This window comes from Anolis carolinensis, chromosome 4 (assembly GCF_035594765.1).
Source record: "Anolis carolinensis isolate JA03-04 chromosome 4, rAnoCar3.1.pri, whole genome shotgun sequence".
NCBI classification, from domain to species: domain Eukaryota; kingdom Metazoa; phylum Chordata; class Lepidosauria; order Squamata; family Dactyloidae; genus Anolis; species Anolis carolinensis.
The window spans coordinates 188,039,982-188,176,184 of NC_085844.1; the positions used below are offsets into that span (position 1 = coordinate 188,039,982).

Below are 136,203 nucleotides of genomic sequence, written 5' to 3' on the forward strand. Positions count from 1 at the left end.
TTGTTGTTGTTGTTGTTATATTCTTAGGTCTAAGGTAAAGCAAGATTAAAAATAAAAGCAAAACTCTGAGTAGCACTTTGGGCAAAATGCAACTAAGCTGTTTTCTAGCCCAAAAGGAGAATCAGCTGCATGATTGTGAATATGCATAGCAAGTTGGGGGAAACAATGATTTTAAAGGGTTTGAAAAGTTTTAGGAGAGGATCACATCCCATAGTGTGTTCATCACATGTATGCAGACATGCAAATTATTTTTGCAGTTATCCTGAACTCTGTCAAAGCTTATTTGTCAGCAGTGAAAATAGGAAGAGTATCCACATCATGAGTCATTTTCTGTCTTTCACCATCTATGAAAATGGTGTTATTTTCTGCCTCCGGGCATATGTTCATCAGTGACAATTATAGGATAAGACAGGCATTCAGTAATAGATAGGTAATTTTATGATTCATTAAAAAATAACATTGCAATATGACACATGTACAATAGTAAAGGAAACATACCTGCATATTACAGAGAAATATTCCAAACTGTGATACAATATATATTCAAGCTCAATAATTCTGAGTGTCAGTTCACATTGAAAGCAATGTACTTGATACTACACATTAGGCATACATATCTCGAGCAAGAAGTCCTCTATGCTTTGGACATACACAGACACTTTCAAACTGGATCAAGCAGATGAAGCTTCTTGTTTCCACCAGAACTGGCTGCACAGAATGGTGAAGATCTGGCCTTTCTAGCAATCAGAAAACTTACTACTTCTTCTCCCCTTTCCTTCCCTGGACAGTGAGTGGTCCTTGTTTGGAAAAGGGCTGTCTTTTTGTTTTAAGGTTCCCCATAAACATTCAACTGGATCAAGAATACCATGTGTGTGCGTACACGTACACACAGAGCAAAATGGGTGAGGCTAATGGTTAACAAGATTCTAAAAATGCAGGACCATATTAGAAGTTTAATAGCATCCATGGATGCAGAATGATAAGTGAAGGTGCCTTTATATTTTAATCTTGGCTTCCATGGAAGGGCAACCTGACTACTTTCCTAAAGGCTATCTCACAGTAGAAGCAGAACCACAAGGAATGCTGCTTGACTGCTGAACCATTATAATAGACAGTGATGTTAATATGTTTGTGCACAAAATGCTGCCTTCTCTGAAGCCATCCACTACATAGGACTAATGCAGGAGTGGTTTTTTTTGGAGGGGGGGGGGTTAACCTTTGTGCTGGCAGGACTACTGACTGACAGGTTGGCGGTTCGAATCTGAGGAGAATGGGTGAGCTCCCTCTGTCAGCTCTAGCTCCCCATGCGGGGACATGAGAAAAGCCACCCACAAGGATGGTAGAACATCAAACACCTGGGCGTCCCCTGGGCAACATCCTTGCAGACAGCCAATTCTCTCACACCAGAAACGACTTGCAATTTCTCAAGTTGCTCCTGACATGAAAAAAAACTTAGCAATTTTCCTACTGTGGTGACAAAATCTTCAGAACTTACATAATTTCCAAAGAAGACTTGCATTTTAGGATTGATTCAATACCCAATGTGTTTGTGGCCTTTTTGTTCAGACTATCATTTTCTTTGACCAAAACAACTTTTTATGCACAGAAAATAGCATTGATGCATAGAAATACTATTTTCTGTGCCAATAATGCTATTTTCTGTGAGAAAATATGATTACATTTAGTCTCATTCTGCAGTAAATTAATATTTTTTTTCTTTGAAACCCGCATTTTCTGCACAGAACATATTATTTTCTGCACCAAGAATGTTTCCCAGGCCCAAAATCCTTTTTTTCCATACAAAACTACAATGTGTTCGGATGATGTGATTTTAGTATTGAATGTAATGTTTTAAATGTTTAATATGTATTACTTTTAAATTTAATTGATTTTAAGTCTCTGTGTGTATGTATTTTAAGGCATCTAATGGTAATGGTAAGCCACCTTGATTCCCCTTCGGGGTAGAGAAAGGCTGGGTAGAAATAAGGTAAATACATAAAATAAAATGTGTGAAATTGGCACAATTGACACCATCCCTCTGCTTGAAGTGGCTGCCCTTGTGTTTCTGCTGCCATCTAGTGGCAGGATCCTATAATTGCATTGTACACAGCATTTCCAATATACAGTTTTTTGTTGTTTGTTTTTTGTGTCAAGAGCAACTTGAGTAATGTTCGGTGATGGATCCTGATATTCCGCCCCAATAAATTCCTCAGGTAAATGAAGTCAGTGCTAGAATGGTTTCCTCTTTTTCTTGACATCCAGATATCATGGAGCCATGTAATTTTGGGGGTCAAATGAAACATGTAAAAAGACACTGGACACAGAGATAAAAAAATCAATATCACGTGGCAACCTCATTGATTAGGGGTACCTAAGTACTATACCTCCCTCTTCTATAAATAGGGAAGTTGGTGCTAGACCAGGCATGGGCAAACTTTGGTTCTCCGGGTGTTTTGGACTTCAACTCCCACATTTCTTAACAGCCTACCAGCTATTGAAGTTGGGAGTTGAAGTCCAAAACACTTGGAGGGCCAAAGTTTGCCCAAGCCTGTGCTAGACAGTTTGATATGTGTAAGTATGGGGATAGCAGGAAAGTGAATATATTATTTTATATGTGAGTCCATTATTCTGCACATCCATCAGGCAGCAACATATGATGTAAGAGGTTGTGTTGACAGCTACATTATGTTTTAATATGTTTGTCCAGACACTTGGTGACAGACATTTGTTCAAAAGAGAAACAAATACACAAAAAGTTCCTAAAGCATAAAAGCAGACACAGCTTACACCAAGAGTTATTTTTAATACTCAAGACATCACTTCTATTAACATTCCTGACATCTTCTTTGATTTGCTTAAAAGCACAGCTCTTATGCATTGATGTGTCACTAACTGGTACTGCTAAATCCCATTTATGTTAATGGACAAAGCTTGCGTAGATGGATGCCTAATTGTCCTCACAGGATGTTGAAGACAATAAGTATTCAAAGTGAACTATAATGATCTCTGGACAGAAACAATCATGAAACTCTTTCCTTGTCATTAAATTGAATTTTCATTTCATTAAATCCATGTTTTTGAAGTCTACTGAGCATCGGTACCGACCATCAATGAATTTGGCACATATGTAGTTCGGCAAACATGGGCAGGTGTGATGTTGTCGTTTCCCAAAGAAAGGAACCTTCCAGAGGGGGAAAAAAACATACAGAATATTAATAAGATGTTATCAGTTCAATTAAGCTAAACATCTGGGTAAAGAAAGAAGTATGGGAAACAGACTCCATGCTTAATAGAGCCCAAATACAGACATTGAAGGTCAGATCCAGCTAGACTATGACTTTATGATAATGCTTGAGCAATTAGTGCAGCCATGTTGATGTTTAACAAAGTGAAAAGCAAAAGCAAAATAGGAGAAAGAGACAACACAGAAACAACTAAAATAATAACAGGAGATGGGTTATAAGGTGCAATATCAATTTTGTATACAAGTTTTCTGAATCCAGTTCCATGTAAAATGTATCTACTCATATTTCATCGCATAATAGTCACACACCACTTTTGGGGGTCCCAGTTAGCTTCTTTTTGTATTCCCAGCACAGTAGTTGCACCCCCACCTGTGTGCCTGTTCCTTGGGGAAGTCCCAAGAGCTCCAAAGAGCAGGTACATGGGTAAGTGAAGGCATGAGAACTAGGAGGCCTTCCTCTGCTGCCAGCTGCTGAAGGAGGCCCTATAGGCCTCGCTCGCCAGTGAACAGATGATAGCTACAGCCCCCTTTTTTGAAGGAGAGAAGGGGGAAGAGGGCAACTATTATGTGGTGAAATATGGTATTTTAAAAACACCTATGAATACAAGTACAAAAGTTACAAGTGAGTAAGAAATAAAGGGAATTTTCTTTAGCAAGAAATAAGACTATTTACTCATCAGACACCAACACTCAACTATAACACGACTGTAAAACAATTCAGGTTAGAATCTTCAACCAAAGCTGAAAATAATATAGTAGATTACAAGTGGATCATACTGCTTTCGAAAGAGTGAACTATTTCTCTAGAAATCCTTTTTTCATAGAATCATAGAATCATAGAATAGTAGAGTTGGAAGAGACCTCATGGGCCATCCAGTCCAACCCCCTGCCAAGAAGCAGGAAAATCTCATTCAAAGCACCCCCGACAGATGGCCATCCAGCCTCTGTTTAAAAGCTTCCAAAGAAGGAGCCTCCACCACAGTCTGGGGGAGAGAGTTCCACTGCCGAACAGCTCTCACAGTGAGGAAGTTCTTCCTGATGTTCAGGTGGAATCTCCTTTCCTGTAGTTTGAAGCCATTGTTCCGCGTCCTAGTCTCCAGGGCAGCAGCAAACAAACTTGCTCCCTCCTCCCTATGACTTCCCCTCACATATTTTTACATGGCTATCATATCTCCTCTCAGACTTCTCTTCTGCAAGCTAAACATACCCAGCTCTTTAAGCCACTCCTCATAGGGCTTGTTCTCCAGACCCTTGATCATTTTAGTTGCCCTCCTCTGGATGCTTTCCAGCTTGTCAACATCTCCCTTCAATTGCGGTGCCCAGAATTGGACACAATATTCCAGGTGTGGCCTGACCAAGGCAGAATAGAGGGGTAGCATGACTTCCCTGGATATAGACGCTATACCTCTATTTATGCAAGCCAAAATCCCATTGGCTTTTTTCGCCACCACAACACATTGTAGGCTCATGTTTAACTTGTTGTCCATGAGGACTCCAAGATCTTTTTCACACGTACTGCTGTCGAGCCAGGAGTCCCCCATTCTGTATCTGTGCATTTCGTTTATTCTGCTGAAGTGGAGTATCTTGCATTTGTCCCTGTTGAACTTCGTTTTGTTAGTTTCGGCCCATCTCTCTAGTCTGTCAAGATTGTTTTGAATTCTGCTCCTGTCTTCTGGAGTGTTAGCTATCCCTCCCAGTTTGGTGTCGTCTGCAAATTTGATGATTGTGCCTTCTAACCCTTCGTCTAAGTCGTTAATAAAGATGTTGAACAGAACCGGGCCCAGGACGGAACCCTGCTCGTCATTTCTTTCCAGGATGAAGAAGACATATTGGTGAGCACCCTTTGGGTTCGTTCGCTTAGCCAATTACAGGTCCACCTAACCGTAGTTTTGCCTAGCCCACATTTTACTAGCTTGTTTGCCAGAAGGTCATGGGGGACCTTGTCGAAGGCCTTACTGAAATCCAGATAGGCTACATCCACAGCATTCCCCACATCTACCTAGCTTGTAACTCTATCAAAAAAAAAAAAGATCAGATTAGTCTGGCATAATTTGTTTTTGGTAAATCCATGTTGACTATTAGCAATGACCGCATTTGTTTCTAAGTGTTTGCAGACCACTTCCTTAATGATATTTTCTAGAATCTTGCCTGGTATCGACGTGAGGCTGTCCGGACGGTAATGGTTTGGGTCGTTCTTTTTTCCCTTCTTGAAGATAGGGACCACATTTGCCCTCCTCCAATCTACTGGGACTTCTCCCGTTCTTCAAGAACTCTCAAAAATGATTGGCAGTGGTTCCGAAATAACTTCTGCTAGTTCCTTCAATACTCTTGGGAGTAGTTGATCCGGCCCTGGAGACTTAAATTCATTTAGAGCAGCCAGGTATTCCTGGATGACTTCTTTCCCTATTTGGGGTTGGATTTCCCCCAAACCTTCATCCACTCCATGGTACTGAGGTTGAGGCTGGCTTTCTTTTTGTAAGAAGACTGAGGCAAAGAAGGCATTAAATAGTTCTGCCTTTTCCCTATCCCCTGTCAGAATTTCCCCATCTTACCCTCGCAGAGGTCCTTTTGCCTCTTTGACCCAATTTGGGCTGACTCTCCCTCTCCCTCCCTCCCTCTCTCTCTCTATATATATGTGTGTGTGTGTGTGTGTGTGTATTGAGAAGAGAAAAGAAAGGGAGAGAATTGCCTCTCTCTATCTCTCTACATACATACATACATACACACAGGCAGAACAACACTGCATATTGTTCTGAATTTGTTACAATAGAAAGACAACCTAGTAAAGCAACAAATAAGACTCTTTCACTGGTAAAAAAAAAAACGGTGGGCAGCAGGAGACAACATTTTATAGTCTGAAGACTTAAAATGCCTTGAGAGTCATTACAAAACAACAAGATTCTACTGGCTAATGACAGGTCTTCTCTTTGCTCATCCATCCAACACGCATGGGGGAAAGGAATTTTCCCTCAATTTACCTTTCTTTGGGATCTTGCCATGTTCCTTCATTACGGTTTCCATTGTAAATTCACCTCTGTGAACTGAAACCATTAAATCATCTGCCCTTCTTACTTCATTAGAGACTGGGAGTCCTTCCAGACTGACTATATATCCTATAATCCCAGGTTTTCTGTTTCTCCCAGATTATCTAGTAGTGGAGACTCATATAATCCAGTTTAAGGGAGAAAATCTAGGTTCTGATCCTGGGATATAGGTCCTGTCTGGAAGGGCCCTTAAGCTTCCTTCAGATTGCTCCATACTTCTGTTAAATGCTGTTGTCACAATTGTTTGTGCTCCCATATTCAGCTGTGTCATAAGTCTACTAAAGTTTTGACCATTGTTTGTTCCTGATTATAACAAATTTTAGTACGATTACCAATCATCGTGTATCTTTTTAATGCAGTTTTCTCCTGCTTAGGGCATGGTTAAGTACCATGCATGTAGTTCCTCTCCATCCTCACCACCTCCTCCATGAACTCAATGCTTCCCTGATGCTCCTTCCACAATATTCACATTCCTTGACTCACAAATGCATTTTAAAACTTTTTTTTTTTGCTATCACCATTGTGCTTTTTTTTCGTGTCAGGAGCAACTTGAGAAACTGCAAGTCTCTTCTGGTGTGAGAGAATTGGCCGTCTGCAAGGACGTTGCCCAGGGGACACCTGGATTTTTTTTAATGTTTTTATCATCCTTGTGGGAGGCTTCTCTCATGTCCTCCCATGGAGCTGGAGCTGATAGAGGGAGCTCATCCGTGCTCTCCCTGGGTGGGATTCGAACCTGGCAGCTTTCAGATCAGCAACCCAACCTTCAAGTCACAAGGCTTTAATCCACTATGCCACCGGGAGCTCCACCATTGTGTTAAAGTAATAGAGTGGTGTGCCACTTTAGTACTACAACTGCAAAAAGAAGGGGGGAAATAAACAAACACACAAAACCATGGTAATTTGAAATGTAATGAAGGAAGAAAGATGAGCCATTTATATCACCATTCAACACCATTGAATGCATCATCAGTGAGACTGCCCAAAAGTACAGTAGGGACAACCCAAATTGTAGGTGCTGATGAATGATATTTAACCCAGTCTGGTTAGAAATGCCAAGGAGAGAAGAATCCACAGATTGCTGATATATTTTTTAAAATTAAAAACTTAGAAAGTACAGCTACAGTTCTCACCAAATCCCAAGGCTTTTGCCCAGTCTGGAAGAGCACTTCTATAATATTTTCCATTTAAAATCCAAGAAAGAGAAACGTGTAACCAATGCAATAGTGTTTATTTGTCAAAGCAGCTGGAAAAGTCTGACTCAAATGTACCCAGTCAATTGCAGTGTTTTCTGGTGGGCATTTGACATGATCTTTGCCAACTCTGGAGCCCCGGTGGCAAAGTGTGTTAAAGCACTGTGCTGCAGATCGAAAGGTCCCAGGTTAAAACCCTGGGAGCAGCGTGAGCGGCCGCTGTTAGCTCCAGCTCCTGCCAACCTAGCAGCTCGAAAACATGCCAATGTGAGTAGATCAATACGTACCGCTCCAGCAGGAAGGTAATGGCGCTCCATGCAGTCATGCCGGCCACATGACCTTGGAGGTGTCTATGGACAACGCTGGCTCTTCAGCTTAGAAATGGATATGATCACCAACCCCCAGAGTCAGACATGACTGGACTTAACGTCAGGGGAAACCTTTACCTTTTACCTTGCCAACTCTGTTGACCTAAACAAAATGTGTGGGCTTCTATCTGTTATAGCATGTTCTTGCTACATTAATGGATTCTTCTTGTTATGAGCCTATTTAATTATCCAGAAATTCTGAGATATCACATTTGTGTTGTGAAAGCACCTACATTTTAATTAAATATGCATTATTATTATTATTATTATTATTATTATTATTATTATTCCCCACTTTTCTCTCTTGATTGAGACACAAAGCAGGGTAACACTCACAACAATATGTACAGTTTACATACAGACAATCCATATCGACAGCCATGGAACATAGCTGGTACTAGTCAATAGAGCATAACAGAGCCAAGGCTACTTGCAAATACCTTATGACTGATGGGGTGGCATTCGTCCCCTTCTTGCCCTAATGGAGTACACATTCGGAGTCCACGGAGCCACAGGCTGATGGCGCAGCATGTCCCACCTCCACATTGGAGGTCCCTTTCACAAGCCTAAAAAGAAGTAACACAGCAGTCTAGATTATCAAGAATAAGGATTGCTCAAGGAAAGAAACACTTTCCCCAAGTGGTAGCATTATCTGGTTGTTTAAGTGTATAAAGGATATGCCAAGTTGCACTCATCTGGTGTAAAAGACGTCTGAAGATAAGGTTGAGGGAGATCAAAAGATGGGTAAATAATCATGTTAGGGGTGACTTTAAAATCAACATAATATTATTTTAACAAGGATATGAGGAATGAAAACCTTTCCCACCAACATTTCAAAGATGAAAACTGCGACACGTGGCCAAACAGCATCAGTGTGGTCAAAAGCATGGCGGAGCAACAAAAGTACAAGAGTTACTGCTCTTTTCAGGAGAGAAACCCTTGAATGATGTACATTACAACACTTTAGGAAAGAGTTAAAATCTTGGTTTTTCCAGAAAGCATTTGATAGCGTTTAGACAGAAACCAGAACTGATTGTAAATCATTTAGCACTTTATATCTACATTCTGGAGCCCCCGGTGGCACGGCGTGTTAACGTGCTGAGCTGCTGAACTTGTGGACCAAAAGGTTGCAGGTTCAAATCCAGGGTGCTGAGTGAGCGTCCGCTGTAAGCCCCAGCTTCTGCCAACCATGCAAATGTGAGTAGATCAATAGGTACCGCTCCGGCAGGAAGGTAACGGCGCTTCATGCAGTCATGCCGGCCACATTTGCTTAGAGGTGTCTACGGACAACGCCGGCTCTTTGGCTTAGAAATGGAGATGAGCACCAACCCCCAGAGTCGGACACGACTGGACTTAATGTCAGGGGAAAATCTTTACCTTTTAACCTATCTATATTCTGTGCATTCAGCTGGGCTGTTATATTGAGTACATGGATCGTTTAACTGATTATATTTTAATAGAGGTTGTTTTATCCAATTTATATATTTGGTTAATGTAATGTTATCCTTGTTTTCATGTTGATGTATTTTATGTATGTCATCTTTAAGTGCTATTTTGTAAGCTGCCCCGAGTTCCAGGGTATAAATAAAGTTTTATTATTATTATTATTATTATTATTATTATTATTATTATTATTATTATTATTATTATTATTAAGCAAATTTAGCAACGTCTGAGGGCCCTTCCAGACAGGGCCAAAACAACCTGTCATGCTTTTACCTGAGGCGTTCCAATGAATCAAACTAATTAATGCAGAGAAAATTGGGCTTTCCCAGTTTACTCCGCATTAATCAAACATCTGGAAAGATCTGAACCTTAAGCTAAGGTCTGTATCTTTCCAGATGTGGGCCCTGTGGAGATTGACTCCCGGGACTGTTTCTGCAGTCCCAGGACTGCTCAATCCCCACAACCATCCTGATTTTTGGGGCTCCTGGAGCCTAAAGGAGCAAAAGGGTGCCTCCTTCCCCTCCAGCCCCCCATTCCCCCCCCCCAAAAAAAATTCCCTGACATGGGAAAATGGTGCATCAGAAGGTGGGAGGAGGGAAGGAGAGAAATTAAGTTTTTTGGAGGAAATGGGGTGCTGTAGTGGGGTTGGATGCCATCCCTAAAATGAAAGCCTAGGGTTTGGGTTGGGGGTGAGGACTGAAACCCGGAATGAAGCGGGTTATTTTTATTTAAACCTGCTTCCTTCAGGGTTTCTGCCCTGTGTAAAAGGACTCTGGGAATGATGAAGACAAATGGGGCTATTTGGAATGGCACATCTGTCCCCTCATCTCCCTTCAAGGCTGGAGTAAGCTAATGATAAAGCAAAAAAGCAGGGTGGAATCAAGATATTTTAAAAGCAACTAAGAAAGTGGATTGACAGAGAATTAACTGGGATTGTCCCTGCTGACCAGGACAGTTGGAGGCTATGAGGGCATCCTTCATAAAGTACCTTCCAGTGCTCCTCTTGCAGCACCAATGGACCCACTGACTCACAATAGCATGGCATCAGCACCAGCACAATCTGTGCCAGGTATCTGTACTGTCCAACATTTAGATATCCTCATGGTTCTTTAATGTGACAACCATAAGGAACCACATGAATGTCATAAATAACTTCCCAACTACATATTATTGCTACTTCTCAGTAAAACAGACAAAACACATGGTAGAAGAAAGATGACCCAGTTCCAGAGGAACATCAGTGTTGGAGCACAGCTGAGGTATTGAAGCCCTACCAGTTTCCTAAAAGTGCCAGTTGCTGCTATAAAATGTCCATTTAAATAATTACAATACCTATGAAATATATTCATGTATAAGCCAACTTCACCTTGAGGGCAGATATTGGGGGCAAAATTATGGATCTTGGAGATAGAGGCAAAAAAGATTAGGTCCAGCTCAGGGATTGTTGTTCTGCCTATTCCCAGGAAATAATAGCAAATCTGATCACATATATTCCACATGTTGGCCTTCCTCAGCATGTGGACTAAGGGAGCAAGTTCTTTGATTACTGAATCTAGACCTTTTACAAGGTCCCTAGTCTTTTCTGCCAAAGAGTCCTGATTCCTCACCTAACAACAACTTCGATGATTCCTTAGCATTAAACCATGGCAGTTAATGTGGCATCAAACTGCATTAATTCTACAGAGCAGACACACCTCGAGACTACATAGCATCTGTAGAAATTATGAAGTTCTGAGCCTACAAAGCTGCACAGTTAATAGAGGACTTGCTCACACAGTCATAGGAGATAAGAAATTCCTGCAACTTTTCTTGATAATCCAAGACATGCTGGGTCCATGTTTCTGCACCTTGTTGACATATTTGTCCAGAATTATTTGCTAAAGATTTGATCAACCCAGCAAGCTGGCAAAATTGCTTACACAGTAGAGGACATTCATCAAAGAAGAGATGCGTGTGACCAGATTGCAATAAAATGAAGTGATGTCAGGCCAAATAAACCATGGCACCTTATATTGACTATTACCATTTATTGCCAAAAAGAAAAAGAGGGTCCAGATGTCATGACAAAATGAAATGGGATTTTTATGGGATTGTTTGGAAGACTAGCTGCTGCATCTCAAAATTATATATTGCTGTGTTTTTCAAGGGGAAGAAAAAAAATAAAGCAGATAATTCAGGTACTATAGCACTTCTCTCTCTCTCTCTCTCTCTCTCTCTCTCTCTCTCTCTCTCTCTCTATATATATATATATATATATATATATATATATATATATATATATAATTAAGAAATCTGTGGTTATGTGATGTGTAATTAAACACATTGTTGCTATTATAATAAAGCTGTGTTTATAAAGACATTTCTGGGAGATGCTAATTTTTCCTCCTTACATCTTGCAGAAGGGCATGAGACAATATAAAGCAGGAATAAAATTACATAAGTGTACTGGGGATTGTTTTAACAACAAAAAAATCCTGATGCTTCCATTAATGTGGGGTGAATTCTATAACTGGAGGTCAGGAAAATGGCTAGCATTGAAATTTACATAATATGGCATGGGTCAGAGTAATATGAAACATAGTAATAGAGTAGAATCATAGAATAGTAGAGTTGGAAGAGACCTCATGGGCCATCCAGTCCAACCCCCTGCTAAGAAGCAGGACCCCCTGCTAAGGGTCAAGGCTAAGGCTAATATCAAGGCTAAGGGTTACTACCTTAAATGTCTACAAAGTGGAACAATAAGACTGTTTTGTGTCTTAAGAAACTGTTAATGAGGGATGGGATGTTGAATTTTCTGGCCTCAATTAGTTATATGCTTAGTTCCAGTCTAGTAGCTAAGCACATAACTAATGGAGAAATGCTTATATTGGGTTTGAATCTCACTAGCTGGGCCACCTAAAGCCCACAGCTCCTCCTATGCCTCAGGCCACAAAAGGAAAAGCTTTGCTGCTTGCACGTGGTGGGGTGGCAATGTAAGGGGTCCTTGGTGTCCACTGGGGTTGGATTCCAGGTTCCCAGTGGATACCAAAATCAGTGGATGCTCAAGTTTATTTAAATACAGTGCCATAGTAAAATGGTGTACCCTATAAAAATGGCTATATGGTGGAATCCATGGATACAGAATCTGTGGGGAAGGAGGGTTGATTATATAGACACAGCTACACTTGAAATAGGTCAGTTTAATAGTATTAAACAAATAATCTAGGAAACGGATGTGTCAATCTCTTCATAGGATCTGTTCAGAGAGGGTTTCTCATTGCCTTTCTCTCAGAATGAGAAAGTAAGACTTGCCCAAAGTCACTTAAGGAGCTCATCAGATGGGGAATTGTCCCCATCCTAGAGCCAGGACAGAGTCCATTGGAGGTCATTATATGATGCAGGGCTACTTCTGGCTGGGCTCCATCCTGGCTCCATCGCTGCAGCATGCTCAAAGGTATCTCTGAGAACGCGAGTGACTACCCGTATCCTCATATAACAAGCCGGGCACTGCACAGGAGGAAGCTGGAGGCAGCCGGGAAACGCCATGGGATGGTAAGGGGATGAAGCTGGATGCTGCCCCATGGATTTCCCCGCTGTCCCCCAGTTTCTGGACCAGTTTAAATACAGGAATTCCATTTTTTCACAGTGTTCTCAATGGCAAAGGTGTTGTAAAATTCCATATCTTCTGAACAACTCTGATGCATTCTTTTGTGAGACTGTTACAAATTTTATTCTTGTGATTAGTAACTTTTAAGTATGTTTTCCTTTGTATCTGTGGCTTCCCCTTGTTGTATATATTGTGTGCCAATAAATGCCATATGTGAGTGTGGACCTCCGTCTGATGAGTTTTCATTAGTGAGTTTTCATTGCCAAGCAGAGTTTTGGACCCTGGTCTGAAGTCCAACATTTAAACAACAACAACACGCTAGGTATAGGGACAGAAAGAATATTCTCCACAATTAATTTCCAAGAAGGAGCCCCTGATGGCGCAGCGGGATAAACCACTAGACTGTTGAACTTGCTGATTGAAAGTGTTTGAATTCGGGGAGTGAGGTGAGATGGGGCCTTAGTCAACCTTGGAGTTGAAATCAGGTTCCAAGATTAAGTTTCAAAGAACCAGGCTCCATTTTACCCCAATGCTTAAATTTAAGCGTTAGTATCATATTAAATTTTCTCTACTCCAAAGTCATCTCTAATGCAAATCAACCTGGTCCCTACTATTTTCTTCTAATGGAATGCAATAATCTAGACAAGTGGTGACACTATAAAGCAGGGAATGAGTATAATAGATCTTGCCTTAGAACAATGGGTTGAGTGAGAGGCCATAAGGCCATTTCCAAACATAAATGGCTAAGGGTTTTTTTCACCATAGTCAATGGAATTTGGTTGTAGCACTAGAAAGAAGACTGATCTTTTAAAAATATCTACTTCCAGTCCATTCAAATATTGTCTGACTCACTTATGCACCACAGCTGTGACAATTTAAAAAAATAAAAGTCAGGACAAATACATAATAATGCAATTTCCTGCATCTGTTAAGATTCAAATAATTCAAATTAAGTAAAGATGGGCAAAATAAGCATCAGTCCTATTTAAGAAAATGCTAAACAAATACAAATCAGAACTTCTAAGTCTATTCATGACTTTTCATGCTGATGCCATCAGAATTATTTTGGGAACAGGAAGCATAACCCATCAAGAAAGAAGATATCAGAACCTAGTTACATGAATCCAAAATCTGATGTTCTATCTTTGTTTCATTGTATTTGCTTGTGTGGGAAGCTTCGACAAGCGTATTGTTGCTGAAATAGTTACAGGTGACGTCTTGATTTTGGATCAATCTGTACTCCTCTCTGTTTTCAGCTTATATAAAGTATCTAAACCCCATCATGTCAGCAGCAGCTTTATTTTAAATATGGAGTACTCAAAGGAACAAAATGAAAAATATGGAATAATCTCATCCATAGAAAAGGAAATTCAATTGGGTTCATTCTAGTTAGATCCAAGAAATGGGATTTAGGTGAATATTTTCTTAAAACAGAATCAACATCTGAATGGTATATTAACATTTACATAACTCCCATTGATTCAATGGATCTACTTTAATCAGGACTAGTGACTGGATTTTGGATGTACAGTTCAGCTATTAATCATAATCATAAATAGTTTTCAACAACTTGGAGGTCTACATGTTACCTAACCCTGACCTAATACATGAAGAATTCTTATGGAGGGGGCAATAGCCTCATTTCCCCACTTGGAGGCCCCATCTACACTGCCATATAATCTAGTTTCTGGATCCAGATTATCTACTTTGAACTGGATTATATGACAGTGTAGACTCATATAATCCAGGTCAAATCAGATAATCTGGATTCAGAAACTGGATTGCATGGCAGTGTTGATCCAGGGTGGAACTGTATTCCTAGTATGACTCCGATTTATACTAATGATTATCCTATTCAGATAGCTGAGCAAAAAGACATCCAGTATGGGTGTTACACAAGCCATTTCCGCATTTGCCAGCAGAACAAAGATAGGGAGACACAGTTCCTGCGATGACTGGAATGCCTCTGGAATGACTCCCTAACAGGTAGGAAGCTACCACTTTATTCCTGAATGCTGGTGGATCTTTATGCATTATGATCACTAAACAGGATCTCTACAAGGCACTCCTTATGAGTAAGAGGATGCTTATGAAGACATTGAGTATCTGCTGAGGTTTGGGTCCAAGATCCCACATAGATACAAATATCAGAGTATTCTACCATCCCATTACACACAGTGGTGTCCCTTATACAAAATGGCAAAATCGGCATTTGGATTTTTGTGTTATGGAAACCCATGGATGGTTGAAACCATTGATAGATAATCTGTGCATATGGAGGGACAACTGTATACTGATTCTGTCTGATTTTTGTTAATTCGTAGTTGTGCATTACCATATGATACTGAGCATATCTAGACTGACTGAAAAGTCTCAGATTCTCCTCCTCCCCCTTCCCATTCTTTTCAACTGGATTTTTTACTGGATTAAATTTTACTGGATTAAAATTAACCAATCTAGAGAATCAATATAAAAATCTTTGGCTGTTTCAGGAGCAGTCAGAAAATATTTTGGAATAAGCATTGTTGTTATGAGTGGCATTTCTAATACATTTGTTATTGTAATATCCTTTCAAATAAACTTTGACTGACAGTGACCCTGTCCTACGGTTTTCTTGGCAAAATGTATTTAGTGGAGAATTTCCACTGAATTTCGCTAAGACTGAGGATGCATCTACAGTACACTGTAGAATTAATTCATTTTAACTGTGATGTCTCAAAGCAATGGAATACTAGGATTTGTAGTTTGATCAGGCCCCCACATAATTTGACAGAGGCTAAAGACCATATAAAACGACAACTCCCAGCTCCCATAGCATTGAGCTAAAGCAGTTAAAGTAGTTCCAAACTGCATTAATTCTATATTGTAGATGCACTCTTAACTTATACACTGCCATATAAAATCCAGATTATCTGCTTTGAACTGGATTATATGGCAGTGTGACCTTGGATGTGTCTATGGACAACGTCGGCTCTTCGGCTTAAAAATGGAGATGAGCACCAACCGCCAGAATTGGACACAACTAGACTTCATGTCAAGGAAAAATCCTTTACCTTTTTTAGAATCATATAATCCAGTTCAAATCATATAGTGTGGATTATCTGATTTGATAATCCAGATTATAGGGCAGTGTTGAAGGGGCCTGAGAGAGTGTGACTTGTTCAAGGTAACCCAGTGGGTTCCTAGGCTCGAGCAGGGATCAAACTATTCTGCCAAATCCTAGTTCAATCCTCACAACAGCACACATCAGTTCTAATTCTTGTTGTGACACTGAATTTGCTGTGCAATCCTATGCGTATCTTATTAGGAGACAGATTTTACTGACCTTATGGGCCTTATTTGTAGGCACTTGTATAGGATTGTAGCTTTAAACTCATTTTTACCTCCTCTGTTGTCATGCACCTTTTGTATCTTTTTTGAAATAGATTATCTGAAAAAATTGCATCTAGTCCTGTGACCTTTGCAACAAGTTCAGGATACAGTAGGTAAATAAAAAATACCGTTATTTTGTGTGTTGGTTTTGTCAGGTAAACACTTAAATAAAATTCAGGGTTATAACAAACTTACTTTTCCCCTGCAGTGGCTTTTAATGTTGAAATAAAACTCTTTGTTTCTTATGGTTTCTTACATCGTAATTCTACAAACACATTGCAATACAAATCATATACCACTAGCTAAAGTTAGACCAAATATGCATTAAGTTTAACACTGTCATGTTGGAGTCCAAAGGTAAGTTATCTTTAGCCATTTATATCAACTCACAAGATAAAAAAAGAGTTCTCCAGCTGTTGATAGAAGTACTGAAATGGTAATAATAAACTTCAACATTTCTAGTTACTAACATATACTTAGCAAACTTTTGGGATTCTTCCAATAAGATCTTGCCCCTTTTCAGAATAACTGGACTACAAATACATGCTGTGCATATTGTTCAGGCAAGACTATCTCAATAGTTAAAATCAGATAAGCAATATTCTTTAAAAACTTACCCCTGTGATAACAGCACACTTATACAATGTTATTAACAGAGAAAAACACAAGATTTGTGCAATTATTTTCATGATGCTGGAAAAAATGGTTCAGTCCTTGTCTTTCCCCCTTCTCTTCACGCTCTCTCTTTCATGTCACAGCAGTTGCTCTGCAATGCGAGTCCCTCTTGTCTTCTCCCTCCTCTTTGCTCTGTTCGCAAAGAGATCTGATCGCCTCCTGCTCTCTGGGCTCTCTATTTAAAATCTTCTCAGCCCCTTTCAATCTGTTTTGCTGAGGCTGTATTTACGATGATGAGCCCAGGTACCACCTCCAATGAGCCTTGAATGTATAACACAGTTGAACAGGAAGAGGAGGAGGACTGAACTTCAGAGGGTTTGAAGTCTGTCATTCATGTGGAATTCAAAAGCTGATATTTTAAAACATTATCTTTGGCATCTAATACCCATATAATGGGGTCCTGCAAGTTTAAACATTTTAATGTATGAATTGAACCATTGTGTGCATGTCCCTTTCAGTTTGTGGAAGAGGTGACTTCTTAAAAATTAACACTGAATATTATTTTTTCCTTCAAGTGAAACAATGGCTAGATCCATAGTAGCAGATCTAGAAAATGCCCTGGATTTCAATGCCATTGCCAAGAGGGCAACTAGGCAAGGAACTGAGCCATCTCCTTCCTTCCTTCCTTCCTTCCTTCCTTCCTTCCTTCCTTCCTTCCTTCCTTCCTTCCTATGATGGGCTATTTCTCTTTCAGAACATTGGCTTCCAGTCTGAGGTCGATGCAACATGGCAAGCTGCCTGAATTATTTGTTCAATAACTGTTCAGGGTTTCAGATCTGTGCACCAGGTACTAACTCTTCCTTCTAGAAATGCAAAGGTTGGAACTTGCTGGAGCTTCCCTTGATAGGCTTACACTGGTAATGCATATAAATGAAAGCCACCTGTTTTAGCACTGCAATCCTCTTGACCTCCAGGGAATCTAAAGGATCCTTATGATTTTATGCAAGAGTATCTGCGGGCACTGTGCCTATTCCTTGTAAAGAATAAGCATAGATGTGGGCGAAACGTCAAGAGAGAATACTTCTGGAACATGGCCACACAGCCCAAAAGACATACAACAACCCAATAAGCATCTTTATGTGATGCGTTACTTAGGCGATCCCTCACTGTCCAAGTATGACAACCTTCCAAGTTCTTGGAAGATGCTTGTGCATGAGGTTTTTTTTTTAATATGATCGGTGCACAGCCGATCAACGCCCAGTCTTCGCAGAGTGAGGGTCCCAATGAGTGGTGTGGTTAACATGATGATAGTGACTTCTCAATCTGTTGCAGCCTTCTGCTTTCACAGTCATTGTAACATGTACAATGTTATCTTCCACCTGATCTGCCATTGAGGTCTTTGGCTTGTGCTTGGTCTGGAACCCCCACTGCAGCCTCCCCTGGGAGTGCATGACTCCAATGGTTACGCCCGCAGGTTCATTGGAACATGCAAACCACCTCACAAGGTGACAATCCACTGAGGGGACCATGTAAAATGTGTGTGCACGTGTGTGTGTGTATACATGGACCTTTACCTTCATGATGCAAGCCTAGAAGTTACTTTTGGTGACTACATCTCCCCTCCTGTTTGGAAGATTCTGTGGGATAAAATTCCCAAACATGATCTTTTTCAAGTTACCTACAGTTTCTAACCTGCATGTCGGTGATCCCTATAAGTAACAAGGTGCTTGGTTTGCTGAAGCAAGACTCTACACTCCTGCCAGAGGTTACTAGGATTTAGAACATGTGATAGATTCATTTAACCCACTTCTGCTGCAACCACTTTATTGTTCAACAGCAACAGCACCATTCTGTTTATCTTTGCTCCTGAGACATGTAACTGGGCTCTGCTGAGCTAAGCCTTTGCTATGACCTCGGTAATGATCTGTTCTTTTCCCCAGTAACTTCTACTTGCATTTATCTGAAATTTAATGGCACATGTAAGATGTCAAAGCTGCCATCCTCATTTTCACCACATCAACGTCCACCTCAGTGCCGTCAGGAGTACAAACGGTGCAATAACCTAAAAGACGGCTTTGCACGTGGACTTCACCAGATGGTCAACACCGAAATCAGATTGACTACATGCTTTGCAGCCAAAGGTGGCGGACATCCATCCAGTCACTGAAAACAAGAGCTGGAGCTGACTGTAGTTCAGATCACGAACTTCTTATTGCACAATTTAGAATCAGACTAAAGAGAATGGGGAAATACACAGCCCAATTAGATATGATCTCACAAATATTCGTAGTGAATATGCAGTGGAGGTGAAGAATGGATTTCAGGGACTAGATTTAATAAATAGATTCCCAGAAGAACTATGGAGAGAAGTTCACAACATTGTTCAGGAGGTAGAAACAAAGTACGTCTCAAAGAAAAAGAAAGCCAAGAAGGCAAGATGGTTGTCTGTTGAGACACTGGAAGTAGCCCAAGAAAGAAGGAAGGCAAAAGGAAACAGCGATAGGGGGAGATATGCCCAATTAAATGCACAATTCCAGAGGCTAGCCAGAAGAGACAAGGAACTATTTTTGAACAAGCAGTGCATGGAAGTGGAAGAAGACAATAGAATAGGAAGGACAAGAGACCTCTTCCAGAAAATCAGAAATATCGGAGGTAAATTTCAGGTAAAAATTGACATGATCAAAAACAAAGATGGCAGGGACCTAACAGAAGCTGAAGAGATCAAGAAAAAGTGGCGGGAATATACAGAAGATCTGTATAGGAAGGATAATAATATAGAGGATAGCTTTGACGATGTGGTGAGTGAATTAGAACCGGACATCCTGAGGAGTGAGGTTGAATGGGACTTAAGAAGCATTGCTAATAACAAGGCAGCAGGAGACAATGGGATCCCAACTGAGTTGTTTAAAATCTTGAAAGATGATGCTGTCAAGGTGATGTATGCCATATGCCAGCAAATATGGAAAACATAAGAATGGCTATCAGATTGGAAAAAATAAATTTATATCCCCATACCAAAAAAGAGAAATGCTAAAGAATGCTCAAACTTTCGTACAGTGGCACTTATTTCACATGCCAGTAAAGTAATGCTCAAGATCCTGCAAGGCAGACTCCAGCAACACATGGAGCGAGAGTTGCCAGATATACAAGCTGGGTTTAGAAAAGGCAGAGGATAATGGAGGAAGCTAGGGAGTTTCCAAAAAACATCTTTTTCTGCTCTATTGACTATTCTAAAGACTTTGACTGTGTGGATCATAATAAATCGGCTGGAGTTAAAATTGCTGGAAAAAACATTAACAACCTTAAGTATGCAAATGATACCATTCTGATGGCTGAAAGTAAGGAGGAGCTTTATCACCAAGGTGAAAGAAGAAAGTGCAAAAGCTGGGTTGCAGTTAAACATCAAGAAAACCAAGATTATGGCAACCAGACTGATTGATAGCTGGCAAATAGAGGGAGAAAACGTGGAGACAATGACAGACTTTATATTTTTAGGCGCGAAGATCACTGCAGACGCAGACTACAGCCAGGAAATCAGAAAACGTTTACTTCTTGGGATGAGAGCAATGGCCAACCTTGACAAAATAGTGAAGAGCAGAGACATCACACTGGCAATGAAGGTCCGCATAGTCAAAGCAATGGCGTTCCCCATAGTAACCTATGGATGCGAGAGCTGGTCCATAAGGAAGGCTGAGTGAAGGAAGATAGATGCTTTTGAACTTCGGTGCTAAAGAAAAATCCTGAGAGTGCCTTGGACCGCAAGAAGATCCAACCAGTCCATAGTCCAGGAAATAATGCCTGGCTGCTCACTGGAGGGAAGGATATTAGAGGCAAAATGAGAAGACAGGAAAGCCTAGAAAAGATCATGATGCTGGGGAAAATGGAAGGAAAAAGGAAGAGAGGCCGACCAAGGGCGAGATGGATGGATGGTATCCTTGAAGTGATTGGCTTGACCTTGAAGGAACTGGGGTCGGCGACGGCCGACAGGGAGCTCTGGCGTGGACTGGTCCATGAGGTCACAAAGAATTGGAAATGACTGAATGAATAAACAACAAGACAACAGGTTCTAGATGCTAAGAATAGAATATTTTACTTTTTTGTATTAAGATTTCCAAAGAACATGCAGGCTATGGCTTTGGGGATTGTAGTTCAATAAGTAATTTTCCCATGCACTGGCTGAATGATAGAATCATTGAGTTGGAAGAGACCTCGTCGGCCATCCAGTCCAACCCCCTGCCAAGAAGAAGGAAAATTGCATTCAAAGCACCCCTGACAGATGGCCATTCAGCCTCTGTTTAAAAGCTTCCAAAGAAGGAGTCTCCACCACACTCCAGGGCAGAGAGTTCCACTGCTGAACAGCTCTCACAGTTAGGAAATTTTTCCTAATGTTCAGGTGAAATCTCCTTTCCTGTAGTTTGAAGCTGATGTTATTATTCATTTATTTAATGTATATACTGCTCTTCTCCCCCAGGGGGGCTCATCTAGTTCTGTGTCCTAGTCTCCAGGGCAACAGTAAACAAGCTTTGTCCCTCCTTCCTATGGCTTCCCCTCACATATTTATACACGGCCATCATGTCTCCTCTCAGCCTTCTCTTCTGCTAGCTAAACATGCCCAGCTCTTTAAGCCGCTCCTCATAGGGCTTGTTGTCCAGACCCTTGATCATTTTAGTGGCCCTCCTCTGGACATATTCCAGCTTGTTGGCATCTCCCTTAAATTGTGATGCCCAGGCAAAACTAGAGCTTCTTTTCATGACACACACCAGGAACAACATATTTTGTTAAAAGGTATCCTCCACACCTCCTGCAAGTGGTCCACAATGTTCTGGACTCAGGTTGTACAATAACTCACTGCACAGCATGGCCTGTCTGTGTGCAGAAGCATCCCAAGCCTGAATTAGTTAACTGCTGAGAAAAATGTCCATTTCATTATAAGTAATTTGCAAGTATCCACCCATTTCTTTAGACAGAATATGCAATAAATAAACCACTTATGAGCTTGTATGGTAGTGACTCAAGGTATTGAGAATTGCAATGAATCAGCTACTAGATGTTTAATTTATCTTCTTAGCATTTGTCTTGGGATGACATTTAGTCTTGACTAATCTTAGTTGCTTTCATGGAGCAGTGAAATCCTGAACTGTGATTACAGATGTGAAGATCTCTGACCACTGTAGTTGTGGGGTGTTTCTATAATACACAGTTACAACACTTTGATCTATTTCAGCTGCTGTGGCTCCTTCCTATGAAATCCTGAGATGTGTAGTGTAATAAATGATTCAGGACTCCGGTGGCCTAGGGGATAAAAGCCTTGTGACTTGAAGGTTGGGTTGTTGACCTGAAGGCTGCCAGGATCGAATCCCACCCGGGGAGAGCGTGGATGAGCTCCCTCTATCAGCTCCAGCTCCATGCGGGGACATGAGAGAAGCCTCCCACAAGGATGGTAAAATATCAAAACATCTGGGCGTCCCCTGGGCAACGTCCTTGCAGACGGCCAATTCTCTCACTCCAGAAGCAACTCCGGTTGCTCCTGACACGAAAAAAAGGACTTTATCACACCAGCCTGTTGTTTTGAATAAATTGTGTTGTTGAAGGAAATGAAAACTTACCGGTATGGGAAAATTCACTATCATGCTTCTCTGCAATTACTCTATGGCGATGCATAGTCTCATGATCACTCCTCCGCATTAGCTCACTAACCCATCTTACCATCCATGCATGTCCCACCCAACACATGTTTGCCTTTCAATTTTTCATTGTATCTTTACTGCAATTACAAAAAGAAAAGAAATATTAAATAAATAAATATACTTCACCCTATTTGGGGATAGGGTAGGGATGAGAAGGAGAGTCATGCCCACTCATACATGTGACTGACAGAATACTGCAGCAGAAAAACCCATCACACCAGAGACAGTATTGGAACAGCAGTGATATTGGGAGTCATGAGTTGTTGTCCCCATCAGTGAAAAGAGATGCTTCACTAACAATTGAAATGCAAAGTGGTAACAGGGAGACATGAAATCATGTGAAATGTACAGCCAAAATTGGCATTATCTTGCTATAATTAGCCTCATATGAAAAAGTCTCTAATTTTGTCTACTAGAGGGCTCTGGTGTTGATGATTATGGGAGAGGACCTATCTCTCTTGCAGAAAAGTCTAAGTACTTTTCCAAAGTATAGATCTCAGAATTCAACAAGATAGAACTATGCCAATTAAAAGTTGTATCATGAAACAGAAAAGGGGAGGTCCACAGAAAATAGTCAGGAATGGCAAATTTCACTGAACATCAACAGGCATTGTATTAGATGATGCTGTAGTCTCACGTTATAGGAAAATGCCATATATTAGAAAAATCTAGGTTTAATATCCAAACCGAACAGATATATAACCTCTGGAGCATGAAGCTGTGTGTGCAAAAAGCAAGCTGATGGGTGCTGCATAATTCTTTAGCAATAATTCAGTTGAAACTAAAGTTTATAATGCTGATATTTATTGGGTATTTAAAAATATAGGCTCTAATAAAATCTGACTTGTCCAAACACGATTATTGGGTTTCAAAAAATAAATTGCTTATTTTTTGGCAGTTGTTGTGGTGGAATCAGCTCAGCCTTACTAATGTTCTTAATTTGGTCTATGAAATCACAGAAGTACCACGCTATCCTATTTTTCAGCTAGTGTCTATAGGAAATGAGAATGAATGCTTTCTTATGGCACAATTATCAGTAGATAATAAGCACTGTAGGGTCATACTTTCCAAAATGTTACAAATTAAACCAGGACACTTATGACCAAGCAACACTAGAATGTGATCAAGATGACAGACATTATTAACCTGGTAGAACATACAATCCAGGAGAGGATGCAGCTGCTGGCTTTGGCCTGAACCTACCACAGTGGTTCTCAACCTGTGGGTCCCCAGATGTTTTGGCCTTCAGCTCCCAGAAATCCTAACAGCTGGTAAACTGGCTGGGATTTATGGGAGTTGTAGGCCAAAACACCTGGGGAACCACAGGTTGAGAACCACTGGTACCAGGACGGGCAAGATTCAGCCTCCTTCTCTCCTCTACCCTACGGCTGAATTAAGAGAGTACAAATTAGTTTTGCATTTTGATTTCAGTTTGCAGTGACTCTCCTTTTTCCTGGCCACAAAGTTGCCTTTGCTGATGTCAGCATGGGTTGCCTGCAAAGGCCAGATGCTTTCTTGGAGCTCTGTGACCATCTGACACTGGTGATGGTGACAGGAAGAGTAAGATGACGGTTCTGCCAGGCCAAAGCAATCTTGACCCAGCTGGACTGGCTAGATTCCACCACACCAGTGCCATAGGTTGGGCCACCATCAGGTCCAGTTCAGAGCAGTTCTGCTCTAGACCGACCCCACAATAAGCAGTCATGGCTATTCCCCTGATTGTAGCCATTCCTCCAGTGGAGAGATGGCTTATCTCTTTCTTCTTCTCACACACATAGTTGTCATGAGTATAGATCAGGCTGTAATCTGATTTGCTTAAAAGATTCCCACTGGATCTACTTCCAAATATTTATCTACAGAATTGCACCATAACCTCAAATAAGACTATAGAAAGGATGGGCAATGGTGGCAGTAAAAAATGGAAGAATTTGACTCAATGGCTGTTACTGGAATCTTGTTTAAAAGCATGTTGTCAAAATAACTTAATGCCAAGATATCTAGTTTAAGAAGAATGTAAAAAATACTAGACTGGATTGAAATCCCAGCCTTTCTGTGTTTATTTATTTACATCATTTATATTCCGCCCTTCTCACCCCGAAGGGGACTCAGGGCGGATCACATTACACATATTAGGCAAACATTCAATGCCTTTTTAAACACAGGACAAAGACAAACAAACATAGCTCCGAGCGGGCCTCGAACTTATGACCTCCTGGTCAGTGACTCATTGCTTTCCCGTCTGCGCCACAAAGGCATTGAATGTTTGTCACGAGTATAGATCAGGCTGTAATCTGATTTGCCTAAAAGATTCCCACTGGATCTACTTCCAAATATTTATCTACAGAATTGCACCATAACCTCAAATAAGACTATAGAAAGGATGGGCAATGGTGGCAGTAAAAAATGGAAGAATTTGACTCAATGGCTGTTACTGGAATCTTGTTTAAACATTCAATGCAGCAATTATGAATTGATTGAACAATAACATAAAAATAAAGCAAGAAATATGTATGACAGCTGGAAGCAGACTTCCTGTTCCATATTTAGAACCTTATGTTCCCATATTTAATTATCCTGTCCTCTAAAGGTACATCGGCAACTTTCTCCACTGGGAACTAGTAATTATTTAGAAGATTGGGCTTTTTAGATAGTCCTAACACTTCAATCCAATCCCAGCATGCATGGCTGTGAGTTAATTACCTAAAACCACCAAACAGACAAAGTAAATAAGGACTTAGCCCAGCAAGTGATCAGAAATCAAATATGACAATGAAAAGACACATCCCAGGAAGCACAGCAGACCTGTTGCTGATTCTGTGTCCTGTGGTTAGGATCCTCATCCCATTATTTATCACATTTATGCTATTTAAATCCTAATCTATATATAATTAAAGTTAATGTTTGTATGATTGTATGTATAGAATCATAGAATCATAGAGTTCGAAGAGACCCTATGGGGCATCCAGTCCAACCCCCTGCCAAAAAGCAGGAAAATCACATTCAAAGCACCCTGAAAAATGACCATCCAGCCTCTGTTTAAAAGCCTCCAAAGAAGGTGCCTCCACCACACTCTGGAGCAGAGAGTTCCACTGCTGAACAGCTCTCACAGTTAGAAAGTTCTTCTAATGTTCAGGTGAAATCTCCTTTCCTGGTCCTAGTCTCCAGGGCAACAGAAAACAAGCTTGCTCCCTCCTCCCTATGACTTCTCCTCACATATTTATACATGGCCATCATGTATCATCTCAGCCTTCTCTTCTGCAGGCTAAACATGCCCAGCTCTTTAAGATGCTTCTCATAAGGCTTGTTCTCCACACCCTTGATCATTTTGGTGTCTCTCCTCTGGACACATTCCAGCTTGTCCACATCTCCCTTCAATCACGGTGCCCAGAATTGGACACAGTGTTCCAGGTGTGGTCTGACCAAGGCAGAATAGAGGGGTAGAATGACTTCCCTGGATCTAGACACTATATTTATGTAGGCCAAAATCCCATTGGCATTTTTAGCTGCCATGTCACGTTATTGGCTCATGTTTAACTTGTTGTCCACGAGGACTCCAAGATCTTTTTTACACTTATTGCTGTCGAGCCAGGCATCCCACATTCTGCATCTTTGCATTTCATTTTTTTCTGCCTAGGTGTATTTTCCAAGATGGCCCAAACTTTCAGAGAACACTGTAACTCCCACCAACAAAAAATCTGGACCAAACTTGGCACACAGACCCCCCCATGACTCCCTTTAAGTTTTGGTGGTGTTTGGGATGGGGGAAGAAGGACCCTGTATGATGGGAGTTGCAGTATCTTCATCCACATCCAGAGACTGCTGCAGACCCCATCAGCCATGGATATAGACCAAACTTGGGACGCAGACCCCCCCCCCCAAGATCCACTTGGGGGAGAATGGACTATGGACAACAGGAATTGCAGTACCTTCATCCATTGCTGCTAACTCTATCAGCCCTGGATCTGCATCAATTTCTAATTGGTCCAATCATAACATCCAAAAACAAACAATGCCTTTTTCAAATAACCCGGGCATTGCTGGGTACCCAAGCTAGTAGGCAAATAAAGTTGTCACTGTCAATGACATTGCCAATGCCATTGTTGAATGTTTTGTTCTAACCTTACAGAAAATATATAATCAACATTTGATGACCAATCCATGAAATAACAAGATCACACACAATGCATTGAATTGAAATATGGGCCCCTTTATTTAAATTATTGCCTCCAAGTTTAATCCCATAATATGTCAAGGGGAAGCTGCAGAGAAAATCTAGGCAAGAGCAACTTCTCGAACTGCTCCTGCACTAAGTTGTTTTCCCCTTTTGCAGGGGGAAACAACTTGGTGCAGGAGCAATTCGAGAAGTTGGTCTTGCCTAGATTTTCTCTCCAGCTTCCCCTTGGCAAAACAGCTGAGCTCTAGGGAGAATCCAAAATCTGGGTCATTCCCTGGCTGGCCATCTACTGAAGGCCAACCAGAGGATCCAACCGTAGAGTTGTATGACCTCTAGCAAGGACTTGACTCTCAGATCAGCCCCAAGGACAGCCTCCCCCCCCCCCCCACCCCCATTCCCCACACTTCTCCATCTCATGACCCATGGCGGCAGCTCCAGAGACCTAAACTTCAACAAATTGGAGCCATATGTGTTCAACAAATTCCTAGTTTCTACCCTACAACATGCCATGGATAAGTGGCAAGCATTTGCTTAGCCCCTATCTCCCACTCCATCCTGCCAGGCTGGCTAAAAGGGATCCTCATGTCCTGTTGCATATGTCTAATGAATATCTTATTCCCCACTTCAGATAAATAGATGCCAATTGCTCAATCTTCTTTTTTCTTTCTTCTTAGGCGATCCCTTGTAGCTCGAGGACGATTGTCTTCCATCCTTGGTGTCTTGGGGGTGGGTTCTTAGGTGGCTGAAGAGACCTATTCTTGATCCGCATATTCTCCCGCAGTGAGGACATCGGTTTCCAGGTGGAAGGCGGTCCCGGTCGGGGTTAGCTTGACGCTCCTTCCTCTTGGCACATTTCTCCCTTAAGCCCTCCATTCGTGCCTCTTCGAACTCTGCAGCACTGCTGGTTACAGCTGACCTCCAATTAGAGCACTCAAGGGCCAGTGCTTCCCAGTTCTCAGTGTCTATGCCATTGTAATTGTAATATTATTTCTGGGTGTGGAATAAAGCAACCCAATCCCTTGGTGATGTCATTCCTAACTTCTCTGTCAATACATCTTTGGCCCAAGTCAATATGATGTGAGTCATGTCCTGAGGCCATACCTTTCTGGACACAGTGACTGACCATATGATCAGCACTCAGGCCATAAAAACTGAAGGTTTTATGTTTTTAATAAGTTAGACTTTGGGGGTTTTGCCCTTTAATAAGCCTAACCTAAGTCTTAGGTTGAATGACCAGAATGTGTGGTGGAGATCCACAGCATTCCTCAAATAGCATTGGCATCAGGCTGTGCCACCAAATGCCCCTGAATGTGAAAGTATTTAGTGGGATCCATGAAATCCTGGGCCATAGATCAGGGGGCCAAGGTTGACCAATGAGCCCTTGTAGACTGTTGTGATAAACCTTTATTCCTAAAAAATATGCTGCACTCAATAGAAGGCAGACTGGGGCAGTCAACAAATGATGTGTTTAATACCCCTAAATTCTAAGATGTCCTTAATTGCCCTGACATAGTTCCTTCTGGTATTAGATACAGTAGAGTCTTACTTATCCAACACTCGCTTATCCAACGTTCTTGATTATCCAACGCATTTTTGTTGTCAATGTTTTCAATACATCATGATATTTTGGTGCTAAATTCATAAATACAGTAATTACTACATAGCATTACTGCATATTGAACTACTTTTTCTGTCAAATTGGTTGTATAACATGATGTTTTGGTGCTTAATTTGTAAAATCATGACCTAATTTGTTATTTAATAGGCTTTTCCTTAATGCATCCTTATTATCCAACATATTCGCTTATCCAACATTCTGCCGGCCCGTTTATGTTGGATAAGTTAGACTCTACTGTATTAGGAATATACCTATTGTCCTAACTACCTCACCTTTCAAAATATCACAGGTCTGTAGGCAATGGTTTGACCTGTTGGCAAAGCTGCTAATAGGTTTTGTGTTTTTTTGAAGCACTCCATCTGCCTGCAGGAGAGAGCATTGGTTAAGCTGTTGCCCATCCCCACAACCAGGAACACTATGAAAAGGATGTAAACCCTGCAAAGAGAACCATAACTGTGACAGACCTGGAAGACAGAGAGTTAATGACTATGTCTATACTGTCACACAAGAAATTGACTGAGAAGTTAGCCAATACATCAATTCATAACTTATCTGCAATTAGAAAAGGCAAAAAAACCCTCCAAGGACATCACATCAAAAGTGATGTGCGATTCAAATCACAGAATCAAGCTTAGGCACACCAACATCACCTAAAATATACACTAAATCTCAGAGGCCCAGCAACATGTGATGACACTTGCTCCTTCCTCCAAAAGAAGATTCAATTGAAGCCATCTAAAAAGTCATGTTATACCCTAAAGTCGCCTCCCCTTCCCACACACACACACACACACACACACTTATGTAATCTGAAATCTATGATAGAGTTTACTAATCTTGAAAATCACAACACAAAGACAGTACTGATACAAGAAAACATCAGTGGCAATACCCCTTGGCAAATAATCAGAGAAGTAGATTGTGGGATAAATAGTGTAAAACAAGAAAATGGCACACATTTCTGTCTTCCCTTGTAATAAAGTTGCTTGAATAATTTTTATCATGCTTTTAGAACATTTTCTGACCTCCTTTATAAAACAGAGTGGCCAGAACTGTATTTTAATTATTCTGTACACACAGTATTTTGAATGTATCTGTTCATAAACTACCACTCCATGGCCACAGAGTGAAGAAGGGACAGCCAGGAAGACACAGCTCCATCGTGTCTTATCCGCCATCAGTTGGGATTAAACCCTGGAACTGATGGAAGGACAAGCAGCTACAGGGTCACAAGAGCTAGCTACCCAAATGACACTGCCACAAAATTTAATTGTTAAAATACCAAAGTCAAAATATTATCTGAATTTAAGCTATTAAACCAGAAATGGAAAATAGAACAGGATCATATATCTTGAAAAATGATAGATTTGCATGAAGCCCAAAGAGAGGATTGACGACAAATCAGATAAAGGAATAAAGGAATATCATAAATGTTTATTAAGGAATAACAATACTTGTAATTTTATTTTCATTTACTTTCCTAACAATTCTGACATTCATCACTTCCATGATGTACATAGCTAACATTTTCACAGAGCTATTCAAGAGGCCCTCGATGGCGCAGTGGGTTAAACCACTGAGCTGCTAAGCTTGTCAACCGAAAGGTCAGTGGTATGAATCGGGGGAGCGAAATGAGTGCCCACTGTTAGCCTCTGCCAACTTCTGCCAACCTAGCAGTTTGAAAACATGCACATGTAAGTAGATCAACAGGTACCACTCCGATGGGAAGGTAACGGTGCTCCATGCAGTCATGCTGGCCACATGACCTTGGAGGTGTCTACTGACAACAGCAGCTCTTCGGCTTAGAAAACTGAAGAAAGCTGATAGGAAGAAAACTCATTTGAACAGTGGTGCTGAAGAAAAGTTCTGAAGATACCATGGTCTGACAAAAGGACAAAATGTGCATTTTAGAGCACAGGTCCTTACTTTCACTAGAAATCAAATTATCTAAGACTATCAACTCTTTGGAACTCCCTCCCCAAGGAGGTTAAAACAGCCCCTTCCCTGACATCTTTTAATAAGCAGCTAAAGACCTTCTTGTTTATGCAAGCTTTTGATGAAGATACTCTGCTGTAATGACAGGATGGCTAACTTTTATTGAGTCGTGCTAACGTTTATCATCTGTCTTGTTGAGTTGCCTGCAATAACTGTATTAGACAATTTTTTAAAATGTTTATTTATTTCATATTGTAAATTTATTTTTATAACTTATTATTTTATATATATATAGTCTTTTATAATGTTTTAAGCTGCTTTAGGCTCCGTTTAGGAAAAAAAAGTGGGCTATTATTATTATTATTATTATTATTATTATTATTATTATTATTATTATTATTATTAAATGGAGATGACCACCAACCCCCAGAGTCGGACACAACTAGACTTAATGTCAGGGGAAAACCTTTACCTTATTCAAGAGTTAAAGCAATGAGTTAAATTTCTCTCATGAATTAACATCCTGTTATCAGTAGTTAACTATTATTAAATTATTTGGACATACATTTCGACATTTTGAGCTATCCAGAAAGACTCCAACATCTCTGATGGACACTCCAATACAATTGCAGTTTTATAATACTGTATAAATGTCTACTCCAATATCAGTAAATACTTTGAGGACTTGCTTCTAACTAGGTAATGTATGTGATTGCTGCCACTTCTACAGTGAACTTCATTTACCACATTGTTGCTAATTCAATTCAATTAGAAAAACTCTTTGCATACTTTGATAAATTCTATAAACTTAATGGCTTAGCTATATCTTTGAATTTTAAAAAATAAGTTGTGTAACATCAGTCTGTTCAGCTTGACATATTTTGGGACTTTAGTCTCAGTTCTGCTCAGGCTGAGGATTTGAACACTCCATCCTTTTGCAGCTTATTTCCCCATTCTATGTGATTCATTGGCTTGTTTTTCTCCATGTATATCCATATATATTTGCTGTCTGTTTCCTGTTGCTTAAGCAATTACAAACCCATGGGACAACCTATTCTCTTGGGGACTATTTGTGCTCTGCAACAGCGCTTCTTCTGTTGTATGGGCATTTGAAAAGGCTGTTGAAACTGAACTGGTGATGTCAAGTGAGACTTTTGGGCTCAATGTAAAGCCAGGTGCTAGTCCCAACTAAGCCAATTATTAATTGGTGGATAGTACATCAACACATATATAAATCCCTTGACTTCAATGGATCTGCTTCAGTTGGATTAGGAATTGGGTTTTGATCTTTGACCAAATTCTGTTTTGACTAGAATTCTTGCCATCTTTTGTGAGAGTTCAGTTATTGAGTAGAGCTTTATATCACCACACTGATTTACATCTTTGCTGTCACCCATATCTTTCACTGAATCTCAGATACACTTAGGCTTGTGGGCAGATACTTTAAAAAAAATGAATGCTACCCCTTAGTGGCTGTTGACTTCCATATCAGGGTCCAACAAACCCTCTCAATGTGGCCAAGGAACAGTACCTTGGATAGCTCCTTGTGTCTAGGATTCAGTACCACCTATTACAATTTCTTTAAAAATAAAACTCCAAAGAAAATCCAGCCTTTGACATTCAATATATCAGCCTCCACAGTACCTGTTAAACTCATTGGGAAGGGCCCTTGTGAATGACTTTGGATGGACCAAAGGATATTTTGTCCAGAGCTTCCTTTAAACATGGTTTTGGCACTGGAAAGACAGTTCAAAAGAAAAGCCTGATATAGGCAGCTTTTCTGTGACTTTCAAAGTCTGGATTGTCTACTAATAAATGTTTCTGCTGTTGCATGTTGTGATGTCACCATCCAGACTACCCCTTAGTGACTTTTGTCTTCCGTTTCAGGGTCCAACAAACCCTCTCTGTGTGGCCAAGGAACAGTACCTTGAATAGCTCCTTACATCTTGGATTCAGTACCAATTACAATTCCTTTAAAATTGGAAATAACACCCCGCTCCCCAAATCTAGCTTTTGACATTCAAGACATCAGCATTCACCACACCTGTTAAACTCATTGTGGAAGGATGGTTCGAATGGACCAAAGGATATTTTATCCAGGGCTTCCTTTAAATATGGTTCCAGCACTGGAAAGACAGCTCAAATGAAAAGCTAGATAGGCAGTTTTTTTGAGACTTCCAGAATAATTGCTTAACTTGACCGATCAATATTATTTTAATTTTCTCATCTGACAAGCAGGGATCTATTGACACAAAATGAATTTACTGTAGCGGGCAGCCTATTAATATGTATCTGAAACTCCACCAGTGTCCTTTCTGAGAATAACAGTGTTGTTTCCTTCCCGATTTTTAAGTGTGTCTTTGGAGGGTGGACTGCTTGATCCATGGGAAATGGAAAAGTTTCACTTTCTTTGTTTCAGTGCAAATGTATTAATACCTCAAGGTAATAATAACTACTCCCCGCTAATTGAAATGAGTAAGGCTCATTTCCAAATGAGGCTTCTGTAGGGTAATACTGAGAACTATTCACTAAGAACATATTGTGTAGAAGGGCAATTGGAATGAGTAAGGCTCATTTCCAAATGAGGCTTCTGTAGGGTAATACTGAGAACTATTCACTAAGAACATATTGTGTAGAAGGGCAATTGGAATAAATGAAAAAGATGCAGCAGGACAGCTCTAGAGAAAGGACATTTTTCATCATGGTCTCACAACTGTTGAATTGTTTCAGGCAAGCTCGGTTGGCACTCACTCTGGTAGCATTTTGTAACTAAGCAATAACTTTCTCTCTGATCTGATTTTATTTATATGCTGCCTTTTGTTTATTATAAATCTGTTTTAAGTTGTATTTAATTATATGTCTGGACTGATGCATTTTCTTTAAAATGCATCAGTCTTTCTTTGTGGTGGGAATAGACACGTGAAATTTGTTAGTGTTCATGATACAATAAAGAGATATGGCCATTATCTCATGAATATCCCATGGAGTGGAAACACTTTGGAGAGGTGATCTGTGCATAGTAGAATCCATTTCCACCTCAGTCACTGATAAAAGGAGGGTTCTCTTTGACCACTACTGGCTCTATCAACTAAGAAAGCTACACTGTATAATGGCACTTGGCCAAACTGGAAGATATCCCTGGATCTCTTTGTCTGACAAAGAAGCCCTATGGGAGTATATTCAATCTAATCTGTTGAAAGGAATGGGCTGAAATGAATGTGATATAACTCAATGCCAATATGACTTAGATAATGAAGAATATATGATAGTGAGGGATTGTCGCTTATTAATGGGTAGGGTCCTATTTTAGCTATGCTGTATTTGCAATTTGTTATTGTTTTTATCATTGCAAAGAACATTAGATACACATTGAATGCAGTAGTAGACCATATTACTGGCTTATATTTTGATGGCATTCTGGATGTCATGTCGACCTTTTTCATCATATTACTGATAGATGGTGGCCTTTGGGTACATAATAAAAATTATTTTGGCTATCCAAAAGGCAATTGACTGCATTACACCACCTCTCAAATGAATGAGTAATTCCTTAGCAAGTTGTGTTACCACAATGTTATCTTCGCAGTGATTGACACAGCTGTAAAGAAAAGGCTTATTTTAGTGCAGTATCAACATATTCGAAGCACTTTGCCCTTGGTTTAACAAAGTGACACACAAGAAGAAGTGCTAACAGCTCCACTGCCATCTATCAGCAGTAGTAAGCCATCTGAAATGCATAAGTAAATGAAAATGTATTTCTCTTCACAAAGATGACAGGACCAAAAGGCCAATGTACACAGTTCACATAAGCAAATATATTTTCATAAAAGCCATATTAGTCTCAGTCAAAACAAGCATGACAGCAACAAGCTGTTAAATCCAGACCTGACCTAAACACATACAGAAATGGGGTGGGGGTCTAGACAATAAACTATAGTTTAACACCCAGGATTATTCAAGCCCTTCCCATTTTTAAAGAACAATCTACATTTTATTTAATTATTCTTATAATACAGTACATACTTCAGGTATTGCTATGGGGCTTCTTAAACTTGATACCGTTTAGAGCAGAGCTTTAGAAACTGTGTGTTATAGGTGTGCCACACAAATGTAACAAAAAACCCCTGAGTCTATGTAAAATGAGCAATTAATCACATATTTAAAATTTATATAAATGAAAGGTTTTAATGAGATATGTTGTGTCCCAATATATTTTGTTATTACAATTTATGTATGTGTCCATATGTCTTTAAAAGGGTTGGCTTAACTGCCAGTTTGCTAGTAAAACTGAACTACTGTGTCATGAAATGGTGCATATATAAAATGTGTGTCACCAACATGAAATGTCTAGAAAGCTCTGGTTTAGAGTCTTAGCCTCTTAATCCAACTCTAATAAGAAGTGGAACATGCCACCATGTTGAAAAATTGTAGTCCCAAATAAGAGGATCTTTCCCTTTGTTATGGATTTAGGTCATCTCATATCTGGGTTTTCCTACTGTGAACAAGGTGCTATTGTGGTTGTGTGCCTCCTATTAGAATGCCTTTTGATCGCATGGAGCTCAGCTGCAATACTGTAATTAAATAGATGCCGTTGCCACTTCACAATGGGGAATGAACAAAAGCTTCTCTATACGAGACATTCAACTATGAATTCTTATTCATCTTACTAGATGAGATTCTCTTGGAAAAGCAACCACCGGTAGCATATTAATTATAATCTGAAAAATCAATCTTGTGATGGCCCCAACTGTGGAGAATACAGAATTTGAATGGCTAGATTTAGGGACAGAATGTCATCTTTTAGGCCCCAGAGGAAATTAGGTTATTGATGCTGTGGACTCCAGAGCAGCCATGGCTATCTTGGCAAACACATTTCTTTACCACTCTTGCAAAACAGAGTGAGCGATTACTGTTAGATAGTGTCAAGTAGATCCAAGATGGACAAAAATGCAAGTTAATAAAACTGAGTACAGACCAGAAAAATGGTGGTAGCCTTTGTAAATCTGTTGCTTGAGAAAATTACTTTGAATGGCATGGGCACCTGAATGAGACTCAGACCCAATTTGATCATACCTGATCTTGCCTAACTTCGAAAGCTAAACATCGGCTCTATCTACACTAACCATATAATGCAGTTCCAAACTGGTATGGAAAAAAGTGGTTTCACTATATAGATGATTACATAGGAAATCCTGGAACCCGCTTGAGGACTGGAAACTGATCACACAAAATACAGAAGCAAGAATTGTACTGGATGGCCTTGTGGCCTCTTCCAACTTCCAAGATTCTGTAAGTTGCCTTTAGCTCTAGCATTTGTGATCCCAATCTGCCTAAAATGATGATGGAAATTTCTCCCTTGTTCATATCTCTATATCCACAAAATGACAAACCTTTATTTTCCCCAAGTAATTCAGAGCGGTTCTCACTCTGGCTCTGCATTGCTATGACAGATGGGGCCGTGCGCATCTTGCATCTCTATGAGTCATTGGAAGTACCAAGAGAGACATCATTCCTTTTGCTCCTGACGGCCTCATTGGGGAAAGAGTGCTGATGTGCCAGAATTGATGTGGCATTTGATTTAACGTTGCAGCATCCAGCACTCAATTCCAATCATCACATACGGCTCTAAGAGCCAGAAAGATGGGGCTGTACCAAAGTTGGTGTTGGAATCTAGTTTTGCAAGTTTGTCACATATTTTTCAAAGGTGTGGGTGGCAGTATATACAGAATGAGAGACTGAGAGCAAATGAACACAATTGACTACATGCCCAAATTCTTGGTACAAGTAGAAAGTATGTGTTTAAAAACATATACAATTAACTAGTGATAATTGTATCATAAGATCTGCAACAATAAGACAATTAAGGATATAAAGCCCCTTACTTGTTTGGGGATGGAGCTATTAATTTCAAAAATTATTTGAATATGTTGTTCCTTCTGTATCTGCTCATAAATGAGGCAAAGGGATCCCAAATGATATAAGATGTTCTAATGTCTGAGGTCCCATCTACACTAACATATAATACAGTTTCAAACTGCATTGTATAGCAGTGTAGATTGGGCCAGTGTTCTCAAATTAAACTACGTATGTAAAAAAAATTGAAAATTTTTATTTCTGATTTGAAAGTGCTATTTTGTGTTTAATTGTGTGGTACTTATTTTGAAAGTACAGTAGTTGTTATAGTCCAGAAACTTTATTTCTGTGGCTGCCGCAAACTATGTTGAATGGGTTGAGATTCAATATTCAATCATTGAAAAACTATAGCAAAATGTTCTGCAGGATGTCCTGCAAAAACAAAGTTTTTGCAGTTTAATAAACTTTTCTGATGTTTTTAAGATAGAACCAATTAGGAAATGACATTTATAACCCAGGAACAGAGTGTTATCAAAGCAACACCTAATTCAAGGTGCAATTTCACTGTTTTGTCGAAGGCTTTCATGGGTTGCTGTGAGTTTTCCAGGCTGAATGGCCATGTTCAAGAAGCATTCTCTCCTGACATTTTGCCCACATCTATGGCAGGCATCTTCAGAGTTTGTTGAGGTCTGTTGGAACTAGGCAAGCGAGGTTTACATATCTGTGGAAGGTCCAGGTTGGGAGAAAGAACTCTTGTCCACTGGAAGCAAGTGTGAATGTTGCAATTAATCACCTTGATTAGCAATGAAAAGCCTTGCAGCTTTTCATACAGAAAGACTGGCTGATTCCTGTCTGAGGGAATCATTTGTTGGGAGGTGTTAGCTGGCCCCGATTGTTTCATGCCAGCCAGGCTTTGAAGCTGCAAGGCTTTTCAGTGCTAATCAAGGTGATTAACTGCAACATTCACACTTGCCTTTAACAGAAAAATGTTCTTTCTCCCATCCTGGACCTTCCACAGAGATGTAAACCTCACTTGCCTAGCCTCCAATACCTCACAACCTCTGAGGATGCCTGCCATAGATATGGGTGAAACATCAGGAGAGAATGCTTCTGGAACATGGCGATACAGCCTGGAAAATTCACAGCAATCCTGCAATTGCACTTTTTGGAAGATGGATTGAGTATTCCGTAATCTAAATGCTTGGTACCATAAGTGCTTTGGATGATGATGATGATTGTAGAATACCTTTAAACATAATGGGGCTAAAGACTAAATACGAATTTCATTTGTGTTTCATATACAGCTTGAAATTAATTTCATACACTGTATTTTAAAATATTTTTGGCTATGATACAAAGTGTGTGCCTATTGAACTTACAGCAGCCATTTCCTTTCCACCACGTCAAACTCCTCCATGTTATCCACTTGACAAGAGTTGTTACTTAAGGGGGCCTCTACACTATAGAATTAATGCAGTTTGACACCACTTTTAACTGCCATGGCGGTTCAATGCTATGGAATCCTGGGAGTTGTAATTTGGTCAGGCAGCAGCTCTCTTTGGCAGAGGTGAAAGACTTTGCAAAACTACCGGTCTCATAGGTTGCTGTGAGTTTTCCAGGCTTTATGGCCATGTTCCAGAAGCATTCTCTCCTGACGTTTTGCCCACATCTATGGTAGGCATCCTCAGAGGTTGTGAGGTATATTGGAAAACTAAGCAAGGGAGGTATATATATCTGTGGAAGGTCCAGGATGGGAGAAAGAACTCTTTTCTGTTGAAGGCAAGTGTGTATGTTGTAATTAATCACCTTGATTAGCATTGAAAAGCCTTGCAGTTTCAAAGCCTGGCTGCTTCCTGCCTGAGGGAATACTTTGTTGGGAGGTGTTAGCTGGCCCAGATTGTTTCATGTCAGCCAGGCTTTTAAGCTGCAAGGCTTTTCAATGCCAATCAAGGTGATTAATTGGGAGGTGTTAGCTGGCCCTGATTGTTTCTTGTCTGGAATTCCCATTTATACATATAATTTACAATAATATATAATATTATAATATATTGTATATGCATATAATAATAATATTTTGTAATACAACAGAATACTAATAATACAATATAATAATATTAATTATATATTATATATTAAATATAATATTACTAATAATATTACAATATATTTATATAGTACAATATAGTAATTTATTGCCAGTATTGTGCTATGCTAATAATATAATATTGTATGTAAATTTAATTTGTAAGCCGCTCTGAGTCCCCTTCAGGGTGAGAAGGGCGGGATATAAATGTATTAAATAAATAAATACATTTTCAGAGTGTTGTTCTTTATTTACTGTCTTGATTTTATAGAGTTTTTAAATATATATATATAGTAGAGTCTCACTTATCCAACATTCTGGATTATCCAACGCATTTTTGTAGTCAATGTTTTCAATACATCGTGATATTTTGGTGCTAAATTCGTAAATACAGTAATTACTACATAGCATTATTGCGTATTGAACTACTTTTGTGTCCAATTTGTTGTATAACATGATGTTTTGGTGCTTAATTTGTAAAATCATAACCTAATTTGATGTTTAATAGGCTTTTACTTAATGCCTCCTTATTATCCAACATATTCGCTTATCCAACATTCTGCTGGCCCGTTTATGTTGGATAAGTGAGACTCTACTGTATTGGTAGCCAGATTTTGTTCGTTTTCATGGTTTCCTCCTTTCTGTTGAAACTATCAACCATTCCCATAGTTTCATAGCATTGAGCATGCAAAGGGTGTCGAACTGCATTAATTCCACAGTGCAGAAGCACCCTACGTTTGAGAACCACATTCCTTATATATATAGTAGAGAGAGATGACGACGAGAAAATACCAAAGTTGAACCAGCTTAACAAAAAGAGGAAGAAAAAGGCCTTCAATTCGCAAAAGGAAGCCTACAAAAACACCACCCACTTCTCGCTGGGCGAAGATGTTTACTGCGCAGGCGCGTCCCACTCTCGAAGAATTCCGAAGCTCTACTCGCAGGCTGGTCACGTGGACACAAGTCAGCTGACAAGAGAGAGCTGGTGTTTTGCGGAAGAGGCTCAGTCGAGATGGAAGGCGCGCTGGAGCACCATTTGGAGGACACGTAAGCCTGGAGTTCGCAGTGTAGATCCGGCATGGGCTAAGTTGGGCCCTCCGGGTGTTTTGGACTTCAACTCCCACTCTTCCTCACAGCCTCAGGCCCTTTCCTTTTCCCCCTCAGCCGCTTAAGCGGCTGAGGGGGAAAAGGAAGGGGCCTGAGGCTGTGAGGAAGAGTGGGAGTTGAAGTCCAAAACACCTGGAGGGCCCAACTTAGCCCATGCCTGGTATAGATGCAGCAATCAGTCACTATACAAACACTGTCTCTCTCCTCTAGAGACCCTTCCGTTTTGTGTGCTTATTATTGCTGCTTTTTTGTTGCTCTGTGGCACCTGCTAGATGTTTCTGATCCCTTCCGTCTCCTCCTTTCCTAGAATGAAGAATCCCTCCATCGCAGGAGTCCTGTGCACTGATTCCCAGGGGCTGAATCTGGGCTGTAAGTAACACAGATGTTTCACCCTTACAAAGCGGAGCCCCCCAGTGGCGCAGTGCTCGGCAGGACTGCTGACCTGAAGGTTGCCAGTCTGAATCCAACCTGGGGAGAACATGGACGAGTTCCCTCTATTAGCTCCAGCTCCATGTGGGGACACAAGAGAAGCCACACACAAGGATGGTAAAAACAGCAAAACATCCATGCGTCCCCTGAGCAACGTCCTTGAAGACGGCCAATTCTCTCAGTTTTTCAAGTCGCTCCTGAAACACACAAAAAACCCTTACATAGCAGCTGTACCTTAGATCTTGCCACCTGTGTTTTAAATGCTCTTATGTTATGTTATTTATTTATTTATTACAACATTTATATCCCGCCCTTCTCACCCAACAGGGGACTCAGGGCGGCTTACAATAAAACACACATATAAACCCTGTAGAATACACTATAAATCAGTTCAAAATTAATTAATTAATTAATTATGTTGTACTAGTACCCCATTCTGCTTTAGGTTGTGTAATAGCTACAGCCCTTATTTATTTATTTACAGTATTTATATCCTGCCCTTCTCAACCCAAAGGGGATTCAGAACGGCCGTACAGATTGGCAGCAATTCACTACCATAAACATAAAAGGTAAAGGTTTCCCCTGACGTTAAGTCCAGTCATGTCTGACTCTGGGGGTTGGTGCTCATCTCCATTTCTAAGCCAAAGAGCCGGTGTTGTCCGTAGACACCTCCAAGGTCATGTGGCCGGCATGACTTGTATGGAGCACCATTACCTTCCCGCCGAAGCGGTACCTATTGATCTACTCACATTGCCATGTGTTCGAACTGTTAGGTTGCCAGAAGCTGGAGCTAACAGCGGGCACTCATTCCGCTCCCTGGATTTGAACCTGCGATCTTTCGGTATAACCATAAACATACTTACAACAAAGTAAACAATTACATTAAAACCCAAGACATTAAAAAAAACAATACAATTATTGAAATCATGCCATCCAAAATCACGATCCAAGGCCGTTCCATTTCCCATTTCACTATTCCTTATTCTCTTATTGCACTAAAACCTGCTATCCAAAAAGCTGGGTCCCATAACTACATTTTTACTTTCTTCCTGAAGGTCAGGAGGGAGGGGGCAGCTCTGATTTCACAAGGGAGGAAGTTCCATAGCTGAGGGGCCACCACTGAGAAGGCCCTCGGGGGTGGGTCTGAGAGCAGGGCCTCCCCAGAAGAACTTAATCTCCGAGGTAGATCATAGAGGGAGATACATTTGGACAGGTAAACTGGGCCGGAACTGTATAGGGCTTTATATGTTAACACCAGCACTTTGAATTGTGTTCAGTAGCAAACTGGCAGCCAGTGGAACTGACTTAACGGAGGTTGTGTGCTCTCTTCAAAACATTTGCCTTCTTCTGCATCTCACCCCCCAATCACCACACGTAAATAAGTGCCAAAGGGAGACCCCTTAAACCAATAGTTCTCAACCTGTGGGTCCCCAGATGTTTTGGCCTTCAACTCCCGGAAATCCTAACAGCTGGTAAACTGGCTGGGATTTCTGGAAGTTGTAGGCCAAAACACCTGGGGACCCACAGGTTGAGAACCACTGTCTTAAACGTTGGCAAGTTCCATTTTTGAATAATTAGGCACACCAAGGGAAAGAAACTTCAGGTGCATCTACACTACAGAATCAATGCAATTTGATATCACTTTGACAGTCGTCGCTCAAAGCTATGGAGTCATGGGAGTTGTAGTTGGGTGAGGTACCAGCACTCTTTGGCTGAAAATGCTAAAGACCTTGTCAAACAACAAGTATTGAATCAAGGATGTTAAAGTGGAGTCAAACTGCATTGATTCTACTGCGGAGATGAGTCTGCCTAGAGCAATAACAACTTTTATATGTGAGAACTTGTTTTTTTAATGCTTGTACTAGAATAGCATTTAAAAAAGAAATACACTCTTGACATAGCTCCAGGATACCTTGTTTAGGCAGTAGAATGTGATCAGAATTTTAGTAAACATAACTTTTTGTATACCAGTGTGTTACACATTTGGAAAATGGGTTTTCATATACCTTTTCTCCCTTTAACTTTACATATTTTGTTTATTTGAAACCAGACCTTGTTCTTATTTTGAAACTCCCTTTCAGCCCAAGTGAACTATCCTGTATTTTTCAAACTAATCTATTTTCCTTTTCAACTATTGTTCATTGACTTGCCTTCTAGGTCGTGGCACTCTCTCAGATGAACATGCAGGTGTGATATCTGTTCTAGCCCAGCAGGCGGCCAAATTAACAAATGATCCCACAGATATCCCTGTTGTATGCCTTGAGTCAGATACTGGGTAAGTGCACTGTTACTTACCTCTGTGAAATGGATTCATAGCCTCATTGCATAAATTTGTTGGAACTCAACAATATCCTCCACAAGTTTATAGTCCTCATCAAGTTAATACATGACAGATGAGTTAGATGGCAGGGAAAGCTTTTCCTCCATTGCCTTGACTCCTCTCTCTCTTTTTCTCCTATTTGTTTGTTAGACTGACGCTTCTCAGGGATACACCTCTTTTTATTCAAAGTTTCTAGCCACATGCAAGCCCCCCCCCCAGTCCTCCATTATGTTCTTCTGTCAGCATGAAGAGACACAAGGTGCCTGCAGAGACAGATAAGTTAGATAGCTAGGCCCTAACTTTCCATTATAGAAATGTAGCTCTTTGAATAAAGTCCTTTATAACTTGACTCTCCTCCTGTATTGCTGAAGTTCATTTTCCCTACGGCTATGCACAAGAAGCTTCTGATATGCTAAAAACTACGGCTGTTTTGTTTTACAATTTTATATGCTTTTTTCATTTTTGAAATTATTCATCAAAATTATCTTCTGTTGGATTGATGTTTGTAACCTGGTAAACATTTGCTGCTCTTTGGCTTTCATGTCACACGTAAAGAGCAACTTCTGCCTCTGGTCTTTGTTTCTTAGAGACGTAGGACATTAGATTCTTTTGGCTGACTGCTTCCAACAGCCCCACAGCGCATGGCAAATGATGAAGAATTATGAGAGTTTGAGGCGAAAAAGGATATGGAGGGCCATATAGTTGCCCATCTCTACTCTTTCATGTTCTTAGCATAAGAGGAGATGCCAGGAAGACATTAATGAAGTTTAACAGAGATGTTGCCCTCCATCATATACTTCCTTGAGCATGCTATAGATGTAGGTTGGCAGAGTTCAATCTTTCTAAATGAAGGAACTTTGTGGTTTTTAACTTTTAATATGTTTTAATGGTTTTTAACCTGGAGTTTTTTAAATACTGTTTATATTTAATTGTGTTTTAATGTTTGCATATTGGTATATTTTAAATTGTATGCTAATGCATTATGTTAAGCATTAGCATATAATTTGAGTCTACTTTAGGAGAGATAAAGCAGAGTATTAATAATAAATAAAATAACTTAGTTGTACTTTTGATAACAGTATAGTCTGAACTAAATTGTTATTAGTACCTGGAGGTTCATAAATTGTACTTAGCTAATTATTCCAAGCTAATTATTCCAGGAAAAGAAGGAATACTGACAGCTAAATCTATAGGTGTGTTAGAGATTACATCTTTCAAACCAAGAAAATATTACTGTTGAATTACATGTGGATCAGACCACAGACAGATTTTGTCCAGGCTTCTTTGTACAGTGCCAATGAGATGCCCGTGAGAAGGCCATGAGCGCAATAGTACCCCCTATTAATTGAATATATATCTGACAGGGGAGATACTAAATAGCCATCAGTAGCCTCATGCTCATGAACCGAGGGCATATAGTTTATAGGAAACTAGCCAAGAGTTCAGAGGCTAAATTATATTTCTTTGTGACCTTCCTTTCAGAGCTGTTAGTAGGATAAAGAATGGACCCAACAAACTAAGAGATTGAAAAAGTAGCACTATAAAGCTAGTTTTGTTAACTTCTACATCTTGTGTTATTATATAAAAATGTTGTAAAATAAAAACTTCTTGTCTCTTTCAGCAACATCATGATCCAGAAGCATGACGGCATCACAGTGGCAGTACATAAAATGACTTCTTAACCTTGAACCTCCAGAACACTTTCTGATGTTCAACAATTCACCTTTGTGGAACATGTTTTTGCAGATTACAATAAATTGGCCCTTCAGTGTTGCATGGCAGAACTTTGCTGGATCAAGACTGTAAACATTCTCAGTGTCTAAACTGAACGTCTGCAATTTCATACTATCATCGATGGAAATTGTTATGTAGCTGGAGGCAGCGCATTGGCAGGTTGTCTAATTTAAAAAAAAAAAACACTCCCCACCCATAAACTAATAAATCAAAATATGCTGTTTTTTCTGTGCTGTTTGACTAAATGCTTCTCTGTCTTAATAAAATATGATACCTGTTTTCTTTGGTATACTGGAATGCATAAATCTAACAATCGTATAGCAAAAGAGGGGCTAGACAATGTCAACTCCGTACATGAGTTCTGTGCTGATATGGCAATCCAATGGATATATTGGGGAATAACTGCATCATGGTTCTGTGTCACCCAGTTACTGGCTGAAAAAAAGGCCTTACAGGTCTTCCTTGAATTGGACTGGCTGATTAAGGGATACAAATAGAACTGGTTACTAAATACTAATTCTTGAGAGCTGTTAAAAGCTCTCTCCCTAAATTTAGAGGGTAGCTCAAAATTGTTAATCTCTAGGCCCATATAATCTATTGGCAAATAAACAACATTTGCTGTCAGGAAGGTTCCATTTAGCTGAATTAAGAGGCAAGGACTCATTCTGTCACCACTCTCCAAAAAACCCTTTCACTTGAGATAGTTTCTCTTAAAACATTACATATTGCATCGCCCCACTCCCCACAGGACGAGTTAATGGCTAAAGTAGCCTTTGTGCCCTATTCCTTCTTCAAAAGCCTGTGCTGCTTACTGGTGTTAGGCAAATGTTGGCTAAGGTGTAGTGCAAATGTAGCTGATGTGTGATAGAGGGGAAATGTTTTAACATCCCATTTTTTAATAATGAAAACACTTTGGATTAGCATTATTAGAACCAGAAGTACTGAACACTAGCTAAGTGCACAGCACAAGGCTGTAAAAGATGGACATGAATATTGCAGACATCGCTATGTCAAGTAGGGAGTTTTGGTATCGCCATGATTCTGTCTCAAGTGTAATACTTTAATTTTGGAGAGTTGTCACTTCTCAATGGATATACCTGGCTTGCTCTCATTTCTCTAAAGCCTTGAGCTATCATGGAAGTTACTGTATGTGCTGACTGACTAATTCCTTGGCTTTTTCTTATGGCCTCCAAACTAAATACAAAAACAAAGGATAAAAATAGGGCTTTGCCATTAAAGGAAGTTTTCAAGTTACGAACATCCAACTTACATATGACTCCTAATGACAAATGGGTTAAACAAGAGAGAGAGGAAATCTACCCCTACAGTGGGAAATTCACTTCTGTTAAAGAGTTATGGGGAAAAGGTATCTCCATTGAAGCTTTATCACCAAACCTTGTTTGCATAACAATCAAAATCCGGTTTTCCAAAATGGTTCAAAATCCAACTGTCACATTGACAGAAAGTGAGCTGAAATTTTGTGAATGGGCAAAGACAGCAAAAAAAAATGGCTGGAGTTAACACTTAAAAAACATATCTTTTCCAACTTACATACAAATTCAACTTAAGAAACCTATCTTGATTATAACCCGAGGGCTGCCTGTAAATCCAGCCTCTTCAGCAAGATTTTGGGAATTAAGAGACAAAGAAGGAAGCCTACCTCTGCCTCTGGTGTTATTCCACCAATGCCTTTAGTGAATTAGCTGAAAAGACTGCATTGGAAAAATAATGAAACAGAATATGATGAAGTAAAAATCAAGAGTTACAAGCATGTGTACATAATAGTCTCTTCTGAACAAGTTGTGTCCGATGGCAAGTGTGTGGCATAGAATAGTATTACTTCAAATGCTCCTGTCAGGCAAAAACATTGGGGAAGGTACTATGCTGTAGGGAGGCCCCAGTGGCACAGCATTTTAAACCGCTGAGCTGCTGCACTTGCTGACCAAAATGTCGGCAGTTCGAATCCAGGGACAGGGGACAGCATCCGCTGTTAGCCCCAGCTTCTGCCAACTTAGCAGTTCGAAAACATGCAAATGTGAGTAGATCAATAGATACTGCTCTGGTGGGAAGGTAACAGTGCTCCCCACCAAGGTCACATGGACAACACTGGCTCTTTGGCTTAGAAATGGAGATGAGTACCACCCCACAGTCAGACATGACTAGACTTAACGTCAGAAGAAACCTTTACCTACTATGCTGTAGAAGGGCCAATATTCACTCAAAGTTATATTTTTGAGTCTGTGTAACACTATCATAGAATAACAAGTGAGAAAGCTTCTAAGAAGTTTATTGGGGTCAGCAGGGCCTTTTATTCTTTAAAAAAGTGGTTAATGATTAAAAGAGTTCCAGGCGGTATAAAGCAGCCTGCATTTCAAGAGGCTATCCACACTGAGAATGATCTTTTGAATGGCAAGAGGAGTATAAAAATGTGATCTTCAGCTCAAGATGTGCAGGAAAAATGAAAAAGGGAGAGTGCCACCTAACAGTAATAACATCAAAAACCTGCATAGTACAGAAGTTCCTGATGGAGGATGGGGATGGTTTATTGTATTAAACTTTTTTCTGGTAAGAAACGGGATAAATCACACAGTGGTCTTAAAATTTACCTGAAGCTCATTTCATCCCTGAAATGAGCTTCAGATAAATTTGGGGGAGGGATATAATTCATTTGCCTGTTTAGAGGGTAAGATTAAAGGGTATGAATGAAGTGGGGTAATGTAGGGTTATTTTTATTCTTGCTTTTTTCCCTCTCCTTTATAATTTTTTAAAATTTGTATTGTGTGTGCTTTGTTTTTGTTTCTGGGTTTATACTATACTGTTGAAAAAAATGTTTTTTAAACAAAAAAGGGGGGGGGGGCAGTGGCAAACCTCTGAATGAATCTTGCCAACAAAACCCTATAGCAATTAACTTGAAGGAACAACAAAAATGTAATTCTGTATAGCATAGCTTCTTAAACCTTTTTCACTCGCGACCCATTACCGCCCAAGAAATGTTATGTGACCCCAGGTATATAAAACAGGTATAAAATCAAACAGCCTTTGCAAGGCTTGCTAAACAGGCTGATTTTCCTTTTTGTAGAATACAGCTAAATCATTTTTTGCAGAATCCTCTGTAAACACAGCACATTGCTGCTAGCAGATTTGTGTAAATGGGTAGTACTCAGAAATCTTTTACTGCTGCCCATTTGTAATGACCCCAACATTGAGCTAAGGGCACCCCATTTGGGCTTGGGCCCACAGTTTAAAAAGCAGTACTCTATAGCGTGAATTCGGGGCATCTCTAAATGTGGTGTACATGTTAAATCAAAGTACTACAGCCAATAAGCTGAGCATTTAGTCAAGCAGTTCTCCTGATTTACATATTGATTCACCATATATCATGTCTATCATAGTTTGAACAAACGGATAGGATTCAGACTGAACTGATTGTAACAGCATTATAATGCGTTCACGCACACATACCCTGCCCTGATGTTTTTAAATGTAATTCCCAAGTGAAGACACTGGTGGAAACCAAACCTAAATCATTGAGATTTGTATGTGTGTGTGTTTTTGTGGGCTTGAGAAAAGCATTATCATAATACAGACTATCGGATTTGTTTTAAAGTCAACAAATACCACTACTGCTCCATGTGTGTAACTGAATTGGATTTTTAAAAAACGTATTAACTATTAAGTGAAATGTGTTGTTTCCCATTAACTTTACCATACAATGTTTATGAGTATTCAAGTGTGACAAATCTGGAATTCTGTTACCTTCCAAATTTTCATGGGGGAACGAAGCAGACAGCTGTGTAATTGTATCTTTTAATGCAGGTCACTCACAGAATCATAAGAGTTGGAAGGGGCCTTCTGGGACATCAGGCCCAATCCCTACTCAATGCGGCATTTCCAGCTAGATAATCAGACAGCTGCCCAGACTCTTTTTCAAGACATATAGGAGACATTACCACCTTTCTAAGCAAATGAGCGGAACCGTTCTGTCAAGAAGTTCCTTCTAATGCTCAATTCAGATTCACTCTTTCATAACTTAAAACTATTAAGTTGCTCTCTGAGACAAAAGTGAAGCCTTTATCTTTCTCTCTGTGGCAACTCTTAAGATATTTGAGTGCAATCATACAACCCATAAATCGTTTTGTTTACCAAGCTAAGCATGCCCAATTCCTTCAACCTCTCTGTATCTTTTGTGTTGCAGATCTCTTATCCATTTCTTCCCTTCCCCATTACTTCTCTTCTTCCTTGTGGTGTTTCCCATCTAATCTTTGGACTTGAGAGACCCTCAAGTTCATACCAAATAATATTGTCCAAAAAACCTTCAAACAAGCATGGAAGCATCCCGTCCTTCTCACTCTCCATATTATAAGATCATAAGCCTCTGAGTTCTACAGGACAAGAACTGTCAGTTCTATGCATTTTGCAGTCTAGTGGCAGCCCATTTCGTTCCAACTGATATTTTATGATACATTTTGTTATTGAAGGTAAATTTAACTACAATGGGAGCACTGAAAACCTTTACAATTTTCTTTGTGGCCTTCCAAGAAGATATTGGTGGTTCTTCTGAACATGTCTCCTGGATTGGCTCTATTATGTCTTCTCTCCGATTCCTAGCAGGTTAGCACACAATGTTTTTGCTTAAACAACTACTGTCGAAATAGCATCATATGGTCAAGAAAGCCTTCTTTTGAGATATGTTGGTTCTGAAATACTTTTCACTCGTCTGAGTAGCTCCTTCATTCATCTGTTCATACAGCCATCCGAAACACAATTGGGAACTAGGGCACAGATCCTGACCCTAGCCTGAGGAGGAAAGATTGTAGGAATAGTGGACCTTAGCCCTTTGGCTTCCCTAGTTCAAGCCAGGGCTTCTTGCCAGTGTGATCCCTTGCTTCAAGTGATCACTTTTTGGAAGTAAGATGTATCAGGCAGATCCCATCCAGCCTAGGACTAGTGGGGAAGGTAGACTAATAGTTCCAGCCTCCATAGATTTTCATATAGATCAGTTACTCTGAAGATGCTCCAGTACAGGAAGAAAATAAAAAGTATTAAAGTGGCATCTAGCTTGGCCTCAAAATTGGAATGATGCAAAACAGATAACATATAATATACTAAGTTATGTTTTCACAATGTACCATTTTGTAGAAATTTTTTCTTTGGTGTGCGTGCAATGCAGTGAACTGTATTCTTAAACTCAAGACATCTCCTGTTTTAGCCCCGCTGGTAACCATAGCATGTGAAATGCTCGGGGAACGGACAACGGCTTTGATCGGAGCATCATTGGCTAGTGTTGGCTTTCTTTTCAGTACATTAGCTACAGGCATCTCCTTCCTCTGTGTAACTATGGGATTCCTAGCAGGTAGGTGTGCCTTGTCAATATGTGTTACTTAGTAGAAACAGATACAAATACAGTAGAGTCTCACTTATCCAAGCTAAACGGGCCGGCAGAAGCTTGGATAAGCGAATATCTTGGATTACAAGGAGGGATTAAGGAAAAGCCTATTAAACATCAAATTAGGTTATGATTTTACAAATTTAGCATCAAAACTTCATGTTATACAACAAATTTGACAGAAAAGGTAGTTCAATATGCAGTAATGTTATGTTGTAATTACTGTATTTACGAATTTAGCACCAAAATATCATGATATATTGAAAACATTGACTACAAAAATGGCTTGGATTATCCAGAGGCTTGGATAAGTGAGGCTTGGATTAGTGAGACTCTACTGTAATCTGAATGCCACCCTCACTGACTTGATGGCTTTTGCAAAAGGATTCTCTGCCAAGGAGAAGATTGCATTTTCCTTGTACTGGTACAGATAAAATTCATTATGGGCTAGCTGTTTCTCACTGCAATAAGTCAGTGTGCTGTGGGGCTTTGAAACAGTGAAAGCCTAGCTGAACTGAATTTTTAAGGCACTCATAAACAGGATTCAGTTCTTAGTTACTATGCATTTTCATTTCAGGATTGGGTTTTGCTATCTTGTATCAGATAGCAGCCGTGATGACTGTTAAGTACTTCAAGAAACGCCTGGCTCTTGCCAATGCAATTGGCCGCTCAGGGATGGGCCTGAGTGTTGTGTTAGCACCATTTGCTCAACTACTAATTGAAACATATGGCTGGCAAGGTTAGTAGCCTTCACTTCACACATTTAATTTTGATTACCAAATAAACCATGGCCGCAACATGCTCCTTTTATTTTTCCATTTGCTTTGAAATGCCTAAACAAAAATGTCAGTTATTCAGTTGGGATTTTTCCCTTCAAAACTGTTAATCAATAGTTATAATGAGGTATTGTGGCTGATGTTAAACCTGACAGTTATTTCAACAGTGAAATAATAACCAAACTCTCCTCCCTTGTCCTGTCAGTCAGTTTTTCCTTTGCGAGTACACGTGAATCCAGAAATCTGTTACATAATATAAGTATCATGGTGCTTAACAGAAAAGGTGGAACCACCAAAACAGGCTTTTTTTTTAAAGCTAGTCTTTTGTTTTTATTCTTTTATTTTACTACTATAAATATTTTAAAAATTACCCTGAGACACAGTATGTCAGAATTTTCATCAGCTTTCAGAAGATGGCTGATTAAAAAGGGTTTTTTTTAACTGTTCACCTTTTTTCTCCAACTGTTCTGTTCCTCGCCTCCTTAAAGGCCCAGTCTGTTTGGCCAGTGCTCAGGGATATGGGGTCCAAACTCCAAAACACTAGAAGAGTGGTTCTCAACCTGTGAGTCCCCAGATGTTTTGGCTTTCAATTCCCAGAAACCCTAACAGCTGGTAAACTGTCTGGGATTTCTGGGAGTTGTAGGCCAAAATACCTGGGGACCCACAGGTTGAGAACCACTGCACTAGAAAGATCAAAATCTGAGTGCCACTACCATAAAGAGACACTCTTCAGAATGTGTCTTTCATCTCTTAATTTTTATGTTGACGATACTTACCATTATGTGACAAATTCCAAAATTCACAAGAGTAATATCTTTATTGGCCAAACAAAATGCAGAAAATTCATCATGCAGGCTCTTGAAACTTAACTGGATTCTTCATCAGGCCAAGATGTTTAAAATAATACAAGAGAAAAAAAGGTGAGTATGTTAAGAGTCACAGGGCTTCATTCTGTCTCAGATGTTACTATGTTGTCGGTGACATTGGTTTTGAGGTACTCCGGGATAGACAGAGGCGACTTCTTATTGGCCAAGGACAAAGTGCAATAAAAGTCAGGTAGTAACATTTCAACTCCATTAGCAACAGAAAAAGTAACTTCCCTTGAGATTCAGCTTCCCCTGTCCTGTGGAAAGCTAAGTTTCTCTCTTAGGCAGAGAACACTGAATTTCTCAAGTGACCTCCGAATTATTACATCTGAAAAAGCTTTTGGGTGATGTATAGGTGAAACTTGCTAATCACAGTCCAATGAAGAGTTTGCCTTCGATGGAGGTAAAAATATCAAAGAACCAATTGAGTCCATTAGTCCCAGTTGCAGCAAATTCTGATTTTAACACAGCACATAAATATTTTGCTACCTGTGAATGCCATTATATGAGAAGGTGGTAGAAAATTTTCTATTTTTGCTGTTGTTCATCTAGCAATTCATTAACAGCAGAGCTGCAACTAGTTGGCTGAATAATTCAATTGCCCCAATTGCCCCTCTTTTAAGATGAAGCCAACAGTCCTCCTGAGCTAGGAATATTTTTATTAGTCTGGTTTATCTGATATGATGGGGGATATTACACCTGAGTCTCTATTCATTTTCTTAGGTGCTCTACTGATATTTGGTGGCATATTTTTGAACCTTCTGCCTTCCAGCATGTTGCTACGGCCAGTGAATGTTCAGAAAATGAAAGATGTAGGAATGGGAAATGAAGGCGCTCTAATGTCTCCACCCTGTAAGTTTCCAGAAACGTGTGAAGATAGCCTGGATGAAATCCGCATCATAGAAGTGGACATGAAGGATCATTCCAGTCAGAAACGTGATCACCAAAACAACCCACAACAGGCTGAGGAAGCACTATTAACCCCAGTAAACTACAACTTGTTTGACATGAAAGTAGAAGACCCCCTCCCAGGAACGTACCAAAATAGGAATGTCAACCAAGCTACCAGTCAAAGCTCCTTTCCAAACAAGGAAGAAAACTTCAAGCCAAAACTTTCCCCATCTTTCCCCTGTAAACAGTGTCCTCTTGACTTTTCTCACCTAAAAAACCCCTTCTTCTACATTTTCACATGGTCCTTTCTATTCAGCCAACTAGCCTACACAATCCCAACCTTACACTTTGCTGCCAGAGCAAAAACTTTGGGCATAGAGCCAATGGACACTGCTTATATGATTACGGTGGCTGGTAAGAAAAAAAACTCCTGATTCTTTGGTTTTGAATTGTCTTTATTACAATCTCAATATCAAACAAATCCAGTGTGTCTGGGGATAGGGAGAAAAAGCAGCTTAGATCTTGTACATATAGTTCATTATAAAGTTGCTTGTGGTTCATGACATAAAAGAAATCTGAAACTTCATTAAAATATTTGTGTCAAATATATGAACACAAAATGATCAAACAATAGCAAATAATAGACATGGAAAAAATAAGCTAATTCTGGATTATGAAGTAGTTTCCTGGAAACACAGTTTTTGGAGTAATGCAGCATCAAGAATATTAGGAAAGATGTGAATAATGAGACAGAATATGCTCTATTTCTTCGTCTCAGGGACATATTTACATGTTAATTAGTATATATATATAGTTGAGTCAGGCCTTCTTTAAAAAGATATAGACTGGCAGGGGGTTGGACTGGATGGCCTCCTCCAACTTTATTATTCTATAATTCTATGAAAAATACGTTCTCTTATTTATATCAGCTTTCAGTAAAATTGCATAGAGCAAAATATGCTTATTTCCTTACTTGTTCATTACACAATAGGACACACGTTCCAATATTTACAAATGATTTTATTAAGCAAAGCTGCTATTATTATTATTATTATTATTATTATTATTATTATTATTATTATTATTATTATTGGTGGTGGTGGTGGTGGTGGTGGTGGTGGTATTTAAAATGTCTTCATTTTCCAAATATCAGAGAAGCAAAATAGCTGGGAAAAGGTGTTTTTTAAAGGGACTTTTTTGGGAGGGGGTCTCCCCAAAGAGTTGGCTGTGCAAAGTGCAAGAGACAGAATGAAATCAATTCCTTTGATTTTTGTTTAATAATTCAAAACATTATTAAACAGGGTTTAACAACTGAAGGTCCCAATTCCCCACCCAAGGGCCATTACAAAGCAAGAAAAATATGGGATCAGCATGGGACAGGCAACTGGGACTTACCATTAAGCCACTTGTGGAGCTGGGGATGAGACCTTGAATCATAATTCTGATTGCATTTAATAAAGCAGCTCTCCAAAAATCCTGAAGAACAAACACATAATTTGGAAATGAAGATAAGAGGAAATGGCCACAGTTTTCCAGTATATGTACACCAAATTGCATACAGCCAACTGAGGAGTTTGTTTGTTTATTTTGGAATGATGCTGCCAACTGAGAGGCTTGTTTATTGTGTATGTTCATTATTAAGTAGTTAAAAATTATTTTACATATACGTAAACAAATATGTCAAATAATGGCCAATTTAATTTTCTCTTAAAGACAACTGTTAAGGAAGCTGCTTCAAACTTATCTGGTCCATCCTGTTCCATTTTGTTGTCAAGGACTAGCAGTGATTCCCCCAAAGTTTCAAACAAATTTCTTTTTGAAATCAAAGCACATGCTCTACAATGGAGCTACAACTGGACTACACTATCACTGGGCTACAACACTTAGGTCTTCTCTTGTGTGTCTTTTACAATAAGATTACAACATGTTTCCCTAATAGTGCATAGTGATCTAGCAATTAGATGCTTATATGTAGCAGCCTGGAGCCTCCGGTGGGTCAGTGTGTTAAAGCGCTGAGCTGCTGAACTTGCAGACCGAAAAGTCTCAGGTTCAAATCCCGGGAGTGGCTTGAGCGCCCGCTGTTAACTCCAGCTCCTGCCAGCCTAGCAGTTCGAAAACATGCAAATGTGAGTAGATCAATAGGTACCGCTCCGGCGGGAAGTTAATGGCGTGCCATGCAGTCATGCCGGCCACATGACCTTGGAGGTGTCTACGGACAATGCCGGCTCTTCGGCTTAGAAATGGAGATGAGCACCAACCCCCAGAGTCAGACATGACTGGACTTAACGTCAGGGGAAACCTTTACCTTTACCTTTATGTAGCAGCCTAATGGTATTGGCAACTAACAGTAATGAAATACAATGTAAAATAGATGGCTGACTTATCAGTTAAGTAACAACGGAATGAGTCTGAATGAAAACTAAAAGTTGTGAGCTACCTATGCATTCCTAAGGTTACAAGTGAGTATTATTAGAAGTAACATAGAACTGAATTTTAAAAGTTACTCAAAGTGTTTTGTTTCATATCCTAAATTCACAAAAAAAACCCACAACAAAATAATCTAGTTATCATTAATGTTCCAACAATCTAAGATTATCCTTCTGAGCACGGAATCTTTACAAGGACAAACCTATTTAGCATATGTTCATTTAATCTGTTATACTATATCCTTTTCACTATATTAGTCCTCAAAAAAATGCTGATTGTTAAAGGAGAAAATTGCCTTTTTAGAGGTGCAGTTCCTTCTTTCATATGTATCACCTTTTTAGGATGCCTTTCTGAATTTCCACATTGGCCTTGGAACTCCTGTAGGTAATATGTGTTTTAAAAATTTAAAATCAGTGTTTTCTTTCTTTTCTAATCTTATGCAAAGGGATTGTGTAGCACCTTAGAGACTAACTGAGAAAATAAAATTGGTAGGATGAGCTCTTGTAAACTACTTCCTCAGATACATCCTGATTTCTCTCAGGTTCCTCAGTTTCTAAGATGACACAATATACCTTGGCATATTTATATTTTAGACTAAAATGACTATGTCTTTGATTTCTAATCTTACATGTATACTTATGTTTTACAGTTTATGACTTTTCCTTGCTTCACCCTAGGAATTATAGAGACAATCACCTTATTACTCTCTGGCTGGATTGCAGATCAAAACTGGATCAACAAGTATCATTACCACAAAATGTACCTCATTCTTTGTGGAATTACTAATTTGATGTGTCCCCTGGCCACAACCTTACCTCTGCTTACAACATACTCTGTAATCTTTGCAATTTTCAGTGGAGGATACCTTGCCCTGTTACTTCCTGTGCTGGTAAGTAGAAGGAGAAAAAAAGAAACAATTATTAAAGAACTAACAGTGAAGCACATTTTAGCAGTAGCTAGAGGGTCTCAAATAAAGCCTGTCCTCTGTCTTTTTGGAAGCATCCAATATAGAAACCTGTCATTTGATTGATACACAGAAAAATTAAAACAACGGAAAAATACATGCTTTGAATATGACAAATTCAGGTCCCATTCATTCACTGAAATGTAAAAAAGAGAATCTCACATATGCAACTGAAATGGTATTTCACTGTTACAAATCCATTATTAGTCAATATGTTTTCTTCAGTAGTATTGACAGAACATCTTTTCTATACAATCTCAAGTTGAATATGGGTCCTCATACACAGTGCAACTAACCTGGGCACATTGACTTTCAAGAAAAAGCAGCAATTGCCTAATTCTAAGTTTGGCTCTAATTTTCCTGCAAAGCAATATATTCAATTATTCAAATTTCAGGGTTCAAAATCCCCTCAAAAACATGTAAAAGCTGGGAGTAGGGTGGTGGTGGGGATCTACATCTAATCAATCACAAAGCATTTCATTAGAGGGAGTTACCATGCTGAATGTCCTCTACTTAGTAGTTATTCTCTGCACCTCAGTCAGCTGTAGCAACTGAAAACAGGACATTGAAGATGATCATAATGTCTGTGTAGAAAAATACTGGGAGGCAAACACACACAGATAACAAGGCAGTGATGTGATCCCTATGGGAGACATGTTGACAAATTGGGACCAATTGCACTGTAGTCTCATAGGAGATAATGTATGGGTAGCATAAGAAATACTATCTCTATTCAGATAAAGTTGCAGTTATTTTATAAATGTGAAGCCAACAAAAATGCCCAAGCCACAGAGGCCACACATGGCTCTAATAAAACTCTGGACCAACACCTTTCAAGCTCCAAATCTAATCCTGTATGGCACAATCTGCAGCCCTCCAGGCGTTTTGGATATCAGCTCCCAGAATCCCTGACCATTGCACAAGCTGGCTAGGGCTTCTGAGAGTGAGTCCCAAACACCTGATAAGCCCCAGGCTATGCAGGCCTGCTATTGGGTGATGTACGTCTTGAATCAACACAGCTGGAACACTACTACCCCTTATGTGTAAACATTTCACCATCAATGCCTTGATCTTCTATGGTCTGAACTCCAGCTTCATCACTCATCATCTGGTTTTTTAACCATAGCCAGTCATTGATACTCCCACTGTTCTGAACAAAAAAAAAAGGAAGCTGAATGTTACCGGCACGTTTCTGACATCTCAATCCAATTTCCCAATAGCCAAGCATGCTGTTTAAAAATGATAAAAACCACCATTTGTACTTTGCACCTGTGGAGTTTCTCATTTGCTCATACTTCATGAGTGTCTTTCTTTTCTCTTCTTTGAACTTTATTTCTGGTAATACTATGCTGAGACATGCTTGTTTTAAAGTTGTTATGGTAAGACTTTGATTGCTTGCAAATAGTTATGTTATTGTGCAAGGGTGAATAGTTACAGAGTATAACTATTCACCTGGAGGGAAATGTTCACAAATTCTCTATTTAGAGTTGTTCCAATGATTTTAACCCAGATCCACATGGATGGCTTTCTTTGGGCTGTAGCTGGAAGTACCTATGAATACCAAGCATACGGGGCACAACTCCTTCCAACTGTTTGTTCAGTAAAGGCTCAACTAGAAATGATGTTAAACCTAATAAGAGATAAGGTGCTTATTTCAGCTTGGGGACATTAATCCACTTCAAAGTGCAAACATAAATGGCTGGCTACAAAGATCACTGAATGAAACAAGGGTGGGGAATTATTTATGAGGTCTGTTTTGAATGCATTTAAGGATATAGATATATACAGTAACATTTTTAAACACAACTAAATAAGTGCATCTTTTCTGCTTTCCCACTCCTAATTAATTTTTGTGATCTGAAAAATCTGTGCCAGTGCATGCAAGAACCAGGGACCCCCCACATTTTAGACCATGGCATCCACATTTTTAAAAATAAAACTAAGCCTGTAATAAACCCATGATTCTAGATGGGTGAAAAAGCATCATCTGTCCTATCTGCTAATTCCAAGTGTTTACTAAACTCCTCAAAGTGCGTGAACCATGAAAGAAAGGGATGGGGGAAAGCTGGAGAGAGTTAAACTATGAGGTAGAGGTGAAGATTTCTCACTTAATTAACTTCAAGTTTTTAATTAATTAAATTTAATTTTCCACATAATGATTCAAGTGCCCTCCAATGTGTAATATACATATCCAAGAAGAATAAAGGGGCTTGCCCAAAATATTTCTATTTACTTGAGTCTAATGAACTACTGAATCTAATGCACACCTCAATTTTCAAAACCCTGAAGCCAAAAAAAGGAGTATCTGCTTCCGAATGTGATGTGCAGTGGCAAAAAGTGTACTCTTCGTAATTTGGCCAAAAAAAGGTATGAATTACAGTGGCTGCATGCTTATAATTTCTTCCAGCGACAGAAAAAAAACAAACTTGGGGTACATCTATGCTGTAGAATGAATCCAATTTAATTGCCTTGATTCAATGCTATGGAATCCTGGAGGCTGTAGTTTGACAAAGTTTTGAGCCTTCTCTGCCAAAGAGGATTGCATTACCAAATCCCAGGTAAGGCAAATTCCAGGGATGCATAACATTGAGCCCTGGCCTTTAATTAAAGATAACATCCCTCAAAGAGGAGCTTCAGGTGCTCCTCCTAAGGCAGCTTCTCTTTTGCTTTGGCTCAATACTAAGATGACTATTGGAATCAAATCCAATTGCAAGGTCATTTAGCCAAAAAAAAAGGAGGATTAGATTCGAGTAAATACAGTAATGTAAAAAGCCAGTCTCAGGTCTAAGGAAAATAAGTTCGGAAAAAACAGGAAAGATAAGAAGCAAACCGCAGAGCAGTGGAGCTGGAAGATAACACAGAGAGGAGGGAGGGCTTTGGGGTTTCTTCGTATATTATTTTTTTTCTTTTTTCCTTTTTTTCTTTTGGAGTATACTTGTCTCCCTCCTGTTATTTTTATTGTACTGTAATAATTATAAATAAAATGATTTTTTTTAAAAAGCCAGAAAGCAAAATCAAGAAAAAATAAGAGGAAAAATGAAAGACAACCCTCCTTGACATTTAGAAAGACTCCAACAATATCTATCCACGATACTGAAGTGTGGAGACATTAGCCAAAAGGACTAGTATTCTGAAGGAATCATGGTTGCTTGAAGGCTGATGAAAGTTTCACATTTTCACACTCATATTCTATTACTCTATTTAAAGCAAAAGCTCAGCATGTTCTCACCTCACTACAACAAGCCTGGCAGAACAGTAGTATGAGATCCATTGCAATTCTGAGCCTGAACAAAAAAGATATAATTGTTAAAAGCTGAAGTTAATTCTAATTACTATATATACTCATGTATAAATCCAGGCCAGGTTTTGTGGCCAAAATTACAATTCTTGATAAAACGTTTGGATAGATCAAGGATCATTTTGCAGAGAGAGGAAAGCACCACCATCACCATTTCCCCACCCAAGCATTCAAAAAGGCCAAAAGTGTCACCATGGCAGAGAGAAGAGTCAGTGTTTCTTTAACGTTCTCCCAAGACAGACTAAGCTCTTGCCTTTTGCCACTCTGTTCATAGAAGGAGATGTTCCTTTTAAAAAAACAAACACACACACAGATTAGTCAACCTAGTTTTTAAAGTTAATTTTTGACTAAAATTTCAAGGCTTATGCTTTTTAATCCAATTCCAGTTATACATTTCCAAATAACACAACATCCCAAAGTGCTGATAATACATGACCATAATTTGGTTCGGTACTGTGATATGGCCCAGGGGCTAATCAATAAATTTACTACATGACCAAAGTGCACTCACACAATAATATTGGTTCTCTCAACAGGTAGATCTTGTAGGTGCCCCCAGTTTCCACAGTGCTTTGGGACTTGCCTCATTCATCGCTGGGTTTGGAATCACCAGTGGACCTCCTCTTGCAGGTAACATGAATAGTAACTTCCTTTGAAATAATTATATTGTCAAAAACAAGCTGCAGACCTGGCCAAAGATGTAGAGAAAACGTCACGAGCTGTCACTAAAAAAACTAGGAAGTAATAATGGTTAATTTATCAATAGTAGCTCTGCAGCACCATTGAGTCAACATATCAACTAGTGCATAATCTTCTCTTTTCTCTACTTTCCGTGTGCCTGTTCTAGATCATAGTTCCAGTCCTCGCAATCTTTGCAAAGCATTAGAAAATAGTATTGTAGTGGTGGGGACAAGTATGCAACTATTTTATAATTAGTCTTAATTAGCCAGCCCAAATAACCTTATGACACCAAATCATGTCTAACTTTGGAAGTTAAGCAGAATCACTTGTTAGTACTAGAATGGAATGTTGTTGTTTTTCAGAGGAAGGAACTGACAAGACAACCTTCAACTACTTCTTGCCTAAGAAAACCCTATGAAATTCATGGGGTCACCATGTGTTGACAGGTGACTTTAAGGCACAGGCAAACATTTAACACTAGTTAATATCAATGCTAGATTCAGTATTAGTAGATTTATAGTGATTTAGTAGATTTATAGTAGTAGTATTTCACATAATGTTAACATTCACTGCTATAGAATGTGGAGAGAGCTCACACTTCACCACAGTCAGAAATTTAAATGGGGAAAAGGATAGGAGGGGAGGACTCCAGGTCCTGCAGCTTGACTTATACAAAGCCCCCGGAAAAAGCATAGTTCAGGAGAGAGAAAAGTCCAAATGCATCTGCCTGCTGTAAGCTCAATGAATGTTGTGACTGCTTGGCCAATCCACCTTGTGCTGTCCTTTGCGACCCATTTCCAGGGGGCTTAGACAGAAGGAAAGTACAGCATAGATTGGCCAGGAGTTGGGACTTACCAACAAACCCAGGTGCGTTTTTCTCTCTTGGCACCTGCTTTTTACAAGGGCTTTAGGCAAGTTAAAATGCAGGACTCAGAGTCCTCCCACACTTCCCTTTCCCCTGTCAAGTTTCTGACAGTGATGAAGGGAGAGCTCCTTGGAAAAAAAATCAGCAGGCATTGGATGTGTAGCTAATTCCCTTTCCCCACCCCATTCACTGTGTACACGTAAATACAGGTATTCAAAAAAAAAAATCCAAAATCCAAAAAAACCTCTTGTCCCATGCATTTCGGATAAGGGAGAATCAACCTGCATTCCAATGCAGGAAAAGACATGGCCCTCTAGTGACTCATTTTAAAATAGCATTTCAGAGCAGCAAAATATGCAGAGAAAATTGTTCAGTCTTAGTAAGCAGGTCATGGGAATGTAGCCCTGAAGACAGCATGCCTTGTCTCACTACAGTTATGAAAGGAATGGCATTTCACACTATAGTATTTACTCCAGTATGTTTGAAAGAGCAGCATGGTGTTTTGTGGGAAAGAAAGGGCACATGTCTTCATTCTCCTATCATATCATTTTTGAAATTTTATGAAGCCTTATATTTTAAATAAATTGATAACCATTTTCATACTTCTTAGGATAAAATGCCAGCGAAAATAATATTTTTGTCTGATGCTACACACATTACAATACAGACAGAAGGCAGACCTTGTTAAGGAAAATGGCTCAGAGATGTCACTTCTTGTTCTTGAATGGCATGCCTCTGACAAATGATGTTTGTGAAGGGGAATTTTGAAAGAAAATGCTTTAAAATGTAATTAGAAAGTTAGAAAATATTAGTGCAAATTACAGGAAATTGAAAGAACACAGAAATATTGTTTAACAAACATGGCATAAGATATATTAAAATAACAAAATATGTTTAATTTAAAAGAAAATACTGTACTATGTAACTGTAATCAATAAAGTTGCAAAAATTGTAAAAAAACCTTAACTTTTTAAAATTCTACAGCAGAGCTACAAAAATATAGACTATACTAGCACAATACTTACAACAGTTTTCCTGTTTGTTAACTCTATAGCAGTAATTAAAAAACATTCATAAGTGAGAATTAGTTCTTATCCTGACAAAAATGTTAATGTTTAGTCATTGAACCCTGGTATTCTTTTTGCAGGTTGGTTATATGATTACACTTGGACATATGCTTACTCCTTCATTTTTTCTGGCATCTGCTTTCTTGTTTCTTCCATTTCACTATTTCTTGAACCTTTAGCCCAAAAATGGAAACTAAAGAAAGAATGTGAATGAACTGTGTCACTAAGAACAACTCTGCAGAAATGGGAAAACCTGTAATAAATGTATGGTTTGTTTACTATGTGTAATAGAGAGCAATCAAGGGTTTATAAAAGAAATAAAGGATGGAAATAAAGGAATATGTTTTTGAAACTGTTGCCTAAGTATCTCAATGTGCAAGTGAACTGGCTCAAAATTAGTAAGTCTAATTAAAATCTTAAAACATACACCTAAGTGCCTCTAGCACCATATGCCCTAGCATGAGATTAAAAAAATATAAACTAAAATATACTATGAAGGTAGCAGATCTAACAGATACCTAAACCCATCCCTTTCCAAACATAAAACCAGCTTAATCTGCCAGTATTTCAAGAAATGACTAACTCACCTTTAAAGGTTCCTCTCTTCTGCAGTTGGAAAGATTTGTACTTCCAGAAGCAAAATTGTAATCATATCTATTCAAAGATAATTCCAATTGTGTTCAAGGGGGTTTACCTTGGGTGTGTTGAGAGCCTTAAAGACTAAGCAGAAAGTATTACTGAAGGTGAAAGAAATTTCACAGAAAATCCCGCTACTCATTTGAGTATATGCCAACTATGTAAAAAAATTGTGCATTATATACTTGGCACTTTTGATATTATCCACTAGCACAACCAAAAGAAAACATACATGTCATAATACGCCGCCTTTCAAAATGTTATCTTTAAGCATATTAAATGCAGTGGATTTTTTCAATATAGAACATGCCAGGCATTTTTCATTATGACAAATGTCATCTCTCAACCTTCTCTTCTCCAGGTATGTTTAGCTTGGAGAAGAGAAGATTGGGAGGAGAGATGATGGTGATGTTTATATATTTGAAAGGACATCACATTGAGGAGGGTAAAGGCTTGTTTTCTGCTGCTAAACAGATTAGGACACAGACTAATGGATTCAAGCTATAGGAAGAGATTCCACCTAACTATTAGAAAGAGCTTTCTGGCAGTAAATGCTGTTCGATAGTGGAAAATATATACCCTCAGATTATGATGGAGTCTCTTCTCTGGAGGTTTTAAACCGTGACTGGATGGCCATCTGTCAAGAGTGCTTTAATTGTGTGTTCCTGCCTGGCAGAAAAGGGTTGGATTGGATGGCTCTTGGGGTCTTTTCCAACTCTATGATTCCAAATGGTGGCTGGAAATGAGTGTTGCAGCCCAAAATGTCTGGATGGTAGGTGGTTGACAGATTTTGCTATAAGGACATATATTTTCTAGGCATGTGTTGAATGTGAGCAAAGCAACCTAAAGAGTAGAAATTATGGCTAAGAATTTAGTCCACCCAGAAAGCAGACTATGAATATAAAATCATCCAGTAGAACAGTTAGGATCAGTAATACAACCGAAGTTTTGTTTGCAGTCTTTACATGTGCAAACAGAAACACACCCTATTTTGGGGGAGGCAAACCGACTGAAAGGTATGTGATAAGTAATTCAGACTATCCTTGCATTAAGAGATGGGGTTGTTATAAATGCTGTTGTTGGGAGGATGGTGCATAGCCCATGAGACCCACTAGTTCTCTATTATCATCACTGGCACGGGCTGGGGAGTGGGGAAAAGAAATCTAGACAAACTATTTTTTCACATGATCTCTTGTTGTACAAAGTGTCAAATATAGAAAACAGTAGTATTAATCATGCCCCCCCCCCCCCCCCCCGTACGTTTAACATCCTTTGGACATTTATGTGAGAGTTTGCATTTCATGAAAGTACAAACATACTCAGGAGTATGTCTTCTTTCAATTTCCTTTTTCCCCCAGTGCAATTCCTTCTGCAATTTCACTCTCATGCTAAACTGTTTTATCAGATGTTCAGTGGACTACTATCTACACCAGTGGTTCTCAACCTGTGGGTCTCCAGGTGTTTTGGCCTACAACTCCCAGAAATCCCAGCCAGTTTAACAGCTGTTAGGATTTCTGGGAGTTGAAGGCCAAAACATCTGGGGACCCACAGGCTGAGAACCACTAATATTCACTCATGCATAAGTCTAGAAATTTGAGTCAAAAACTGACTTCAAAAAAGATAGACTGACTTATCTACAGGTAATATATATAAGGTTGACATTCACATCAGTATATATGGTGCTTCTCAATGCAAAAACCCAATTGTGTCTCAGACATCCGTGTATGTTTTGGTATAATGGATGTAACATACAGTAGCCTCTAAGGGTGCTAAATCACTGTTATTTTAGCAAAACCGACATCTCCATCATCAGGAAGGAGCCCCCGGTGGTGCAATGGGTTAAGCCGTTCTGCCAGCAGGACTGCTGACTGACAGGTCGACGGTTCGAATCCAGGGAGAGTGGGTGAACTCCCTCTGTCGGCTCCAGCTCCCCATGCAGGGACATGATAGAAACCTCCCACAAGGATGATACAACATCAAACATCCGGCCATCCTCTGGGCAACATCCTTGCAGACGGTCAATTCTCTCACACCAGAAGCGACTTGCAGTTTCTCAAGTCACTCCTGACATGAAAAAAAACTCATCAAGAAGAATAAATTACATAAGGACAGAGAATAAATAGAGAGGCAATTGAAACAGCAGCACCTGCCACAGCTGAGATATGGGAAGTGAACATTTTCCACTATCGAAATGCTTCCTAACAATTCTTTTAAAATCACCATTGCCTTTGAAATAATCTCAATTATTCATGCTCACTTACCAGTCTCCTTGGGGACCTATTATAAGGCAGAAAGGTGGGATATAAATATTTTCAACAATAAAAACCAAAACTCAAGGAATATACATGACCTAGCATTTCTAACTGAGTTTCATTTACAAAATGTGTTTTAATCTGTTCAAAGTTTCATGGAAGTCACTTCCCTGAGATGTCAATACAGTCGAGTCTCACTTACCCAACATAAACGGGCCGGCAGAACGTTGGAAAAGCAAATATGTTGGATAATAAGGAGGGATTACGGAAAAGCCTATTAAACATCAAATTAGGTTATAATTTTACAAATTAAGCACCCAAACATTATGTTATATAACAAATTTGACAGAAAAAGTAGTTCAATATGCAGTAATGCTATGTAGTAATTACAGTATTTACGAATTTAGCAACAAAATATCATGATATATTGAAAACATTGACTACAAAAATGCGTTGGATAATCCAGAACGTTGGATAAGCGAGTGTTGGATAAGTGAGACTCTACTGTAACATGAAACCAGACTGATAGTTAATGCTGTCACTTGTATTGTGTTCTGTTTTACTTTTATTGATGTTTTTAAATGTTACTTTTGTATGCTTTTATTCATTTTATGTATCTGTATTAATTTTTTTGGAAGACATCTTAAGTTTTATTTGTAGAAATAGTCTGATTTATGAATTTAATGAATGAACAAACTGCGATCTTGTGACTCTTCCTCAATTCCTTCTTAAGACTTACCATTTGGACCCATTTCCTGGAACATAGACATTTCTTTTGCTCCTCTTGCCACAAACCACCTATTTCTCATCTGCGGAAGAGCATCTCTATATTGAGTTAGAACTGTTGTGAAGGATATTGAGAAATTGCAACCGTCACCTCTGTCAGAGTGATATAAGGCGTCCTTGTTATGAAAGATCAAGCAAAGTTTGAATGAAAATCTTAATTACAGATAATAAAGACTTTTGTGTTGAATAATTAAATATGGAATTGCAATTATGGAGATGGCAAAAAAAACCCCCCACAAACACATCCACAATTGTTTCTGGATAAAAAATGTTTAAAAACAATTCTCATTTCTTCTGTATGATATATAAAGAGAAAATGGCAAGTTAAAATGTTGAGAATCTATTTTATATAGAATGTAATATTTGCTGGTAAACAAATTTTCTGAACTTTGTTGGACTGCAAAAAATTGCTTCATTATTCATGGTCTAAATTGTACTTTTAAGTTTTCACTGATTAACGAAAGGACAATAAACGTATTAACACTAAAATGATACTAATATAAGATAACTCCTCTTTTCTAGAAACAGCTTTTTAAAAGCTGGTGAAATAGTGTTAAACCATAGCATGCTGCTGCTATCCTACTGGGGCTTCAAAAACAGCAGAGTCTTGATATGTTATATTATGTCAGAATATTTTGAGGATTATTTTTTGTAAAAATAAAAAGATAACCGAATTCATAAAAAGGAAATCTCTTAAGGTCCAAAACAAAAATTGAATTACTTGTAAAACCATTTATGGTGTGCCCTTTACTTGAAGCATATTAAACAGCTATAAGTAACCAGTTCTCCAGCTTGCCAGAAAGAATGGAAGGCTTTATCAGAAGCCTTATCAAAATCAAGACATGCCACAACCACAGAATTCCTCAGATCTCTCAAATTTATTTATTGTTGTCGTTTCTGACTTATGGCGATGCTAAACTGAACTTGTCTACTCTTAATTGGGACTAACCAACAGGAATCCAATCAAAGTTTATTTCTAGTTAACTTATCTCAACAAGAATGCTATAATGCTGGCAAATTTATAGCAAAGGGATATCTTTAAAAGATGGAAGATTTTTTTTCTCTTGTGTGGAAGGATAAAACACAACAGCAACACAACACAAGGGAACACAAGCAAAATGTGTGTGTGTGTTATGTGTCTCCCTGTGAAAAAGGGTTTTGTTGAAAACAAGAACTCTTGCTTCGAGAAGCTCCCATGGGCTTCTCTATCTTGCTTTTGATATTCTCATCTAAAGTAGGATAGAAGAGAAGGCTCCCAAAATTATTTATCGCCTCCATTTTAAGCTAAGGAGCATGGGTGGCAATTCTGCTATATACCCACCTCCAGGGCCTTCTTTTGCATTAGGAAGTCAACCAGAAGTTGTACTTTTTAAAAAAAGAATACTTCCACCATGTTATTGCATGGTATTTATGGAGAGCCCGGTGGAGTAGTGGGTTAAAGCCTTGTGACTTGAAGGTTGGGCTGCTGATCTGCAAACTGCCAGGTTCGAATCCCACCCGGGGAGAGCGCAGATGAGCTCCCTCTATCAGCTCCAGCTCCAGCTCCATGTGAGGACATGAGAGAAGCCTCCCACAAGGATGGTAAAAACATCAAAACATCCGGGCATCCTCTAGGCAACGTCCTTGTAGATGGCAATTCTCTCACTCCAGAAGCAACTTGCAGTTTCTCAAGTCACTCCTGACACGAAAAAAACAATAACATGTTATTGACCCCTAACCTCAGGCACCTATCCATTCCTGTTTTTGTGAAAAGGAACTGTTTCTGTATTTTCCCAAAACCAGAATTGAACTTCTAGTCACTTCCAGTTCTGAAATCAAATGCACACATCTTCACAAACCTCAATATTTCCAGAAGGGGATATATGGCCATAGAGGACACAGGACCCACAAGCCCACCAAAGTTGCAGTCTCCTGTCTTATAAAAGGTGACTAAAGAGCGTATTTTTGAAGTATCGTATTTCATCGTATAATAGTCGCCACCATGTAACAGTCACGCCCTCATTTTGGGGGGGGTCCCAAAATTGGCATTTTTGCTTTCCTCGCACAATAGTCACATTATTAATTCATCACCCCAGTGTACTGCTGGCAGACGACCAGCAGATTTATTTATTTATTATTTAAACTTATATGCCACCACTCCCCTACGGCTGAAAGGAAGCGGATGAGTGAGCAAAGCGGTGGTTTACAGTACGTTGTACAGCAAGATACTTGAAAAGGGATGCTTGGTTTTTTGGGGTACAAAAAACCTGCCCTTCCCCTTTCACCATGGAATTGTCGTATCCACCTTTTTCTATAAAAAAGAAAGGGTCGAAAGTGCAATCATTATGCGGTGAAATACGGTATTAGTACAACTTCGTGTAAGTAGATTTTAGGTATGCTTTTCTCCTCTCTTAGTACAATCAATGAAGTCAATTGACATAGATTCCGGACAAACATAAATAGTATTTCCTACTCACACAAAGCATGCATGCATGCATGCATGTATGGAACACTTTCCCACAATATATGATTGTTAGTAAATAGTTTTTCACAGCATCAAAGTAATTCGTACTTTAAAAAATGGTTAAGTGAAGCTGTATAGTTTTCTAAAACTTTCATTATATTATAAGGTTGCAATATCAAAATACCTACTATTTATTTTAAGACTCTTTCCTATCATTGGATTTCCTTTTGGCATACTAAAGTAAAATGTTCATTAATTTTTACCATCTTTAAGCTAGGCATTCACATATAGTCCAAAGAATTAACTCAAAGGAAGTTAATGTTTACCCTTAATATATACTTTTATTCTTTCTAGAATCTTTCTTATTGTTCACTCCACCAACCTGAATAGTCTAGTGTCACATACCTGTATCCCGTAATCTCACTACACATCACATTTGGTGCTATTCATATTTGTTTTAGGCTTGTTATTTCTCAACTGCATCCATTTCCTCCTAACCAGCGTGAACTAACTGGTCTGTATAAAAAGGAAAAAAAAAAAAGCTTGGTGTCATTATTTAGTGTCAACTTTCTGTTACACAGTGAATAAAATGGTCAGAGAAATGAGCCTCTACAGAAAAAGCCATCCGTTGATAAAGAGCAACTGCATATTACCACAAATCTCCTTGACTGAAAGTATCAAAAGGGTCCAGCTTTTGTCAGCCTGGAGAGGCATGAGTTCAATCAACAAGCGTTTTTTTCCCCGTACCCTCAGGGACACAGGACATGAGCAAATTTCCAATACTAAATCCAATTCTGAATGTAAAATAGCATGTAATGTAAAAAGTTGAATAAAAAACCTTTAGCAGAATACAGAATGCCTCATTTCTCAGATGGGCAAAGTTCAGATACACTAGGTAACTACACCTTCTGTCATACAGTCTATATATATAAAAGGGTAATGAAATTTCAGCCTAGGACAAAACAAAACTACACATCCCAGAAACACTAAACTTGGCAGCATAACCCCTCATCCATGCCTCTACGTTCATACAACAAAAAGAAAAGAAAAATAAAGTCCTAATTAGAGGGAGAAGAATAATTGTTTTTATCCAATTGCTGCTAATTAGAAGGCTAAGCTCCGCCCACATGGTCTCCTAGCAACCCACTCAGCCCAAGGGACAGGCAGAGTTAGGCCTCACTCAGGCCTCTTCCACACTGCCTATAAAATACAGATTATCAGATTTTAACTGGATTATATGGCATTGTAGACTCAAGGCCCTTCCACACAGCTATATAACCCATTTATAATCTTATATTATCTGCTTTGAACTGGATTATTTTGACTCCACATTGCCATATAATCCACTTCAGTGTGCATTTTATACAACTGTGTAGAAGGGGCCTCATATAATCCAGTTCTAAGCAGATAAAATAAGATAATAAATATACAGTACAGTCTCACTTATCCAACATAAATAGGCCGGCAGAACGTTCGATAAGTGGATATATTAGATAACAAGAAGAGATTCAGGAAAAGCCGATTAAACATCAAATTAAGTAATGCGGGAAACTTAATTAAGCACCAAAACATCATGTTATACAACAAATTTGACAGAAAAAGTAGTTCCATGCACCGTATTATATAGTAATTACTGTATTACAAATTTACCACCAAAATATCACAATGAATTTACAACACTGACTACAAAACATTTACTACTAAAAGGCAGACTGCATTGGATAATCCAGAACATTGGATAAGAGAATGTTGCATAAGTGAGATTCTACTGTAATATATACCATCATACTTCGCCACAGCAACGCGTGGCCGGGCACAGCTAGTACTTTATAGGCAGCAACACCAGGGGTTGCTTTATTGCAACAGCATTTTATTCTCAACCCAGGCCCCTTCTACACAGCTGAATAAAATCCCACATTTTCTGCTTTGAACTGGGATATATGGCAATGTGGACTCAGATAACCCAGTTCAACGCAGATATTGTGGGATTTTTTGCCTTGATATTCTCGGGTATATGGCCGTGTAGAAGGATCCCCAGTGTTTGTGCCCTAATTGCCCTTCCCCTTTGCTCGGGACCTTCATAAGCAATACATATCAGTATAGGATAACCAGTGGCCAAGGGTGACAAAGAAAGACCTTGCTGAAATATTTGTTAATCTTTATTCTAAGCAATGCAAATAGCAAGATATTCGTCTAGGAGTTTGGAGTTTTCCTAACTCCTGAAATGTCCCAGAAAGAATGAGCCTGACATGTCTGTCTTCCCCATAATATATGAACATGCAATTAAGCCCCTTAGTTGAATAATAACCGTGTTCTCACTATGTATAACCAGGGCATTAATTTTCATAGCAGACTAAAGCAAGGCTTCTTAAACCTTTCCACTTGGGACACCTCTTGGCCTGAGAATATTTTATGTGACCCAAGTAGGTATCTATATCTATCTATATAATAAAAGTCAGTGTTTGTATGTGGGTATGTATGTATGTACGTATGTATGCAGGTATCTATCTGGTTATGTGGCAGCTTTCTGATTGGCTCCCACTATCACAGGCCACTGAGACCGCCAGGAATGACGGACCTGGACCAAACTTGCCACACATAACCCCTATGACCCATTTAACATCCTGGTGCCATTTGGGGATGATGGGCTACAGATGATGGGATTTTAAATACTTTCAAATGCTTCACCTCCCACAGACCATTGTGACGCCCACCAATGAGGGAACTGGACCAAACTTGGCACCTTTTTATGTATCGGTGCAGATTGAGGGAGGATAGACCAAGGATGATGGGACTTCCACTACCTTCACTCACTTCTTGAGACCACTGCTACTGCCATGAATCACAGAACTGAACCCAACTTGGCACACTTATCCCAAATGACACACTTTACACGCTGCAGCACTTTGGGGGAGGATGCACCAAGGACTATGGGATTTGCAGTACTTTCAAATACTTTGTCTCCAACAGACCACTGTTACTTTAATTAATGACGGATCGGGACCAAACTTGGCACACATAACCCCTATGACCCATTCTATGTCCTGGTGCCATTTGGGGCAGGATGATGGGATGTGCAGTACTTTCAAACACTTCATCTCCCACAGACCACTGTTACTCATATCCAATGATGCATCAGGACCAAACTTGGTACATATATCTCCCATGACCCACTTTACGTCCTCCTGCGGTTTGGGGGACAATGGACCAAGAATGATGGAATTTACAGTACCTTCAATCGCTTCCTGACACCACATCAACCCACACCAATGACCAAACCTTGCACATAGAGCCCCCATGACCCATTCTACATCCTGGGCCTGTTTTCAGGGGGAGGGTCCATCGACGATGCATATGGGAGTTGTAGTTCACCCGTACCAACTGAACCCAACTGACATTGGATCTAGACTACACTTGGAATACACATTAAAAATGCCTTTCTCAAATGACCCAGGCACCGCCGGATTCCCAAGCTAGTCCATAATAAAAGTGAAAAATCTTTATGTGTGTATGTGGCACGGGTCTCCGCTCACACAGACAGCCGCCGGCCTCCACAAACAGACTATAGTTTCCAGTGCTGTGGAGCCACCAAGTCACTCCCTCACCTGACTTTGCAGGTTATAGTGAGCGCCACGAACATGCAGCCCAAATCCTACCAGTGTCCTCCACAAACACCATTCTGCCCTCACCCAAGTGAAGGCTTTCATGCGGGGCCCATTTCATCCTAGATGTTCTGTTTTTCCTCCAGAATGGACATCCCAGGGTTCCTTCATTTGAATGACCCCGCCCATTGCCTCTACCTTAATCCTTTCATACAATTTCCTGGCACACAGTGAACAGAGGAATTGATCAGCGACTGAACAAAAGGTTAGGGGGGAATTCACACCATGATTTACAAGACTTGTACTTGACCTACATCCATACTGTTCACCCAACCAACAATGCATCTGGACCACACTTGCCACAGATCATGGGACTTGCATTACCTTCACTGGTACTGTCAACACCACTGACAATGGATTGGGATCACACTTGGCACAGAGAAGCCCCATAACTGAACATACTACATGGAGTAGTGGGAATGGACCTTGATTTTGGGAGTTGATAGTTCACCTGCATCCAGAAAGCACTGAACCCAGCTGACGTCAGATCTCAACCGAATTGGCACACAGACCCAACATGGCCAACTGTGCATACAGGCATGGTTTGGGGGTGATTTACCTCGGATCTGGGAGTTGTAGTTCACCCTTATCCACTGAACCCAGCCAATGACGGATCTGGACCAAAACTTGCCACAGAGACGCCCCATGACCAACTAAACATACTGTAAGGGTTTATGGGGGTGGACCTTAATTTTGGGAATTATAGTTCACCTGAATCCAGAAAGTACTGAATGCTGCTGACATCAGATGTGGACCACATTTGGCACACAGACCCAACATGGCCAATTCTGCATACAGGCCTGCTTTCGGGGTGACTGTCCGGGGAATCTGGAAGTTGTAATTCACCCTTATCCAGACAGCACAACCCAGCCAACAACGGATCTGGACCAAACTTAAGTGATATTTCTTAACATCCAAAACAAACAGTGCCTTCTTCTAATAACCCGGGCACCGCCAGGTCCACAAGCTAGTATAAAATAAATATAAAATCAAACATTTCTTAATAACAAATCATCATTTGCAAGGCATGCTAAACAGCCTGATTTTAAGAAGTACAGCTGAAGCATCTTTTGTAGAGTCATAGAATCATAGAAACAGAATAATAGAATTGGAAGAGACCTCATGGGCCATCCAATCCAACCCCCGCCAAGAAGCACGAAATCACATTCAAAGCACCCCCAAGAGATGGCCATCCAGCCTCTGCTTAAAAGCCTCCAAAGAAGGAGCCTCCACCACAGTCCGGGGCAGAGTTCCACTGCCGAACAGCTCTCACAGTGAGGAAGTTCTTCCTGATGTTCAGGTGGAATCTCCTTTCCTGTAGTTTGAAGCCACTGTTCTACGTCCTAGTCTCCAGGGCAACAGAAAACAAGCTTGCTCCCTCCTCCCTATGACTTACCCTCACATATTTATACTATGGCTTATCATGGCTATCATGTCTCCTCTCAGCCTTCTCTTCTGCAGGCTAAACATGCCCAGCTCTTTCAGCCGCTACTCATAGGGCTTGTTCTCCAGACCCTTAATCATTTTAGTCACCCTCCTCTGGACACCTTCCAGCTTGTCAACATCTCCCTTAAATTGCAGTGCCCAGAATTGGACACAGTATTCCAAGTGTGGTCTGACCAAGGCAGAATAGAGGGATAGCACGACTTCCCCAGATCTAGACACTATACTCCTATTTATGGAGGTCAAAATCCCACTGGCATTTTTTGCCGCCGCATCACATTGTAGGCTCATGTTTAACTTGTTGTCCACAAGGACAACAGGGTGAAGTTCAACAGGGACAAATGCAAGATACTTCACTTCGGCAGAAGAAAATGGAATGCAAAGATACAGAATGGGGGACTCCTGGCTTGACAGCAGTACGTGTGAAAATGATCTTGGAGTCCTCGTGGACAAGTTAAATATGAGCCTACAATGTGATGTGGCTGCTAAAAAAGCCAACGAGATTCTGGCCTGCATAAATAGGGGTATAGCATCTAGATCCAGGGAAGTCATGCTACTCCTCTATTCTGCCTTGGTCAGACCACACCTGGAATACTGTGTCCAATTCTGGGCACCGCAATTGAAGGGAGATGTTGACAAGCTGGAAAGCGTCCAGAGGGCAACTAAAACGATCAAGGGTCTGGAGAACAAGCCCTATGAGGAGCGGCTTAAAGAACTAGGCATGATTAGCCTGCAGAAGAGAAGGCTGGGGCAGGGACTCACAGTTTAAGAAGCAGAGGTCTAAAGGACAGGATCCTAATGTTTGAGAGTTATCATATCAGGTGAGCCAAGTAGATGGGAAAAGAAAGATCAAAGATGAAACAAAAAAGTCTGACACAAACACATTTTCACATTATCACTTAATTAAGTGATAAATTTCTATAACTACCTGAGAGCAACATAAAGACCTTGGATGAGTGGTACTGGTGTATTACAGCACCCAATATCAACCAATGTTCTAGCCTAGCCACACGGACATTTCACAACAGACATACTCAGCAACTGTTCTTTTTATAAGCAAACCAAAAAATCACTAAAGACCATTAGCACAATTCCCCTAGTTCTTGCTTGATGATACACTACTGAGTGCCTCAATGGTATCACTGAAGCAAAATTTGCCATTTACAAAGAAAGGTCTTGTAATAAAGAAGTCAGCAGCAGCGTAAGCCACCAAGTTATTTTAAAATATATATATTTGACACACCACACATACACACACACACACACATATATATAAAACAAAGTAAATTAAAAAAATCTACAAAATACAAAACACCAATAGTACATCAAAACAGACACCTTAGACAAAAACAAAGACTATGAAGAACTACAAAAACTACAACATACATACCTTAAACAAAAACAAAAAAAGGGGGGGGGGGGACAAATGATTCCGACTTCCCAGCTAATGACTAAAAACACTTCTCACATATCCTGCTTCAGAGCCCCTCCACACAGTCATATAACCCAGAATATCAAGGCAGAAAATCCCACAATATCATCTTTGAACTGGGTTATCGGAGTCCACACTGCCATATAGTCCAGTTCAAAGCAGATAATGTGGGATTTTATTCAACTGTGTGGAAGGGGCCTCAGACATGTTTAAAATGAATTTCTACATATAATCCTGGCCTTTTTCAAATTCTACTAATGATAAATCCTCCCCCCCCCCCCCCCAATAGTATTTCCAACTTTTCTGGATCAGAATCATCAATTTGATCAATTCAACAAGATCATATAATAAGATTAACTATTTCATTTCTACATACAGAACTATTCAATGACTGTGTGCTCTCATGTATTCCCTTATTCTCCCACATCAGCAAGGCATATTACAGAATAAAAAAAATAAGGAGCTAAAAGCAGTCTCACAAGATACAGCCAGTCCCTGGAAATTTGTATGTACGTTGGAACAGGCACTTTTAAATGAAACTTTGGCCAAATTGGGGGGGGGGGGGGTAGTTTTGGAAAGCATAGGGAAGAGTTCACACTCCTGTAACATTTCTTTTGCTGTCTTGTTCCCCATTCAGAAGATGTCACCTCACTTTCTGACTCCGTAACGATTGGATTTTGAAAAATTTGAGTTGTTGTGGAAACAAATTCATGATAAAATTTCCCATGGTAATTCTTACAACAGTAGATTTACCATCTCTGGGGTAGATTTCCTCTCACTTTCTGTTGTCTCACCCCTGTTCTTAACTATGAGTCACATGTAAATTGGATGTCTGTAACTCAGGGACAGCCTGTATTAACCTTCTGCAATAGTCCATTTGGCAAAAGTGCAATCTGAATTTGGGAAAATATGTAGCAGCTTCAGACATCACCATATCAAGAAATCTAGCAAGCTAGGCAGGCAGGCCAGAGTTTAGAAGTCAAGCAACAAGAATGCCAGCCAGAATTGCTATTCAACATATTTATCAATGACTTGGATGATGGAATATAGGGCATGCTGATCAAATTTGCAGATGACTGCAAATTAGGAGGAATAATTATAACCCAGAGGACGAGATCAGTATCCAAAATATCTTTAGCAGTTTAGAAAGCTGGACCAAATCTAACAAAATTAATTTTAACAGGAAGAAATGTAAGGTCAAGAAAAAAAAAAGCAAGCAAGCCAGACTATTGCATAACTGACACCTGGTTGAGCAACAGTATATGTGAAAGGGATGCTGAACATGAGTCAACAGTATGATGTGGCAGCTAAAAAGCCAATGCAATTCTAGGCTGCATCAATAGGAACACTGAGTCTATATGAAGAAAAATAACAGTCCTGCTCTATTTTGCTTTGGCCAGATTTCACCTAGAACACCGTGTCCAGTTTTCAGTAGTACAGTTCAGGAATGATATTGACAAGCTGGATTGTGTCCAAAAGAGGGCAACCTAAGGCCTGGAAATCATGTCCTATAAGAAACCGCTTAGTGAGAGTGTGGTGGATTCTCCTTCTTTGGAGAGTTTTAAATAGAGAATGGATGGGGATTTGTCAGTAATGCTTTGATTATGTGTTTCTACATGGCAGGGAATTGAACTGGATAGCCCTTATGGTTTCTTCCAACTCTGTGATTCTGAGATGCATCCAACAACTGGCACCAACCAGAGTTGGCTCTTACATGGGCTGCTACCAGCTGATCCTAATCAGGAGCAACTTTCATTCTGCTTCGCAAAAAGCATCATTGACTGCCTCTACTCTGCTTTTTTCTCTACCCATCCAATCCATGGACTCAGTGGCCATGCTCATTCCTCTGATAGTTCAGTGACCTGTGGATCTTGGCTTCATGCTTCCTGAGGTTGCCCTTCAACAGGGAGAATGGAAGGGCCTTCATCGGAGTCTTATGATACCTTGGTTTATCAAGGAAATAATAAATAAATCCTCCCCACAATTTTTTAAATTAGCTACCTCTTAATCTTCAAAACTGAATTTTTAATTCTTTCAAAATCTCTCAGTGCTATATTGATCTCATTCATTTCTTGGTTTTAACTGTTTAATCTAATAGCACTGCTACCCACTTTCTCAATGCTTAATCCGCAAGCAATTTACTCACTACTTAACTGTTGTAGAAGTGTCGCTGCAGGAAGTTAAATGTTTCCATCAACCAGAAGCCTTCCTCAAATGAAAACAAAATCCAAAAGCTAATAAATTCTGGGCACTAATTCTGGGCACCACAATTGAAAGGAGATGTTGCCAAGCTAGAATGTGTTCAGAGAAGGGCAACTAAAAGGATCAAGGGTCTGGAGAACAAATCCTATGAGGAGCATCTTAAAGAACTGGGCATGGTTAGCCTGCAGAAGAGAAGGCTGAGAGGCTGTGAGGGGAAGTTATAGGGAGGAGGGAGGAAGCACGGTTGTTTTCTGCTGCCCTGGATACTAGGGCGCAGAACAACGGCTTCAAACTACAGGAAAGGAGATTTCACCTGAACATTAGGAAGAATTTCCTATGAGAGCTGTCCAGCAGTGGAACTTTCTGCCCCTTAGTGTATTGGAGGCTCCTTCTTTAGGCTTTTAAACAGAGGCTGGATGACCATCTGTCAGGGGTGCTTTCAATGCGATTTTCCTATTTCTTGGCAGGGGATTGGACTGGATGGCTCATAAGGTCTCTTCCAACTCTTATGATTTTATGATTAAGTTGAGCATACAACCTTCCCTTCTCCCCCTTTGATGGGCAGACAAGCTGGGGAAAGATTATTCTCTCATGGCTCCCTCCATTCCACTTATGTCTTGACAATACTACATGTGTCACCAACATGCAAGCAGTGGGAATATGGGCACTCATGAGTAATCCCCTGATCTTTCAATGCCAGGGAGGCAATGTATGCCAACTTTGTCTCACCCCGGACCAACAATCACCATGTCTAGCACCTCTCTCTCAACAACGCTGCTATGGGATGCGGCAACACAGTTCCATTTCAATTCAGAAATCTGCCATCATCAGTCAAAAAGCTATGATTATTTTGTTCATCACTGGCTCTAAACTAGGCTGCTGAAGCAAAAAAAAACCCAAAAAAACAGTCTCATCATCACCATCAGCTCCTTAGATATCCTCAGATAAGTTTTACAAAAATCATTGCTCTGGTCCCATCCTCTCAAAAGGCAAGTATGTTTTACTTGCCTCTCTGTTGCACCTTTCACTTCCCATCACAATTTCAGTAGGCCAGTTCCACTCTTTCATATCTATATGTGTTCCAAAGTAAGAAATTAAACAAATTTAAAGTATTATAGATCTGGATCTGGTGGAGATACTTGGAAGATTATGGTATTACACAGATAAATAATTTTTTCTCCCTTAATCAAGTTTCTTGTTCTCTATCATCTACCAGCCTAGATCTGTAGTACAAGTAAGCTGATCAAAATGAGGCCTCCTTCTCTGGAATGTTCAATTTGGTTTTATATCATATCCTCAAAATGATATGGTACTCAGCTCACCAAATTCCAGGTGCAAAATGAGGAAATATTGGCAATTGAATATATTCAATGTACAGTATTGTAAACTTCAGGCCATGCCTAACTATACAATCAAATCTCAAGAAATAAGACTTTGTCCATAAAGTAGGGAAGAGACATCCGTGACCCTTCAGGTATTAATGGACTGTAACTTCCATTAGTATAGCCCAGGCATGGGCAAACTCCAGCCCTCCAGGTGTTTTGGACTCCAATTCCCAGAAATCCCAGCCAGCTTACCGGCTGTTAAGAATTGTGAGAGTTGAAGTCCAAAACACCCAAGGGGGTGAAGTTTGCCCATGCCAGGTATAGCTCATAGTGCGTTGAGTTGAACAGGGGTGGGAAGTGTAGAATCCTCCTGATTGCATAGTTGTAGCTATCTCAGTAAATGGCGAAGAAGTATAGACCTCACAACCTCTGAGGATGCCTACCATAGATATGGGTGAAACATCAGGAGATAATGCTTCAGGAACATGGCCATATAGTCCGGAAAACTCACAGCAACACACTGAATGATGGAAGAGACATTACATCTTTGGGCCCCTACATTATCCTGACCTGTGTATCAATTTCCTCTTTGATCTGAAACTGCATCATAAATCTTCATAATGTGGTTGTTACTGACAACTTAGCAGCACAAGATATATCTACTTGACTCATTGTGAAAAATGAACATAAAAGTTATTTCTGGCAGGAAGCAGTAATGAGTGCAAATACACCACAGGTCCATCTGAGATGCTTCCTTCTCAAGAAGCACAGCAAATTAGTTTTAAAAACTAAATGAGATATTTTCTTGCCGCTTATTTGATTATGATTTTTTTTTCATAATCCCAACTGCCATGAATAATTGTTATCCAAGCTGCCAAAATGCCACCCTCTGCTATCTGATGCACATTCTAGTCACATTCCCAACACTCTTCAGCTACTAAGTTGTAGGGGGCATGCTGATGTGTTTTTGTCACCACACCATTTACAGGCCTCTTCAAAAAATAAAAGCAATACTCAAGATGTTGACTTCTATGCAAAGGACAGAAATTGTGCAGTTGTGCAGGAATATGGTATAAACATTGTTCTGAATAGCTTGTTAGCCAATAAATCAGTCTAGTCTGAATACATTCTATTATACACAACACAATCGTATATAAGGGGTAAAGAGATATAACTTACAACTGGAGGCAATCTTCACATTAAATTGTAGTTGAGATAAGAGATCTTATTTAATTTTAAATTCTTTTCCAGGAAAATTTGACCATATTTACTTGAGTCTAATGCTCCATCAAATCTAATGTGCACCTTAATATTCAAAAACCTAAAACCAAAAAAAGGATTTACTGCCTAATGTAATGCGCAGTGGCAAAAAGTGCATTCTTTGTAATTTGGCCAAAAAAGGTGAGCATTACAGTTGCAGCTTGCTTAGAATTCCTTCTTTAAAAACCAACATGTTAGAGCACCAAAGCTTTTTGCAATGGAAAAGAAAACCTTGAAGTGGATTTATGGTGTAGAATGAATGCACTTTAATTGTCTTGGTTTAATGCTATGGAATCATGGGGGCTGTAGTCTTACAAGGTCTTGAGCTGATGTCTTAGCAAACTACAAATCCCAGGATTACATAGCATTATGCCATGACAATTAAATTAAGAGATGGCGCCCCTCAAATAGGAGCTCCAGGTGCTCTTGAAGCAGCCTCCCCTTTGGCTTTGGCTCAGCACTAAGATTACCATATTACGCAAATCTAATGCATACCCTAATTTTGGCGAAGAAATTTAGCCCAAAAAGTTGAGCATTCGTTTTGAGTAAACAGGTATTTCTGATCAAAAATCCTTCTATTTGGATAAACACTAGAATGGCCAAGCAATGATTACAGTACCACTAATTTTTATTAGCTGTGTAGGTTTCACTTAACTTAGAAGCATTAATGAGATCCCCCCCCCTTTCAACATCCCAGACAAGATGCATTGCCAGATACTAATATAGAGTCATCACTTTGTCAGATTAAACTAAAACAGGATTCCTAAATTAGGGTTCCTAAAGCCAAAGTCTTTAATGGTTCGAGTAAAATAATGACATCATGTAATGGTACTATTGATTTATCAGAATTGATGTACTATATGGTACTAATAGGATTGCCCATTTAAGAGTAGACTACCTTAATTCTTTCAAAAACAATAAAAAATAGGATCCCAATGGTCCAACAATTCTTTGAAAAAAGTTACAGAAAGCAAACAGAAAACATGATGTGGTATCATGATAGTTAAGGTAAAACTATTTTATGTTAGAATTGTGCTCTTTTATTTTAAGATCATAAGCACTTTTCTGCTTCTGACCAGTTGCTGAATTTTTCATGAGAATTCCAGTAAACAATAAGTACTAGGTGGCATACAAGAAATTAATGGCCTCATTGATATCAATCTACTTTCTACTGCAATTATTTTTCAGAATTCCGGGTTAATGATTCATTAATGTATCTGTATCAGTAATGTGCCTGGGACTGACATGCACAGAAGAATCTAATTTGTGTCAATATCTCATCTTCCTCAATGCTAAAATTATGCCAGTATGTAGTAGAATAGAAATCCTTGAGATACAAAAGGCTATTGTATCTTTGAGACACAGAAAGATGTTGGTAGTATAAACTTTCATAAGATTAAGTTTACTTCATTTGACACATAAGAACAACCTGTTCCTAAGAACTCACTCCATGCATCTGATGTAGATTTTAAAGTCTACAAAAGCGTATGCTACCAACTTATTTTTCAGTTAATCTCAAGATGTTACAAGATCCCTTCGCATACTGATCCAGACTAATACAGCTAAGTCTTGCAATTGAAACAGATCAATTTAAGTTTTACCAACCTTACAAAGGCTTACAAAACAGACTACATAAAGCATGGAAAATTGTGTCTAAGGATGACCAACATAATATTCAGTCTAGAACTCATATGCAATTTCTCTTGTGTAGCAGGGAGAATGATTTCAAAAGCTTTTTGCTTATTGTCTCATCCAATCCAAGAATCATGGTTTAACACCAACTAAGTTTTAAAGCGAGCCAGTTTAAAATTATAGCTCAGTAAGTGGCTTGTTTAAACTAGCTATATTTAAGTGAAAACTGCAATCCCCTCATTTGGACAAAACAGGAGGAATGTCTAAATAAAATTAGAAATAAAAGTGTTCAATTATCCTCATAGCTGCAAGGGAGAAGCAGAATACTTAAGCCCAAGGCGTGCTGCAGCTGGTGCATATCCTGATAATTCACAACTTACTGTAAAGTTTTAATATAGCTGAAGCATGTTTGAACCCATCTGCTCATTATTAAAAATTACAGGCAATCTAAAGTGTGACTAGAGGGACTGAATGAACATGGATATGGTCTTTCACAAATTTTCCCCATAGATGCTACACCTATTGTGATTTACAAATGAGAAGCATGTCAATTGGTTATCTGGTAAATATTCAGATTATCCCCAACTTTAGATCATCTAATTGAAAAACATTTTTTTGTGTTTAGTTCAACATTTTTTCTAAAATACTTTCAAACAGATTATTTAGAGTTGAATTTTAGAGCAACATTGGTTTTCTAAATCTAAAATCGAAAATAAATTTAGTCAAATTATGTTCTGAATAATTTACTGAATGGCAACCACACCATACAATTCTGCTTAACCTATTTTTTAAAGGTTCTTATCATATAAGACACAGTTCTACAGAAACATAGGCTGTGTTCAAACAATTTAATTTGGCCACTGGTGAGCTCAGAGCTGGATTCATATTTCTGTATGTGATATGTCATAGTCCAAGCCAACTTAAGAGGCAGCATTCAGCATTAAGAAAAACATACAGTTACCTTCCAGACAAGGATGTCCCTCTAACCAATCGAGGGCTTGAGCAATCCTGTGAAGAGATAACTCACTATTACGGAATTGCCTTTATAGCATTCTCCAGCACTACAAATTAACTCTGCTTAAAAAACACTGGGACAAGTAATAGAGAAGTATGTTCAAGTGTACATGTTTTGATTCAAAGGGATCCAAAATTCAGCTCAACAGAAGATACCAAAGGAATGTTAACAAATACACCAAACTGCAATTTGTGAATAATTCCATTTTGCTAAGTCTGCTATACCATTAATTACCAAAAAAAATCTAGACTGCAAGCCTTCTCAGGAGTAAGTCCCATTTAATGGAATTTACTTCTAAATAGGCATGCACAGAATCAAGAAGCATAAGATCCCAATTACTTGAGCTGTAAATACAGGCAATGCTTAACTACTCATTCATTCATTTCTTCAAGTAGGCTTTTTCTTGCAATAAAAGCAAGAAAAAATAACATTGATGGGGAAATTCTGCAACTATGTCTATTTGTTTTACGTAGCTTTATACTACCATAAATTGGTCTAGCATTTCTTATGTTGATCTAATGTAACCAAAAGTTCAGAATGACTTTACTACATGAATTCCATATATGAAAAGGAATTATCACAGATGCACATATCTATTTTGTTACATATGCACACAGCAACACATATGGATCTTCACATGATAGCGCCAGATATAGAAGAGTGATGTCCTTTATCATATCAAAGTCATAATTTACCCCACAAGAACGTTAGCATTTATTACTAGAAACAATGTATTACTATCGAAACTACTTGTAGCATGAAAGAAGACTTCGGAAATCAACCAAAAATACTGAATCACATCAAATTAGTATTCAACTGTGCTATAAGTTATTACACTTGGAGTGAAAAAATGAGTTAGTAAAAGGTAACAGGAAACCTAAAATCTTATAAGGCTATAATGAGAAAGTCCTAAATGCAATCAACCCAGCTCCAAAGAATTACAATTCAGTTTGACCTCTTAAAACCCCCTTACCTTTTTAAGTTTTATACAGCAGTTTGCCATGGGAACACATAATGTGCAGAACACAACCGTTGCATCCTTTGTAGAAAAGTACCTGCTGCCTAGCAATGGTCCTGCAGTGATGCGGGACAGTGCTAGTGTTCTTTATCCACAATAGGTTAAAACATTTCAAGGCAACCAGAGAAAGCTTGCATTCAAGGTGTCTTCCATCTGCATGTCAAATGGCAACTAGTTAATTCTAAGAGACTCGCAAACAAATGCAGTTTCTGCAGCCACGGTGCAGGTGCAGCACTGTTCGCTTCCTCTTGACCTCTGGCGCTGTGTCCTCAGCTGGACCCCGGAGTCTCATGCAGCAAAGAGTCGGTCTCCTGCACAATGGGAACAGCTTTCCAAAGCTCAATATCCCCAAATGCAGAAAGTATATCACATTATTGTCTAAGTGTCGCCACTTTTTCCTCCTCTCATCTGTACTACAAACTATGTTTGCAGTGGTACCTACGAAACGATCAAGGTTGCATGCACGTCCGAAGTGTGTCGCACATTTGCTTCAGAAATTGGTCAAAAGCACCAATACCAATGGCATAGGATTTAAAGGATTGCACTCTTAGCTCTCAGGAACTCTTCGTCCAGTCAGAACTACACTCAGGACTGCATAACTCTGGGAGGACAGCCCCTGGAGGTGGAGGAGCTCTTCAAGTGGAACCGTGCTATCACTTAATACGAGTTACTTTTTTCTCTCTTTTTTCAATTTGGTGAAAAGGTTATGCACAAGAAGCAATGAAATTTCAAACTTTCTTCAAACTAAAATCAGAACTAAGGCCAAACACGTTAGATGAACAAAACAAATCAAGAACTTAAAATTCAGGATCTCCAGCTCTTCCAAATCAACACAGTCCCAGATCTGCACACTGTTCTGAGACTTAAGATGCTTTCCCTGCTTCTTGCATGCCAGCAACAGCACCATTTCCTCGTAAAGATGAGGAGATAGCAGCCATTGATCCCCATTCACTGTGAACAAGGGGACACAGCAACACAACAGACTAGATTTTCTTCCGATTTCATACAATGGGATGGTCAATATCAAAGCGTAGGTCTCCCTGCTTCTTGTGTGAGACCCACAACTATCAAATCGAGGAGGAGCAGGAACAGCAGCAGCAGCAGCAGCAGCAAAGTTACCCCCACAGCTGCAAACAAAGGGGTCAAAGGTTTGTCGTCAATTCATTTCCAGGCAGAAAAACCACTTTCCTCAAAAGAAACAATTTATTTAGAATGAAACAAAATCAGCTCGACTGTGAGCGCATGTTTTGAGTGACAGCCATCTTAAGCTGTGTGAGCCATAAAAAGGTTTTTTTCCTTTACTTTTGCAGAAATCTTGTGTACACAGCACAAAGCAAAGAGGTCAATTTTCCACTTAAAAACACGGGCATTGGCATCACAATAGCAGATACACAACTTTTTAAAGCTGCCATTTTAGTAAAATGCACAAATACTAAACAGATAAGCTTTCTTCCAGGAGGCCCATGTATATTCCACATAAGCCACAGCTTTTCTTCGCAAAGGTCCATTAGAGCTTTGAATCCCTTGTCATCTTCGGCAGTTCAACAGCCTTGCTTTCAGGAGGAAAAAAGAGGTTATTCAGTACAAAGGTTTGCAATAGTTGCCCTCTCCCTATGTTTACAGATAATTTATAGAACTACAAGGCTTTTCTTCAACATTATAGGTAAAGTCTGAAAGTACCAATCACCCTCCACTGGCACAAAATCTTTGAAATGAATTCACATCTGTATATAGATGCACAATGAGCAATTCAAGGATTCAAAATTCAGGACATTATTTTTCTTTTTACAGTTCACACTATTTCTCTTATTTCAAAAAAGGCAATTCAAATAAGAACATGAAATTTAGTATTCTGTTTGTGTACATATCTTTCCCTTTTTATTTTGGCTTGCTGGTTATTGGAAGAGGAAAAAAACCAACCAAATACATCATTCTCCTCTAAAGGATTTTACCAGTTTTCCAAAATTTTACACTTGGATAAATAAAACTGGAAATATATATCTTCAGTGATACCACTGAACTATCTATTTTTACTTTTATCTATACTGAAGTCACAGTTTTTCTTCATAAATTGGTGATTTTGTCACTTCCAACCAATTATCTTCAAAGTAAGCCATTTTTAAGGTGGCCATACTGGTATAAATTCTAGCGCAAAATTTGGTGTTTTCCCCCTCATTTATGATCGAATGTCTAATTATAAATTTTGAATGTCTCCTCAGTCTTTTGGTCTCAAATAGGTCACATTCTCACTGTTGGCTTAAGCTGTCCAAAGAAGATACTTTCCACCTTATATCTCTTGGGAAGAAGTGATTCACACTACAAATTGCTTTACAATTGTCTTGCATCCACTTCCAGTGTTGATGTCTGTTTTTCCCAAAATAGGAAGCTACTGTATAGAACACATCAGTGGATCTCACAATAATGAGGTAGCTTTAAACTCATGTCACACTACCAGCCAACAGCAATCTATAGGGCAATTTTTCAGACATGCACAGAAACTAATGAACAGCCGTTTCCAACTGTTAGTTTCCAATTGTAAGAATTTAACTTATAATGCAAATATGCCACTTCAGACTTTCTGTTAAGCAGGAAAAGAAGTGATTCTTAAATGATGCTTCAGAACAAAAAATCCATTCTAAAGCCACAAATTATAAAGGATGGAAACAAGACTTGTAAAGACATGCAGCATTCAAGTACACACTGCTCCTATTTAGGCTCAATAATGCCATACATGGCAATTAGAAGTCTATTTTCTTCTCTGCAGAGGTGGCATTAAACATAAATTTAGCTTTTTTTGGGGGGGTAGTTCTTTTTATCTGGGTACACCATAGCTGTATTCTAATGCAACCAAAAATGACTGTATTTAGATTTTATGATACTTGTGCCTAAGTGCTTGTCATAAGATATTGCTCCCAAAATCTTTTTTTCCTCCAACAGCTATGAATAGACCATTTTTTAATAAAAAAAATAAGTCAAACGTTTAGATGATTTGGAAAAACTGCCCATGACATAAACTCATAAAATAAACATCAATGAGTATTTTTTTCATTTTCAAGGAGGAAAAGAAATCCACAATAGGATTTTTCTGACACCAGCAGATAGCACTTTGATGTTAACAAGTATATTCAAATAATTCATCTAAAAATCAATTTCTATTCTTTTAACAAGGACAGTATTACATATTAAAAGAATGGACACTGATGCTGAAAATCTCAAACCTAGGTATATCAGATCCAAGTTCATTCGCTTTTGAAGAGTTTACATGGGTGATCTTCTTTAAATGACCCATTAAACCGACAGAGAAGTCATGCCACTAGTGTTTGACATTCCCACTGTATAACCCACCAATATTCATATTATGCAGTAACCAGCAACAAAAACCTATACTGCTGACTCTATTGGAAGCAGAGAATTTATGAAATACCCCCTTTATAACATGCCAACCATTTTAAAATATTCTTATCAGGGGTTCTCGTAAATGGTTCATATGTGTGTTTTAGGACGTTCAAGTCCACAGTTCAAAGGTTACCTCCTTTATTACAGGACAACTGATATTTTAATTTGTATTGTCAAATAACATTATTCAAGTTTATAATCACTGCTTATCAGATTTCGGCTGTAATTGCCCTATTTCCAGAAGTAAAAGACCCAACTGGTTTCAGAAGTAAGCATCAAGACATGCTTCTAATAGGGCATCAATTATACATCCCTTCAAATATTGCTGAACAGCAACTCCTTGCATGCCTCACCGTTGTGTTACTAGCAGTTATGCGAGCTACAATTCAACATCATCTGAAGAGCTGCACAATTCCCATCTTGTGATACATCAAGAAGCACACTGTTTAAAATAAGTCACATTTCAAAAGTGTACTACTTTAGACCTGGCAGAAGTTTTTCAAAAGTGGAAAATAACATTCTTTGTTAACGTAGATACAGCAGCACAGAAAACTAATAGAGTGGATTTTATTACATAAATGAATATATTGGGCATCTGAAGCCATGTATCCAAAGATATTCTATATAGCCTCAGAAATGTTTGTGGAATAACAGTTTCTTTTTTAAAATGCTCATTGTAAAAACCAAATTATGCTCTTTGAATAAATTGAAGTGTTTTAAATTAAAGCAATCCAGACTTACATAATGCCCATTATATTTTACCTAAAAGATATCTAGCAGGTAACATTCTTTTTTACTGTCATGGGAATAAACTGATATTGAAACAGTTCTGTGGCAGAGCTTAAGTGCCATCTCTAAACATTTTTCCATGCTACATTTTAGAATTCACTCTGCCCCCAATATATTTAGGAATGGAAAATTAACAAAATGCAAATAATCACATTTCTCTTAAAAGCACCTTTTTCTTGCATAGTGAAATGCAAGATGTTTACAGATTCTAACACGGCTCTCTGCTCTTTAGCATGTGTTTTACTGTAACCTCAAAGGCATAAGAGATTAGAAGAAAAGAATCAACCTGTTAGAAACATTCCCCATGGGCATGCATGGAATTTGACAAAAACTACCCAGGGAAAGAAGTCTATAGTCTATAAAGGCTAAGTATCAGCTGCCTCAGGGAAGTCAATTATGAATCAATTCAACTCAAAACTTTAATTTCTGATTCTTGACATAGGGATTATTTTGATTTCAAGACTACAGGCTCAGGGCCTTCACCGAATGCTCTCAGGGCTCAGAATGGGCATTTGCTTATCTTCTTAAGTAGATGACTCTACATAAGCCATGACATTAATGCTTTAACTCTGTCAATTTAAATTTGAAAGTTTATGGAGAAGACTTTTATAACTACTTTAAAGTTATGAAATGAAAAAGGACAAAAAGTTAAAAGCTAAAAAAAGGGAGACAGACTTCTTTTGGGATTCATATTTTAAACAATGCAGACCTTCCCTTCCTGCTACCTGCTGATCAGCAAGACAGGCAAAGGTGGTCGAGCCATACTACTTAACAGTTAATATGTCTGCCTTCTAAAGAATTGAAAGAAAGTTATAGGGAGATAACATTAGCTATGGCTCTAATTAAAAATTATACTTTGGGGGCTGGCTAAGGCTTATCGCATAGCACCTGGCAGACACATGAACAGGGGAGGCTGTATGAAGCAGCAGGACAGAGCACAGAAAGCGTTGGGGCTTTAAGATGCACCACGGACAATGATCATGACCAAATAGTCATCCTCTGACTTAGCCAGGGCCTTGGCTGTAGTATCCAGGAACTGCTGAGAAAAATCACAAGGTGGGAAAGCATGCAAGACCCCGCTGTTTTCTTTGTCTTTGTTGCCTCCTACAGGGAGGCTTATCACCCCAGCTGCCTGTTTTTGTTTTAGATAGGACACCAGGTTTCTGAGTGGCCGCTGTGTGGAGGTGGTGTTAGCGTCACCAGCCCCAGATGAAGCACGGTTGTCTGTGGTTCCAGGCACAGCCAGAAGAATAGCATATCCATTAGGCCCTGCCACTTTGATGCGACGAGTAACTTCATCCAATTTAGGCTGGTCCAAGCGGAGACGTTGGGTGATTTTTAGCTGCGCCACTTTGCCACCAGTTGTTCCTTCTACCAGAAGACTGCTGGCCACGTTCAGATCTCCTTGAAGTAGGTGCATATTAGATGGGAAGTTGCTGTTCTTCAATAGAAGCATTCCTTGCCAGGCCAGGCAGAGTTTGGGGGTTGACCCAGACTTTGAGCCTCCATCCTGCTGTTGCTGCTTTTGAGGGGGTGGCTTCAAGCGTGATCCTCCGCCATTGCTCCCTTCAGAGATATGCTCATCTTTTTTTGCTGGGCTCTTGCACTCTTGAGCAGCAGCTACTGTGAGGGTGCGATGTTTTCGTTCCCTTTCTACTGAACTCTTGTGCTCACGTTTCTCATTTTGGCCTCTTTCCAAGCTTCCCCTACGCGACTCTCTGATGGGTGAATGGCGATCCAGAAGGAGCAAGCGGGAAGATGACCGTTCTGCATCACTCCCATAGCGGTCTCTGCCTATGCCTGGCTCAGGGCTACGATCTTGTGGAGAAGCTGCAGCAGGGCAATGTCGTTTACGGGATGAAGATGATCGTTCACTGTCGGGTGAACGGTCCAAATGTCGCCCCCCATCCTCCACCAGTCTTCGCTTCCTGGGTGGGTCCCTGCTGCTGCCGCCACCACCTAACTCCCTTTCCCCACGAGTTCTCTCTAGAGACCAACCATCTCGCCTGCGTTCTAGGCTCTCAAGTGCATCATAGACCGTTGCTCTGTTGCCCCTGTCTCGGACTGGAGGTGGGGGAGGAACCCACTCAGTTTCAGGATATAAATCTCTGTCACGGTCATACAGCAGTGGTGGGGTCCTATCCCGTGCACCTCGGAGTGGATCAGGTGGGGCACCACGATGTGCCCCAAAGGCAGATGTCTCTGCTACCAACTCATAATGGCCAGGGGGTGGAAGCGGCAAGGGCTGCAAATAGGGCTGCTGATAGCGATGCTCCGTGTCAGCAAAGTCCACCCTCAAACGGCGGTCCGGTCCACCCAAGGGGAAGCCACGCATGTGCGTACAAGCTGCCTGTGCAGCATCCAAACTCTCATACTGGATGTAGGCCCAAGAATCCCCTTTCCGATAGTCAATGGTGCGGATAGTACCAAAACGGTCAAACTCCCTGGCGAGAGCAGCTAGAGGCACCCAAGGCCCCAGCCCACCGACCCAGAGCCGCGTAGTCGGGGTGGCCTTGCCGTAGCCAATTTTGATAGTGTTACACAGCAGCACTTTACCCGACATGGCGAGCTTAGCCCGGTGAGCCATGTCCAAGTTCTCAAACTTGACAAACCCATAGGTGCTCGTCTGCCCTCGGGTTGGCCTCTTGAGATCCACCTCCGTGATCACCCCAAAGCGGTCGAAAGCCCTCTGGAGGTCCGACTTGGTCACCGAGATGTCTAGGTTGCCCAGAAAGAGTGTGCGGTTGGCCCGCTGGTCGTCTTCGGGGCTGATCTCCTCCTCACCGGCCGTCCCTGTGCCGCCGACCCCACGGAAGGCGGCTGCTGCAGCCACTCCAGCCACACGCTCCAGGCTGTAGGCGGGCCGGACCCGGTCGTAGAAGCCCCCATAGTCCCGCTCCCTCTCTAGCTCCCGGGGCAGCGGCGGGGGAGGCAGGCGGCCCAGGGCCAGCTGCTGCAGCCGGAAATCCCTGTAGCCCAGGCCGGCCCCTCCACCGGCGGGAGAGAGTGCCCTCTGTGCGGCACCAGTTGGAGGGTGCCTGAGGGCGGCGGGGGCAGCGCTTGCCACGCCCACGGCCCCGTAAGGGGAGTCCTTGTCCAGGATGGCCGGGGAGCGGCTGCTCCTCCGCCGCCCACTCGCCCCGCCTCCGCTGCCTATGTAGACGGCCTCAATCTTCAGGGGCCGGTCGTAGAGGACCAGGCGGCCTCGGGCATGCTTGGCAGCACGGGCATCCTCGGGGCGGCGGAAGTTGACGAAGGCCACCCTCTCGTCAGCAGCACCTGTTCCGGGAGGGAGGCGGCTGATCTTGACGCTCACATCGCCGAAGCGCTTGAACTCGTGGAAGAGGCCGTCCTCGATGGCCTCGTCGCTCAGCGCGGAGCCCAGCTCGCTGATCTTGAGGGTTTTGTACTCACTGCCCCCGCCGCCCGAGTCTGAAGGAGGCGCTCGGGAATCCCCTCCTCCTCCTCCGCGGCTGCTGCTGCCCCGCGAGGACGACGACTCTGCGTTCTTGCTGCTGCTGCTGTTGCTGTAGCCATGGCGGCCTCCACTCCCTGTCACCGCCTCGTACTCGCGGCTGCTGGCCCGGTTGGCCTTCTCCAAGTGGAGGCTCCGGCGGCTGCTGCTGCTCCCGCCCTCTCCAGAGCCGCCACCCGCCGACTTCCCGCCGCCGTTGCTCGGCTTCTTGCTGCTCCGCTCGCCTCGCACTGAAGAGGAGTCGTCGCCGCCGCCACCGCTGCTGCTTCCTCCGCCCCGGGAGCGCTTGGCCTTGGCCGGGGAACGCTCCTTGCCCTTCATGGCGGCGGGCGCCAGCGAGAGGGAAGCGCGCGCGCCCAAGTACCGCGCCTCACGCAGCCCCCGCCGCCATCTTGGAATCTCCTGCAGCCTCGAAACCCCGCCCACGCGGCCGCCATTGGACCGTCTCAACTCGCCTCGGCTTCCTCATTGCACGGAGCTGCTGTCAATCGAACGCGAGGCGACGGAGAAGGGGGGGAGGGGAGCACCAGGCGGTTCGACGCTCCGGAAGCGGAAAGCCCGCCTTTTCCTGAATCGGCCCTCGGAAAAGTTCACCCTCTTTGGTTGAGAGGAACGCTAACGACGCCATCCCATAGGCCTGTTGCCTGGGTAACTAAATTCAGTTGCTCCATCTAGGTTGGATAAGAGTGCTGTCAATCTTTTCTTATTTCTCTCATAGCCGTATCCCGATCGTCCATTGGCTATTGTTGGGTTTTTTTTTGTGTCCGTGTATCCTCAGCTCGTACAGGGAGGGGTGGGAAGCTGACGAGCTCGCGCAAGCACCTTTAATTTGATTGGTTGGTGGCCATGCCTATCGCAACCGTCCCAACGGACGGCTAGGATTGGGTTGCCGCGCGCGGATCAGACGGTGAGAGAATCTGGCGGAGGGGGAGGCGAGGCTGTGGGAAGGCCTACGGCAGGCATGGGCAAACTTGGGCCCGCCGGGAGTTTTGGACTTCAGCTCCCAGCATTTCTAACAGCTTCAGCCCCATCCTTTTCCCCCTCAGCCTCTTGAAGTCCAAAACATCTGGAGAGAAAACCCAAATTTGCCCATGCCTGAACTACAGCCTCCTCCGCGGCCTATTTCCACCATTCAAGTTCCTCGAAGACCCAAAGACTCCAAAAGTCTCTGAATATAGTGATGCCTTCTTTATTGAGTTTAGAAAGTAATCGAGGGAACACAACATGTGGCAGTTCCGTTCAGCCTGGTTTTTATTTTCTTTTTGCATGAGCTTGCCTGGATAGCTGAACCTCCATCTCCATGGATTCTGCGCCCAGGGCTTCAGCCACTTAGAGCTTGAATCTATGAACCATATAAGGGTTCCTGAAATCAAACGGTGGTTTTTCTCATTGTATATCATTTTACTACTAATATTAACACATTGTATTTATTTTGTATCAAAAGTGTTGCATAAATTAGTATAAAACTGATAAAAATAGAAGGAGTACAGGCATCTACCAGTATTAAGAAAACTCTAAAATCGTAACAGTAAATAAAGAACACTGAAAACTGAGGAATTACAGACATGAATCAATCAGGGGCAGCTAACACCTCAGAACAAAGGATTCCCCCAGGCAGGAATGAAACTTGCAAGGCCATTAATGCTCATCAAGGTGAATAATTACAACATTCACACTGGCCTCCAACAGACAACAGTCCTTTCTCCCACCCTGGACCTTCCACAGATATATAAACCTCCCTTGCTTAGTTTTCCAGTATACCTCACAACCTCTGAGGATGCCTGCCATAGATGTGGGCGAAACATCAGGAGAGAATACTTCTGGAACATGGCCATACAGCAATAAGTCACCAATAACACTATAAAACACAATTTTTGTTCCTGGGTTATGAATGTTGTTTCCTAATTGGTTCTATAATAAAAAAAAACATGGGAAAGGTTTATTAAACTGCAAAACTTTCATTTTTTGTGGGACATCCTGCAGCACATTTTGCTGTCGTTTTTCAATGACCATGTAGAGTCTTAACCAATTCAACATAGTTTCTGGCAGCCACAAAAATGAAGTTTCTGGAGTATAACAACTACTGTACTTACAAAGTCCACGAACGGGAAATAACACTTTCAAAACAGTGATCCTCCCCTCACCTTGCTATTCCATAATGAGATTCAGGTCTCGACATTATCATACAAACAAACAGATGTTTATTACGGCCATAAACCAGCATAAAGAGGGGGTTACAGTCTCATAAAGGTGTTATACACTGAAATCTAAGCCCTATATCCCATATAATGTGGGATTTTCTGCCTTGATACTCTGGGATATAGGGCTGTGTGGAAGGGCCCTAAAAAGCTAGAAAACAGGTATGTTGAAGGCTAAGGCACAAAACTATTTAGAAAAGGGGACGGGACTAGCAGGGGATGGAAAGGGAGGGAAGTTGATGGGGTAGGAGCATTCAGGGCACAAGTCTAGGGGAGTGTGGAGCACTAATTTATATTTCAGTTAGCTTATTGTTAGATTGCTAACTTTTGGAGCCACTCATCACCCAGCAGACTTGAAGTGCTGCTGCACAGAACTTGGCAACATGATGGATTATAACTGAATTGGTATCTGAAAGCAACAGGGTGGGGTAGAATTGTCCTGAGCAATATTATCTTTAGTGCTTACTACCAGAAAGTCCCCAGAGTTTGAACAAGTTCAAGAGTCCATCAAACACAAATCCCTATTTAAATTGGCCCTCCATCCCTGCAGGAACTGATTTCAAGAGACCAAACCAGGAAGTGTTCTGTCCATGACAACAGACTTGTTTCAAAACCATTGGGCACACTTGCAGCAAAAGTGAAATTAAGAGAATGTCCCATGTTGTGTGTTGAGTCAATGATACAATGAGATTGCACTAGTTCCATAGAAGTGATGAAGTCCCAATTTTCATGGCAAGCTCAAGCAATCTGAACATTGTACTTTAGGTACAATCACATACAAATGCTGCTTTAAAAATAAAGAGAATGCAGTGGTGTAGAGATTAAAAATTAGACTGTAAAATCTATTGGTATACTGAATTTCATGCTGAGTATTATGCTTGGAAAATAATGCCAAATTTCTGTTTCAGTATAGCTTACTTTCATGCAGATAAACTGACTGTGTGAGAAACAGTCAGAAGGACATACCGAGTTAAACCTGAGTGTCATAGAAATGAATTAATGGTGAGAATGAATCTATTTTCAAATCACATTGACAGGACCTCCATTAATTTCTATTTTCAGCTGCTTTGCCATGTTTGGAAAGAAATGACATAGAATCATAGAATAGTAGAGTTGGAAGAGACCACATGGGCCATCTAGTCCAACCCCCTGCTAAGAAGCAGGAAATCGCATTCAAAGCACCCCCGACAGATGGCCATCCAGCCTCTGCTTAAAAGCCTCCAAGGAAGGAGCCTCCACCACGGCCCCGGGGAGAGAGTTCCACTGTCGAACAGCTCTCACAGTGAGGAAGTTCTTCCTGATGTTCAGGTGGAATCTCCTTTCCTGTAGTTTGAAGCCATTGTTCCGTGTCCTAGTCTGCAGGGCCGCAGAAAGCAAGCTTGCTCCCTCCTCCCTATGACTTCCCCTCACGTATTTGTACATGGCTATCATGTCTCCTCTCAGCCTTCTCTTCTGCAGGCTAAACATGCCCAGCTCTTTAAGCCGCTCCTCATAGGGCTTGTTCTCCAGACCCTTAATCATTTTAGTCGCCCTCCTCTGGACGCTTTCCAGCTTGTCAACATCTCCCTTCAACTGTGGTGCCCAAAATTGGACACAGTATTCCAGGTGTGGTCTGACCAAGGCAGAATAGAGGGGGAGCATAACTTCCCTGGATCTAGACGCTATTCCCCTATTGATGCAGGCCAGAATCCCGTTGGCTTTTTTAGCAGCCGCATCACATTGTTGGCTCATGTGATAGCAAAAGAACATACACAGTCTGCTTTGATCATAATGGAATTGGGATCATTTTTCAACTGCTGCAAACTGTCATTTTACATTACTCTTGAATTCTTACTGAATAATATGTAAGCTAAGTCAGCGTTTCAAATGCTCCCCTTCTTTAAAAAAGAAACTGAAACTAGGAGATGAATTTTAATACAATTTCAGTTCCTTTAAGTCAGAACTACAGAAAAATGTTTTACCTTTCTTCAGAGCTATCAGATATACCTTTTTAGGACAGTAGTCATGTCGAGGGGTTGCTCTATCAGCCAAGAGAGGATAAAATTAATCTGGCATACTTCCTTGCATTCACTGAGAAATCCTTTTGCCAATTCTATCTAGATCAGGAGTCCCCAAACTAAGGCCCATAAATCACTAAAAAGCCATGATGGTAGAAAAGTCTAGTACATTGTCTACAGTGCTATTCATACATCACACAGGGTTTAAGGAAAGGGCACACTGGGGCTACAGATTCCCTTCATTTGCATTTCTCAATAGGCCCACTTTTGGTTCTGTGATGCTGATTGATGTATTTTATGATGTTTTTATTGCCTTGGTTTTTAATGGTTTTCATTATGCTGATTTTGTAATGTGTTTTAATTTTGTACCTTGTATTCTTTGTTTACTGGGCTTGGTCCCCATGTAAACCGCCCCGGGTCCCTTAGGGGAGATGGAGGCGGGTTATAAGAATAAAATAATAAAAATGATTATTATATTGTATGACACAGCAAACAAGACAGATACGCTGTATTTCGTATCACAAAATCACAAATCGAACACTTCCCAAGTATCTAGGACTGTGTGATGTATTTTCAGATGATGCGTGCAGATCCCAGTAGGAGGGTGGCCTTTTGCAGTTGGCAGATCGTAATTTTGTCAATGTCTATGCAATTACAGTAGAGTCTCACTTATCCAACACTCGCTTATCCAACGTTCTGGATTATCCAACGCATTTTTGTAGTCAATGTTTTCAATATATCGTGATATTTTGGTGCTAAATTCATAAATACAGTAATTACTACATAGCATTACTGCGTATTGAACTGCTTTTTCTATCCATTTGTTGTAAAGCATGATGTTTTGGTGCTTAATTTGTAAAATCATAACCTAATTTGATGTTTAATAGGCTTTTCCTTAATGCCTCCTTATTATCCAACATATTCGCTTATCCAACATTCTGCCGGCCCGTTTATGTTGGATAAGTGAGACTCTACTGTATTATTATTATTATTATTGTTGTTGTTGTTGTTGTTGTTGTTATTGAAATCCCTTATGTTTTTCTCAACCAAGGACCTTTTTGGAGGAATGTCTGCAAGCTTGTATTAGAGCTGTTTCCGCCTGTGCCATTGATTCTGGTGAATTTGGGATACCAACAGTAGACTTCCTGCATCCACAACATGGTATTATATTACATACATGTTGTGGAGGCAGGTAAATCTACTGTTGATGTCTGATACTGTGAGTTCATAAATTTCTCTTTGTGGCCAGCATATAGTAACATCACACAAAAAAGTCTCTGATATTTGAAGGATGGCAGCGCTATAAAGAATGGAAAGGGGGTTCTGTTTTTTCTCATTTTCTGTGTGGGCCATCAGATATACCTTTACATGTCAGCAGTCAGCAGTATGTTTTCAACTCTCCCTTCCTGGTTGCGTAGGTGTAACATCCCTTTGCCACCTATATGACCCCCCTCCCCTCGTAGCTAGACTATGGGACTGATCAGTGAAACAGGAGAGCATATCACATATTCATGCTGCCATTAACCAGCAGAGGGCAGAAACTAGTTAAGAATTTCCTCATTGCCTCTCCAAATGTGCTGTTCCATTTGCTGTCACTTCCAGGACATCAGATGATGATGGCAATAACAACCCCTAAAATTGGAAACGTAAAATCTATCTCACTTCTCTAGAGCAATTCACTGTAATGGTGCCAGACGCTGCTATGCTCTTCAATGAAATGGCAGTTTACAGTTTTCCTATTCCTTAGAGCACTGGGGATGTAGGTCACATATAATCCTTGAGTTTAACAAAACATCAATTCATATTTATTTTAGATTACACTGGACTCTGATTCCCAGTGTCCTAACACTGGTAGTATACTGCCTGTGCTAAACCTGTGTGATCCTTGGAGGATTAAGAAATTGCCTTTGGTCCTTGCGTCCCCCAGGGCAGTTTTTGAGTTCTCTCCCGCCTTCCTTCTGCCTCTCTGATTTTCTCTACAGTATAACAGTAAAGTTTTGGAGTTACTTAAATTTGAATTGAAAATGTTTTGACACTCTCAGGGTTTTTCTAGAGAAACATTCATTTTCTCCCAAAAATTCCTGGAAGAGGATGGCAAAGATAACTACCATTTGTCTGGCTGGGTGCAGGCAAGCAATGCCCCATTCTAGCCTTGTTAGCAAAGCTTTGACAGCTTGCAAAATATATTTTCATCTTTAAAGTTGTTCAGAAAAAAGATATTGTTGCTTGTGAATTGTGGATTCTGTTGCATTTAGTTGCATGGCCAACACAGCTATCCCCGAATAGCCACATATATATAGCCTTGCTGGGAAGAAGAGTGATTTATTCTTCCTTATCCAAATTTTTCATGGTTGAGGATGCTTTTCCTTCAGTATGGTCCTATATTGCTTTGGCTTTATGGCACCTTCTGATTTTTTCCCTCAGAGCAATGCTGTGCTCCTGAGCTACTCTTCTATCTCTTTCAAGAAGTATTGAAGAAATTGTAGCATTAAAGTAATAATAATAATAATAATAAAACTTTATTTATATCCCGCCACCATCTCCCCACGGGGACTCGGGGCGGCTTACATGGGGCAGTGGCCCAAACAACATAAGAACAAAATATAAGCAACACAATACAATCACAATCTAAAAAGATAAAACAATAATACAATATATCAATATAAACAACAATACAAGATAAAAATTTCATTTAAAACACATAAATGGTAAGACCGTAATAAAAACAGGATAAATTATTAAAAACCCACTGGGGCTGATTAATTAATGACTATCTCTGAAGGCCTGCCGAAACATCCAAGTCTTCAGTTGCTTCCTGAAGGAAGGTAGAGAGGGAGCCAACCTAATCTCCCTGGGGAGGGAGTTCCAGAGTCGAGCCACGGCCGAGAAGGCCCTCTCTCTCGTCCCTACCAAACGCAGTTGTGAGGAGGGTGGAAGTGAGAGGAGGGCCTCCCCGGAGGATCTCAGCGATCGGGTGGGTTCATAGGGGACGACGCGGTCAAACCACCACTGACCGGATGCAAACATTGCCACAAGGGAACATTGACAGCAAGGAAGTGTGCAAAGTGACAGCATGAGTACTCTTGTTAAAGGCTTCCTTTCTAGCATTGCACTGACTTTCTGGCCCAACACAGTCAAACAAACAACTTCTAAGACCTTCTAAGTTTCAGTGCTGTAACCCCTAGAAAGTGAGCTTCTAGTGAGTTCAACATAAGTAAAACAGAAGATCTGCCCAATTTATTCTTGAAAATGGGGAATTTCTTGACACTTCACTTTTTGACGTAGGAGGGATGTACACATTCATTTTACCCAAACTAGTTGCTGTTCTCAGTCTTTTGAAATGATGAACTTAGCAATTTCATAACTATGATGAATCTGTGCAGAAAGTAGGAAAGGGGGGGGGGGGGAGTATTATCCACACAATAAACAACAGGCAGCAAAAGACTGCCATTTTTTCTTGTTTTTTGGCAGTGTCAAATCTAGTGCCACAAGCAATAAGCCTCCATGTTATAGAGGCACATGCCACAGGCATTAAATTAATTGAGGTTGCTAGGAAACAGACTTGTAACTAGCTTTGAGAGTATCCCTTCATCTCTATCTGAGTAAGTGATGTCATTACTAACATGTTTTTGATCATCTTAACACAAGGGTTTTGAAAGCTTCGCAAAGCCAGAGGAAGGTATACACCGTTTCTCTCTCTTAATTAGTCTATGTCCAATCTTGTTTTCATGCACCTCCTGGCTCTCCCAGGTTTCATGTCAGCTCTCCTGGTGCTAAATAATACTTACTTCAGACCACCTGCCTGTCTCAGCTACTGTCTTGAGCTGACAACTAATCAGGGACAATAGTATAACTGGTTGTGCATTTCCAATCCAAATTTGGGTTTCAGTGTTGGGGAATAAAGACTGAATTATATAGTAATGCCTCCATATGCACTTTCCTTGGGAAGAAATGAGAACATATTGTTCTGTGGTGTTCCAGAACTCCCTGAGGCATTGTTTGGTGCCAAACACTGACATATATTACTGTTATAAGATAAGCTTTAGCAGTGATAAATGATACAGCAGATGGTATATGGCAGAGAAGCATTGCTGATGTAGTCCAGCATCCCCTCAAAGCCAGTGACAGAATGGGCCCCTAAACAGCTAAATCTACCCAGACTATCTCTAGTTGACAATCCAGTTCCTCCTGGGTGGGTTAGGGTTGCCAAATATCCCTTATTTGAGGGCCTGAAAGCTTGTCTCTTATAGGTATACAGCTGTTTCTTATGATAAGGGATGCTTCCTGTTTGAGGACTGGAAAGCTTTCCTTTCTATAGACTGAATGAGATGCCAAAAATGTCCTATATTTTTGGGTGTGGTCCCACCATAAAGACAGAAAGGCATACATTATGTACATTATGAATGTAGGCAGTTTTTTAATTTTACAAAAAACATGTCTAAGTGAATCCAAATCAATACTTTTATTTGGAATTTAGGGAAAACACAAACTTATTAATAGCTACTTGATAATCAACCCAGCATATCATAAATTTGTACTGTTTTGAAAATATAGCAATACGAGCTGAGGTATAACATGCATACACACTTGTTGGGTTGATAGAAAATAGACTCACAGAGATAGCATAATGCAAAAGCAAACAAATCAATTGGAACAAGTTTAACCCATCATCTCCACTCATAACTGTGAAACTTGTGCAAGCAGGATAGTAATAGAGGAAAAGTCAGAAGGCAACATTTTGCTCAGTTAAGCCCCTATGCATAGTGTCCATGTGATAATGAGGATGCTTCACCAGTGCTGCTGGAAGAGATTGACCAAATCCAAGGAGGAGAGTAAATGGAAAGAGATTATGAATGGCTTCCATTCAGGGAGAAGGATTGGCCTTGCTTTTTAAAAAGCATCAGAGTTTACCATCTCCCTAAGGCTGTATCCACATTGCAGAATTATAGCAGTTTGACATCACATTAACTGCCATAGCCCAATGCTATGGACTTTTGGAACTTGGCATTTTGGAAGATCTATATCTTTCTCTGCCAGAGAGTTCTGGTGCCACAACAATCTAGATATCCCAGCATTCTATAGGAGGAAGCTATGACACTTAAAGTAGTATCAAAGTGCTATAACTATGCAGTGTGGGTGGAAGGAAAGTTTATATTAAATTCCTGTAGTTTCATATGAACACTTGTGTAAGATAAACCAGTAAGTTTCTATAAAATTGCAGAAGATTCTCATATTCTTTATGCTACAATTTAACATGATTGGATTTCTTTTAAAATGTGTTTATTTTATGCACACATGTCCTCCTCCAGAGGAGAAATAACACTATCTCCCACTTGGCTATTTTAGCTTTCTGTGAAGAAAACAACTGCCAAGTTCGTGTTAGCATATACATTCAAGACTGATGGAACTGAAATGCCACCAGCATCCCCAATCTGAATTGCTAAAATGTGAAGAAGAAAACAGCAGGTATCCGAGAGCTGTTTGTCAGAGTATATGTGGTAACCAGTGTCTGAGCTAAAGTACAGGACTAGGAAAGCAAGCCCTGCTAAGTCCTGATTATGGTGTAAAGAGAGGAAGTGGGGCAATATTTTAAGCAGATGGGAGGAGGTAGTAAGGGTGGTAGATAGAGAGTGGGAAGATAGCAGGAAAGGAAAGGAAACTATTTTTGGAAGCAGGAAAAAGACTTACGTGTAAGGCTCCAGATCTGGTTTTGCATCTTCTCACCTCATCAGCAGAATGACTGTCATGACAAGATTTTGAAATATAGTTTGTAAGGGTTAGTTCACACATGCATGTTGATTATTTGGTCTCTCATCACCTGCTCAGGATAACACCCAACTTGCAGCAGAAAGAGACTTGTGTTAGAAAAGGTTTTAGATGAAGCATGCTAAAAGTTCTGTCTTTGTTGTTTGAGCTGCCTTGGCTCTTTCGACTTCCAGATTATCACTTAATGTTCCAGACAACAAGTGAAGAAAAGTCCAGAATGATCTCTTTAGTGCAGATATCTCTACACCACATGTTTGTGCATATATGTCCATGAATGCTTTCTGCCAGAAATGATCTTCAGTTTGGGACTTTTGGCAACTAACAGTTTGTCTTAGCCTAATTAGCCTTCTATTTCTACAAAGTTCCTTAGCATCAGTAGTATTAAGTAGTTTCCTGGTTTATTCAAATATAATTTTTCCCAGTACCACACTTCACTCACAGTTGCCTCCTTTTTTATATTTTCTTTCTTTTCAACCTCACATGTACATCAATTTATCACAATCCAGCAAAACTTTTTATGTTCCTCAGCCATAGAGGCAAAAGGGGGAAAAATCAAGGACTCTGTGCTGGAGTTCATGAGGACATTGGCCATAACCAAAACAGGACATGTAGAGAATCAAAGGTGACTGGATCTCAAAAGTAGAAACCCGAGCAGAACTAAACATTGTAGGAGAATTTGACCTAGCATGAAGGAAAGAAGCAGGAAAGTAACTGATCAAACTTTGTGAAGCCAACAGTTTGTTCTTCAGGCAAGCAAAGAGAGAAATACATATGTGATGATAAGTGAAATTATCTATGTGTGCATGTGGCAGGGGTGTCCACTCACACAGTCAGCCTCCAGCCTCCACAAACAGGCAATAGTTCCCAGTGCTGAGGAACAACCAAGTCACTCCCCGCCAGGACATTGCAGGTTACAGTGAGAACAACCCAGTGTTCCTTTCTCTCTCCATTTGCATGATCCTGCCCACTGCCTCTGCCTTAACCCTTCCCTACTCTTTCCTATGGCACAGCAAACAGAGGAATTGATCACCAACTGAACATACTAGAGAGAGAGGTTTGGGGAGAATTCATTATTATTTATAGGAGTTGTAGGGACTTGACCATTTTCTTCTATATATATATTATACTAACTTGGGGACCCAGTGATGATTTTGGGAGTTGTAGCTCACCTGAATCCAGCGATACTGTGACCTCCACCGACAATGGACTAGAACCAAACTTGGCACCGAGAAGCCCTATGACCAACTGAACATACTGGAGGGGTTTGTGGGAATGGACCTTTATTTTGGGAGTTCTAGTTCGCCCTTATCCAGAAAGCACTGACCCAGGCAATGTTGGATCTGGTCCAGACTTGAAGCAGAGACCCAGCATGGCCAGCTGCATACAGGCAGGGTTTGGAGGTGATTCCCCCTCGCTCTGGGAGCCCTGAACCTAGCTGACATCAGATCTGGATCAAACTTGACACACAGACCCAACATGGCCAACTTTCAAGACTGGTGGGGTTTGGGGTGATTGGCCCATGATTTTGGGAATTGTAGTTCACCCACATCCTTATGTATTTTCTAATGGGAATATTGATAATAAAAAACAACAGGAAAGACTGGCTTTTTCTAACAAATTCCCAAACTGATAAGACCTAACATCCCAAAATAAACAAATAACCCAGGCACCGCCTGGTCCCCAAGCTAGTATAGAACTAAAATAGACACATAATTGGAAGCAGAACTTGGAGAAGTTCCACTATTTCTTCAAAAACAAGAGCAAGAATCAATTGTGGCACAGTCCACAAACTGCTAATATAAAAATGTAAAGTAAAACTGAAGAAGAACACAAGATCAATCATTGTGCTGAAATACAACCTGATGAACACCCCTGTAGAATTTAGGAATAATGTAAAAAACAGATTTGCATTATTATGCCTAATTGACCAGAACTAGGCACAGAAGTCAGAGTCATTATCATGGAAGAATGCCAAGAGATACTTTCCAAAGCCAAAAGGAAAGAGAAGCCTCGATGGATGACAGTTGAAAGCGTTAAGGATAGACAAGAATGGAAAGCAAAAGGTGAGAAGATTAAGTTCAGTGACTTGTGTACAGGGAGAAAGAGAATTATTATAATAAGCCAATGCAGAAATTAGAAGACCACAACAGAAAATAGAGAGCAAGAGACATCTTCCACAAGATCCAAGAAATCAAATAGAAAATAAATATCGGGGATTTTATAAAACCAGAAGTGGAACACATTGCATGACTAAGTAGAAAAAAATTGAAATTACACTGAAGAACTATATAAAAGAGATGAAAGGAAAACAGATTCATTCAGTGAAGAACGTTAGAAGATGAACCTATAATTTTAGTAAGTTAAATTGAAGCTTCACTCAAAGCACTTGGGGGGCCGGGGCGGGGGGGAGTAAATCGCCAGAAAGTGATGATATACTAGTAGAGCTGCTTCAAGTTACAGAGATAGAATATACTCTAATTCTAACTACAATCTGTCAACAAGTATGGAAAACAAAACAATGGCCCACAGATTAGAAATGCTCAATATATATTTCGGTCCCCAAGAAAGGGGACACCAGGGACTGCCTCGACCCCTGGACCATTGCAAGCAAAATGATGCTCAAAACTTTACAACAATGACATTAACCATATATAAACTAAGAAATTCCAGGTGCCCTAGCTGGGTTTAGAAAAGGACAAGTCGCTAGGGAATATATTGCAAACAAATGTTGAATCATTGAGCAACCAAGGAAGATAAAAAGAAAAACAGCCTGTGCCGTATAGATTATAGCAATGCCTCTCATGGTATAAGTCATGAAAAACTTGGAATACTTTTTAAAAAATGGGAGTGCCATAACAATTGATAGTCCTGATGCATAATCTGTACTCAGGACAAGGGGTTAGAAGATCATATGGAGAAAGAGAATTATTTGCAAAGGGTCAGGCAACCCTGCATTGTATCACCTTGTCTGTTTAATTTGTACACTGAACATTTCATATTTAAATCAGGATTAGATTTGGAGGAAGGAACATTAACAATGTATGATTTCAGATCACACCAGAATACTAGCAAAAAATAATAGCAGACCTGAAATTATTGCTAAAGGAAGTTGAGAAAGAAAGTGCCAAAGAAAGTTTACTGTTGGACATTTAAAAAACAAAAATAATGACCACAGGTGATTTGCATAATTTTAAAGTAGACACTGAGGTAGTTACAGTTTTCCTATAAAATTGGCTCAGTCAATCAGAATGGGGTTTGCAATCAAGAAATTGGAAGACGACCTTGGAAGAGCAGCTGAAAAGGAACTAGATAAAATCCTGAAGTGTAAAGATAGATGATTTAATACCAAAGTTAGGATTATCCATGTCATCATAATTCCAATTTCTATGTGCAGTATGTCTGTGAAAACTGGACAGTGAGGAAAGCTGAGAGAAAGAGAATCAATTGAGATGTAGTGCTGGAGAACCATTCTACAGATACTGTGGACTGCTAATAAGAGACATAAATGAATCCTAGAACAAATCTAGACTGAACCCTTCCTAGAAGCTAATAGAAGTAAATTGAGACAGTCACACTTTGGCCATATCATAAAAAGACACTAGTCTAGAAAAGACAATAATATTTGGTAAAGTAAAAGCAGTAAGAAAAAGGAAAGCTGCATCCCAGATGGATAGACTGAAACAAGGAAGCCACATCCCTGAGTCCGCAAGACATGTTGATGACAGAGTGACTAGGACTGGATCTACATTGCCCTTTATTCCAGGATCCAATCCCAGATTATCCAGTGTAGGCTCATATAATCCAGTTCAAAACAGATAATCTGGGATCAAATCTTGGCATATAGGGCAGTGTAGATTGAGCCAAAGAGGTCTCTCATTCATAGGGTCCTCATAAATCAAATTTGACATGACTACAGTTAACAACAGCATTTGATTTGTTGTAGGTTTGGCATTATTGTATGTTTTATTTCTCTCTGACCTCACTACTTAGAATTCCTAGCCTTCCCCTTGTGCATGATGTACATGTTTGGGGTACCAGTTTGAAGTTCTAAATAACACTTTGTGCATTTGATGGATTGGGATATGGTCTAAGAAAGCTCGTGTCAAATGCAATGGACCTTTAAATGCAATGGACCTTTAAGAATCAATAGCGCTTGTTGCTGTTGTTATTGTTTTACGACCATGAACTAGTGTGGCTGGCCACCTTGAAAACTTGTTACCCCTGCTATTTTGTTTTTTAGGCTATAAAAAGAATACTACTGGTATCTGTACCTGCAGCTATCTCTCTGGGAAATGGCTGTTCATTAAAACATGGTGTTTCTTCTCCATGCAGTACCCCTGAAAATAAATTTCCAATAATCAGATAAATGTTATGGGGGTTTTATTCAAAAAAAGAGACTGTAGTCTGCCGTGTTATCAAGAAACAATTTTCATGCATGAGCTATTCATACTTGTGTCCTGCCACACAGGAATTATTTGCAGCAGCTGTCTTATGTCTGGCTGTATCCTGCTGTATGAATCATTTGTGAGCTTTGTCAAGGTCACTGTGCCAAGATAGCTCTGGCTGCCACAGATTAAACCAGATCTAATGCAAGAAATGCAATCAAGAGCTTTGATCCAGATATGATTCTCAGTGCCCTTGAGGCGGTAGTTTCTGCATTCTTCTGTCCACCCAGTAACCTAGGTTATTAATAGATGCACATTTGCTAAATAACAACAAAAACTAAATATAGTTTCTATAAGGACAGTATAAACTCAATTACCTTTCACTGCAAATGTTCTTTGGGTCTTATTACCTAATATTATAGTTATTTATTTATTTATTATTTATTTATTTGCGACATTTATATACCGCCCTTCTCACCCCGAAGGGGACTCAGGGCGGTTTACAAGTATATATACATACAATATATTATATTATACAACTATATTGCAATATTATTAGTAATATTGCATGTAATATAAATATACAATTATAATAGTGAACCACAATCATTATTACATTGTATTACAACATAGTATTATTATTAATATTAATATTATATATATTCATGTGTGTGTGTGTGCATGCGCACACACATACACACACGTATATATATATATACACACACACACACACGCATAAACACACACACACACACACACACACACAAAGCATGTTACTGGTAGGAGGGGCCTTCAGCTGGCTCAAGGAGACAAGATGGAGGCTATCTTTGCTGGCTCCCTCTCTGCTCTGGCATCAGAGCGTCCGTTGGAGATGGTGGGAGGGGCCTTCAGCTGGCTCAAGGAGACAAGATGGAGGCTATCTTTGCTGGCTCCCTCTCTGCTCTGGCATCAGAGCGTCCGTTGGAGATGGTGGGAGGGGCCTTCAGCTGGAGCAAGGAGACAAGATGGAGACTGTCTTTGCTGGCTCCCTCTCTGCTCTGGCATCAGAGCATCCGTTGGAGATGGTGGGAGGGGCCTTCAGCTGGAGCAAGGAGACAAGATGGAGACTATCTTTGCTGGCTCCCTCTCTGCTCTGGCATCAGAGCGTCCGTTGGAGATGGTGGGAGGGGCCTTCAGCTGGAGCAAGGAGACAAGATGGAGACTGTCTTTGCTGGCTCCCTCTCTGCTCTGGCATCAGAGCATCCGTTGGAGATGGTGGGAGGGGCCTTCAGCTGGAGCAAGGAGACAAGATGGAGACTGTCTTTGCTGGCTCCCTCTCTGCTCTGGCATCAGAGCGTCCGTTGGAGATGGTGGGAGGGGCCTTCAGCTGGAGCAAGGAGACAAGATGGAGACTATCTTTGCTGGCTCCCTCTCTGCTCTGGCATCAGAGCGTCCGTTGGAGATGGTGGGAGGGGCCTTCAGCTGGAGCAAGGAGACAAGATGGAGACTGTCTTTGCTGGCTCCCTCTCTGCTCTGGCATCAGAGCATCCGTTGGAGATGGTGGGAGGGGCCTTCAGCTGGAGCAAGGAGACAAGATGGAGACTATCTTTGCTGGCTCCCTCTCTGCTCTGGCATCAGAGCGTCCGTTGGAGATGGTGGGAGGGGCCTTCAGCTGGAGCAAGGAGACAAGATGGAGACTGTCTTTGCTGGCTCCCTCTCTGCTCTGGCATCAGAGCATCCGTTGGAGATGGTGGGAGGGGCCTTCAGCTGGAGCAAGGAGACAAGATGGAGACTATCTTTGCTGGCTCCCTCTCTGCTCTGGCATCAGAGCGTCCGTTGGAGATGGTGGGAGGGGCCTTCAGCTGGAGCAAGGAGACAAGATGGAGACTATCTTTGCTGGCTCCCTCTCTGCTCTGGCATCAGAGCGTCCGTTGGAGATGGTGGGAGGGGCCTTCAGCTGGATCAAGGAGACAAGATGGAGACTATCTTTGCTGGCTCCCTCTGCTCTGGCATCAGAGCGTCCGTTGGAGATGGTGGGAGGGGCCTTCAGCTGGATCAAGGAGACAAGATGGAGACTGTCTTTGCTGGCTCCCTCTTTGCTCTGGCATCAGAGCGTCCGTTGGAGATGGTGGGAGGGGCCTTCAGCTGGATCAAGGAGACAAGATGGAGACTGTCTTTGCTGGCTCCCTCTTTGCTCTGGCATCAGAGTGTCCGTTGGAGATGGTGGGAGGGGCCTTCAGCTGGAGCAAGGAGACAAGATGGAGACTGTCTTTGTTGGCTCCCTCTTTGCTCTGGCATCAGAGCGTCCGTTGGAGATGGTGGGAGGGGCCTTCAGCTGGAGCAAGGAGACAAGATGGAGACTGTCTTTGCTGGCTCCCTCTTTGCTCTGGCATCAGAGTGTCCGTTGGAGATGGTGGGAGGGGCCTTCAGCTGGAGCAAGGAGACAAGATGGAGACTGTCTTTGTTGGCTCCCTCTTTGCTCTGGCATCAGAGCGTCCGTTGGAGATGGTGGGAGGGGCCTTCAGCTGGAGCAAGGACACAAGATGGAGACTGTCTTTGCTGGCTCCCTCTCTGCTCTGGCATCAGAGCGTCCGTTGGAGATGGTGGGAGGGGCCTTCAGCTGGAGCAAGGAGACAAGATGGAGACTGTCTTTGCTGGCTCCCTCTCTGCTCTGGCATCAGAGCGTCCGTTGGAGATGGTGGGAGGGGCCTTCAGCTGGATCAAGGAGACAAGATGGAGACTGTCTTTGCTGGCTCCCTCTTTGCTCTGGCATCAGAGCGTCCGTTGGAGATGGTGGGAGGGGCCTTCAGCTGGAGCAAGGACACAAGATGGAGACTATCTTTGCTGGCTCCCTCTCTGCTCTGGCATCAGAGCGTCCGTTGGAGATGGTGGGAGGGGCCTTCAGCTGGAGCAAGGAGACAAGATGGAGACTGTCTTTGCTGGCTCCCTCTCTGCTCTGGCATCAGAGCGTCCGTTGGAGATGGTGGGAGGGGCCTTCAGCTGGAGCAAGGAGACAAGATGGAGACTGTCTTTGCTGGCTCCCTCTCTGCTCTGGCATCAGAGCGTCCGTTGGAGATGGTGGGAGGGGCCTTCAGCTGGAGCAAGGAGACAAGATGGAGACTGTCTTTGCTGGCTCCCTCTCTGCTCTGGCATCAGAGCATCCGTTGGAGATGGTGGGAGGGGCCTTCAGCTGGAGCAAGGAGACAAGATGGAGACTGTCTTTGCTGGCTCCCTCTTATTACTTATGATATCCACCCACATAAAAGAATATCTTTAATTGGGTTTCTAAAGTTGTTTGGGGAATGTTCTGCGTCTTTTTCTTGTTCATTTTTCTTTAACTTTATAACTTCATGCCCATGCATGGTTTGATATTGCTCCCCTTTCCTTAAAAATGAAGCCCAGAATGTATGAACAGTAGCAGCTATGGTTCCAAATGTGTCTTTAGAAGTTTTTCTGTTCTGTTCTTGATTCCCCCTCTTCTAATGGGAAATGTTTCAAAGCCATTTTGTTACTCAACATTTTTAATGATGTGTGCCTTGTCACCTTTGCTTAGAAGTAAAGGCTTTTAATGTCTCAGCTCCATTTTATTACACAGTGGGTATCTAAGGTAAGCGTTTCTCATTCTTCCAAAATAAAAAAAGCTAAATTTAGCTCACAGCAGAGACAGATTGAACAACAGGACAGGAAATGGCACAGAGGAAATACAGTAAAGTGTAACGATTTCACTGTCTATAACCATCGGAAGATAGAACTTAACTCCACTCCTGCCAGTATCTTTTGTTCCAAGTGCAGTTATTTATTATTTTTCACATAATAGTTAGTCTTGAAATATATTTCCGTTATACTCTAACCAAAATTCAGTTTTGAACTTGGTTCTTCTAATTCAGTGGGTTTATTTGTATCATCATATTTTAAAAAATGCATGCTGGAAAAGACCTCATTGTTGACCAATTGGACAATAGACATAGTCATAATATGATGCTCTTTGCACTATGCTAGTACTGCTTTTTATTATGGCACTGTAATCATTAGATAGATGTATATTTCTTTTTCATTGGAAGTGTGTTAACTCCATAATCTCATGAAAATGTTGAATTTGATTAGTGGCAATGAATTCAGCATTTAATGATGTAGTACAGTGAGTTTCTAGTCCATGTAGTTGCCAGATTAGTGTGGATGTGTAGGCAAAATGTAATTCAGAAGGTTTTCTGGTGCTCAAAAGTGGAGTTTTAGAGGTCTCTATATATTATAGAAAATAAGCAAATGCATACAATTTTGCATGATTATGCACTGAATTGGTGCAGAATGAGAGTGACATGAATACTTCTAAAGAAATGTGTTGTCGAAGGCAACACATTGAGTTTCCCTTGTGTTGGCCATGCAGCCCATACAACAACCCTTCTAAAGAAAGTTTTAGTAGGTTGCTGTATGGCATTAATGCTTTTTTTCAAGCTTAGGTACTAAATGAAAAATGAAAGTAAGAAAGTATTGAATCACCTGCAGTTGCACCCATTGAAAGTGCATATAAACAAAAAGGATTGTTGTATGTTTTCTGGGCTGTATGGCCATGTTCCAGAAATATTCTCTCCTGATGTTTCGCCCACATCTATGACAGGCATCCTCAGAGGTTGAGGTATGGAAAAACTAGGCAAGGAAGGTTTATATATCTGTGGAAGTTCCTGGGTGGGGGGAAGAACTTTTGTCTGTTGGAGGCCAGTGTGAATGTTGTTAGCATTAAATGGCCTTCCCAGGCTCACATCTTGGCCTGGGGGAATCCTTTGTTCAGAGTCGTTAGCTGCCCCTGATTGATTCCTGTCTGAAATTCTTCTGTTTTCAGAGTGCTGCTCCTTATTTAGTGTTCTGATTTTGGAGTTTTTTAATACTGGTAGCCAGATTTTGTTCATTTTCATGGTTTCCTTAAATATCCTTTCCAAAAAGGATATTTAAGAGAGAGTTAAAGGGGTTAACTTTATATAATAGAGAAGGTGTGGTGTTCACAAAAAGAAAATAAAAGAAACTCTCAATGTCAACTTTACTTTTTTGTCACTAAACAGGAAAGCTAAAACTATATATCAGCAGCATTTATATAAAGAAAGTAGTTATGGATACAGGAAATGATTTCAGGATTTTTGAATATTTCTTTTTCTAACAAGCAGACATTATATATATGAGAGCCTTATAGGAATTGATATGGCTCCATTTATCTGAGTGGCAAGAAAGAAACAGATGAGAACCTGTTTATTATGTTACTAGTGTGAATTTGGCATTTGCAGATACTAGATACAGCAAGAGGTCTTAACCTAGCATCCATGAAAGCATTCCAGGGCTATATATGTAGTGATCACAAAAATGTTTTTTCTCCTTTAAAACCTTCTTGCAGTGAATTGTAATGTGAAAAAGATAGTCTTCCCCAGTGTTTGTTCTATTTCTTCCCTTTTCAGAGTAATCTCTGAAGGAAAGCAATGTCTAATGCAATAAAATTAATTGTATGCAAAATATTGTACATGGCTGTTGATGTGCATATTTCTGGAGAAAGGTCCACAGGTTTCATCAGATTTGCAAAGAGGTCTGTGACTCAAAAAGATTAAAAACTAGTACGGTACTTCATTTTGTAGGTGATCAACATTGTGAATCTCAACACTACAATCTACACTTTCAAAATGATAATTCCAATCCTGTCAGATGTATTGGCAGAAAGGAACTGTTTTTGCTGCCTTAAAGAAGCAGAGAATGAATGCTGACATCTCTCCTGATTATGTGATTCCCATTTCTTACTATATTTTTGTATCCACAAAAAACAACTGTTTTTTTTCTGTCAAAACACTGAGGGGAATGTTAAAGCCCTTGGATGGCTTTTTGTGCAAAAGCTTTAATTGGTTTTTCTAAACACATTTTCACTTGTATCACGGTCAATCCCAGATTACCTGTATCAAAGAGGTCATACACTGAAAGGTTTTCTTCAGAAGAAAGAACAAAAAAATCCAAATATTAGTAAAGTTATTTGCTGCATATGGACATCAGATGCAGAAAAGGATGTTGAATAGTTTAGGGCCTCATCTACACTGCAATATAATGTAATTTGACACTGCATTGTATGGTCAATTGGAAATGGAACATATGACTACATAAATGAATACAGTGTTCCCTCCCTACTTTGTGGTTCACTTTTTGCTCCCTCACTGCTTCGCGGGTTTTTCTTTCTTTCTGAGAAGTGCTCATGTATCCTCCCTCTCATCGGCATCCAGCCGGGCCACTCTGGATGCCAAGTAGAAGGAGGCGCATGCACAAAAGGGAAACTGGCAGGCGCCTGAGAGAAAGAAGTGCAGGAAGAAGGCTTGCAAAGGGGAGAAAGGCCACCTAACTACTAATATAATATGTAAATATTGAAATAAATATAGTGCCCCTACTTTGTGGAATTTCATTTATTGTGGGTGGTCCTGGAACGTAACCCCTGCGATAAGTGAGGGAACACTTTATATCTCATTTCCAAACTAATTCAGGATACTCAGAGCAATGGATTCAAATTACAGGAAGGACTATTACACCTGAACATTAGAAAGAATTTCCTGACTGTAAGAGCAGTTCAGCAGTGGAACTCTCTGCCTCGGAATGTGGTGGAAGCTCCTTCCTTGGAGATGATGGATGGCTATCTATTGGAAGTGTTTTGATTGTGCTTTTCATGCATGGCAGGGGGTTGGACTGGATGGCCTATGTAGTCTCTACCAACACTGTGATTCTATGATATATGATTCTGTGATTTCACTTACAAAGGAATGTAAGAGCATGAATTAGTGCAATGAGACCCAATTTATCTTCCCCTGTGTCTTCATGGGCTAGATCAGGCACAGGCAAACTCTGGCCCTCTTAGTGTTTTCGACTTCAGCTACCAGAAATCGCAGCCAGCTTACTGGCTGTTACATAAGTCTTGTGAGAGTTGAAGTCCAAAACATCTGGAGGGCCAAAGTTTTCACATGCCTGGGCTAGATAAACCATGCTTGCCTTGAACCTGCTGCAAGCTGTAAAGTCTTTAATTTATCACAACTATTAATCCATTACAAGAAGAACTGCAGGTTACTCCAAAGTCTCCAGGAAACTGCAAAATGACCCCTGGAGTTTATGGGCAGCAGGGTCAGGCTGGATCTGGGGCAATCCAGTATCCACACATCAAAAAGGCCACTGTTTTGCTGTCTGGAAGCAGCTCCCTGACAATGTTGCTTCTAGTGATCTCATGGCACACCAGATGCAACCTCACCCAATGCGATGTTGCCAGCAAGACTGCCGGGGAGCTGCTTCTGACCAGCAAAACGGTGATGGTAGCAGGAGCCCCCAGGAGGATATGGCACTGGAGCCAATGTGCTCTCAATTTTACTGACTGTGTGATTGCTGAATGACTTCATGGGGCTTCCACATGGTACATGTGGACTCCCCCATGGTTTATCCGAAGGCAACTCAGGAGCAGACTACTTCGTATTACTTCACCTGATACAGACACATTTTTTGTTTTTCCTTTTCTAGAGACCAGGAAGGGGGAGGGGGTCATGTCATCACAGAAGTCAACCAATCAATTTGACACCTAGCTGGTTTGATTGAACATCTGAAGATTCCGTTTCTTCTTTGCTGAATTAGATGGAATGCATTGACAACAACATGCTGAGTGTACTTCCAGAAAGCAATGACTTCTTTTTAATGTATGTAACTCCAGTTGACATGAAATGGCAAATTAATCCAAGAGGTAACTTCAGGATGATATAAACAAAAAGGATATTTAAGAGAGAGTTTTCTTCATGTCAGGAACAACTTGAGAAACTGCAAGTCACTTTTGGTGTGAGAGAATTGGCCGTCTGCAAGGACGTTACCCAGGAAACGCCTGGATGTTTTGATGACTTTACCATCCTTGTGGGAGGCTTCTCTCATGTCCTGCATGGAGCTCGAGCTGATAGAGGGAGCTCATCCATGCTCTCCAAACCAACAGTCTTTAGGTCAGCAACCCAACCTTCAAGTCAGCAGTACTGCCAGCACAAGGGTTTAACCCACTACACCACTGGGTGCTCCAAGAGAGAGTTAAACAAGGGGTTATCTTTATATAATGGAGAAGGTATGCTATTCACAAAGAGAAAATAAAAAACTCTCTAGCAACCACCATGTCAGACTACACAGAGAAGCCGTTGAAATCCACAAACATGGACAATTTCAACAGAAAGGAGAAAACCATGAAAATGAGCAAAATCTGGCTACCAGTATTTAAAAACTCTAAAATCAGGACAGTACATAAAGAGCAACAATAAAAAGGCAGTGGAATTCTAGACAAGAATTAATCAGGGCCAGCTAACACCTCCCAACAAAGGATTCTCCCAGGCAGCAACCAGCCAGGCCTTGAAACTGCAAGGTCATTAAATGCTAATCAGGGTGGCAAATTGCAACATTCACACTTGCCTCAAGTGGACAAGAGTTCTCTCTCCCACCCTGAACACTCCACAGACATATAAAACTCACTTACTTAGTTTCCAACAGACCCCTCAACCTCTGAGGATGCCTGCCATAGATGTGGGCAAAACGTCAGGACAGAATGCTTCGGGAACATGGCCATACCACCTAGAAAACTCACAGCAACCCAGAAAAGAAACCTTCAATATCAACTTTGCTTTTTTGTCACTGAGCAGGAAAGCTAAAACCACAAATCAGCAGCATTTATATAAAGAAAGTGCGGGACATGCAGTTCATGATAACAATCTATTTTTTTCATATTTAAATGACAACTTAGAGCCAAATCTTTTAAAACATTTGGACTGAATCTTAGAATCACTGGCAGTTACTTTAAAAATACATTGCAGATAAGCTGGGAAAAGGTAAGTCTAATTCCTATGTGTTGAAATAGGAAAAAAATTACAGTAGAAGAAATTATAGGCCACTCACTTCCGCTCCAACACTTAACCATACACCAGAATGTTACAATTTTGCTCAGAAGTCATCTAGATGTACCATAGCATTACTAATAGCAAAACAGATTTTTTAAATATTGAAAGTTATTTTAGGTAGCACTAAAATAGATGCGATTTGATAAACTTTGAAAATCATCTTGTTACCCCAGAACTGGGTTGGGAATGAGGTCCAAATGTGGCTTTGCACCTCAGACCTCCTTGAATTTTCTCCCCCATCCCCAAATTCTGGCTTAAACAATAACCCCCAATGCTATTTTTGGCCAAAAAAAAGTAGCCAAAGGGGTTATCATTCTGATCCTAAATGATATTTCAGTTTCATCTTAAAACAGCCAGAAAAACTGTTGCAGAAGTGACCAGAAATTATCAAAACATCACTTCCGGTTTCAGCAAATGGTAAAACTCTGGCCCATGAAAAAGTAAAAAGACAACAAGCTAGCCTTTGATCCTTCATACATGCCCATGCCTGCCTTAGAACAAGAGTGAGCCAAAGGTGACTCTCCAGAATTGTGAAATCTTACAATTTGTCAATCTTACCAAACACACACAATTGTCAGGAGTGGTGGTAGTTGTTCTGATGTAACTGAATGGCCTTAACTTTAAGAAAAATCTGAAATTAAATAAAGCGAAATGTCACAAACGTATGTGTCTGCGTGTGCGTCTGAAATTATAACCAAACATACAGCAGATGACAAGTGGATGTAAATAGCCTTGGAGAGTTAGAACTGTGCAGAAAACTGAACATGTAACACAGCAAAGATAGATAGCGCTATTTTAGAAGGCAACAAGAGAAATATTGTATGCCTGACAGGGAAGGAATTTCAAGTTAAATACTGGTCATCAAATAATTTTAATGGTGATTGAGGAACAGGGCATTAGCTATTGTATTTTATGTTCAGCTTCAGACCAGAAAAGCAGGCTAACACTAACTCTTGATTGCTATATACTTTTTTCTGTGAGTCTTTTCCACTTTCCTTTGTTCTAATTCTGAAATTATTGACCTTATTCTCATCTTGCTGGTTTTTTTATACAGTGTATATTTCAAAGAGAGTTCACATTCTTTCCACATAGGTTTTTGATACTTTAATGAAACTTTCTTTGGACTTTTTGAAAATAAAAAAGAAGAAATTAATTATGTTATCCTTATTTTAAAGAGAAACAAGGTTTGGGGAAATGTGCACACAATGGGGCTCCCTGATCTCAGGGCTTAGTATCCAGTTTTCATGAGTCGTCTCCATGTGAAAGACAAGACTGCAATTTCTCCCCTTTTTTTGGTGGCATAGGTTCAGGTCAGAGGAAACAACTGTGTGCATCTCCATCCCAGCTAAGAGAGAACAACTTTTGTACAATTTCCAAAGATTAATTGATTTGGTGCTGCAAATTGCAAATAACTATTAGTATGTATGTGTACTTACTTAATTTCCTCCTTCTGATCAGCACCCAACCTTCTAGAATCATAGAATCATAGAGTTGGAAGAAACCTCACAGGCCATCCAGTCCAACCCCTGACAGATGGCCATACAGCTTCTACTGAAAGGCCTCCAAAAAGAAGCCTCCACCACACTTCGGGCAGAGAGTTCCACTGCTGAACAGCTCTCACTGTTAGGAAGTTCTTCCTAATGTTCAGGTGGAATCTTCTTTCCTGTAGTTTGAAGTCATTGTTCCACATCCTATTCTTCAGGGCAGCAGAAAACAATCTTGGTCCCGCCTCCCTATGACTTCCCCTCACATATTTATACATGGCTATCATGTCTCTTCTCAGCTTTCTCTTCTGCAGGCTAAACATACCCAGCTCTTTCAGCCGCTCCTTGTAGGGCTTGTTCTCCAGACCCTTGATCATTTTAGTCTCTCTCCTCTGGAAACATTCCATCTTGCCAACACCTCCTTTCAATTGCAGTGCCCAGAATTGGACACAGTATTCCAGGTGTGGTCTGACCAAGGCAGAATAGAGGGGGAGCATCACTTCCCTGGATCTAGACACTATACTCTTAGATCCAGGGAAGTCATGCTACCCCTCTATTGTAGTTAGAAGCAGCTTGGTTGGATTCAGTATTCCTTGTCCTGTCTCTCCAAGTGACCCTTCAATTCACCTTGATCTGGGAACAGCATCTGTTGCAAAGATTTCTGTCTTAATTTTCAAATGGGAAAATATGTTGTGTGTGTGTTTGAATGACAAGCCATGAGCAACTACAGTTGGTACCTATTGCATGATGCTTAATGATATTACCACAGCAGCCTAGGTCTCAAATTTTGGCTCAGAAACCTCAAGACCCGAGACAATCCTGAATTAGCAAATCTAATGTTGGTTTTTTTCAAAAACCAGTTTTCCCATTGGGATCTTCAGTTCAGGAATCCTAATTCTAGTTTGCTTATTGATTTCCAAATAAACACGTCTGCTTGGTGGAGATGAACAGATGACATTTTCTAAGCCGCTTCGGCTTCTGTTGGGCTATCTTTCTACCTGTGTAGCCGCTTTCTGACAGGAAGTTCTGTTGCCCTGGAGCTAGATCTCCATGGTAACACTTGCTTTTCAGACACTCAATGGAAAATGCTGGTATGGAGAGACCAGAATACTGATTCAGCCCAAGTATCTGTAACACAGGGTGAATTTTAATACCCCTTTGCTACCCTATTGGCTAAAAATACACATTGATTTCTCCTTGAACTTTGGTAAGCACCTTATTGTGCCTCTGCTTGTCCTGTAGCTTCAGCTGAGACTCTGAATTTCTATGAATGAATTGCAATTAAGCTGAAGAAATATTCCACCCAAACCAGCATGATTAAGTCCTTGCCATTGCTCATTGAGAAATGAGATAGTCTCCTACACCAGAAGCAAACAGAGCACAAATATACTTACCAGGAGATAGGGAAAGACGGCTGTCATTAGATTTTTATCGGAAGGGAAGGGGAAGAGATATTTGTTAGACGGTTTGCTGTTGAAACAACTTGGGTGTCTTATCATAGGAAACACATCACATGACATGGGATAGCAAAATGCCTTTGGTAACCTTAAAGTGATGTCCTGTACTCTCTCTGTGTGTTTCAGAGTTGCTATGTCTCCAGTCTCAGGGAATGATGATGCTTTCCCACCTCTTCATCCATGGAGAAAAATCTTGAGGACAGCAGTATTGAAGGAGAATATTTGAATTTTTAAAAACATCATCATCATTATATTTATTTATATCCTGCTTTATTTCCCCTGAAAGGGACTCAAAGCGGCTTTACATAAAAGCGTCAGCCTCGCCATTTAAAATATACAAATATACAAACATTAAAACAGGATTAAATATAAATAATATTTAAAAAATTCCCAGTAAAAAAATTAAAATAAACTCAAAGTTAAAAAAAAAACACAGCACCCCCTGAATTGGCACCCATTACTACCCATTCCCAACCAGTGCTAGAGCTCTCTAGAAACATGCTTGGTATATGTACTTGAGCCTATCAACCCATTTGGAACAAGACAGTATCACCACCCGTGAGGCTTCTTGCTGCAGGATGATTAGCAGTAACATTGCAAGGCCTAGAAAAACAATACTCTCCAAGAACTGTTGCAGAATCTTGCAGATATGTAGAGTCTGGGGAAAGAACCCGTGTGTGCTGCAGCTAATGGCAATGTGTGATGTGAAACTTACACAAAATACCAACTGCTGCAGCTGCTGAATACATTTTGTAGCTTGCTTGGCTGGTAAAAATGCTTTCCCCTTGCTCTGGTCTACCATATTACCTGGTTAACCAGGTTTTTCATATGTTCTGGGACCACTTACCTGGATTTTCTCATCCTCATCCTGTTTCTATAGACAGCTGGTCCAAAAGTGGTTGTGGTCTCTTTCCCAAACCTTGCCAGCCCTATTTTTGTGGCATCACAAGGATCCACCCCTATAGCATCATAAAAATCCTCTCTCTCATCTCAAGTTTTATCCCTGAAATCCTAGAGAATGTGATGCAATGAGGTAGCAACCCATGTGTGAATTTCATATATATTGTTTCTATATAAACATCTGTACATCTGGAATGTGTCCTTTGCTCCAATTAGTAAGTGCAAGTGGAGTGCAAGAGCTATCAAGTAGTCAATTCAATCTAGATTGGTCACAGGTTATCCAATATGATAAAGGTGAAACAAGAGCATGGTTGTCAGTGGGTCCAGGAGTCATTATCCAAATTGGGATGCAAGTCGTTATAACAAGTCAGTAGCCCAGATATGAAAAACCAATAAGAAGTAAAGCAGAATCATTAACTGTAGCCAGTCCCAAGGTTGTGAAATTGGAGATTACTGCCAGTCACCAGAAAAAAAGGGTTGAAATCCAGAACCAGGGAGTGGCTGGTTGATTTATAGCTTGTTATCTAATGGCAACAAGTGCCTAATTAGTACAGTGTTGCTTATTTAATAGTGATAGTTATTCTAGAAGTAGTTCCAAATGGTTCACCAAAACATCACAATCAAATAACCATAGATAGGATTTTAACAGCAGTTTTACAAAAAGCGAAACTGCTTGAAATGTACTGACAATGCCTCCTTTCCTAGATTCTTGAATAGATTCTGAATCACGGATGGTCCAGAACTCCATCATTAATGCCTAGTACATAGTGAAACTGATGATAATAAGCGGATGTTCCTGGTCACAGTTCCAGAAACTCGTTTGTGCTCACCTTTGTACACTTCCATGCAATTTCCTCTTCCATTCTGTTTTCATTCCCTTGCTCCCAAAACAATCAGTGCCCTATGGCCTCTAAGGACATCCAGTCACCACAGGGTTGTTTAGGGGGGTATCAAACCCTGGGATTTTGTTCAAAAAACATTTTTTTGTGTGTGTGTGCTTTTGTATCCTTCTGATTTGGCAACCCCAAACCTGCTGATTTCTCCCATTTCATGCTTAAACATTGAAAACAGAAGGAATGGTCATAGGGGACATATTCCTGAACTTACTGTTAACCCTACTGAAATGAACAACTTCAACACAAAGTAACTAAAGAAGTCACCTTACTCTGGTTTCTCTTTAGATCATATAAATCTTTTACCTTTTACTAAAGAGTCACCTCAGAGGACTTGGAAAATTCCTCAAGAGGCATTCTCTCTAGAAATTTACCAGGTCCTCCAATGAAATCATACCATATAATTGGCTGGAGGACTTAGAAAATTCGTGGAGGGGGCATGTTTTGACGGGGATGAGTAAATGAAACCATGGGTAATTGTCCCATCAATACAGGGGTCATACTATATATAAATTCCAAAGCATTTTCAGTGGTGTGCTATATTTGAGAAATAAATGTTCCTCTTCACAAGGTAACTACTTGTAGGGTAGCTAAACAGAATGGACTCAAATGCCATTTTCAATAAGCTTTAATTTGTTCCATTGAAGACTTTGGGATTTTCTTTGCCCCAGCTGGCCCAGTTTTACTGGAGGGCAGCCAGTCATAATATCTTCAGCCACATCACAAAGCTTCAAGTTGCAGTCAGTTCAGTCTCTGGCCTTGTTTCCCGTTTCCATCTTCATGTGCCAAAGCACAGCAGAGATGTACGGCACAAAGTAATGTCTTTTTCGCTTCTCCTTTTATGGATGCCTGAAAGGCAGGAGAGGCAGTGACCTTTGAAGAAGAAGCAGTGTCAAAACGTGAACAATCTGAACAAATTTTTGCGGTCAGTTTCACATTTCGGAAAACAATGTCCTTATTTCACAAATGTCATCAGTGCTTGTTTGTGTCTTTTTAAAATACAAAATTGGTTTGGATCTGTAATATCTTACATTATGTTGTGATGCAAGAGCATGACTTTTGACTCTTTAACACAACGTAGCATTATTGTTGCATTTTAACTGCCATGGTTTTATCCTATGGAATCTTGTGATTCACAGTCTAAATACTTTTCTACCAAAGAGTTCTCTTCCTAAGCTACAAGCCCCAGGAATCTATAGGACGTTGCCATGGCAGTTAAAGTGAAACCATAATGTCATAATCATAGCGTGAAAGGGTCCTTTGTGTCCATATAATGACTTTCCAGGCCTATGCATTCAAAAGCTATGTCATAAGAGTTATTTGTGTGACTTTCTAGAAGATTATCCTGCCAGCAGGTCTCAAGATATTGGAAATGTAACTGTGTCAATTAGATGAGTGATCGTTTAGAGAAAGCTAGATTTTGGTCTAGCTGATAAGCAGCTGGGGCAAATTGCACCTTTCAGGCAAATGCTATTATATTTTTCATTAAATGCATATAGTTTGCAATATGTGTGCAAAATTATTTTGAGGGGAAACGGGTAACCAGGTTAAGTGTGAGGCAAGTTTGGGAAAGGAATATGAAAGACGTGGGAGAAATGTTGTCACAGGGGTCTCATTCTGTGAACAAAAGTGGGATATGAAAAAATAAATTGAAATTGAGACACAAGATCTGAAACACTTTAAAGGGGAGACAAAGAACATCATGAAGTTCCTCATGCCTCTTGCCCATCTCTCTCCTGCATGGTGGGGCAGGGTAACACAGCAACCCGGGAGTCTAGCAGGGTAGATTCTGACAAATCTGCCAATTCCAAAATTTATTCAAATGCAAGCATTACCAAGGCGGTCCCTTACTGTGATAACAATTTGCTATATAAAACAAGAGTCAAGACACGAGCCAAATTTTATAATGTGTATAATTGTTTATTATAGCCCCCGGTGGCACAGTGGGTTTAACCCTTGTGCCGGTAGGGCTGATGACTTGAAGGCTGGGTTGCTGACTTGAAGGTTGCCAGTTTGAATCCAACCCAGGGACAGCACAGATGAGCTCCCTCTATCAGCTCCAACTCCATGCAGGGACATGAGAGAAGCCTCCCACAAGGATGGTAAAAACATCTGGGGCGTCCCCTGGGTAACATCCTTGCAGATGGCCAATTTTCTCACACCAGAAGTGACCTGCAGTTTTTCAAGTCACTCCTGACATGAAAAAAATGATTATTAAACAAAATGAAGAAAACAGAGAAACAATCTCAAAGGCAAGCTATAGTCAGTGTGCTTTGAAATTGTAGGTAAAGAGATCAGTTTTAACAATGTCAAAATGAGTCTGACAGCACTCACCAGAAGGTATTCCACAAGTAAGGTGACACAGCAGAGAATGCCCTTTCATTTATCTCTAAATTATGTTATTTCTAGAAGTGGAATGCCAGAGAAGTCCCTCTTTGGCATATCTCAGAACTTGGGAAACATAGTGGGTTATTGGTATCTGCTGGGATTTTGTTCTATATTCCCCTATGGATATCAAAATCCATGAATGCTCAAGTTCCATTATATAATGGCATAATAAAATGATGCCCTTTATATACAATGGTAAAATCAATGGATTTAAAAAAAAAAATTTCAAGCCATAGATGGTTGAATTTGTGGATACAGAATTGATGTTGTGGAGGGCTGGCTGAATATACAAGGAAGGGCATTGGTCCTTCACGTTGTGCAAAATCACTGGTGAGCAAACAAATAAACCTCCAGGAACTATTGCTTCAAGCTGCTCCTGGAGGCTCAAGATGACAGCTCTAGATAGTACTGCTGATGTGTGGGGTTTAAGAGGTGGGACTTAAACATATGGAATTGGGAGGCCTCACAGCTAAAACCAGTCCATAGGCCAGAGATTTCTTGTTATTCTAGTAGTCCCACCCTGTATTTGGTAAAGAGCACAGATATCCTCAACAGATATCTGTCCACCTTCTGCTTGCAGTCTTTAATACTTCAGCTCTCATTTCCACCCACAAGTAGTTGGTTCTACAGCTGGACTGCTCTTCCCATCAAAACATTCTTCTAATGTTCAGCTGAGATCTATCCTCCTAGAACTAAAATTACTGGCCTAGAGAAATGTTTTCTCTATGAACTTCTAGGCCAGTGGTTCTCAACCTGTGGGTCCCCAGATGTTTTAGGAGTTGTAGGCCAAAACACCTGGGGACTCATAGGTTGAGAACCACTGCTCTAGGCCCTGGAGCAGGACTCTAGAGTTAATTTATGGTGGAATACCTAGGGCCCCTTCCACACAGCCCTATATCTGCTTTGAACTGAGTTATCTGAGTCCACTCTCAGACAATGTGGCATTTTCTGTCTTGATATTCTGGGATATAGGGCTGTGTGGAAGGGCCCCTAGAGTTTTCTAGAAAGTATGTCTTAATTAAATCTGTGAATAATCAAATTTGCAAAAGTGAAATCCACAAATGTGGAGGGCTGGCTGTAAATTGAAACTTCACCAAGTTCCCTCATACCCCTCTTCGGTGAAATGCCTTAGTTGCTTAGATTCAGATTTATATTCTTTTGGGGGTTTTTTGCCACACTTTTGTGATTAGTCTAAAAAATTGTTTCTTCAGTTTTGATTATTTAAAAACCCTTATTTCTGGGCTGGTTCTGAAAGGAAGTAGGAAAGCAAACTTGACATCTGCTTGCTTTTGGCTGTTAGATGGCAATTCAGGCTTTTTCCCAACATAAAAGAGTTTGTCTCATCAGCTTTGTTGAGCACCCCCCTCAAACTTCACAGGACTTTTATTTACCAAAATGCTCTCATTATATTCAGCAACGACTCAGAAGTTCAAACAACAACCACCCAGGCAGCCTGTGATGGCAGATTCTATTTTGGGGTCTGTGAATTCATTCTGTGCTTTATTCCTTCTCTCTGTTTTTTTTATCTCTGTTTGTTTCAATGCTTCTCTCACTACCTTTTATCTCCTCTCCTCTTCTTCTGGGTCTTCTTCCCTTTTAGGTAGATCCTTTCTCCTCCCAGCCTCCTTCTCATTGGAAGGTCTCTGCTAAATCAAAACACTCTAACTAGGGCATTTGTACCACTTGTGCCCTGTTCTTTGTGAAGGAATCAGGCCTTCTGTCTGCTTAGCAGGTCTCCACTCCCTCCTTCCCACGATTGTTTGGGAGAGATCTATTCCAGAAAACAATGGGCTAAGCAATTTCAGGGAGGCATTTTTTTCCTTCCTGGGAATTTATGGTACAAGCTGGAGGGAAGATTCAACCATTTTCATCTTTAAAGGAAAACATTCACTTGGAAACACCCTTTTCCCCAATACAGTGGAGATCTTCCTCTCCCTCAGACTTTATTACAGTGACGTGAGACATGTGGTTCTCCAGCATCTCTGAGGCTGGTGTGATAAAGCCCTTGCTGGAACAGATGAGGAATGCTGTTCTGTACTAGCAAACCTGATTTCATAGCCACAATGATGAAGAACAAGGTAGTAGATATGAAGTAGGAAAAGCCTAATTGGTGCAAGTTGTCTGCTGCTCTGGGCTTTTAAAAATGCCTTTAAATGGAACCTCAACTCAGCTTCACTAATCCAATTGCATACTCTATGTGCAACCTAGCTTTCTGCCAATGCCTCAGTGGGGTATAACCATTGGAACACATGCCAATGGAAAGCATAACCCATAAATTCTGTCCCCTTCCCCTCATGAAATTTTCCTAGTATTTCAATGACTTCAATTGGAATGGAGCCATGTTGACACAATGGGTTAAAGCCTTGTACCGGCTGGACTGCTGGCCTGAAGGTTGGGTTGCTGACCTGAAGGTTGCCAGTTTGAATTTGTGAGATGGGGTAAGCTCCCGTCTGTCAGCTCTAGCTTGCAGGAACATGAGAGAAGCCTCCCAGCAGGATGGTAACACATCTGGGTATCCCCTGGGCAACGTCTCTGTAGATCATTGGAAGAGACCTCATGGGCCACCCAGTCCAACTTTAAAAAGTTAGACATTTGAAATCAGAGCTCAGGTATACAAAGGAAAAGGGCAGGAAGAATTCCTAAGGGATTGATAACACTGCATACAGGTCAGAATTCTAGGCATGGATGATTTTAAGCGTCACACTCTCTGCAATGGTAGAAATTCAGGGGCTGAAGAAAGTTTTAATCTGTGGGGCAAATTCTTATGTAAAGGGGCAATGCGGTCATTTCCCCTGCACAACCCATAGTTACTCTTGCCAGCTTCACTAAGGAGGAAAATTTAATAGAAACTATTTAAATCCGCAGCCAACACAAGGCTTCCTAGCATGGACTGAAGCATTTATATGTGCCGGTAAGAAGGGAGAAATTTCAGTGCAAAAAAAGAAAGATGTGAGAACTTCCTGCCTCTGCCAATCAAATCTGTCAGAGAGGGAAGCATAAGGAAGATTCTGATGACAACTCCAAGGTAGTCTATATGGAAAAATTGTTTAGCGCACAACATGATCCTGCTGGGTTTTTGTGATCTTTATAGAGAACATTAAATGCCCTTACCTGATAGCTTTTCCTTTGATGATGATATTGCAAAAATGTGTTTCCTTTGCAAAAATATCATTGGCAGAGTAAAATGATAAGTGGGGGCGGGGAAGCCTAGCCTCTGTAAAAAGGTAAAGGTTTTCCCCTGACATTAAGTCGTCGTGTCTGACTGTAGGGGTTGGTGCTCATCGCCATTTCTAGGCCGAAGAGCCAGCATTCTCCGTAGACACCTCGAAGGTCATGTGGCAAGCACGACTGCATGCAGCACCGTTACCTTCCGGCCAGAGTGGTACCTATTGATCCATTCACATTTGCATGTTTTCAAACTGCTAGGTTGATAGAAGGTGGGGCTAACAGCAGGAACTCACCCCACTCCCCGGATTCGAACCGCTGACCTTGCAGTCAGCAAGTTCAGCAGCTCAGCGGTTTAACCCGCTGCACCATTGGGGGCTCTGTAGAACAGGAATTTATATTAGCAGTTGTGGTTGTATCCAAATTATTTATTCTCTGTGGTGTCAAGTTCTGGTAGAACCCTGAGAAAACTTTTCCAAGCCTTGAGCAAAAAAAGTTAAAGGAAAATCCAAGGAATGATGGGCAGAGGGAAAGGAGGAAGGCATGGGGAACCTGAGATTTATTTAATAATCTGAAACAGTAAAAAGAGTCTGCTAACAGCCTCAGGAGGTTTCTTACAAAAGTACTGCTAATATGGAACAGAGAGTATTTTAAAATCCAGGTTAGCTACCATTACCCCACTGCATGAGTAAAAAATACATGTGCTTGAATTAATTTTCACAATGTTCTTTCAGTTGCTGTCCTAAGGTCAGTGGTTCAAATCCTTTGATGTTTGGATGTTCTTTTTCTTTTACTGTTGTTAAACAATTTTTGTTTTACAAGTTGAATTCTCATTCACATCTGAATCAGCCATATAGATTTTTTGTGTATGTCAGGAGCAACTTGAGAAACTGCAAATCACTTCTGATGTGAGATAATTGGCCGTCTGCAAGGACATTGCCCAGGGGACACCCGGATGTTTTAATGTTTTACCACCCTTATGGGAAGCTTCTCTCATGTCCCTGAATGGGGAGCTGGAGCTGACAGAGGGAGCTCATCCATGCTCTCCCCAGTTTCGAACCAGCAACCTTCTGAATGCCATGCACTGCTTTGGCCAAGGAAGCAAAATTACTTGGGCCACTCTGACCTCTTATAATTTAGCACCTCCTTGTCTCTGATTTTATCTCTGTATGTGTGTATCCTTTGTATCTATACTTTTTGTATGCTTTCTTGAATCTTGCATCTAGGGGAAAGGCTGGGTCAGTAATTCCATAAGCTGGCTGGACAAGCTGGTAAAATACATTTTTGCAACTCAGGTTCAGGAATAACAATACATTAGCTGAATATGTGTCCTAAACTGAGAATATCCATACCTTGGTTATTGAGGAAGTTGGCACCATGTGCAGAAGGCTTCTAGTCTTTTCCCACATTTGGAGTCTTGCAGCTACTTCTTTTGATCAGCACAAGCAGCATTCTGGAAAACAAGTTCTGCAGCGCAATATTATTAGTGCCCCAGTTATGCAGTCAATGTCATTATGTGGACCCAGCGGTGCAGCTTTCAGGTGAATCCGGCTTCCAAATGGCTTTTTCCCATCTCAGTGAGAATGATATAGTTTCTTTCCATGCCTCAGAGGGAGAGATTTTATCTGTAATTGATGCTTGGCCATTGGCCACAAAGCCTGGATTGCTCAGGATTTGATGTTGTTTTTCTTCCCAGTTTAATTGAGGACCTTGACTTCAGATGGGCAGGGCTGGTGCCAGCAGCCAAAAAGCAGGCAGGCTTCCAAAGCCTACTTGGCCTCTAGGGTGAGTGGTGGAGGAAGGAGAGGGATGCAACAAAGACGGATTCTAGCTCACCACTGCTGTGGCGGAAGAGGGGCCCCAAGTTCAGTTCTGCTCTCCCTACAGCAGGAGTTGTAAACCCCTTTTGTTTGTGCCATAGGTCCCTTTGCCAGTCAGGTGAAAACCATGGAATGTAGCTGCAGATAGTTTTATGACACTCAATATCAGCATGTCTTTAATTTCAGAATATGCAGATTTTTTGAGATATGTAACAAATGCAACAGCTTATTTATTTATTTTGTGTCAAAAGCATTGGTACAGCAAATACATTTCAAATAATGGAAATAAAATAGAAAAGAAAAGAAATCACAAGCAACTAAATAGTTTTGGACCAAAAGCGGGCAACAGCAACCGCATTGTCTGTAGCTTTAAACAACTCCTCCTCCGTACATGAGGCAGGGCATTGTGGGCAAGCATACATATGCTGAGTTGTTTGTTCAGCTCCACAGTCACACAAGGTGGAGGATTCCTCCAGGTAGTGCCACCTTGCCAAGTTGTCTTTTGATCTGCCCACTCCACTTCTGAGTCTGTTCAGGGACTTCCAAGTTGCCCATTCCTGGTTTGCCCCTGGAGGAAGACCCTCATGGGGGGTCATCCAGTTAGAATTGCCAGGTTTAGCTGCCCAGAGAAACACCCTTGCTGCTGCTGGAGGAACATCAAGAGGAGTGGTGGTTCTCATGAAGCCCTTCCTTGATTTGAGTCTGGTGGGAGGAGGGTGATAGCCATGCAGTGGGTGGCTTTCACAATGTTTGACCTTTTTTCTCTCACCGTTAGCAGCAGCTTCCCGTCGCATGTCAGGAGGGGCAATGCCAGCTAACTTGTAGAGTTTATCAACAGGTGTAGGTTTAAGGCATCCCGTGATGATTCTGCATGTTTCATTCAGTGCTATGTCCACCTGCTTTGCATGGGCAGACTTGTGCCAAACAGGACAGGCATACTCTGCAGTTGAGAAAGACAAGGCCAGGGCTGATGTTCTTATTACTTGTGGGTCTGCACCCCATGCGCTGCCAGTAAGTTTCCACAGGATGCTGTTGTGTGCAGCTACTTTGTGCTTGGTGTTCATGCAGTGTTTCCTATATGTTAGTGTTCGGTCTAAGGTGACACCAAGGTATTTAGGATGGAAACAGTGTTCGAGCTCTTGGCCTTCCCAAGTAACTTTCAGTTTCCTGTTGGCTTCGCGGTTACGTAGGTGGAAAGCACACACTTGTGTCTTGGCAGGGTTAGGCTTCAGGTGGTTCTCTTTGTAGTAGCTGGAGAGATCTTTCAAGGCATTGGTGAGTTGCTTTTCAACTGTTTCAAAATCTTTTGCTTGTGTTGTAAGGCCAAGGTCATCAGCATATATAAAGCTCTTTGTGAGTGGTGGTTGTGGCTGATCGTTCGTGAAGATATTAAATAAGGTCGGTGCAAGAACGCTGCCTTGGGGTAAACCATTCTTTTGCCTCCTCCATCTGCTTTTCTGGCCCTGAAACTCCACATAGAAGCTGCGGTTTTCTAAGAGGGTCTGGACAGTTTTTGTAAAGTCAAAGTCCCGGGTGATATGGTAGACTTTATGCAGCATTTTTCTATGTTGCACCGTGTCATAGGCTGCCGTAAGGTCCACAAAAACTGTTCCCGTGATGCAGCCTTTCTCGTAGCCTTCCTCGATATGTTCAGTCAGATGAAGAATTTGACCTGTACAGTTTTTCCCTGGTCTGAAACCTGCTTGTTGTGCAATAAGCTTGGGTTCGATAACAGGTCCTAGTCGATTTAATAGCATCCTCTCATAGACTTTATATAGATGACATAAGAGGGAGATTGGTCGATAGTTCCTGGCATTGGAGGCATCTTTACCAGGTTTTAAGATGGCAATGATCTTAGTTTTCCTCCATGCTCTGGGAATCTGTTTGTGTGCCAGGCATTGATTGTAGAATTTCAAAAGCCAGTTTTCAGCTTTGGCCCCCAAGTGTTTGATTTGCTCCATCATCAGGTCATCTAGGCCAGGTGCTTTACCAGTCTTACATCGCTTGATGGCTTCTCTGAGTTCTTTCAGGTTTAGAGGAGAAGACAACTGGTGGGTTTCAAGTTCTGGCACCCTGTTGATTTTCATCTTTATTGGTTTTCCCATTCTGAATTAGCTGGTGAGCTATCTGATCTGGTGTCACATTCGCGTGTCCAGGGTTGACCAGAGGGTAACTATCCAGGCGTCTCAGCAATTGCCAGGCTTTTCGGCTACTCTTGGACATGTCCAGGTTCTCAAGCAGCTCTATCCAACGGTCTTTCTTAGCATTAGCTAAGGCTGTAGATAGTTTTTGGCCTGCTGCTATAGTCCCATCACTGTATGGGTTCTCTTGAAATAATCTGAGATATTCTTGTAGCTGATTTAGTGATTCTTCGTTTAGGCCTGGTAGGTAGCTTGTGCGACAGCCTCTAGGGATTGAGGGCCTCGAGGATCTTTTCATAGCTTCTACGAACAGGTCATAATTTTCTATAGAAGGTTCTATATCAGAAATAGCAGCTTCCAAGGTCTCTGTAAACTTTGTCCAGTTAGCTTTATTGAAGTTATATCTTCTGCGGAATGGGACACTTTTCGGTCTTACAGCTGCATATGCTACGCAGCATATTGGTCTGTGTTGTGTGTTAGGTATTGGGTTTAATACCCTTTTGGTGCATTGGTGGCTTATGCTTTCCTTTACAAAAATCAGATCAGGGTTATAACCACGCTTCCATCGGCCGCTATTAAATGATGGTGGTAATTTTCTGTCATGAAGGAGGCTCATTCTACTATTGTCGGCCCAAGTTAGAACTGCTTCGCCATTTCTATCATCTTCGTCATAGCCCCAGACACAGCTATGGCTATTGAAATCTCCCACAACAAAATGGGCTTCATGATTGTGGCCACTGGTTGGGGGTGTAAAATAGAAATCAGCCCCAGGTGGTTTATAGAGTGATGATACGGTGCAACTATCAAGTTCCACAGATAAGATTTCAATGTTGTTCACTTCTGGGAGGGAAGTTGCAGAGATTGCTACACCAGATCGTACAAAAATGGCACTGCCATATTGTCTGTGAGGTCGTTCCACTACCAGCTGCATTCCAAGAATTTTTGGTCTTCTCATTGTAATGTCTCTGTGTGTTTCCTGTATACATAGGATGTCACATGATATGTCCTCAGACATTTTGGCTAATAGTTCTCCCTTAGCAAGTGACAAACCTTCTATATTAATAGACATAATCGTTAGCAATGGTCTTGATAAAGACCTTTGGTATTCATCCATTCATCCAATGCTTTTGGGGTGGAAAGATCGGCCGCTTACAAGAAACGTTGTCCAGGGGACGCCCGACTGAATTCACTCAATCTTCGGGGAGGCTCTTTCCGTGTCCCCCAGCAACAGCTGAAACTGATTGCCTATCTTCATAAGTGAAGGAAATCCTAGATTTCAGTTAGAGGTCAGAGAAAATAAAGATAAGTTGGTTTTTTTTAGTTCAAGCTCAGAGACCCTCTGGGATCTTTCTGCAGACCCCTAGTTAAGAACTATTGCTCTACAGTGTTTCATATTCCTGTTGAAGCAGGAAATCTGGAATGCCAGAATGAAATTCCACTCAGATTGGCACGAGATAAAAATGGTATCTCACATTATGAACTAGAGCTTATGTGTCTGGCAAGTCAATCTGCAATCTACCTGTATTTCCCTCCATGTGTATAAGAGTCTAGACTGGGAGGAAATATTCTGCATTGATCAGACCTCACCTGAAATATTGTATCCAGTTTCAGGCACCACTATTCAAGAAGGATATTGACAAGTTAGCCCTCTCTGGAGGACAGCAATCAAAATGGCAAAAAGTTGGAAACCATCCCCTGTAAGAAGTGACTTTAAGAACTGGTTATGTTTGGGTTGGAGAAGAGAATGTTACAAGGGACAGGATGTTTAAATATTTGAAAAAAAAATCACATTGAGAGGAGAGGAAGCTTCTTTTCTGTTTCTCTAAAGGCTAAGACATGGAGCAATGGATTCAGGCTGCACAAAAAGAGATTCTATTTAAACATTAGGAAAAACTTCCTGATGGTAAAAGCTATTTGACAGGAATATACTGCCTCAAAGTATCATGAATTCCGTCTCTAGAGTTATTTAAACAGAGGCTGAGTGGCCATCTGTCAAAAGGGCTTTCAATGTGTTCAGGGGTTGGACTGCATGGTCCTTGAGGTGTCTTCCAACACAACGATTCTATTGTTCTATGTATATGCCTTAAAGCTGCCTGTTAACTCATACATTTCACAGAGTTTTTCTTTAGCAAGGAATCTCTTTGGCATACATACACCAAAGAGGGAGCAGCAGTGCCAACCTTGGCATTTTTACAGCAGAAACAATAGCAGCTGGTAATAATAACTTTATTTTGTACCCCGCCTCCATTTCCCCAAAGGAACTCAGGGCAGCTTACATATGGCACAAAGTGCATTAAACAACGCATAAAATAAACACACAGTACAATACAAAACACACCATACAATACAAAATAGTATATAAAACAACAATTTGAACTCAGAACAAATGTTAGCTTTCTTGTCAGTGAGGTAGTGCATATGTTCTGGCTATCAATCCAATCTTTAAAAGATCTGGCCATTATGCCAAACTCTATCCTCAAAATACATTTAGGATATTAGATAGTTCTTTTTAAAGTTCAGAGTAACACCCAAAACAGATTTCTCAGTTAACTGATATGAAGATGGCTAGCCAGCACTGAGTTGAAACAATACAGGGAATAGAAAGAAGAACTGCTGTGGAATTCACTACCTGGAGTTTGTATTTAATTACTGCATAGTAAACAGTGAGGAAGTAATAAGTTTAAGAAGCAGTGCTCTCTAGTGGTTGATTCCATTTGGTTGAATATACTCTGAGTGGCCTTATTGAAATCAATCCACTGGAAAACACTACTTTTAATGTATCTGTATGTGGCTTCAAGTCACAAAAAAGTAAAACACAAACACAAAGAAGTAATCATGTTACATTACGACCATGGTGCAGGATGCCATCTCAAATGGACTACCAGTTTGGCATGCAGTCTGATAACTTCGTGAGTTATGGCTACAATTGGCCGTACAATTTAAATATACAGGTAGCAATGCACCTTGGTCAGTTTTGTTGTTGTTGTCTTTACTTCTAATGAAGAGGTATAATCTATCATTTGCCTGAAATGATCAAACAGATGACTGCATTCCTTTTTGATGGGAAATACTAATTAACAAAACCTTTTGCTCTCACAAAAATAAAAAAATATTTTTTTTGTTTTTAATTAAAATTCTATTACCATCTGCAAAGTAATTTTTGTTTTATGAGAATTTGCGATGTTTCACATTTTATAGCCTACTAGATTAATAGAATAACTGAAAGTTACCCAAATGGCAGCTATATTCAGCCATCCTTGTGCCTTGCATATGTGTTGTACTGCAATCCTTGAACCCATATATAGCACAACTTGTGCTTCCTGGAGATAGTGGGACTTAGTCCATTATATCTGCAAGATGCTGGACTGGGGGGAGCTGACAGCCTCCCTGACCCACAGCCCTTGTTGGCCATGTATTGTGGGCCTAGCTTGACTGTTAGGTTTATATGAGGAAAACCCAGGGTCAGGTTCTTGTTCAGAAAATAGGTTTATTACATCATTCAGCAAAACAGAGTCTCATTTATTTCACCAAGCTGTCATGAGGTTACAATACCCACCTGCAGTTTGACAAATCCAATGCTGCATGTTATTTCGGAAAGAGCCAGTGCGGGGTGACATTCATGTGTGCCCTTCAGACTGTCAGAAAGTTAAGATGGGAAGCATGTGAAATAACTTAATGGATGCCTAGACATCTGTAGTATGAGACCAAGGGAGAATTGCCTGCAAAATGTAAAGGACTATATCATAGAGTCAAGACGTATATCATTGTCACAGCAATCCAATGGAATATGAGTCTAGCTGTCCAATTACTTGAAGCATCCCAGTGACCAAAACAAAACAGAAAAAAGCAATATCAGGAATATCAAGAAGCTGAATCTCAGTTCCTAAAATCTCTTTATTAAGAGTAGAGCTTGACAAGAGAAAGCATGTGTACAGCATAGAGGTTAACAGCACCCAATCCTTTCTGGGATGTATTAACAGCACTATGTGGGCAGTGAAGTGAAACAAAATTATATCTTCAGTCTAATGTTTCATTTAACATACCTCCAAGCTACTTCACCAGGAAGCAAAGACCGTTCTTCTCAATGTCTAATGAGTTCAAATTCCCACACAATCCCATGAATCTCATTTCTAAAAAGAGAATTTTATGCTGAAGAAGCTTCGAGTAGACACATGGGTTTTATAAAAAATATTTGCAGACAATGCTTGGCACTTACATACTGAAGCATTAAAGTATCTAAGATTAGCAATGTCCATCTATAACAAAGTCCAGGAACTAGAGTGGAGCAGTAGCTATGGTAGCCAATAAACCAGTTAACACAATAAAAGAGGAGAGGTTGTTGATGGAACAGTTCTGGTTTTGTACAAAATAAGCCGACAACGACACTGGCAATGTGAAGTCACCCTGTGCTGTCTCAGATCTGTTTTTTTATACACTGACAACATAGCAAGCAGGATTACAGCAAATAGACAGGTCCTCCCAGCTTACATTCTCCCCTGTTTACATTTCTAACAGGAAAACTGCTTGAGGCATTCCCAGCTTCTTGGGAAATCAATGGGGATTCAACAGTCCTGCAAAAATAAGGATTTTCATATTCTTTCCTAATAAAAAAAATTCAAAAAAAAGGCAAAACGACAAAAAAACCCTCAAACAAATAAAATTACAGAAAACCAGTTTTCCAACAATAGATATTTTACATTTGTCGAAAATTTGCCCCAAATCTGGTCAGAAAAACAATTTCTTCCAGCTTCTTGGAGTTAAGAGACCTGGCACTGAAAGCACAATCAGATCCTTTTTTTTGGTTTCTCATTGATTCCTAGACATGAATGACTTTAAAAAAAATACAAGGAAGAAGAAAAATGAGAGCAGTGTTCTGCAGAATCCAGAAGTGCTTCAAAGGGAAGAACGGTGGTGATTCATTCGGCCTTCTAAAGGCTGGAGGAACTGGCCAGACAGCACATATGGCAGCTTGGCTGAGTCAGAGGGAGAAGACAAAGTCACAGGAGATATGGACAGCACCATGCCTGACCCACTACAAAGTAGATTACAGTCACCCACCCTACACATGCCCCATATATCAGATACCCCCACCACCCCACAGTATCATCTTTTAGATTGCAGAAGAACCATCAGCCTGAAGAAAATCCTTGTTATACAGTAGCATCTGTACATAAAATCACAGCCCGTTCTCCTTCCTACTTTTCAAACCACATGTGAGTGTTTCTCCAGAGCATGTCTATTTCTGGTCAACTTGCTAATTTTGTACTGAATGATTTAGGAAAGATTGAGCAGACTGGCAGTTAAATCAGACTATTTACTGCTTATACATTTTATACATATGAAACCTTTGCTTAATAAAATCTGGGAGATAGGGTTAACTGTCTTTACTAACATAGCTAGTGCTGTAGGTCTTAGGAAGTAAAAATAATCAATAACAATACTTTTATAACACCTTGCTTTTTGCAGTTAGGTGGATGCACAGAGAATCTTGCACTTTGTCTTTACAGAAATGTATGCACACCTGATGGTGGTATATTCCTGGAAACAGCCATCTTGAAGCTAATTGAAACTAATCATATGGGCATCTCCAGCAAGCAACCATGTCTGGGTTGACTGTCATCGAGGACAGAGAAACATCACCCTGGCAGAACACTGCTGAAGCTAGATGACATTTCTTTACCTATTTTCTTTTGCCTGAATATTACTTTTCTAATGGATCCACAGTTCTAGTATGATTTATCCCCACCCCGTTAACAGTATCCATAGCTAGACTGGCTAATCAATTGTTCTTGGATAGCAAATCTTGACATCTTTTGATTTTGCTAACTAAGGATGATGCGAGTTGCAGTCCAATAACATTTATATCAGGCATAGGCAAACCTTTTTGCTTTGGGGCCTGACCAGGAGGTCCGGGCCAGGAAAGGGGATGGCTGGGCACACGCTGGGTGGAATGTACCCAGGAGGAGGAGTGCCTGGGAGAGGGCAGGACCAGGAATGGGTGGGTCATCCTCAGGTTGTCCTCTTGGCATAAGGATGGGGCTGCTCACTCCATCCTTATGCCTGGAGGAAAACAAGACATGCAGCGACTGCCTGGATTCTCCTCCCTTGATCTTTAGGCTGTCCTCTCAGCATTACGTTGGGAAGAGGGAGAGACTGGCAACATCCAAGAGCACTCCGGAGGGCTCTCAACCGTTGCGTGCCTTCCTCAAGCCGTCCTCCTAGCATAAGGACTGGGCTGCTTACACCATCCTTATGCTGGGAAGAGGGTGAGACATGCGGTGGCTGAGAGCACTCCAGAGGGCTCTCAGCTGCTGTGTGCCTTCCTCCCCCATCCTTTTTGCATAAGGATGCGACGGGAAAAAGAGGAGAGCCTGAGATAAGCACCCAGAGGGCCGCATCTGGCCCCTGGGTCTTAGTTTGTCCATGCCTGATCTATATGCTCATTGTTCACTCACCCATCAATCCTGATTTAGGATGAGGTATCTGGGCTGTATCCTAGAGCATGAATAGTATGGAAAAACACCCACCGGTTACAATCATTTATCTTTCAATAGCCATAGTTTTCTTAATTCTCATAGTATTGATTTAATAGGCTTCAGATGTTATATAAATGTGTGTATGTGTGTGCACAAGCATGCACACACATACCACCCACATCAAATTAAAATTACTACCCATGTTAACTCATGACCTGGCTGGTTAACAGAGCTAGATTATGAAGCAAATGAACACCAACAGAAGGTGGTGATCATATTCTCTTCTAGTCATGTTTTGGCAGGAATTTTAGTTATTATTATGTTTGGATTCTTTCCCATAACCGTGTTTTGAAATGTAAATTTTAAAGCAATTTTGATATTTAAAAATCCTCTGAATAAGCCATATGGGAATGTTTTACTTTTGAAGTATAAACGACATGCAGTTGAATCTTGTCCAGACCACTTTTTCTTTTGAGACAAACATTTTCCATAACATTTTTCTTGTCACAAGTTAGGAACTGGTTCTTTAAAACATTTGAATCACACAGCTCTTACAGGTCGTTTAAAACATTTGGATCACTTTGAGTGAATGTGGCCCATACAGTAATTGAAATATTATTCCACTTAATGAGAATGTGATTTGAGCAAAAGGAAATTACTGTCAGATTTTTCTCAATTTACAAATGAAGATACTTAAGTGCTGAGATGGGGCAACATAGCTTTTATTGCATCCGGTCGATAATTAAACACTAATATTTTGATTTTTCATCCACAGTTTTAATTGCCAGAACAGCCTTTAGATGGAAGCAAAAGGAATCCACTAATGGCTATTCCCTTGACCTTGCTGATGAATTAAGAGGAGACATTGCTTTTGGTGCAATTATAACCCCTTTTCCCATGGAAGGATGCATCTTTAACTGCTAGCTGACAAGAGATCTAGCAAGTGCTACTCCCCCTAATACTGCAGCATCATGCTGGGAAAAGATAGACTTGTGGAATTTCTGCCTGTCACACTTTTGCTGGAAGTCATGATGATTTAGTCAGGAGAAAAATGGCAAACGCTGTGTATCGGGACTGAATGCTAATGATGTGCTTTTGACGTTCATTGCATAGTATCCCCTCTGCTTTGTAATATGGCCAAGTGCTAATCAGGGCTGATTCACACCTGTATATGTCAATGCTGCATCACCTGATGACTAGTTACTCTGACTTGTTTCTGCCTTTGTGAACTGCCTTAGCTGGAAACCATTGGGATTGATATGACAGTAAAAAATACACATGCCATTGTTTGGTCTGCAGTGGCTGATTCATACTTCTGGGGCACCAGATGTTGCATAGTCATCAAGAGACAAACAGGCATACCATGTGTGAACTTATCTTAAGTTGACTTGAATCTCCCCCCGGAAAAGAAGCATCTTATGCAACCCTAATGGCTTTTTTTTTTTTTTTTTACAAAACTTCTGCTAACACTGAATTCTCCTTCTCTATAGGAATTTTGGAAACTAGCAAGACTCTCTTTCAGTATGATTATAAATCCTTTAGCTCTCATGATATGCAATTCTTAATTGGTACTGGATCCACACAACGGCTATATCCCATTTCCAATACATAGTATCCTGCCCAAATTTGACCCTGTTAATGTCATACTTACCCATTTTAATCTGAACTCAAATTGGTCTAGAAAGCGACTGCCCCCCCTCCCCCAAACATCACCTCAATACAAAAGCAGTTCTACCATATTCACATGTTCACTGTATCAGATTATTTTAGGTCACACTACTGCAGTGGCTATGAGGTTTTCTTCATGCCTGCATGCAAATATAAATGAGCCTTTGCTATCTAGTGGGTTATGGTTCCAAGAACCCCCGTGGATACCAAAATCCGTGGATGCTCAGGTTCCATCATATGTAATGGCATAGTAAAATGGAATTCCTTATATAAAATGGCAAAATCAAGGTTTGATCTTTGGAAATGTTTTTGGTATTATTTTCGAGACATGGGTGATTGAATCTGTGTAAACTGAACATGTATACCATTATCAGCCAATATCAACCACCCACATGCATTCCCATTGGATGAAATACAACATCCTCTTTCCTTCACTTTCCTCTCTCCCTGTTGGGAGAATTAAATGCCTCCTCATTTACTTTAGACTACATTTAAAGTTTTCTTATTGACTCACTCACTCAGGTGGGAGAGGAAAAGGGATTGGATGAGGGAAAATAAAGAGAGAGGATGGAGGAAATAGTGGTGACAACTGTATAAGCCCAGACCCTACACAGAAGCCATAAAGTTTCCCAATCCCTACATACTGAACAGCAGACACTTTTATTGTGGAGAGGTGAATTCCCCTGACAATTGAGAAGTGGCTGGTGGATGATCCCACCCACTCAATGCAAGTGATCTTCAGTGTGAGAAAGAATTGTAACAGTGTGTTGCACTAGAGA

General features: G+C 40.5%; 5 protein-coding genes, 2 long non-coding RNA genes and 1 other non-coding gene across 12 annotated transcripts in view; 3 read left to right on the plus strand and 5 right to left on the minus strand.

The window, feature by feature from the left end:
* Window positions 1-415: 415 nt before the first annotated feature.
* On the minus strand, window positions 416-17,144 carry prok1 (prokineticin 1). Its single transcript, XM_008109557.3, has 3 exons — window positions 16,868-17,144; window positions 8,287-8,412; window positions 416-3,181 (listed from the first exon to the last, which is right to left on the minus strand). Exons 1-3 carry the CDS (start codon window positions 16,937-16,939, stop codon window positions 3,056-3,058), a joined length of 324 nt encoding a protein of 107 aa, XP_008107764.1. The 5' UTR covers window positions 16,940-17,144; the 3' UTR covers window positions 416-3,055.
* A 21,964-nt stretch (window positions 17,145-39,108) lies between these two features.
* On the plus strand, window positions 39,109-44,084 carry lamtor5 (late endosomal/lysosomal adaptor, MAPK and MTOR activator 5). Its single transcript, XM_016993214.2, has 4 exons — window positions 39,109-39,262; window positions 39,630-39,691; window positions 41,909-42,026; window positions 43,693-44,084. The coding sequence occupies exons 1-4, from the start codon at window positions 39,228-39,230 to the stop codon at window positions 43,751-43,753; spliced, it is 276 nt and encodes a 91-aa protein (XP_016848703.1). The 5' UTR covers window positions 39,109-39,227; the 3' UTR covers window positions 43,754-44,084.
* A 2,101-nt stretch (window positions 44,085-46,185) lies between these two features.
* slc16a4 (solute carrier family 16 member 4) lies at window positions 46,186-65,192 on the plus strand. 5 transcript variants are annotated; one of them, XM_062978396.1, is made up of 9 exons: window positions 46,186-46,370; window positions 48,284-48,416; window positions 49,015-49,158; window positions 49,769-49,930; window positions 51,557-52,138; window positions 54,829-55,040; window positions 58,950-59,043; window positions 59,457-59,540; window positions 61,107-61,196. In XM_062978396.1, the coding sequence occupies exons 1-8, from the start codon at window positions 46,251-46,253 to the stop codon at window positions 59,510-59,512; spliced, it is 1,503 nt and encodes a 500-aa protein (XP_062834466.1). In that variant the 5' UTR covers window positions 46,186-46,250; the 3' UTR covers window positions 59,513-59,540; window positions 61,107-61,196. The 5 variants fall into 5 exon arrangements, with proteins under 5 accessions (XP_062834466.1, XP_062834465.1, XP_003220285.2 ...); XM_062978395.1 differs by lacking the exons at window positions 59,457-59,540; window positions 61,107-61,196 and adding an exon at window positions 63,452-65,192; XM_003220237.4 differs by lacking the exon at window positions 59,457-59,540 and having other exon boundaries at window positions 61,107-61,383.
* LOC103278675 (uncharacterized) lies at window positions 52,159-58,950 on the minus strand. Its single transcript, XR_010005445.1, has 3 exons — window positions 55,610-58,950; window positions 54,967-55,037; window positions 52,159-53,826 (listed from the first exon to the last, which is right to left on the minus strand). It is a non-coding gene; the product is annotated as an uncharacterized LOC103278675 (long non-coding RNA).
* An 18,124-nt stretch (window positions 65,193-83,316) lies between the features above and the next one.
* On the minus strand, window positions 83,317-90,221 carry rbm15 (RNA binding motif protein 15). The gene has a single exon (XM_016993213.2). It carries the CDS (start codon window positions 90,111-90,113, stop codon window positions 87,273-87,275), a length of 2,841 nt encoding a protein of 946 aa, XP_016848702.2. The 5' UTR covers window positions 90,114-90,221; the 3' UTR covers window positions 83,317-87,272.
* Window positions 90,222-95,113: 4,892 nt separating this feature from the next.
* On the minus strand, window positions 95,114-95,199 carry mir5447 (microRNA mir-5447). The gene has a single exon (NR_130047.1). It is a non-coding gene; the product is annotated as a microRNA mir-5447 (primary transcript).
* Window positions 95,200-115,602: 20,403 nt separating this feature from the next.
* On the plus strand, window positions 115,603-116,224 carry LOC134298394 (uncharacterized). Its single transcript, XR_010005446.1, has 2 exons — window positions 115,603-115,723; window positions 116,100-116,224. It is a non-coding gene; the product is annotated as an uncharacterized LOC134298394 (long non-coding RNA).
* A 14,932-nt stretch (window positions 116,225-131,156) lies between these two features.
* The window catches only part of kcnc4 (potassium voltage-gated channel subfamily C member 4), a 44,400-nt gene continuing 39,353 nt past the window's right edge, over window positions 131,157-136,203 (minus strand). The window contains exon 4 of the mRNA XM_003220235.4: window positions 131,157-132,253. Coding sequence (XP_003220283.1) covers window positions 132,174-132,253 — 80 coding nt within the window. The 3' untranslated portion in view covers window positions 131,157-132,173. The remainder of the gene's footprint in view (window positions 132,254-136,203) is intronic.

What these genes read in the sequence shown, in the direction of transcription:
- lamtor5 (XM_016993214.2), top strand. Translation starts at nt 39,228, where the DNA reads ATGGAAGGCGCGCTGGAGCACCATTTGGAGGACAC. An exon ending in GAGCACCATTTGGAGGACAC is followed by an intron (nt 39,263 to 39,629) that starts GTAAGCCTGGAG and finishes CTCCTTTCCTAG; the next exon opens with AATGAAGAATCCCTCCATCG. An exon ending in TGCCTTGAGTCAGATACTGG is followed by an intron (nt 42,027 to 43,692) that starts GTAAGTGCACTG and finishes TGTCTCTTTCAG; the next exon opens with CAACATCATGATCCAGAAGC.
- prok1 (XM_008109557.3), bottom strand. Translation starts at nt 16,939, where the DNA reads ATGAAAATAATTGCACAAATCTTGTGTTTTTCTCTGTTAATAACATTG. An exon ending in AGTGTGCTGTTATCACAGGG is followed by an intron (nt 8,413 to 16,867) that starts GTAAGTTTTTAA and finishes ACTTCTTTTTAG; the next exon opens with GCTTGTGAAAGGGACCTCCA. An exon ending in GCCACCCCATCAGTCATAAG is followed by an intron (nt 3,182 to 8,286) that starts GTATTTGCAAGT and finishes CCCCTCTGGAAG; the next exon opens with GTTCCTTTCTTTGGGAAACG.
- slc16a4 (XM_003220237.4), top strand. Translation starts at nt 46,251, where the DNA reads ATGTGCAGGAAAAATGAAAAAGGGAGAGTGCCACCTAACAGTAATAAC. An exon ending in TGAAACATATGGCTGGCAAG is followed by an intron (nt 49,931 to 51,556) that starts GTTAGTAGCCTT and finishes TCATTTTCTTAG; the next exon opens with GTGCTCTACTGATATTTGGT. An exon ending in CCCTGTTACTTCCTGTGCTG is followed by an intron (nt 55,041 to 58,949) that starts GTAAGTAGAAGG and finishes TTCTCTCAACAG; the next exon opens with GTAGATCTTGTAGGTGCCCC.
- rbm15 (XM_016993213.2), bottom strand. Translation starts at nt 90,113, where the DNA reads ATGAAGGGCAAGGAGCGTTCCCCGGCCAAGGCCAAGCGCTCCCGGGGC.